At 36.8% G+C, this 138,629-nt stretch overlaps 17 protein-coding genes, 2 long non-coding RNA genes and 3 pseudogenes across 33 annotated transcripts; 14 read left to right on the top strand and 8 right to left on the bottom strand.

Annotated features, from left to right (window-relative positions):
* Nucleotides 1-1,029: 1,029 nt before the first annotated feature.
* LOC122307432 lies at nt 1,030-2,191 on the top strand (annotated as a pseudogene).
* A 475-nt stretch (nt 2,192-2,666) lies between these two features.
* On the top strand, nt 2,667-4,891 carry LOC122308221 (phytolongin Phyl1.1-like). Its single transcript, XM_043121422.1, has 2 exons — nt 2,667-2,824; nt 3,302-4,891. Exon 2 carries the CDS (start codon nt 3,766-3,768, stop codon nt 4,600-4,602), a length of 837 nt encoding a protein of 278 aa, XP_042977356.1. The 5' UTR covers nt 2,667-2,824; nt 3,302-3,765; the 3' UTR covers nt 4,603-4,891.
* A 1,733-nt stretch (nt 4,892-6,624) lies between these two features.
* On the bottom strand, nt 6,625-15,237 carry LOC122307399 (tRNA-specific adenosine deaminase TAD3). 2 transcript variants are annotated; one of them, XM_043120280.1, is made up of 10 exons: nt 14,848-15,237; nt 14,067-14,640; nt 13,826-13,877; nt 13,494-13,567; nt 13,243-13,364; nt 12,797-12,879; nt 9,061-9,160; nt 7,782-8,237; nt 7,266-7,375; nt 6,625-7,106 (listed from the first exon to the last, which is right to left on the bottom strand). In XM_043120280.1, the coding sequence occupies exons 2-10, from the start codon at nt 14,143-14,145 to the stop codon at nt 6,929-6,931; spliced, it is 1,254 nt and encodes a 417-aa protein (XP_042976214.1). In that variant the 5' UTR covers nt 14,146-14,640; nt 14,848-15,237; the 3' UTR covers nt 6,625-6,928. The 2 variants fall into 2 exon arrangements, with proteins under 2 accessions (XP_042976214.1, XP_042976213.1); XM_043120279.1 differs by having other exon boundaries at nt 13,826-14,640.
* Nucleotides 15,238-15,398: 161 nt separating this feature from the next.
* On the top strand, nt 15,399-35,455 carry LOC122307398 (vacuolar protein sorting-associated protein 52 A-like). Of its 3 annotated transcripts, XM_043120276.1 has the most exons (21): nt 15,399-15,583; nt 16,266-16,360; nt 16,555-16,612; nt 16,810-16,905; nt 23,241-23,342; nt 24,417-24,500; nt 25,163-25,243; nt 25,558-25,701; nt 26,486-26,577; nt 27,600-27,681; nt 28,039-28,221; nt 28,673-28,954; nt 29,798-29,913; nt 30,017-30,075; nt 30,283-30,383; nt 31,405-31,455; nt 33,463-33,642; nt 33,749-33,883; nt 34,136-34,210; nt 34,803-34,860; nt 35,053-35,455. In XM_043120276.1, exons 1-21 carry the CDS (start codon nt 15,557-15,559, stop codon nt 35,355-35,357), a joined length of 2,406 nt encoding a protein of 801 aa, XP_042976210.1. In that variant the 5' UTR covers nt 15,399-15,556; the 3' UTR covers nt 35,358-35,455. The 3 variants fall into 3 exon arrangements, with proteins under 3 accessions (XP_042976210.1, XP_042976211.1, XP_042976212.1); XM_043120277.1 differs by lacking the exon at nt 28,673-28,954; XM_043120278.1 differs by lacking the exons at nt 15,399-15,583; nt 16,266-16,360; nt 16,555-16,612; ... (1 more) ...; nt 23,241-23,342; nt 24,417-24,500 and adding an exon at nt 24,983-25,052.
* A 1,178-nt stretch (nt 35,456-36,633) lies between these two features.
* Nucleotides 36,634-43,117, bottom strand: LOC122307397 (RNA-binding protein 24-A-like). 2 transcript variants are annotated; one of them, XM_043120273.1, is made up of 6 exons: nt 42,430-43,117; nt 42,011-42,143; nt 41,194-41,329; nt 40,460-40,496; nt 38,611-38,893; nt 36,634-37,964 (listed from the first exon to the last, which is right to left on the bottom strand). In XM_043120273.1, the coding sequence occupies exons 1-6, from the start codon at nt 42,610-42,612 to the stop codon at nt 37,924-37,926; spliced, it is 813 nt and encodes a 270-aa protein (XP_042976207.1). In that variant the 5' UTR covers nt 42,613-43,117; the 3' UTR covers nt 36,634-37,923. The 2 variants fall into 2 exon arrangements, with proteins under 2 accessions (XP_042976207.1, XP_042976209.1); XM_043120275.1 differs by having other exon boundaries at nt 36,634-37,984; nt 42,430-43,115.
* A 5,267-nt stretch (nt 43,118-48,384) lies between these two features.
* On the bottom strand, nt 48,385-50,785 carry LOC122306705 (DNA repair RAD52-like protein 1, mitochondrial). Its single transcript, XM_043119181.1, has 4 exons — nt 50,396-50,785; nt 50,220-50,257; nt 49,989-50,083; nt 48,385-48,799 (listed from the first exon to the last, which is right to left on the bottom strand). Exons 1-4 carry the CDS (start codon nt 50,710-50,712, stop codon nt 48,656-48,658), a joined length of 594 nt encoding a protein of 197 aa, XP_042975115.1. The 5' UTR covers nt 50,713-50,785; the 3' UTR covers nt 48,385-48,655.
* A 2,347-nt stretch (nt 50,786-53,132) lies between these two features.
* On the top strand, nt 53,133-53,871 carry LOC122306955 (ethylene-responsive transcription factor ERF039-like). The gene has a single exon (XM_043119539.1). It carries the CDS (start codon nt 53,213-53,215, stop codon nt 53,849-53,851), a length of 639 nt encoding a protein of 212 aa, XP_042975473.1. The 5' UTR covers nt 53,133-53,212; the 3' UTR covers nt 53,852-53,871.
* Nucleotides 53,872-58,465: 4,594 nt separating this feature from the next.
* Nucleotides 58,466-59,610, top strand: LOC122306954. The gene is made up of 2 exons (XR_006241582.1): nt 58,466-58,819; nt 59,270-59,610. It is a non-coding gene; the product is annotated as an uncharacterized LOC122306954 (long non-coding RNA).
* A 95-nt stretch (nt 59,611-59,705) lies between these two features.
* LOC122306953 lies at nt 59,706-67,658 on the bottom strand. 7 transcript variants are annotated; one of them, XR_006241577.1, is made up of 6 exons: nt 67,497-67,658; nt 67,261-67,394; nt 66,952-67,093; nt 63,489-66,690; nt 62,947-63,115; nt 61,569-62,819 (listed from the first exon to the last, which is right to left on the bottom strand). It is a non-coding gene; the product is annotated as an uncharacterized LOC122306953 (long non-coding RNA). The 7 variants fall into 7 exon arrangements; XR_006241579.1 differs by having other exon boundaries at nt 62,967-63,115; XR_006241581.1 differs by lacking the exons at nt 62,947-63,115; nt 63,489-66,690 and adding an exon at nt 59,706-60,026 and having other exon boundaries at nt 62,407-62,819; nt 67,497-67,656.
* A 962-nt stretch (nt 67,659-68,620) lies between these two features.
* Nucleotides 68,621-70,927, bottom strand: LOC122308099 (B2 protein-like). Its single transcript, XM_043121273.1, has 5 exons — nt 69,852-70,927; nt 69,449-69,549; nt 69,236-69,319; nt 69,003-69,113; nt 68,621-68,899 (listed from the first exon to the last, which is right to left on the bottom strand). The coding sequence occupies exons 1-5, from the start codon at nt 70,252-70,254 to the stop codon at nt 68,846-68,848; spliced, it is 753 nt and encodes a 250-aa protein (XP_042977207.1). The 5' UTR covers nt 70,255-70,927; the 3' UTR covers nt 68,621-68,845.
* A 266-nt stretch (nt 70,928-71,193) lies between these two features.
* LOC122308098 (monooxygenase 1-like) lies at nt 71,194-73,371 on the bottom strand. The gene is made up of 5 exons (XM_043121272.1): nt 72,956-73,371; nt 72,819-72,869; nt 72,494-72,662; nt 72,164-72,392; nt 71,194-71,822 (listed from the first exon to the last, which is right to left on the bottom strand). The coding sequence occupies exons 1-5, from the start codon at nt 73,213-73,215 to the stop codon at nt 71,311-71,313; spliced, it is 1,221 nt and encodes a 406-aa protein (XP_042977206.1). The 5' UTR covers nt 73,216-73,371; the 3' UTR covers nt 71,194-71,310.
* A 1,401-nt stretch (nt 73,372-74,772) lies between these two features.
* On the top strand, nt 74,773-78,552 carry LOC122307872. 2 transcript variants are annotated; one of them, XM_043120986.1, is made up of 7 exons: nt 74,773-75,289; nt 75,395-75,470; nt 75,560-75,690; nt 75,792-75,862; nt 76,101-76,182; nt 76,845-76,895; nt 77,964-78,552. In XM_043120986.1, the coding sequence occupies exons 1-6, from the start codon at nt 74,858-74,860 to the stop codon at nt 76,863-76,865; spliced, it is 813 nt and encodes a 270-aa protein (XP_042976920.1). In that variant the 5' UTR covers nt 74,773-74,857; the 3' UTR covers nt 76,866-76,895; nt 77,964-78,552. The 2 variants fall into 2 exon arrangements, with proteins under 2 accessions (XP_042976920.1, XP_042976919.1); XM_043120985.1 differs by lacking the exon at nt 77,964-78,552 and adding an exon at nt 77,190-77,732.
* Nucleotides 78,553-79,199: 647 nt separating this feature from the next.
* Nucleotides 79,200-81,481, top strand: LOC122307871 (putative clathrin assembly protein At1g33340). Its single transcript, XM_043120983.1, has one exon. The coding sequence runs from the start codon at nt 79,970-79,972 to the stop codon at nt 81,170-81,172; it is 1,203 nt and encodes a 400-aa protein (XP_042976917.1). The 5' UTR covers nt 79,200-79,969; the 3' UTR covers nt 81,173-81,481.
* Nucleotides 81,482-83,787: 2,306 nt separating this feature from the next.
* On the top strand, nt 83,788-84,789 carry LOC122306876 (22.0 kDa class IV heat shock protein-like). Its single transcript, XM_043119415.1, has one exon. The coding sequence runs from the start codon at nt 84,037-84,039 to the stop codon at nt 84,616-84,618; it is 582 nt and encodes a 193-aa protein (XP_042975349.1). The 5' UTR covers nt 83,788-84,036; the 3' UTR covers nt 84,619-84,789.
* A 709-nt stretch (nt 84,790-85,498) lies between these two features.
* On the top strand, nt 85,499-88,420 carry LOC122306926 (annotated as a pseudogene).
* A 1,384-nt stretch (nt 88,421-89,804) lies between these two features.
* On the top strand, nt 89,805-98,050 carry LOC122307245 (CLP protease regulatory subunit CLPX1, mitochondrial-like). The gene is made up of 15 exons (XM_043119993.1): nt 89,805-90,836; nt 91,193-91,254; nt 91,398-91,495; nt 91,637-91,716; nt 92,092-92,142; nt 92,271-92,345; nt 92,466-92,543; nt 94,057-94,113; nt 95,610-95,680; nt 95,779-95,878; nt 95,995-96,099; nt 96,712-96,774; nt 96,892-97,014; nt 97,162-97,320; nt 97,808-98,050. The coding sequence occupies exons 1-15, from the start codon at nt 89,934-89,936 to the stop codon at nt 97,880-97,882; spliced, it is 2,100 nt and encodes a 699-aa protein (XP_042975927.1). The 5' UTR covers nt 89,805-89,933; the 3' UTR covers nt 97,883-98,050.
* A 398-nt stretch (nt 98,051-98,448) lies between these two features.
* On the bottom strand, nt 98,449-101,081 carry LOC122307246. Its single transcript, XM_043119994.1, has 2 exons — nt 100,734-101,081; nt 98,449-98,839 (listed from the first exon to the last, which is right to left on the bottom strand). Exons 1-2 carry the CDS (start codon nt 100,952-100,954, stop codon nt 98,632-98,634), a joined length of 429 nt encoding a protein of 142 aa, XP_042975928.1. The 5' UTR covers nt 100,955-101,081; the 3' UTR covers nt 98,449-98,631.
* A 1,487-nt stretch (nt 101,082-102,568) lies between these two features.
* On the top strand, nt 102,569-105,160 carry LOC122307515 (protein TRIGALACTOSYLDIACYLGLYCEROL 5, chloroplastic). The gene is made up of 3 exons (XM_043120431.1): nt 102,569-102,844; nt 103,807-103,981; nt 104,913-105,160. Exons 1-3 carry the CDS (start codon nt 102,706-102,708, stop codon nt 105,004-105,006), a joined length of 408 nt encoding a protein of 135 aa, XP_042976365.1. The 5' UTR covers nt 102,569-102,705; the 3' UTR covers nt 105,007-105,160.
* A 761-nt stretch (nt 105,161-105,921) lies between these two features.
* Nucleotides 105,922-107,695, top strand: LOC122307514 (chlorophyll a-b binding protein CP26, chloroplastic). The gene is made up of 6 exons (XM_043120430.1): nt 105,922-106,228; nt 106,371-106,455; nt 106,584-106,634; nt 106,749-106,869; nt 106,969-107,103; nt 107,280-107,695. Exons 1-6 carry the CDS (start codon nt 106,003-106,005, stop codon nt 107,538-107,540), a joined length of 879 nt encoding a protein of 292 aa, XP_042976364.1. The 5' UTR covers nt 105,922-106,002; the 3' UTR covers nt 107,541-107,695.
* Nucleotides 107,696-108,020: 325 nt separating this feature from the next.
* On the bottom strand, nt 108,021-111,235 carry LOC122307513 (protein BEARSKIN2-like). The gene is made up of 3 exons (XM_043120429.1): nt 111,061-111,235; nt 109,676-109,953; nt 108,021-109,480 (listed from the first exon to the last, which is right to left on the bottom strand). The coding sequence occupies exons 1-3, from the start codon at nt 111,227-111,229 to the stop codon at nt 108,830-108,832; spliced, it is 1,098 nt and encodes a 365-aa protein (XP_042976363.1). The 5' UTR covers nt 111,230-111,235; the 3' UTR covers nt 108,021-108,829.
* Nucleotides 111,236-120,894: 9,659 nt separating this feature from the next.
* On the top strand, nt 120,895-124,374 carry LOC122307262 (eukaryotic peptide chain release factor subunit 1-3-like). Of its 4 annotated transcripts, none has more exons than XM_043120027.1 (3): nt 120,895-121,050; nt 122,433-123,881; nt 124,003-124,374. In XM_043120027.1, exon 2 carries the CDS (start codon nt 122,450-122,452, stop codon nt 123,758-123,760), a length of 1,311 nt encoding a protein of 436 aa, XP_042975961.1. In that variant the 5' UTR covers nt 120,895-121,050; nt 122,433-122,449; the 3' UTR covers nt 123,761-123,881; nt 124,003-124,374. The 4 variants fall into 4 exon arrangements, with proteins under 4 accessions (XP_042975961.1, XP_042975957.1, XP_042975959.1 ...); XM_043120023.1 differs by having other exon boundaries at nt 122,433-123,891; XM_043120025.1 differs by having other exon boundaries at nt 120,922-121,054; nt 122,433-123,891.
* Nucleotides 124,375-134,896: 10,522 nt separating this feature from the next.
* LOC122307431 lies at nt 134,897-135,844 on the top strand (annotated as a pseudogene).
* Nucleotides 135,845-138,629: the final 2,785 nt, after the last annotated feature.

Here is a 138,629-nt window from a genome sequence, read left to right as displayed (position 1 = left end):
CAAAATCTCAAACCCTATCACGATCCATTGATATAATAGGCCGTGTTGTGTCAACTCGTTTTGACCCAGTAGTGAATATTATGAAATAAGTTAATATGACTCATTTCAAACTATTTATTTAAATGGGTTGAATAGGCCCGAAATTAACATCTTTAACTTGATTAAATTTAGCATAATTTTATATAAATATTAAAATCACAATATCTATAAAAATTAAAAAACTAACTATAAGTCCAAAATTATAATCTAAATAATAAAAATATCAAAATTGCAATTCTAACAATTTTACTTTTAGGTATAATGGTATAATTATAATTTTAATTTTCTTAATGTGTCATAACGGGTCAACTCTTTTTGACCCGTTATCAACCTGTTAACCAATCGTATCTTAACGGGTAAATTCATTTTAACCTGAACTCGTTAAGGTTAAACCCTGACCAGCTATTATCGTGTCGTGTTCGTGTTGGGTTAATGGGTTGTATAACATATTGTCACTCCTATCTCTCATTTCATCTCATCTCATATAATCATTACAAATTCTTCAAACTACCACATAAAATATAATAAATAATTTAATTTTTTAAATCTTAAAATAAAAGTAATATTAAAAAATAATATTTTATTCAATTTTTAAATTTTATTTTATCTTATTTTATCTGTGTAACCAAACGAAACAATCATTACACACTATATTGTGTAGTTGTTTCCTTTTGCTTCATCTAGTTTTTTTCTTCATTACACTAACAATTGTCTCTTTTATATAAACTAACAAGGTTAATAATTATTTATATCATTAATAACAAGGTTATTTGGTTTGTAGTTTAATGCAAGTGTTGAATGAGTATGGATTGATATTGGACCTAACATTCCCTTTCCCTAGCACTCCCAGCTGGCACTTAATTCGTCCAAGTTTTTATTAATTAAATTCTATTATTGAAGTTGTGGAATGGATCATCATTACCAATTCATTGGCGTACTCTTGTGCGCGCGTGAGAAAGAGACGCAGGGAGAGAAAGCGAGAGGCCACTCATGGGTGAAGCGGACGAAGAAACTGCAAACCCCAAACGAAACCGGCCATGGAAGCTGAAGCTCTTTTTAGGAGCAATTTCTTGCGTCATCAAGCGCTCTCTCCGCCCCAATATGACCGTTAACCGCCGCCTCATCAACTTCTATGACCCTAAAATTCCTCCCTCTCCCAATCCCCGACGCGGTTCTGATATGCTTCCTCCGACATCACCTTGACCATTTTCGCAATCTTTTGTTCTGCCTCTTCAACCCAAGCCCCACTACCACTGGCAGTGGCAACGGTGTATCCGACATGCCCATCATCGTCTTTTACCGCAGGCTTCACCATTGGCCACGCCAACTCGATGATTGTTGACATTGCGGCACGCCGACTCTTGCGAGAACTTCGAGCCATCATTGTCATCGTAAACTACAGACTCGCGCCGAAACATCGGCTTCCGTGCCAGTATGAAGACGGGTTCGACGTGCTTTCATCGACGAAATGGACACCGAAGGTTTACCAGCCAATGCTGATCTTAGCCGTTGTTTCCTAGCCGGAGAGAGCGCCGGAAGGAACCTGGCCCACCAAGTGGCGGTTAGAGCTGCCGAGCACGACTTCAAGAGGGTGAGCCTCCTCGGGCTCGAAGCCATACAACCATTTTTTGGAGGGGAGGAGCGAGTTGAATCGGAGATACGATTTTCCCGGGGTCCTTTTTTGACATTGGATGCGATAGACTGGTATTGGAGGGCTTTCTTGCCGGAGGGGACGGACAAGGACCATGCGGCGGTGAATGTATTCGGACCCAATGCTGTTGACATCTCAGGATTGAGATTCCCTCCCACGCTTTTTTTCATCGGAGGGTGTGACCCGTTACGTGATCGGAATATAAGGTACTACGAAGGGCTGAAGAAATCTGGGAAACGAGTGTATATGGTGGAGTATACGAATGCTGTGCATGGCTTTTCAGGTTTCAAGGAGATACCCGAATCTTGTTTGTTCTTGCGGGAAGTGAAGGATATCATGGAGATGCAGATGGCCAAAGAAAAGGTGTACGTAATCTGCATTGGTGTACTTGTGAACGATGATGATGACCTGTGACTGCTCCTTCATGATCATTTTCTGGGTACTACCGTTACGGAATAAGAAAGAGAGAAGATATGGACCCTGTGCATGTTTCAGGGCACTAACGAGGGGTCGTACGCCCTGTCTGTTTGGCATTTCTAATAAAAAAATCCAATAATTTCAGGTTCGAATTAGCGATCCAGCTTTCTCCAATATCATAGTTCTCTTCCTCCTATGCCATATATTATATTTATTTTAACTTTTTTCAAATTTTTTATAAAAGATTTTATATACCATCCAATTAATTTATTTTTATCTTATTAAATAAGATTTTGATAGGTGTTCTGATATTTGATTTCTGATATATGTCACCATTATTAATAATTATTTAATAATAATAAATATGTCACATTTTATTTTATTTAATAGAATAAAAATAAAATAAAATAAAAATAAAAATAAAATATATAATATTATTTAAATTATAATGATAAGATCATATTCTTAGATGCCACACCTACCCTTATGCCAAACCTATCCTTGGAGGCAGTCAAAAAGTCAAATACTGTCCTTCTAAGTCCCTTTATTTCTTGACATTGACAACGCTCAACGTATATCGCATGACCTTTCTAAATACTGATCACTGATGATGAAGAGTCAAGACTCTCTCTCTTTCTCTCTCTCCAAGCCCGGCTACTGCTGCTATTCTTCTGCTGAGGTTCTAATGCAATTCTCTTTGGAGGATTCTCTGCAAAGGTAAGTGTGCTTAGAGAAACTCCAGATTATCTGCTTGGCAACCCCGATCATGGCTGAAGTATTATTTTATATATGTATTTGTTTCTCAACTCCAGAAGTTTTAAGTCCTCTCTCTCTCTCTCTCTCTCTCTCTCTCAACATTTCTCGGCAATCAGAGGTTGATTGTTGTTTAGTCGTTACTTTAAATAAAATTCTTGCCTTTGGATCTTTAGAGATTTTGATCGGTTTCCCACAAAAGTTGATGTTTTTGGTAATTGTTTGTGTCGAATTGTTTTCAGCTTGTTTCACAGATTACAGTCGGTGGCACTGTTGGATTCAGTACGTGTATTGGGTTGTGAAAAACCCAGGGTGTCTTTTTTCTTTTTTTTTTTAATTAAAATTTTTGAAATTGGTTTTCGATTAAAACTCAATTGGGCTTATTCAAATCTATTATATATTTTCGCTGATTTTCTGTATTTTTTGTTCTGCTGATTACAGAGTGCATGCCATGGCAGTGTAGTGTTTTTGTTGTTTGGGTGTGTGAAGAACCCTATGCAGGCACGAGGGACCTAATTCCTGATTTGAATATTTTGCCGAGGTCTGGGTGGACATTAATTGAAGGCTTTTGCGCTTGTTGGAGAGGAATTACTTGCACTTTGTTGGTTATTGCCTCTTTGGCTGAGGAGTTTATTGGTCTTTTTCTTTTGCAAAATCTTGGCTGCTTAGATTGTTTATCATCCCAGGAAAGGTAATAGCTTTTTAGTTATTACAGAGCTTTATATCTGAAGTGGTGACTCTCAAATTTGTATGATGCTAAGAATGCTTGGTCCACTGTAAACTTAAGTTGCTGTTGAAGTTCTAGAACCCAGAAAGAAAGATACCAGGACAATCCATTGTCAAACTTGGTTTCCAAGTAGAGTTGGCTGCCGACCAAACTGAGGGAGTTTTTAATCGCTATATTAATGGATAAAATTCAGAACACAGTTTATTATTGTTGCGTTTCAAGGGGTAACAGAGTTTTGTACACGTATAGTGGTGGAGACCATGAAGTTGAGAACTTGGCTGTTTTGTGCTTGGAAAAGACTCCCCCGTTCCACAGGTGGTATTTTGAGACAATGTGTAAAAGAACTTTTGGGTTTTTTATGGAAGATGGGTATGTGTATTTCACAATTGTTGATGAGAGTCTAGGTAACTCAGGTGTACTTAGATTTCTAGAACGTGTGAGAGATGAATTTAAGAAGGTTGCTAGAAAAGGTTCAAGGGGAAGTTTTTCAAGAATGAGCTCAATTGGCTCACAGGAGCAGTTAGTGCCTATCATCAGGCGCCTGATCACTGCATTGGAGAATGTTTCTCATGGTGGCAGTGATTGGACTGGTGAAACACCCTCATCACTTCATGTAGGTCTGTCTCCATTACCAAGTAATGTAAACGGACAAATTGAACCTGGTAGTTCTACAAAATCCCCTTTGTTGGGAAAATCTAGCAAGCAAGATAAGAAGAAGGCAAAGGATAGTGTGGTTGCAATAAGAGACATTGAGTTGGAGGAGAACCGAAGATCTACTGATAGAGTCGTCAAGGTTGATTTGGACAGTCTGAATTCTCATAATCAAGGTGGGGTAGGTTCCTCGGTCTCACTACAGAAGGATTTAGGTTCTATGAGGATTAGATCAGGCTCTCAAAGCATTCGAAAGAAGTATTGGCGTCAAATACGGATTGTTCTTGCCATTGACGCAGTTGTCTGTATAATACTGTTCGTGATCTGGCTATCAATCTGTCGTGGTTTTCATTGCCATCATTAAAAGGTTTGTTGCTTCTGTCAGATTTTAAAGATTAGTTGAAGTTTCAAAGTTTAGTTTGAAAATGGCACCATCATGATTCGAAGAATAGGCTCGTGCAGATAGTGAATGAGGGAAAGCCACGTGCTAATCTTGTGATGAAATTTTTAGTGTATAACTGAAGGTATGAACCAGGAAACTCACTGTCTTAGTTTTTGTATATGTATGTGAATTATTTGTAAGATTATGAAGTTGTTGGTTTTAATGATTCTATATTTTGATTGCTAAGACAGAGATATGTTCTAACCTCCAATCTTTGCTACGTTCTTTCTATTTATTTCTTGCAGTGAAGCATCGTACTTATTTTGGGGCTTAATAATGCTTTCATTTTTTCATTATTCTCTTCAATCATCATGAGCTGTTAATTCTCATCTTAATTATTTAATCTAGTTTTGTCTATTATTGATTATATTCAATGATTTTTAAATCTATTTGGGCTAGATGGCTATAGAATTATTTATGAAATTCTTGCATCATTGTATAGGACATTTTTTTTAAAGGATAGTGTGTTTTCCTTGTGAACTGAAGACATTGAGTTAACAAGTAGAACCATGAATTCGATAGCGCGCGCACATTATTCATGTGGCAAGATCTGCATTCAAGCCTGACTATGATGGTAATTTTCTGCCGGAAAAATATAGTTGCAAGTACAATTGTGCACTAATCTGTGCACCAATGTGATGCGATTGATCAAAAAGTAGATTTTATTGAAAACAGTATTAATTTAAATTTTAAGTATGAATAAATCAGTATTAGCACACAGATTAGTGCGCAACTGTGCTTGTATGTAGCAAAACTCTTTTCTGCCTTTGTTTTACTGTGCCTGCCTGCCAACCAGTTCGCCCCTCATTCCTAGTTACAGTGTATGCCTTCATTAAAATCAGGCAGGCATGGCAAAGCAATTTATTTTGTGTTTTTGTTTTGGATGCGGTCTGGAGAAGTATATTGAGAAGAAAAAAATCTAGTTGTAAGCACAATTGTGCACTAATATGTGTACCAATCTATTATGATTGGTTAAAAAATAGATTTTATTGAAAATAATACTAATTTAAATTTAAAATATAAAGGAATAAGTATTGGTACGCAGATTAGTATACAACTTTGTTTGTATATAGCAAAACTTGAGAATGATATTTTATACCTTTATTTTTTTTTTGTCCCCCCCCCCCCCCCCACAAAAAAAAAAAAAAAAAAAAAAAAGGGCCCGGGGAAGCATAGAGGTTTATCTCTTTCCTTTCTGAATTTTATATTGAGGCATCGAATAGATTTCCTTGACAGCAGAGCGAGGGGACTCAATTTTATAAGTTTTATTGCCAGTATGCTTGAAACATGTCCTTTGGGGGCCCAGTAACAAGTTCATCTTCATTTATGATGTGTGTTCTATTAAATTTTTTCTTCTCGCAGTGCCCTGTTAACTGTATTTTCAACATGATCCATCGGCAAGGGTCTATGATGTCTGAGTTTGTTGTCTATATGCTAAGACTTTGCATACAGTTTAGGGTGCGAAAGAGGAGCTTTTGTTTTCATCTTTGTTTTGGTTCAACTGGCTTCATGAGGCTCTTGGTTCTACCATTGCATTGTCATCCTACTTGAGTGTGTCTTTCAGTTAATGTGTGAAGGAGTAGGTGCAATTTCTTTTGAAAATCGCAGCTTAAGCATTTCTGCCAAGCCTCAGTGGGATAATATAGAGAGGACGGGTCTTGATTGTTTGAATGAAACTTCTGATCTCAAATTGTGTGATAGAATTCTTGGCCTTTAAATACAGACTGTCAGTAATTCACAAGGAAAACACCACCCAAATGAAGTAATTGTTGAGAAAAGTATACTTAACAAGCCAGTTTATTGATACACCAAACATCACTCGTGTGTTGGTAAATTTGCATTGTTAAAGTATGGTACATCGTGTGATCTTCAACGCCTAATGCATATTAAAATCAACGAACACCGCTTTGAAGATGTATGCTTGGATGCAAAGAAGAAGAAGCATCATTTAAAATGTCTCTAACTTGACATGAATAAATTGGGTACGTACCAATCATAATCCAAGTATCAAGACATGATATCAACACAATTCTTGAAGGGAAGAAAAAAAAGTAAATGGTTTTCTGCAAAGGAAAAAGGCAAAAGGCTACAACAAACTGACCACACACAATGAAAGAATGCATTTCAGTATCCAGGGGCCTTCTTTCTGGTTAATATTTAATTAAGATTCAATTATAAAGAACAAGCAAAAAGATCACACTCTACTTGAGATATTACAAATGAGGAACTTGAATACTGGTTTTTGGCATTACCCGTTTTTATTTCCCATCACTTCTTCGGGCAACAAGACCCTGAAAACAGCGTAGTGATGGTTTAAGCTCTTCTCCCCCTGTAATCTGTGAACACTACCCAAGGCACCAGCATTGGGATTTGTGAATGCATAAAATATGCGCCTAATTCTTTGATGGACAAGTGCCATTGCACACCTACAATCAGAAAATAGATATCATTCAAATTAAAAAATTTAAAAAAGAAAAATAAGAAAAAGAAAAAGGAAAAAAGAACCCTGACAACAGGATAGAAAGGTTGAGCCAAGTGGAAAAGCAGTTTTGGACAGGAAAGATACGTTTAGAACTACAGCTTACATTGTGCATGGTTCCCAAACAAGGTATATGTCGTACCCAGTGCATAGATAAGGTCTGGCTGATACAGAATTACCTCCAACAAGAGTATCCAGTTTCGCATGATCCTCAACCTGAAATAAAGTACCGACTTATACCTTCCAACAGTACGAATCTTCCAAAAGAAGGTTCAAACAATTTATTCAAGGGATATGATTATTTTGGACAATTTATTCTATAGGCTTGCTGTATTTTATTGCCGTCACAACAAAAAATACGGTTCCAATAAATGAGTGAATGACAGGCCAAAAAGATGTGGTTTTTTGGATTCTTTTATACAAAAGAAATTTTCTTTTTTAACTATATCAGGTTAAAACATAACTGTGCTTTTGAAATTTTGAAAAACAAAAGAGAACGTTTTGAGCTGCTTCATTGTCTGTGCACCCTGGACAGAAACTAGCGGATCCCAGTCCTGACAAAGAACCAGCGGATCCCACAATATGAAGTTCTCCATTCCTGACAAAGATAAAAGTAACTCACATTTTTCATATCTAGTTTTTTTCTTTTTGCTGGAGAGCCCGTGGAAGGAGACTGTATATGTTCCATGTCAAAGGACTTATCTTCAATCTCTCTCGAACCAGGGAAAAGTAGCCTGTCCCTAGCAGCAGAGGATTCAATGGCCACAAGTGCAGCATGTCGTAAAGGGTGCCAATAACAAGAATTTGGTGGAGACAATTGTTGCTCAGACCACCGCCAAGGGTATAAACAAGAAACACCTGTAAATCGTCCGAGTTCACTGGTGGAAGCCTTTGAAAGTAGAGTGTCATCTGTTCTGACATTGGAAATGGAACAGGTATTGCATACTTCTAGCCGTTGAAAGGAGCTAGTTTGAATGCTGCTTTTGTTATTACAAGTATTCCAAGAGCAGATTTCATCACGTGCACTTGCAATTACTTGCTTAACCGAAGGATCCACAATGACTGCAGCATTCACTACCTGAAAAGCGTGGTCATAACTTCAGTAGTGATGAGAGCGTGCTTTATATGTGCTTCAATTAACACCATAGCTTCACTTCCAAGATAACCTCAATTAGTTTACTTAGTAATGCTAATACACTGCAAAGTCTCTGGGACTAAACATCAGGGTGTCCTACAGTCCAAATATACAATCAATTTTAGACCAGACTAATAACAACAACGAAAAAGCTCATCTCTATTTCTAACTGGGAAAAGAATGCCCAACATGGAAGCCTTCACCACCAAACCCATCCAATGCATCAATTGGGTAACCCAAGATTGACAGTATGCATGTTTCGAATAATCTAGTGAGACATAGGTTGAGACCTTGCACAAATCAACACCAATTTTGCTGTGATCTATTTTATTCTTTGACATAACTGTCTTATATACTCAAATCTATTTTTTATAGACATGAACATCCTTACATGTTACCCAGTGTTATTAGCATAGTACCACCAGTTGGCACCACTCAAGGAAGTTGAGATTTGAGTACAAGTTTTACGGTGGAAACAATTTTGCTTCTCAGCTGACAAAGAAGTAAGAATCATACTCCTATTCTAGATTAACTGACCAATTAGCCCCTAGTCAAACAAATGACTCTACTGCAGTTTAAGTTAGCAAGAGAAACCAAATAAGAAATTAGCTTTTGACTTAAGTGGCATGAACAGAAGCTTAGTCAAGTAGTCTGACAGATGAATCACTCCAATAATGAGAATGGGCTTCAACCAAGTAATCCAATCTGGTAAAGTTCATCATCCCAAGTAGAAAAAACTAGTTTGGGAAAAGACAAGTAATAGTACCAAACCATCATCAGATTTTGCCAGCTCCACAGCGAATCTCATGAAGCTGAACACTGACTGTGAGTCCTCTTCACTAAATCCAGTAATACCATCAATATTGCTGTAATTGAAAGAAAATAATAAACGGCACAAAAATTCAGGATAGTATAAAACAAATAATAATCTTAACAAATATATCCTAGGATTGTAGTAAAGAAAAAAAAATTAAAACAATTGATTGAGCCTATACCGAACAATAAAACTAGAAAATGATTACCAATTCCTAGCTTGTAATTAGGTATTCTCTCTTGTATACTCCTGTGTACTTGGGCTATGTCTAATTACGTGATTTAATAAATTTCTTTTTACCTATAAAAAAAAATTGTTTACCAATTCCAAACAACACTCAAATATGTATCAGAGCTCATTTTTAGGAAAAGAACAATACATGTTCTAATTGAAGTTAGTATATGATCTGACACAACATATCCTTACCACAAGCTTTTTTTGTTGTAAGTATCCTTGCCACCCAAATCTTGAAAGAAATTCTAAATATATGTCATTTCAGAAGCAAGTAAACTAGTAGGAAACACCCATGTGCACATTGTCTTGTACTACTCTCAGTGGAATCTCCTGAAGTACATTGCATGTAACATCCAGACCCCAAAAGTATGATTTTTTTTTTTTCGTTATTTTGATTTATTTCGTTTTTTATCCATTTTTTATTTTTATTTTTATTACTTCCGTAATTTAACAATGGATCAGATTAAGAGGGTTTATATTTCATTTGGAAGTTTCCTTATCAATATAGTCATCTTTAATTTCCAGTTTGAATAGAGTCCTAGATTAGAACCAACACTCCAATTCAAACTTTAACCAAACTCCAGATCACTCATGTACTCCCTCTTTTCCCTCTCTATAAAACCGAGATCCTCAGCAAAAATGAGAAAATATTATATACACACCAGCCCAATGTAACAGCCTTGCAAACTGAGAAAAAACACTTTCAGCCAACCGTGGCACTTAACTCACCGGAAACAGCCACAGAAATCGCTGGCAAGCGAACCCACTCCTTTCCGGTAAGCCCACTACCGGCCGCCACCCTCCCCTCCCTCTATTCCTGTCGGCTTGACAGATTAACTCTCTCACTCTTTCTTTCACTGGGGTCGCACCACCATTCTGAGGAGCCTAGTGGTGTCGTCGAGCACTCCCACCCACCCCAGAGTCGCTGTCGAACTTGACCCAGATCCACATCGCTGTAAGTCTCCTTCCCTTCTTGGTGAACATCGCACCCCTTCCCCGTAAGCTATTTTCTTCCTTTTAAGATTTGGTTTGGCCATTAAAAATTTTCATCTCAAACTCAAAATTCTCATCTCATCATTACAACTTTCTCAAATCCCCATACAAAATATAATAAATAATTAAAATTTTTCAAATTCCAAAGCAATAATAATGTTAAAATTTAATATTTTAATATTTAATCTTAAAACTCAAAATTCTCATTTACCAAACCGAACCTAATTGTTATGTTTCAGACTTCCCAAAAAGTCCCTCCAATTTTTCCATAATTACATATATGTCTTTGACCCTTAGCCTCTATTTCTCCTTCAACAGATTCTTTAAATTATAATGGGCCCTTGGGCTTTAAGCCCATTCGACCAAGAGCTTCTTTTTAAGGGTGTTGGGCCTAGTTTTTAAGTGAACCTTTTAGGCTTCAATTGGGCCTTGGGCCTTCCTATTTTAGAGTATTTTTAAAAGTACACTTTTTAGTCTATTATTTTAATTAATATTCCAGTTGTCTATTTAACTATATTTTTAATACAATTATTATGTTATACTTTAAATAGAAAATCAAGGAATATTTTATGAGTTTTAAATAATATTACTACCTATTAATATTAGTATAACTGATTATGTATTAAATTATCTCTATGATAGGATTCTAAGTAATTAGAATGCTACGACATGTTTTCTAGAAAAGTTTATTAACGTCTAGTGCCTCGTATAGGTCACGAGCTACGGCGTGAGATTGTGAATGCAGCCCTAAGAGATAATTAGTATGATCATATAATTGCATGTGCAATGTAAATGTTCTAATGGCATATGAAAATATGATACTTGTCTATGCTACACTACGAGCTAAGTCAAGGTTAGATTCCTTTCACGATCTTTAATGAATTATGACATTATGCTTATATGAATGAATTTGTTGTTTGATAGAGTGAATGATTCTAAATCACGTGGAAGCTATGAAATGTTTATGTAGTAATTTAAGTCAAGTATGTCATGTAATAAAATAGCCAGATTATGTATACCATGTTCATGTAGTACCTAGATCATCTATGCCATATTCATGTAGTGATTAAATCATATATGCTATGTAATGTCATGAAGTATTTAGATCAAGTATGTTATTTAAAGTTCATATAGAACTCAAATTACGTATGCCATGGAATGTTTATGTTTAGATCATATTATGTCATGTACAAAACTATGCCAAGTTATGCTATGCCATTTAAAAGTATATGCCATGCTATAAAAGTTCATGATATTAAATAAGTTCCCATGCATTAAGAAAGATAAGATGTTTAAGGGTGACACGGACCTACGCGTGTTCATTACAAGCTATGTTAAGACGGTGCCACGAACCTAAACGTAGTTCACCATATGTTAAGTGAAACACGGACCTAAGTGTGTTTCATTCCAAGTTATGTTAAGGATGACACGAATCTAAGCGTGTTCACTACAAGCTATGTTAAGAATGACACAGACCTAAGCGTGTTCATCACAAGCTATGTTAAGGATGACACGGACCTTAGCGTAATCATCACAAGTAATGGTAAGGATGACACAGACCTAAGCATACTCATCACAGGTTATGTTAAGGGTGACACGAACCTAAGCGTGTTCACTACAAGTTATGATATGTGGTGCCATGGACTCAAGCGTAGTTCACCTTATGTTAAGTGAAGCATGGACTCAAGCGTGTTTCACTTCATGTTATGACAAGTTATGGGGTGCCACAGACTCAAACGTGGTTCACCATATAATAAGTGAAAGACAAGATAAATAAGTAATTTATGTATTCACATTTATATGTTTATCATGATTATGTATGTTTCTGTTCATGTTGATGATGAATAAACATGCTATGAGAATGACTCATTTTTTTATTTGTTTGTTTCTTTGTTCTCTTCTACGTTTAATTGTCACAGATGATGATGGTAAGGACGTAAAGCTGGAGGACCAGCAGTTTTTAAATCACTAATTTGATTTAGTTTAAAACCATTGTACGGTATGACGTGCTATTTAATGCGTTTAACTGTCACAAATGATGATTGTAAGGAGTGTTTTACAGCAGCTTGTTTGAAGCTGTATTTCTTTATTACAAACTCAAGAAGACCACACCCTAAACCTAAAAAGAAACATATTAACGCATCTAAATTCCTTAAAGATTCAAAGATGTGTAAAGCTAGAAAACCACTTGGCAAAACAAGTTTATTTTCTTTAACCAAATAAATTTATTACACAAAACAATGAAACAAGGATGCGATTACTTGTTTTCTTTCAATAAGAGTGGATAACTAGTCATTTTCATCTGTGAGACCCCTAGACATCAAATATCCCTTTTAAGAAAAAAAAAGTTAAAGACCACTGTATGTATATCAATTAGCCTTTTACGATTAAAAAAACCATGAAGAGATGATGGATAATATGAGCAAACACCAATAAATTAAAATGATGGCAAAAAGCATACTAGGTTGGTGGATGATATGATGTTGGCCAAAGCTTGCATTGTTCTTCCCACTCTTCTTTTGATGATGCGGCAGATTTGCTAACCTAGAAAAGAATAAACCCAAGAGAAAAACTTATGAGTCTTAACTAGATGCTTAGTCCCACAGCAGAACATACAAGATGAATAATAAGAACTATCTTTGATTGGTAAGATAATGATTAAGAAAATTTCACTTTGACCATGGATGGATAACTTGTTTCTCTTGAGAAAGTTTAAGAATCAAATCACTAATTTGAGCTTATATTGTTTCTCTTGCATGTATTTTAAAAGCAAGTGTTTTACGCAGGTCACCATTGATGTAGCTATGGCACTAATCAGAAGATATATATTACTAGTTCTTCCCTAAACTTGAAAATAGTTTTAACAAGAATTAACTTGCAAATTAAGATATCAAAAGGACGACCCACTTTTGTAATAAAAGCACTAAGCTGGTAGGCATTGACTATCTCTCGTACATCATGTTGCATGCTGTCCAACTGATTGTCATTTTCACATGCTAGACACAGGATTACTGCTAACTGAGTTTTCCCTATCAAAAAATTTAAAATTCGCCATTATAATCTGCAGATTTAAAAAAAAAAAAAAAAAAAAAAAACTCCATTGGAGATATGCTCAAAACTTATATAGAAAAAGAAGAAGAATCCTGTGCAACTCATACCTCCTTCATGATATTTCTTCTGCACACGTTTCACATGGCGGAGATTCTCCAGAGGTGCTATTTGATTTAAACGCCTAACAAAGAACAAGACACTTAAAGATAATATATAACTAAATGATATTAGTTTATGCATGTCCATGCGAATGGCTCGATGCCGGTTATCTAAATACCATTATACACGAAATGTTTGGATTAGTAACAAAAAATACAATCCGAAATTCAGAAATCAATTAAGAGAACGTCTAAGAAAAAAGTACAAAAGCCACACCACCAGAAACATTATGTGAAGTGTTTTCCTTTTTATTTCTTTCCAAAAAAATATTGAAGCTAACCTTACCAGAGTGTTGGCGATCTTTGGCTCAATGACTGAAGCTAAAACATTAACTGTACATACATAAGAGAACCAAAAAATAAAAAAGAAAAGAAAAGAAGACGTTATAAAAGTTTGTGGCAAAAGAGAATCGGAAAACTGCATAAAATGTATGTAGAAAGCATAAAAGCGTGGAGGGGGGAGGGCGTGTGTGGGGTGTTTTGGGGGTGGGTTTGGGGCGGTGGTTAGATTTGAGAAACAACCCGTGGGTTGTTGGCCGGGCGGGATTGGAGGCTTGTCTGGGACGTGAAGGATTTGCCAGGCATCAGTGTGCTTGTTCATTGGCTCTGTTGCTTAACCCCTCAAAACACTTTGCGCTCCCCTGACTCTGAGTTAGTATTGCAGTTTGCAGAGACACAGTGCAGTGGCGGCACTCCAACTCCAGGCAACCTATATTGCTTCCCTTCGCGAATCGCATCGACCGTTGGTTGCGACTATCTTCATGGGCTCAAGATTCGGGGCTTGAGTTAAATCTTGATGTGGACCTCAACCACGTGGGTGGGTGGCCTCTAGCCCAACAAGCCCAACTGTGCGGTCTGTGTAATTGAGGTTCGCGCTGGGCTTAACGTGTAATCGAGTGAGCCCGAGCCGAATTTCAGTCAAGCCCAAGACCAAATATGGAGCGGTGTCGTTTCATGCAGGGTCGTCATACTCCGCGTAGGTGTTTTGCTGAGAACCTGAAGAAGAGAGAAACCTCGTACAAACACAACACCGAAATTTCCCTGGCCATCAACCAATGAGTTTTCGCACGGCCTAATCGGCATCAAGGTTTTCCTCCTGCAAGACAGGAAACAATCGCTGAAATCTGCTTGAACCCTACCCCCTCAGAGTGGGAAAAATTATTTCTAATAGACGTTTAAACAAACAGATAGTGACCCCGACCATATTTGTCATGCATGAAGCTTTGAAAGAGATACCTCCTCATATCACAAACAGTCATCAATATCAATATGAGCCTAGGGAACATAAAGGGTTCGTACACACCTGGTTCTTGATGTGTGTTCTATTGATTATCCCTGTAGAATGCATGAAAAAGATGGTTGCTTTTACCAACAGACCAAGTCGAATCCGAAGTAAACAATATAAATATTCCCGAAGAGTACTTCGTGAGAATATAGTCTCAGTTTCAGCTTGAGCAAACGACCGTGTTATTTCGGCACTTCATCGAAAAAGATGCTTGCTTTTACCAACAAACCAAGTCTAATCCGAAGTAAATTAACGATAAAAATATTCCCGAAGAGTACTTTGTGAGAATATAGTCTCAGTTTCAACTTGAACAAACGACCGTGTTATTTCGGCACTTCAACGGAGAAGACAACGGGGGCATCAGAACAGGCGCCGATGGAAGACGCCGGAGGACGTAACCGCGGGAGTTGGGGAAGATGAATGGACTGGTCTAAACTTATACGCATCGGGATTCATTTTTTTATTTTTTAAAAAGTAACCCCATTTTACTGTTCTAATGACGTGGCAGAGTCACGTCGGCGCGTAAGAAAGTGCCTAAAGGCTAAATGGCCGTGGAAGTATAAACGCAATCCATCTAAATCTAGTGTTGAGAACAAATTTTCCGATCTGAATCTGAAATTCTCTTTACCTTCAAGGCTTCAATGCCTAGAATCTGAACATTTGCTACTGAAGAAGAAGCAACCTCATTTGTATTCATTCTCTGAGGCATTTCGTGGGTTCCACAATTATGGCCGATGTCACGATGAACAATGTGGTCAGGCTTCAAATTTAAAATTTTTCGGTGATTGGTCGTTTGATACTAATTCATAGCTTTTCGGATGCGCATGAAACAAAAGTTTTTACTGGTTGTATGATCCGATAGATTTGTGTGCTCCTTCTGATGCCATTATATGGTTGTTCTTCTTACTGGTTCTCAAGAAACCCCAGTTATGTTTGCTAGCATTTGTTTCCAGACCGGGCATCAACTTGTACCCATCAAACACTAACTTAACAGTCTGAATCGAAGAGCTGAAAACACCGATTGGTTTATTTGATAATCTCAATCTTTTACATTTTGAATGGAAACCAAAGTTATTTTCGATGGCATGTTTTGCCATGCAACATAGCCACAGAATAGATATTAGAAGGCAGAGGATCTTCGTGTCTCAGGCCTATACTTCCTTCAAAACATTCCACCAGATTCCAAAGCGACTGGGTAATTAAGAGAGAAGTTATACAAGCTTTTAATCCATTCAACAAGTACACGAATACCTAGGATTAGGAACGAGCAGTCAGGAAATAGAATAAATTTCTAATTCACAGGGTCCTAACCTTTTGTTGGATCAACTTTGATTATGCGCCTAGCAGTACACCGCTATCCTTCTTAACCAATTTTTGTGCAACCAATATGCACTCACCTATTTTCAGCTTTCTCTTTATCTTGCTTATGCTTGCAGGAGCAGTCTTATGGTGAAACGAATGATGCTCAGAAAAATGTTTTTGATTTAGGAGCTTTTGTTGGGGACCTGACTATCGAGGAGGATGTGAGCAGGTATTAACGGTTGCATGAATTAGTGTTACTTGTGCATTATTTGGCAGTGATTGATCAGATATCTTGTCTCAGCACATTGATGAGTTTACAAATAGATTATGTGCATTATTTTATTTTTATACAATGTCAGTTTTCATGTACTTCTAGTTGAAATATGGAATCGTGAGAAGACATTTGGTTGCTATGTTATGCAGTGATGAAATATCATTGGAAGGCCTGCAACAAGAGCTAGAAGAATGTAAAAATGATGATGTAAGTAATTTCATTATCATTTTTTTTGGACTTCGGATGTCCCTTCTCAAATGCAATGCATTTACCAATGCTTCTTCAAGATGCAACTATTTTTTATTTGTATTTATTTATTTTTTCTCCTTGTACTTTTTCATCTTGTTTTGTTGTTTACTAGAAAATGTTCCCTCCTCATGTATTTGGTCTCTTTAACATCATAGGTAGTTGCAAACATACTATCGAAAGGTGCGAAATTAAGGGAGTATACAAAGGGAGTCGAGAACAATTTACGGAAAGTCGAATTGGATTCTATTCAGGTTTGTGCTTACTGAAAGTAATACTTTCACCTTATCATTACTTGATTTATAAAGTTTTATCTTCTGGGCTTTGCTTGACGGCAGTCTGACAATTGCCTTATATAGTGCATGCTACCATGGTGTTCACAGCATAAAGCAGATGATTTGTTGCAATAAATCCTTTAATTCTTTTTTTTTTTATAAATAAAATCAAAGTATATTAATGAAAAGAATAGGAAAAGCCCTGTTCAGTACAATGAATGCCCTACTACGTAGGCTCAATCGATACAAGAAACTCATGTAAATTTTGGCCATTAAAATTAACTGCAATGGCCCATGTACAAAGAGTTCTAAAAAAGAAAGCTTTTAGTTCCTCCATAGATCTCTCTTTGTCCTCAAAGGTTCGTTCATTACGCTCTTGCCATACACACCACATTATACAAATGGGGATCATCTTCCAAATGGCCTTGATCTGTTGAATGCCTCTCAAATCTGTCCAACTAGCTAACACCGCCACCACTGTCTCCGGCATTACCCAGCCCAAATCTAGTCGACTCAATATCTCATACCATAATCCTCGAGCTACCTCACAGTGTAGTAAAAGATGGTCTACGGATTCCCCCCCCTTTCCTACACATGCAACACCAATCTACAATGATCAGCCTCCTTTTCCTCAAGTTGTCCGTTGTGAGGATCTTACCCAAGGACGCAGTCCACACGAAAAACGCTGCTTTGGGAGGCGCCTTATGTCTCCAAATCTTTTTCCAAGGGAACTGAATGGGGGACCCTTGTGAAAGAGATTTATAGAACGAGTGAACCGAGAACAAACCTTTGCTTGTAGGCTTCCACCATAGTAAATCAGCAAGCTGGTTGCTCCGTTTGAGTGAATACAAGAGGCTGTAAAATGCTGCAAAACTGTCCAATTCCCAATCATGTGCAGCCCGGCTGAAATTGATGTTCCACTGGATATGTTCCCCAACCATCCCCATGACTTCAGCTATTGCAACCTCCTTATCCCTTGCGATCCTGAAAAGGGCCGGGAATTGATCCTTTAGGGCACTGTTTCCACACCAATTATCATGCCAAAATTTAATCTTAGTCCCATCTCCTAGACGAAAATTTGTATGGCGAGAGAAGACCACCCATCCTCCTCTTATATATTTCCACAGTCCCACTCCATATGCCCCTCTCACCTCATTGTTACACCATCCCCCCCAAAGGCTACCATATTTGCTCTCAATTACCAGCTTCCATAGCGCATCTGTTTCTTTATGGTATCTCCACAGCCATTTTCCAAGTAGCGCTCGATTAAAGGTTCTCAAATTTCTGATGCCCAAACCACCATAAGAGAGAGGACTACACACCTTTTCCCACCTTACTAGGTGGAATTAGAACTCCTCACCTAGTCCTCCCCACAAAAAATCCCTCTGCAGTTTCTCTATGTGAAGCGCCACACTTACTGGAATAGGGAACAAGGACAGGAAGTAGGTTGGCAGGTTAGATAGTGTACTCTTGATTAAGGTAATCCTACCCCCTTTTGACAGATACATTCTCTTCAACCCTGCTAATCTGCACTCTACCTTCTCAATCACTGTGTCCCATAACGGAGCCGCTTTCGAGACAGCCCCTAGCGGAAGACCAAGATAAGTCATAGGGAGTGCGGAGATCTTACACCCTAGAATATTTGCCAAATATCTTAAACGTTGCACATCTCCAATAGGCACCATCTCTGATTTATCTAGGTTCACTTTCAATCCCGAAGCTGCTTCAAAACAAAGTAACAGTGCCTTCAAGACTCGGACCTGGTTGTAATCAGCCTCGCAAAAAATAAGGGTATCATCTGCAAAAAGTAAATGTGAAATATTAAGGACTCCCCCACCCGGGGATCCAACCGGAAAACCGGTCACTCGCCCGTTATCAGCCAAGGCTGAGATCATTTTGCTCAAAACCTCCATCACCACAACAAAGAGTAATGGAGACAGTGGATCTCCTTGTCTTAGGCCACGTGTGCTGTTGAAAAAACCAGTTGGGCTTCCATTTATCAAAACTGAATATTTCACCGTAGATATACACCAATGGATCCAAGATCGCCATCTTTCTCCAAAACCACACCTTCCAAGGATGTCAATTAGGAAATCCCAATTAACATGGTCGTACGCCTTCTCCATGTCCAGCTTGTAAAGGATCTTTGCATTACCCGCTTTCAGTCTACTGTCTAGACATTCGTTTGCAATAAGAACAGCATCTAGGATCTGTCTATCCTTTACAAAAACATTTTGGGGCTTTGAGATGATTTTTCCCACAACCTTGCTAAGACGATTTGCAAGAACCTTAGAAAGGATCTTATAAACCCCATTTACAAGGCTAATAGGTCGGAATTCCTTAATCTCCACAGCCCCGGCCTTCTTCGGTATCAATGCAAGAAAAGTGGTATTTAGACTTTTCTCAATTTTACCGATCGAATGGAATTCCTCGAACACCTTCATAAGATCTTCCTTTAATACATCCCAACATGATTGAAAGAAACCCATAGAGAACCCATCTGGACCCGGGGCCTTATCTTTAGCCATCTTCCTCACCACCTCAAAAACCTCAACTTCCTCAAAAGGCCTCTCCAACCTGCTGCTGTCCAAAGAGTCAATAGGGTCAAAAATCAGCCCATTGGGCTTAGGCCGCCAACCCACCTGCTCAGTAAGTAGCTGTTCAAAAAAACCAACTACATGATTGTTAATACTCTGTTCATCCTTACATTCTACCCCATCAATCTTCAGCATCTCAATATTATTGTATCTCCTGTGGGAGTTGGCTACCCTGTGGAAGAATTTAGTGCTACGGTCTCCTTCTTTCAACCATAAAGCCCTCGACTTTTGCCGCCACGAAGTCTCTTCTAGTATAATGATCTAATCAAGTTCTGCAACCAGCACTAGTTTTTGGGCTGATTCCTCCTGCGTTAAGATCCTATACCCTTGTAACCTTTCAAGCTCCTGAACCTCCCTAAACTTACTTTCCTTGAGTGTCCCTATATCGCCAAAGGATTGTCTATTCCAGTTCTTTAGATCTTGTTTTAATGCTTTCAGTTTACCCGCAAGCATGAAGCTGGGAGTACCCTGAATTTGATAGGAAGACCACCATTGTCGCACCCTATCCACAAATCCTTCCGACTTCAGCCACATTTTTTCAAACTTAAAGTATCGGCGTCTTCTCTGTATCCCACCACAGTCCAACAAGATAGGCCAATGATCCGAACACAGATGAGGTAGTCTCTTTTGCCAAACCTCCGGGTAATGAATCTCCCACTTCGGAGAGATTAAGAATCTATCTAGTCTGGACCATGTCTAATTGTTAGCCCACGTACAAGAACCCCCCGCCATTGGTAGATCCACTAAATTTAACTCAAAGATGCATTCTGAGAAGCATGAAATTGCCGAGCGCATTCTTCTATTGCCATGACTCTCACTGGGGAATCTTGTTACATTAAAGTCCCCGCCAATGCACCACGGAAGGTCCCACCAGCTGTAAACTCCAGCTAGTTCGTCCCATAAAAGACTTCAGTCATTATCTACATTTGGACCATAGACACCTGCAAAAGCCCATAAAAAATCATCTGATATACTCCTAAAGGAGCATGCCACCGTGAATTGCCCTATAAACTCTGCCCTTTTCTCCACCACTCGTTGGTCCCACATAACCAATACACCTCCTGAGGCCCCGTTTGAAGCCAGATAAACCCAATCAACGTGTACGCAACTCCATATACTTCGTATAATTCTTGTAGTTATTACTTCCAACTTCGTCTCCTGTAAACAAATGATGTCCGCCTTCCACCCTCGCAACAAATTTCTTACTTGCAGCCGTTTGTTCGCCTCATTAAATCCGCGAACATTCCATGAAACGATTTTTGGTTTCATTTAGGATAGACTAGCCCCTTCCCTTTCGTCCTATCCCTACTAGAACTACCTTCAGAGTTCATGGACCATGTTAGTCTTTTGAGCTCCCGCATTTTTTTAGACCCTGCCTTCCTTTGTTGTTGATGACCTGCTTCAATAGCGGTGAGTAAAGCCATAAACTGCTCCTCATACCCATCACACCTCAAACCCACAATTTCTTGTATGTCCTTTACCGTGTTAAAGACCCAGTCCCAGACACGGGCTTGATCTGGAAACAGACAGTTTAATGGAACAGGATTTTGTACTCTTAAGTCCATCTGTTCCTCCGTAGTTTCTTCCCCAAGCACGAAACCCACCTCCCCTCCATGATCATTAGTCACCTGGAAGAGCCTCTGTGCATTCTCTTCATCTGAAAGGAAGAGATTCACTGGCCGAGTCCTCACTGGCCCCTATTTCGCACTCTTCGAACTGATTGTTTTCTCCGTTAGTGCAGGAGGCCTCTCTGAGCCAACATCTCCTCCCCCACACTCCATCGGCTCTGTCTGTCCAGTTTCGGAAGGGAAGAAAACTCTCGGTGGTGATGGGAGGCCCACCACCATTTCTGTTGGTAGTTTCTCCTGCTGGCCCGGTGTCATCTCTGCATTACCCAAGCCTCCGGCGACTTCTGTAGCAGCCGTCGGCAATTTCTGTTGGGTTCCTCTTCGGACTGAAGATTCCGGCACATCGTTAACCTGCTGCAGGCTGTTCGTCGACGGAAGTGGATTGGGCACGATACGGGAAGGCCCTGCCCGTGCTTTTCATTCTTTCCGGGTTGGTTTAAGTGTGTCAGGCTTAGGCCCTTGCCTAACTCGGCCCTCAAAAGGGTCACGGGCCTGATTCTGGCCCAACCCGTTACTTAAGGCCTTATAAGATTTCTATTTAAAATCGTCCCCAAAACACACCGTTTCTTCCATCCCTTTAATAGCCCCGACACTCCTCAGCACCTTGGCCACCTCCTTCTGCAAATAACCCAACTGAGCCTGAATTTCCTTCACCATGCAGTGTACCTCGCGCACGTCTCTGCCAATTTCTCTCTCTTGAGGGGCTCGATGTACATCACTGTCAAAATACCCCTTTCTCACGCCGGCATGTGACCCTGCTGTGGTAAGTGCTTCTTTATACGATTTCGGCCTCCCCTCCGTGTCTTTCCACGGCCTTCTCTGTACCTCTACGTCGGTACGGGCCTCCTTTAACACCTTACCCATACTTCTCCATCCCCTTCCCCCCTCATCTTCAGGGATCAAAATGAAATTTCGGCGACCTCCTTCCCCGTAAATGGCAACTTCCAAAAAGTTTCCGCGATCATTTGAACGTCGCAGCACAATCCTTTAATTCTTTGTATGCTAAATATGGTGCAAAGAGTATTCTCTTTTATCTTAGGAGCTCAGCTCCTTCAAAATAGTCTAATTTCCACTTCTTTATCAGATAAACTTGTTCAAAGACTTTGGCAGTGTAGCATTACATCCCTATATAGGTTTTCTTCTTAAGAGACATTTTTTGCTAGAGAGGCACTTTCTTGTTGGATGGCTAATTAATGCACCTTCCAAGTCAAGGTAACACAAGGGAACTCCTAGTGCAGAACCGAACATTGGGTGTCCAAGTCCATAACTCAACGTAGTCCCCCCATCTTTCAATTATTGTACATGAGACACTTTCTCATTTCATTAGAGTTTGCAAAATAAGCCTTACCTTTCACGTTGGCTCTACTTGAGCTACTTATATGATAGACAAGAAGAGTTTTTAACTAGCCTGAATGTAAGGTGATAATAATTGGATGGGGGAACTTGGTTCCTTTGGGCCACGGAACATAGCTTCAATGTTAAATTCTTTTTAAGAGGATAGCATTGATAACATTTACGTTTTGATTATCAAAAAACATGGACATTAGTTGGGTTTGCTTGGATGTCACAAAAGCTCTCGATTCTCCAGCCAATTAGACTTCAAAGAATTTTGCTGTTTTTTCTTCTTCTTGCTAGTTGGGTGTATCTTTTTGTGCACTTGAGTTGTGCCCCTCCTTGATCTTAATAAAATTTGCCCTACTTTTTTTAAAAAAATCTACTCCATTTATCATTCATGAAGCTTTGGCCATTACACTTGCATTTTCAGAGCTCCTAAGTTTTAGTAGGAGACACATCATTGATGTTGCAGGCTATCTTGGATTATGTATATGTGGAACTGCATACAAGCATGTATATGCACATCAATGAAGAGTAAAATATTTTTTACCTATTGGAATGGTTGTCATCCTTGCTGTATTGCTCATCACAGCACTATGCAAATTAGATTATTAGACTTTAAACATGCAGTGTGATTTGTTTTCAATCATTATAAAGTTTTGTGTAGCAGAGATAGTATTCCTTTCTGAGTACTTATTTTAGAAGGTTCACTTTTCTTGACTGCTCTGGTCCTTCTATATTTCCGCCATTGCAGGATTATATACGAGAAAGTGACAATTTAGTGTCTCTCCACGATCAAATTCGTGAATGTGACAGCATCTTGTCACAGATGGAAACTCTCCTTGGTGGATTTCAAGTATGTTGGCCCTTACTCGGCAGTGAGCTAATGAAAACTTGCATGCAGCTTCTTCAGTGAGACTTTTTTATATATAATATATGTTAGATATTTTTTTAAACGAATGAAAAGGCTTGTTAAGAATATTTGTCTGAAGGTGAGATTGGGAATTCAAGACACATTGTCTTAGCATGTAACTTACCAATCATAAAAGGGAAGAAAGGAGCTCATTGCCTATCCTGCCTATTTCAACAAGATTATAACATTGCTATGCAAAAATTTCCTTGTTTTGATTTTGTTTGCGGTGCTTCTATATATATTTCAAGCAATAAAGGAGATGGGTGCTTTTGATCAAAGACTCGTTTGACTTATACCCAAAATTTATTCCAAACAATAATTAGGCATATGATACCGATCAACTTAATATTTATATGCGGAGTTAATCTTAATGGTAAACGCCTGTAACCCATTGCCTCATCAATGGGGATAAGGCCCAACTTCTTTTACAGTCGTACTATGCCCATGAAGTCCAAGAGCAGACTAGTGCATGAGCTGTTTATTTCTCTAGGTTCCTTCCCACAATAGTTTCTGGATATCCTAAATATTTAGATAGCATCACTTGGATCCCACACCCAGCATCTTATATGAGTAAAGAACTAATAATTAGTAACTGGTGGAATATACAAACTATACATTTTAGAAAGTCTTATTGCTTTTTGCTAGTGGACTATTCACAGGTTGTGAAAAAGAAAACATGGATAATAGGCACTAGCTTCATTTTGCTGTTGCTTAAAGGATATGTTGGAGGGTGTGGTCATTTTTTTCCTACAACCATTGTGAACAATGATAGTTGTTTTATTTTATGTGTAAGATGTGTAACTAAAATGCCATGAAAAAGCTTTAGATGCATTTCAAATAATGTACTCTCTGTTTACACGTTGTTTTGTATTGATTCTTTCAGCATGATTTGTTATTAAAATGTTTTGTTTCATATCCATTTCTATTCTTGCTTTATATTTATTTCATTGAATCCTGATCACTCGGGTTTGTTTCTCACTTTTCAATGGTGGTGTTCATGGACATTTTATTTTCTAGGCTGAAATCGGTTCCATAAGTTCAGACATAAAAACCCTTCAGGAGAAGTCTATGGATATGGGTCTGAAGCTTAAGAATCGTAAGGTATTATTGTTTATATGTGAAGCTATGACTTATTGTTTAGTTGGAGTTTCAATTTTGAGAATCACGAGAACGTGGCTTGTGGATCACATGAGATCTTAGTGATGCTTTCATCTTGTTACTTGTCCATGTAAACCATTTGATCCAAGATATCTTGTGTGGAAGGAAAAGCGAACCAATTTAGTTAGACAATAAACGCAAGAGTAGAAAAAAACTCTACTCATGTAAATTTCCATTTAGGTATTATTTGTGCTTTTTCTTAGATACTCAAATCCTGAATATTGGTAATGAAGCAGGCAGGATAATGATTCTTCAATTGGTGCATTGTTTTATAACCTGTTTGGATTGCATTCTCTTTCTTTTCTATGAAACTTTATTTTGGATGGGATGGGGAGGCAGGACTCTAGGATTTATTTTGAGTTATTTTTTGTCAGTTTGTCATTGACTTGATAACGGTCTCTGTTTCTTGTAGTCACCATGTGCATAACTTAAAAAAGTGTAAAAATTGTGAGCAAAAACAGTTTTGAAGTTTTTGTCTGAGCAATTTTCCTGGAGGTGGGTCATTAAAAACTTCCGAAGTGGCATCTCTGAAGTTAATATTTATAAACCATTCCTTTTTTCTCATGTGCTATTAGTAAAATGATTGTTTTCTGTTCTTTGAATAGGTAGCTGAATCAAAATTGGCAAAATTTGTTGAAGACATTATAGTTCCTCCACGGATGGTTGACATAATTGTTGATGGAGAGGTATCACTGGTTTCTGTATGACAATTTTTTTTTTTTTCGTTCTTGTTATAATTGATATTGTTCCTTCTTAGTGTTAGTTTTGGCACTTCTCATAGTCATCCAAAAACTACTCTTGTTTAACCTTCCTTGTCTTTTCCCAAATCAAGGAGTTTCATTGATTAACCTATCAAAAAAGATTATCAGGACTTGGTTGCTATTAATGTGTAGGAAGTGAATTATGGAACAAATATTGATGAAGGTGATTTGAGAGCATTCTACACCTGTGCCGTCCATTTTGTTGCTGTTAACATACTTGCAATGGAATTTTTGTCTAGGTCAATGATGAATACATGAGAACTCTTGAGATTCTAAGCAAGAAGCTGAAGTTTGTAGAAGTGGATCCTATGGTCAAGGCTTCAAAAGCTCTAAAAGATGTTCAGCCTGAGCTAGAAAAACTACGGCAGAAAGCAGTTTCAAAGGTTATTGACTAGGATTTCCTGATGCATAGGCTGATGATAATTAATTATTTCCCTTTATTATATACACTGTACATCACTACAATATTACTAAGACTAGTTTGATGCCCTTTACAACATTATGCATATCATATACACTAATCTGTAGTTGCTTTGCTGTTTACACCCATGGAGATATTTATATATGGATGATACCTTGTTTAGACTGGTTAGTATTAATTTGTAATAGCTAGTCATTATAACTTAAAGAGGAGATAAATAGAATAACCATCTTTGGTAACAAAGTCTTGAAGCTTAGAGTCCTTGGCGAACCCAAAGCTTTGTTGACATGTAGAGTTGACACTGTCATGTTTTCTGTTTCAATCATATTGTCCACTTCTAATATATGTTGGAAAATACTACAATTTGACATTTTTGTTATTGGTATGTAGGTTTAACACTCGAGCATAATTACATTGAAAAAGAGTACAATTGCATCAACTTGTAATCTAGCGTTTTATTTTGTCCTCTAGCACAGAAGTTGAAGACTGAGGTAATGTGCTAAGACCAAAGATTGCCATGAGGATAGGATTTAAGGACTCTCTTCAACAGCTTTTCTCCTGTTTAGTTGCAGGTGTTGGTAACCTAGGAAAAATTTCACACATTTAATGGGGATTAGACATATGAATTGTAAAGTATTGGGGCCGAATGCTTAATGAATTAAATTTTAACGGTTGCCATTTTCTGCCATATTATCAGTGGATTAATAATCACATATGAAATCTTTATACCATACTTCTTTCTGCAGGTCTTTGACTTCATTGTTCAGAAGCTTTATGCATTGAGAAAGCCCAAAACAAATATCCAGATCCTTCAACAGAGTGTTCTTCTAAAGTACAAGTAAGTAGTGTCTAAATCACTTTCTTAGTTCTTATGTCAGGATAATTTGACAATGGTTTATCATATAATTATTCTGCATTCAGCTGATACTTTTTCTTTTTGGTTTTTTCTTTCTGTGGGTTTGCATTATTATAGCTAACCTGTTAGTTATTCATTTGCTTCTAGATTATATATTCATCCTGTAGGACATGACAATGTGCTGTGTTCGAACTTTCTGTGATGCATTTTTAGTATCTGGCTTGTGAGTTTTATCATAGGTAAATAGTGGTTTTTTACTATATTTGACTTGCAACTGTAACTTCTTTCTATTGCTGCAACTTTCTTATTTTCTTTACTATTGTACTATGAAGTTTCTTGAGATACATTCATTTCCATTCACCATTAACTCTTACGATATGAGTTCTTCTCAAACACACGTGTACTTTTCTTTTTTGAACCTGTTAAGGAACAACTACACCATATCTTAATTGTCTCTTTTGAGTTGCCAATTAGAAAGACTTTGACTCCACATACATTAGAGCAGTTATTTGGGTGCAATTTTTTATATGAGGTTGGGGGTGTGGGGACTTGATCTCTGGACATCCCTCGTGAGAGAGGGGAAGCAAAGGCCATCAGATTGGAAGGCCATTAACTTTAGGTGTATATCCCATCCCTTTCACTTGATCATTTTTTCATAGGTGATCAAGAATTCAAAATTCTTGATCATGAGGTTCAGAGCTTATCTTATACTGTTATTATTTGAGCTGGTCATTTAGCTGTTCTACGAAAGTTAAAGTTCTTGATGGTTGCATGTTTTTCTGTACGCCCATTGGGTTCATTCAGGTATTAGTACCAATTTAGCCCATATTTTCTTTTCTACCTTTATATACTTTATGTTATATAATCACTGGTTTTTTTTTTTTTTTTGGGGGGGGGGGGGGGGTTAGGGAAGGGGTTTTAATCATGGGTGTTTCATGGTATTATATGGAACGTGGCAATGATGATATGCTGTGTACTATTCTACCTTTATATATTCTATGTAGGTATGTTGTTTCCTTTCTCAAAGAACATGGCAATGAAGTGTATACCGAGGTCCGAGGAGCATACATTGACACAATGAACAAGGTTAATGCTAATGAATCATCTCTCTTTTAAACTAGCATTGTTCATAATCTCAAATGAGACTTAAAATTCTCACTTACCCAATTCTATCTTTACGAGGACTTGGCAGTGGTCATTTGCTTTAAACTGTTTGTTACCTTGGAAGTTCCTAATGGTGGATGTACTTCGGATGTTCAATTTTTTCTGTGGAATTTTTACTATAATACACCTAAGCCCTCCTAATCACTCTGAACTTCTCTAGCACATTTTGATAGCTAATCCAGTTGTGCATGTCTTAAAAGGATCACGGTAATTTTTTCATGCAGATGCCTTGGCATTGATATTTTTGTAGAGTATTGAGTGCAGCTACATGCTTTTCAGGTCTTAAGTGCACACTTCCGTGCTTATATTCTGGCTCTGGAGAAACTACAGTTGGATATAGCAACATCAAGTGATTTGATTGGTGTGGAGGCAAGAAGCACTGGTCTTTTTTTAAGAGGAAGGGAACCCCTAAAGAACCGGTCTGCGGTTTTTGCTTTGGGGGAGAGGATAAAAATTTTGAAGGTTTTTCTTTTTCAATATATATTTTAATTTTTTTTCCCTGACAGCTGTGAAAAGGGGTTGATTTGTTAATTCCTGTGGAAGTAATGCATGTAGCTTCTCTTGGCAATCCCACACATATATTTCAATTTCAACTCTTTGGGCATTGATCTCGTTCCTTTATGAAAATATTATTCTCTAGATTGACAATTATTAGTTGCTTCCTTTATATAATGTAATTTCATCTGGCACATTAAAATTCCTAGGAGCTAAATGTTTCATTGTAATGTTTAAGGGAATCATTCAAACATACTTCCAGCGTATTTAAGTTTCCTTCTTTTTCTAAAAAATTCCTTTATTTATTAAAAGATTTATATTAGTATTCCATGCAAGTGAATCCAACTCAAGTTCAAATTTTTTTCTTTTTTTTATTAGCATTACAGTTTATAGTGACTTCTTCAAAACTCCTAGACAGATGCATTATATTCTTTACATGAGTTGTGGAAAAGTCAGTTGCGCTCTAGGGCTGGCGGGGGAATTATGGGCTGGAATCCTTAGTAGAGCCGGGCTAAAATGGGTTATGGCTAGGAGTGTGGTGGAGGTACTTGCATGCTGGAATAGATCTCACAATAGCGCTCAACTGGCAGCAGTGTGGCGGATGATACCTTTGTGCTTAATGTGGTGTCTATGGTTGGAAAGGAATGAGAGGTGCTTTAATGATAAGGAGCGTGGAGTGGGGGAAATCTGGAACTTTTTTGTATGCTCTCTGTTTCAATGGTTTTCTTCTATTGTTCTAAAGGGCGGGAATGTTCATGAGTTTCTATTTTCTTTATAGCCCACTAGAATGTAACTAGATGTCTCACTTTGTATACTTCCTGTGTACTTGGGCATTGTCTAGTTTCTTCATATTCAATAAAGATTATTACTTAACAAAAAAAACTTTTCACTCATTCAACCAATTGTCTTCTATATACAGATTTTTTGAATTGGACCTTTTTCACTAGATTTCTTGTATTTTTTGGTTTTATTTTATTTTTATTGGTATAGATTGCATATATATGGATCCTGTATCTAAAGCATTGAACTATTTTTATCTGGTTAAATATTTATTGCTCAATTGGATCTAGAGATATGTGTACCTTAGTGATTTCTTCATTGAGCATCTTAGGAATTTGAGGTTGGTTGGAGATTGGACTATTTTGGACAAATATTCCTCCTCCTCAGCTGCTGGATTCTTGGACTGTAGTAATCAGATGATGAACTTCATTTTTCCTTAATGCAGTTAATTAAAAACGTCAGAGGATGAAAAATTGTAAAAGAGGATCAAAAACATGTAAAAACTTATTGAGTCTCTGCACTTCTTGATTAGTTTTGTTAAAAGAATAATTTAAAGTATATCTTGTGTTCTAAAAGAACTAGTTTATATGGTTCAATTTTGGGGTACATTTTTGGAACTTGTGTCTTATCCTTTTTCTTATATTTCATACTCTTATTATTTTTTTTTTTTGTTATTATTTTCAATTTTAAAAATGCATCTAAGACAGTTGTGGTAGACACTGTTACTTAATTGCTTTCTGATGCCATGGTTTGAAATTATCAGGAAATTGATGAACCTGCTTTAATTCCTCATATAGCCGAAGCCAGCTCCAGCAAGTATCCTTATGAAGTGCTCTTCAGGAGTTTGCACAAGCTGCTTATGGATACTGCTACTTCTGAGTACTGTGGAGTTTGCTCATCCCATTTATCCTATTTTCCAAATGATCATGAATTCTAATCCTCTCATGATAAACATTTTGACATTTTTGTCTCTCGTCTACAGGTATCATTTCTGTGATGATTTCTTTGTTGAGGAATCCATGTTTTATGAGATTTTTGCAGGTAATTTATGAAATGAGTTCCAGTGGTTCTTATCAAGTTCTATTAGAATTATTTATTAAAAAACACTGGAGACCATGACGTGTGTGTTTTTAATTAAAAAAACCATAGTTAGAAAAGAACATGCATTGAAGGCATTTTTCTTATATTTGTTGTCCGAAAGCAATAAGATAGATTAGTGATTTTTCACATTGTCTTTGAGATTATCAGGTCCATTCGCTGTCATTGATGAGCATTTCAATTCAATACTTCAAAATTGTTATGATGCTATTGGCTTAATGCTCATGATTCGGATAATACATCAACACCAGGTAGTGATCCGAACTCTAATAATAATAATAATAATTATTATTATTATTATTATTGTTGTTGTTGTTGTTGCTGTTGTTATTGTTATTGCTGTTGTTATTGTTGTTGCTGTTGTTGTTGTTCTTCTTCTTCTTAGAATCTTAAGTGAAGAACAATTATCAAGATGTTTAACGGATTCAGAATTTGTTGCCTATTGTACTCGTTCTTTGCTTCTTCTTGGTGTTTAAGGAATTCTGAACTTGTTGCCTAACTTGTTATTTACTGCTGCTGTGTCATTGTATGATATATGCCTTTTGTACTGTAGAGGCCTAGGCACATCTGTATATGTGCATTCTGTATGGTGTACCTCATAAGTTGACTAGTTGATTTTCATTGATGCTCTATCTGATGTTTCAGTTGCTTGGCATTCAATTATCTAGGTGTCTGCATCGCCATGGCATTGTTATTCTTCATCCAATTGAGTTATTATTTGCTTGTATAATAGTTGGATTATATGTTGCACTGAGATTTCAAATCACGTATAACGTTAGAATATCTTTAAGAAATTTTCATATACATGTTAATGCTTCTATCCAAGGAAACAAAAATCCTTTTAAGCATCCATCTGATGTTGGTATGTGGATTACAGGGTGGATTGAATCCCTTATCCTCATTCCAGCACTTGGTTTTGCCAAAAACTTACAAATCCTCATTCCAGCACTTGTTTTTGCCAAAAACTTACAAATCCTTATTCCAGCACTTGTTTTTGCCAAAAACTTACAAATCCTGTGTGAAATGATGCTTGAAAGAAGTGTGGGCTGTGATTGATTTGAGATTGTGGAATCAAATATTGAAAAGGCAAATATATTTTAAGTGATTTTTTTCTGCATACTATCCTATTCAAACATATTTCTGCCTGTCTTAGAATAGTATTTTGATTTTAGCGGAGTGTCCAATACAATTATCATTATCATTACTCAAACTGTGTTGAATAGTGATCCTGTTTGTGGTTAATTTGTCTACTGACATTGTTTTCCTTTTCAGCTCATTATGTCACGGCGACGGATTCCATGCTTGGATTTATATCTAGACAAGGTCACTGTCTTTTAATATGAATATCATGTTTATCTTTTGAGCTTCCTTGTGATGTGCTACACGGTTCTGCCTATAGATACATTCGCACAATTTTTGTAACTAGGAGAGGCTGCCCCTGATACTTGATAAGGGGCAATATAACTAGGAAAGTGGTCAAGGACCAAAACGTTGAAATAATTTTTTTTTCTCACCAGTTAATTTCTCCATTTTTATGGTCATTAGCTTTTATGTCATTTTTTTTTTTTCCCATCAAGAGCTTACCAGATATGAAAGAAGAGGAAGAAAATATGGTTCTTGAATTGACATTCTTTGCCAACGAACTCTAACTAAGGACCTAATGTTGTAGGGTGAAGACCTATTGGCTGCTTTATAAATTACACAGACAGAGGTATAAATGAGAACAAATGTCCTCTTTGCCTCCTTGTCTACCTTTATTTATCCTGGCAATGCTTCTAAACAAGTTAGAAAACCTCCTTTCCATAGCAGCACAAAAAAACATCTCTTCCTATTGCTGCACTACCAGGTGACCTCATTGGTCTATAGCCTTTCTTGTACCACTTTAGGCCATTTGGATCTAATGGCTCACTTCAGAGTTTTCCAGCCACCAAAACTTGGATTAAAAAACAGGGAGTTCTTCATGGAATTGGCAGTGTGATGTTTCATACCTGCATAATACTTTTTAGTTTGATTCCCAACCATTTGGGGATTATTATTGTTGCTCTCTGTGACTTTTGACTTGCCAATTTTCCTCAATGTTTTTCGTGTTGATTTTATTATCCATTGTCTAGAATGGCTATTTACTAAATGTAAGATTCTTTAATGTTAAGTCTTCTATATGGACAAGCATAAGGAGACACCAAGAAAAGGAAAGGAGGTCCTGCAAAATGGGACGGGAGTAGAAAATTGTTTTTTTTTAATAAATAAACAAATTTTATTAAACAAAAACGGATGTCAAAAGCCAGTATTACAAATAGGCAAGATGCCCTAACTAGGTAGGCACACTAGAGACAAGGAACTCTCGAAGAGCCATGCCATTGAAGTCAACAGCAATAGCCCAACTACATAAAGTTCTAAAAAATAAAGTTTTAAGCTCTTCCAATGATCTCGCCTGGTCTTCAAAAGTCCTTTCGTTGCGCTCTTGTCACAAACACCACATAATGCAAAGAGGGATCATCTTCCATATAGCTTTAATAGGTTGCCGACCTCTCAAGCTTGCCCAACAAGCCAAGGCTGCCTCCACGGTTTTTGGCATGACCCAAGCCATATCTAGTCGTCCAAAGACTTCATTCCAGATATTCCTTGCTGTATCACAATGCAAGAGAAGGTGCTCCACCGATTCACCGGCTCCTTTGCACATGCAACACCAGTCCGCGATAATAATCCTCATTTTCCTCAAGTTGTCGGTGGTCAATATCTTACCTAAGGAGGTTGTCTAGACAAAAAATGACACTTTGGGAGGGGCCTTGTGATGCCATATCTTTCTCCAGGGAAACTGAATAATAGGCTCTTGGGTGGGGGCCTTATAAAATGATCGCATGGTAAAAATACCTTTACATGCAAGGGACCACCACAGAGTATCCTCTTATTGTCTGTTTGGTCTAACAGAGTAGATAAGGCTGTAAAAGTCTGCGAAACTGCTCATTTCCTAGTCTTGTACCCTCCTGCTAAAATTGACGTTCCAAAGTAGTTGTCCCTCCACTGCCTCCATGACTTCTGCTACCGAGACATCCTTGGCACTTGCCAACTGGAAGAGCAAAGGGAACAAATCTTTCAAGGCCTTGTCTCCTCTCCACACCAGACATCACTCCATAATTTTATCCTAGAACCCGTACCCAAATGGAATTTAGTGAAGCGACTAAACGCCCCCCACCCTCTTCTTATGTGTTTCCATAAACCAACTCCATATGCCCCTCTCATAGAAAATTGTTGAAATTGTTTTGGTTTGTGTCTTGGATCTTTCCTCACCACAATTAAAATGCTGACCTATTCTGAACTAAACTTGAGCAGGTCAATATTTCTCTATGGCCCCGTTTCAAGATGGTATTTGACATGCATCTCAATAGCCTGCGCAATGCAAATGTTAGGACGTTATGGGAAGATGATGTTCACCCTCACTATGTCATGAGGCGTTATGCTGAATTCACAGCTTCACTAATCCGCCTCAATGTTGAATATGGAGACGGGCAGGTTAGCACCGAGAAATGAAGTCGTGAAATATATATATATATATATATATATGCTTAGTTTTATGATGAGATCAGCTTCTAAAACATGTTATTCCTTAACACTGCAGCTTGAATTGAATTTGGAAAGACTGAGAATGGCAGTTGATGACTTGCTTATCAAGCTTGCAAAAATTTTCCCGAAAACAAAACTACAAATTGTGTTTCTGATCAACAACTACGATATGACAATTTCTGTTTTGAAGGTAAGTATTTCCATCTCATTCTGTACTGGAAAATGATATCTACATAATGGTATAGGTGGTGGTTTGGGCGTATCATAGGAAGAAAATTTTCTATTTTCTTTCCAAGAATGTTCTTGGGCAAGTTTGAAGTTTGCTTCCATTATAATGCCTTTTGGATAGACAGCATATTCGCTTCTATATGTTTCTCAATAAATTTGCAATGTCCTCGGGCTGTAAGTCACTGTGAATTTTATCATGTTCGTTGGATTTCAGGAAGCTAGTCCAGATGTTGGGAAAATTCAAATGCACTTTGAGGAACTGCTGAAGAGCAACACTGCGTTATTTGTGGTAATTGCCTACCAAGAGCTTTTAGACAATGTTTAGCTGCAAAAGGAAAACTTCGTTATTGATCTTGAAAGAATTGTAATTAAGATAGCCAGCGAAACTTCCTTTTTTGTTTTTGTTGTGTATGGTTATTATTAAAACACATTGGGAAGCCGTGTTGTTGATATCATTACTTTTCAAAACTAAATATTTTTTCTAATTCAATGATGACTGCCTATGTACCGTTTGTAGTGTTCTAAGACAGTAGAGAGTGTCCCCATCTCCTTTCAACCGTTGTCTTGATTCCTGTCTCAACAGATGGTTGATATTTTCAACAATAATCCTCTTTTAGGATATTGTATTGCTTGAAACACTCAAAAAACAAATTTGATGTGTTGCATCAGTGGCAAGAACTGCTTCGTTGACTGATCCCCTCAGGAAGCTTCTTGGGAAGTGTGAACTGGTTCATATGTGCAAAATGTGCTGAGAGCTGAATTAAAGTTTGAAAACAATTAAATGCCTATTCTGGAGCTCTCTTTTGTTTAGGCCTTTCTGCCCTTATGTCTTTTTCCTTTTTTGTTTGCATTTTTTATTTAATTTGTTTTTCTCCTTGCAGGAAGAGCTGCTACTAGAGCATTTCAGTGATTTAATAAAGTTTGTAAAGACCCGAGCCTGTAAGTATTTAGAATTAACTGATGCAATGTATCTATAGTCTATTATGTCTATTTAAAGGAAATGAAATAGGTGTTTCCTCTTGTATACGTCCTGTGCACTTGCGCTTTTGCCTATTTCTATCAATATAATTATTACTTATAAAAAAAATGTTCATTTAAAGGAAATGGACTAATTTTGCAAGTTGTTATCAGCGGAGGACCCAAGTTCTGGTTCTGAGAAAGCCATAGCTGTAGGGGAAGTTGAGCCACTTGTGAAGGACTTTGGAAGCAGATGGAAAGCTGCAATAGAGCTGATGCATAAAGATGTCATAACTTCTTTCAGCAACTTACTGTGTGGCATGGAGATTTTGAGGGCTGCGTTGACTCAGCTGCTGCTCTATTATACGAGGCTCACGGATTGCATAAAGAGGATTGTTGGTGGATCCTCGCTGAACAAGGATCTGGTGTCCATATCTTCAATCATGTATGAAATTAGGAAATACTCCAGGACCTTCTAAATCCCATTGTTCAGGCTGTTGTACCTGTTTTGAATCATAACCCGATTGAATTTGGATGGTCAATTTTTTAGGATTAAAAATATTTAAATTTGGGTTAATATTTCTTCTGATCTGCAACAAATATTATATACATGTGATGGTACGTACGGTCCCTCTTTTTTCTTTTTTTTGAAAGAAAAAGTACATGTATTTACTCCCTCCCCCTTATTAAAAATTCTATGTGCAGTCCTTTTTGTGCACTCTTTTGTGCACTTCAGTGATATGATTGGTTGGATATTAAAAAAAAATTAATCCAGCCAATCATATCAGTGGAGTGCGCAGGGAGTACGCAAAAATGACTGTATGTAGCATTGCTCATTTTACGTAAAAATTTGTAAAAGTTGTAATGGTAAGTTGTTTTAAGCATCCTCATGCTGCATGCATTTTTTGAACTTCTCCTATTACATATTAAAATGAGAATTCCAATTTACAGTATCTAAAGCCTGCATGGCTGAGATTGATCACTCTTATTTTTTAAAATCCGAAACTGCTGAGAGAGAATGTTTCTATTTAATAGCTTGTAAAAACAGGAATATCATCAACCTTCCTCACATGTATTATAACACAGGCAATATATCACGTTAATTTTGGTTGTGTTAATATTATTATTATTATTTTGAAAGAAAATATCCTCAATCTCTTGTCTTCTTATTTAATTACGACGGGGTACAAATTTTATTTGTTGGATTTACTTTCTTGTACCAACTCAAATGGGGGTGGGGTTTGAACTCGGTTATATATCTCATTTAGAGAACAGACCTAATATCATCTGGTCTAAAAGACTTTGAAAATATTAAAAATTTTATGTACCATATTACTATTTTACTTTCTTTTCACTAAATAAGACATTTATCACAATTAAATGATCATTTATTACATATTTTTTATTATTTAATAATAATAACTATGACATATCTTATTTAATAAAATGAAAATAAGATGATAATGTAGTATATAGCTCACTCTAGAAATAGATAGTGTTCTGAGCGTATTGTATTTATTTTGTCGTGCGAGGGGTAGTAAAAGACAATAATCGGGCACTAATAAATTGGGTTTTGCAAGCATCATGATCAATATATAGAAGTTGAAGAATTTCTCATACGTCTTTTCATAACAACTTGACTAGACAACATTTTCTGATCAGTTGAAAACCACGAGACAAGATTTTGATCATTTTCAGGAACATTAATTTTTTTTTTTTTTTTTTTTTTTTAATATCATGGACAGAATAAGCATCTGGCAAAAGTAAGCATTACAGTCTCAAATTAAAAGCATAGTAGAATTAAGTATCATATCCACTCTCAACCAGCAATGGATGGAGAGTGAACCTTAGTCGTCATAAGTAGCATCCTACTTACAATCCAATCCATAGGCTTATACATATAATTAAAGAGTAGCAAGTTCCGTTCCGAGAGAGAGAGAGAGAGAGAGAGAGAGAGAGAGAGGATGGTAATGCTCTGGTGGTGATGGTGATGATGAAAGATGGGAGAGATTGAAGAGAATCGACCTAAGTCCTAACCATGGTTGGTGGGTCAGTGGAGAAGAACCCAAGGGAACCAAAATATCTCCCCGGGTTTCATGCAGATGCTTTGAGCTAGCTCCACATCCATAGATGGAGCTCTCAAAAGGATGACATTAAAACCTAAATGCATAAAAACAAACACTATCCCTCCTAAAGTTCGTTTTTTTTTTCAGTTAAAATGGGGCTAAAACTCCCTTGTCTAGCCACAATGAATTTACCAAGTACCAAAAAAGAAAAAAAAAGAAAAAAAACTAGAGTTAATGATTGCCTCCCCTTACCCAAAGGGAAGATAGTTGATTAGACGCACTACTTAAAAGTTGAAAAAGTTGAAGTGAAGTTGATAAAAGCAGTAATTTTAAAGACATGATCACTGGTCCTAGCACTAAATTCTTAAGAGACTAGCTATGTTAACAGACAAAAAAGCCGGGGCGCCATTCCATGCGCCCCTGATTTTGCTAAAACTGCCTCTTTGATCATCAGAGGCGATTAGCTGAAGTTGGAGGGATTAGCCATTCCAAAACTTAAAATTTTCAGAGTGAAAGGTTCGCAGTATAAGTTGTTCAAATTTACAGTTTTTGCAAACCATATTATGATTTTTGTTTAGCCTTTCCTGGGCTAAAGTTACAAAGTAGTTTTCTTTCTACTCAGCCTTTCCAGGGCCAAGGATTCAAAAACTATATCCCAACTAAGCTAATTCCAAATAGCTTGAGTTGGTGGTTACACAAATGCTTTTGGTTCTCTTCAAGGAACCCTTTTTTCAAAAAAGATGCAGAAGGGGAAAAATGCATGACACCCACCAATTCTGGAGGTGATTTTTATAGCCCCTATTGGGGGCCATAGATGTGTGCAAAAGCCCAAATGACAAGAATGGGCTTGTGCATGTTAGACACTGACAGAGTGACAGAGAGAACCATGGTTAGGCCGAAGGTTGAATTGAGACTTCAAGGAGCAACTGGGAATTTTGATACATGTAGCTGATGCATGTAGTACTGAGATGATGAATCTCTAGCGATGAGGTATTGGTGCAGGAAGTGCCATGGTCACGCCTGAGGCACAGCAAAACAAACTGTCAAAGATGTTAGTAACTCTTTTGAGTTAAAAAAGACACACAAAGTTAACAATATTTGAAACAACTCTTAACAACTACTTATAAAAAACATTTGTATTCATTAAACATCAGCTAGCAATTGAGACAACATGCATGCCTCCAAGACCGTACGTAGATTTAACATGGTATTAGTACGTACGTGTTTCTGGTAACACACATTTATATATTCAGTTGTACGTTGAAATTTCATTCAGAAACTGACCTGCATGAGTCTAAACTCGATCATGGGCATATTCATGACATGTTTATATATAATTGATGGCAGCTACTAGCTAAGCTAGCTAGGGCAGTGAAATATTCCTCCCATTAGGTTTATCGGTAAAAGAATTTCTATATATAATGTACATTATCCTTGTGATCTATTTGGTTAATTTATCGGTTACAAGAAATAATTTCTACATTAACGCTTTAGAATCGACAAAAATTTTTGAAGTTTTGGAATACTGACTGACATGCATGCAAAATGCCCAAATTTTTCTAGTGCTTATTTTCACAATGCATCCGCCTAGATATCGACTGCATATCCAGTTTGAGAAATACTAAGTACCAAACCAAAAGCATGATCGTGTTTATGGAGTGAAAACCTGATTGCGAGGCCGGCGTAGGTGCAAGAGACATGGGTGCACCATAATGCTGTGGGTAACCCCCACTTGAGTTGATGGCCGAGTACTGAAACAAGTGATGTGGGTAATTGACACCATAACCCTGTCCAGAAGCGTAGCCATTGGCAGCTCCACCACTTCCTTCTCCGAACTGGAGATACGGGTAGAAGCCCCCCGATGCAGCTGCGCCGGTGATCATTCCGCCATGCCCGGTTCCGTACATGGGAAATTGGGCTGTTGTACCTCCATACACGCTATAGTAGCTCTGTCCCATGATAACAAAAATTCAAGCCAGCTACTTAGTTTTTCTCACATATAATTAAGCATATATATATATATATATATAGTTATATTCCATTTTCCGCTTTTGAGGTATAATTTAGTGTTGTCATGAAATGTGATCCTTCGTTATTGGTCATTTATTTCATGGCGCCTAAAATTATGGGTCCAAAGTAATTAAGATCATGAGTCACATGATTGAAAAAATTACTAATTAAGATTATAATTAACCAAGTTTAACATGTGATTGTATATTTTTTTCGGTTGTACCATCTTGGAGATTATTATGTCTGGTTGACAGCAACCTACGTACGTAGGAAGAAGAAAATCCAAAGTTTAATTTGTTCGCTTATGTTTTCTTGCCAGTCAACGTACATAGCATCGAGGAAAACAAAACAATCATAGAGTCTTTTGGAAGACTGTGAAAGTGCTACGTTCTGATCATGAGAGTGTGGACCACAAGTCTTAATCTAAATATGTATAAAGGAGAGAAAGACAGACCTTTGTTCTCTCCTTCATTCTTTGTTACTTGTATATATAGTTTGTTGATCATCAACCACATTGATTTATAATCCGCTAACTATTATATATAACATATAATTAAGGACCCAAGCACTAGAATCATGATATAGTACCGTCGCGTTTATGCTTGTTTAGTGACTCATTTTCTCACATTTTCATATTTTCTTTTATACTTCAAATTATCATGCCAAAAATGGGAAATAGGAGATTAATAAATATTTTAAATAGGATATTATTGATTTTTTATTTTATTTTTTAAAAAAGACAGATTTTAAAAGAAATGCTAAGTACTGGACCATTGCTCAGTTTGGCTACCCGGACATCTGGGCAGCTATATATGGTGTTGGTCTTAAATAAAATTCAAATCTATGGTTGGAAATAGTACTGGTTGGCAGATGAAACCTTGGGTCACTGATGAAGTGGAATTAATTGGATGCTGACGGCTGAACCTAACTCATTGCCGTCCCTTTAGCTTCACCGACTCATGTGGGCTAGCTGAATCCCAAATGAATGCGCTGTTAATGATTTTCACTGATTTTGAAAGATTAAAAAAAGTAGTAGTTCTAGTGAATATACTGTTGAAATTAAAGACCTGCTAACTATTTATATTACTATAAATGAATCCGGGAATTTAAAAAATAAAAATAAAATAGATCAAAGAAAGATGGTCGAAAACGGTCTGACCATTTTGGTCAGAGAGCATAGTCTCTTGAACCACGAGAATTTTCATCTTATTTTAAGGGAAGACGGCTTCTAGGAAAATCAGAACATTAATGATGCCTTTGTCCAAGAGTTATAGCTTTTACAGGGGGAATGCTCCTCCTTTTTTCTGTTCGTCAAAGCAGGTCTGTCATTATGCAGTACTGTTGAAGGGATCCTTTAGGTATTAGAAGGCCATATTTTCTTTTGATAAAGAAAAGTGTGTTTGTATATGTCTCCTAAAAGTATGCTTCCAGAGGCATCCTAAGAATTAACTAAATAGTGCTGTGCGGGTAAAGAAATAGAAGAAAAGGGTGAAGTTTGTACAAACCGTGGGATAACTGTAATCTGGAGAGTATGGAGAGTACCTGAAATAGAGATCAAAGAATTACAGTTAGAATCAGAAGACATGGAAATAAGTAATTCAAACAGCTTCCAAACGAAGCAGTTCAAATTTTCGAAGCACATAATTAAAACAGCTGAGAGGCCTACCCATCATCGTATGAATGTCGGAGGAGGTTTTTTTTTTTTTTTTTTAAATGGGTTAGGGTTATGCAGTCGTACAGTCGAGGCACATGCACATATGTTGTTGTTTTATTTTTATTTTTTAAAATTTTTATGGGCTTGGGGCTTGCATTCATGAACAGTCGAGGCACATGCATGTGTTCTCGACGTGTTTCTTGCAAAAGTACATGATATATGACATGTGATGGTGCTGTCATGACAGTGCAAATATTGGATGTCGCTTATGTGCATGCATGAATGCTATCGTGGTTACAACACGCTTTAGTCTTTACAAGTGGGTTCAAGAAGAGAGAGAAAAAGGGAGGGAGGGACCATGATAATGGGAAAGAATGAACATGCGAACATGAATGCGTGTGTGTGTGTAGAGAGAGAGAGAGATTCATGAAAGAGTGGCTAGCGTGATGGATGAGTATGCTTGATCGTAAGCCAAGTTTAATGACTTAGGGTTGGTGTGCATAAGTTGACAATGCACGTGCTGCTTCCCATGTATACGTACACAGAAGAGAAGAAAGAGGTGTAAAATAAAGAGCATATTCATACCCATAAAGATTGTAAGGTATTCCTTGTTGGATGGCATAATGAGGGAAGGTTGCTGCTGAAGGAAAAGTTGTTCCCACTCCCCCTCCAAACCCTGTCTGAAAAGAGCCCATTACCCTAAAGTTCCTGCCTGCTCCTCCTGTTCAATTCATTATAACAAATTTTTATAACATCTTTTCTTTTATGCTAAAATCATCAGTAATAAAAATGAATGTTTCTTGGAAAGAAGAAACCTGTATGAATTTCGAAAGAAGAAAATAAAAGAAAATGCATGATCATGGCCGTACGCGCGTATATATGTTGCTATGAATGTGTATTTGAATACGCCATATGAGAGATAGCTTAAGGAAAATATCATTTTGAAGAAGAGACTGGGTTTTTCGTATGTTCATGTGAAAGACAATTTCTGCAATGTATTGGCTGAAATGTATGGTGGAACTCTTGCATGGAAACGCAGAATATCACCTTTCTGTTTGGAAGAATATTCATACTGCATTTGATATTAATTTATATGCGTTCTCAAAACAGAATATTTTCGGATGACAGATCACTACACATGAGATCGCTTTTAATTCAGTCCAGATAATTAGTGAGGAATATCCATCACAACAAAGCTTGGTCGCAGCGTAGACGAATAATTGTGGAAATTACAGATATCAATTCATCTGATCAACACATCAACAAGTAAAAGCTAAGGAAGATTTCGTGCAGCTTTTTCCAGATCTGATTACCAAATCAATATTATGATAAAACCCCATAGTGACGAATAATTTCTCGGAAGGAGAGAGAAGAAGAAAGGAAAACAAAAAGAGCGGTATACCATTCTTTGGTGTGGAAGGTTTGGATCTCTGAACACCCAAAGAAGCGAGATTGCAATTAGCCCTCCGACCATCTATCACAGGAGCAGCATCAACACAAGCTCTCATGGCGGATTCGGGTTCTCGAAAAGTAACCTAAAACAGAAATTGCAAGAATTGATCTCCATTCACATGAAGACTATCGAAAAACATGTTACCAATTGGCAATATCTAGTTTTCTTGTTTCTTTAGTATTTCCATTTCGTTGAGAAATCCATAACTAGATCTTTCATTTGTTTTAAAAGATCTGCTACTGATACAATACAGCAAGGAAGAATGAGATTATTATAAGTTCCTACAATTTATATATATAGCAAGAAAATGTGAATAGAAAGTGAAAAAAAGAATCACAAAAGATAAAAAGGAAGCAATAACATCATACAAATCCATAGCCTTTAGATCTCCCAGTGGCCTTGTCAGTAATAACAACAGCCTCCAAGATCTCACCAAACTGTTCAAAGTACTTCTTCATGGTTTCCTTCTGGGTCTCCCAAGCCAACCCTCCAACAAACACCTTGGTGTAAGTGGTATCACCGAACTGTCCTGCCAAATTAGCCGGAGTCATCTTTATCGATCAGCCCGAGTCACTTCTCAAAACAAAAAATTCACACTACCCTCGATCGAGAGCTCTCTCTTTATAATACAGCTAGGCTAGCTAGAACTCTCTTCTCTTCTCTTCTTTCTATATACTTCCTCGATCTTTCGACCGGCCTAGCTAGCTCAAGATCAGTCGTCAAAAACTTCTGTGTATATGTACGTGCGTGCGTGTGTGCTTTGTGTTAATTAAAGAGTCCTAGGAAGAAGCACTCAATCAGTGTGTGAGGCACAAAAATTAGACGGATGGAGGAATAGCCAGGTGGTGTGTGGTACAAGCTGGATGATGAAGAGGAAGACCCACTAAACCTAGATGGATGGATCTCTCGAGGATTTTTAGATAGAGGCCAGTGAATTCGGTGGTGTGTGGTTTGTTTTTGATATTTGATCAGAGGGTTAATTAGGTCAGAGATCAAAAGAGAGAGAAAATGAGAGGGAAGAGAAAGCAAAAGCAGGCAAGGAAAAAAAAAAAAAGAGGAAAGGCCCTCTCTCATAATACGGACATGAATTATATACACAGCAGCCCCACCTCTAAACATTATTTTCCTTAAAAACTATTACCCTCTCACGCTCCATTATGACGTGTGTTCGCTACGTGAATATGATTGACTGATATTATTTGGCAAAGTGCAAGGAGACACGCTCAATGATGAGCGTGGGAGTGGGCTTCATAGTATTATTATGTCTCTCATAGGCTTTAGCTAGCTGTACGTTTGGTTATTTTAAGCAATTTTATGACAACTACGTAACTGGCCATACAGAACTGTGATCATGCTCAGAGCCACCCCTGTTGGGGTTAGTGGCAGAAACGGAACGGGAAAAGTTGGCAACAGAGGAAGGTCAATGGTCAACTACTAATTACTTGTATAAAAGCAGTGATTCAGTATTAATTATGCTCCATCACAATTAGAAAGTAGTGATCAAGACGCATTTTTTTTTATCACCATGCCTTGGTTCGACATGACAACTGAGTTGGGGACCATAAAACTTGTGCCTTGTTAATTTAAAAATCAATAAACAGTACAATTTGGGTCGAGTTGATGAGTTGGAAAAGTGGCATATATATATATATATATGGGTGACTTAAATCATAGATATATACGTTAGCTGCAGCCACTTTATGGTATATGTATAGAGGGATTTTTGTGGGAAAATGGAGGAAAAACTACAAGTATTTATTCATCATAGAGCACATTAGTACAAGTACTATTAATTTGACCATTTACTTGGTCAGATTTTCTGAATTATATAAATCGGGATTAAGGTGGCCTACTTCCTAAAAACATATTGGTATATCCGCCTATGGTACTCGCCCAAAGAGTTGATTCCCTCGGGCATAATTGATGATCTTGGGCCCTAACAATCCCCGATACAACAAAGATTAGAAAATGTTAAGCTGAGGGCAAGCCTTCTCATCACACGCCTGGCCAACTCATATGGAAAGAGGTCAAAGATCATATCTGGGGTAACTTCTAATCATCTTAAAATTTAGAATTAAACATTCTTCAAACTCTATACTGACCTAAGAATCAGAGGTTATATCCTCCACACACCAAGCCTCACGTCGTATCTTCTAATTGTAGGTTACGGGCCGGAAGTACTCTTTTGGCAGAGATACAAACACTTCCCCAACAATAACAACAATAATAACAATAATGAAAGAAAACATATGATCTGAATCAAAGTTGTGGTTGCAAAGATGCTGAAAAATTGCAAGCAGATTAGACAAATTACTATTAAATTCGCCAAATAGACGATAAAAATAAGGATATAAATGAACAGATCGATCCAGCAGTGACCACAAACATGGGAAGTTATCGTCCCGATCCTGCATGTCATGCATATATATCTAATATATATAGGTATTGTTAGGAGGCTGATCATGTGGCCGGGGGACTACAAAATTACAAGAACTTAGCTACATATATAGCTAAGTACTATTCCAATTAGTTAATAATTAATTCGAAACCTAATTAATTTATTACATTAATTAATATGATGTATGGTACTCACGTGGCCTCTTATCTATTGGATTTTGCATGTCACATATATTAATGATAGCAACACTATAGCCTCATGGTACGTAGGAATTAACGTGGGAAACTTTAATTTCTCTATCTCTACGGCATACATTTATTTCATCCTATTCATTTGAATGGTTAAATATTATAATATTGTTTGCTAGCTAGCAGTCGATCACTGCCTGCATGTACATGTGTTCTGTGGGGTCAGGGTAATCCTAAGTCGGGGCAGGAATATATATGTCGCGTCCCAAAAATGTCCCTTTGTTGTGTAATACATTATTATTAATTTATTATTATCTTGTTAAACCGGGCGTACATACATATATACATATACATATATATATATATATGTATATATATACAAGGTTGATCTGGTAATTAATTAAGATCCAGAAAGCGTAAAAGGACATATCACCTTTCACTTTTTTAATTCATAAAGTTTACTCTTATCTAGTTTTTTACTGTTATCTGAACATCAACTACCAGCTCATGACATCAATCAACCTAATTATTTAAGAATTCAAACCTACCTAAGAAATTTAAAACACATAACTTTTTTCTTGTCTGTTGATCGACTCCCTCATGATCATAACTTTAATTAATTCATAAGTTGAGTAGGCGTAAGCAATCCTAGCCATCAGATCATGAGATCGACGCCATATATAGGTGTTTTTTATTTCACTTTTTAAATTATGGGATAGTTATCTCAAATCCTTTTAATGTTTTTCTTAAATTGTTGTTTCAAATCCATCGGCACCATCAAATATTATTTCATACATCAAGCAGGCTTTGTTCTGATCATGCATTGACTTATCCTTTTGTTACCTTCTCATGAAAATTCTGCCGAATCTCCCGGCCTTCTTTGTTTCTATATATATATATATATACACACACATATATATCGTTCCAGCTGCATATATGCATGATTGAGCCACATGAAGAGTACTCTTCCAGGCTATATATATATTTACATATGTATATACATATATATATATATAAATAATCGAACATGATTCACTATCTCCCTCTGCGCATCATGTTGGGTACTGACTACAAATTCATGTATCTCGTCCTTTTGTCCACTACTGCCCATCAAAAGAGATCGATAGATATTGGATACCATCATGCATGCGCTATCAGGAATATTTCTTCTGATCACGATCTGTCATATTGTCCCGTAAGGAGTACGATCGCATATCTATTATATATATATATATATATATTGCCGGCCTTTTTTAATTAAGTTCCATATATATTAATTAATTCTTTAATTTAGACATCAAGCATTATTAATACAATAATATTGCAGGAAAACATATATATATATATATATATATATATATATATTACATGAATCTATGTTTTTGATTATCACTTTTGATCTTGCAAACATTAACATTGCTGAGTTCGATCTCCATCAATTAATGTATACATCAATAAGCAAGTTCAAACATCGATCATGATCACCTTCTTATTAATTTCTTGAGTACGGAAATGGAACAAAGTAACTATGTTTTACTGAACGTGGCCGACAGTGAATAAACTCGACGTCCATTACTCATGGACCATTTCTTTAAAAAAATTAAATAAAAAGAGACGAAAATATCTTTTCCAATTGTTTTGAGAAAATGTTGGTGGGTAGTACTTGTCGATCGTAGATGACATGAGCTTTAACCCATGCCAACTCATCATGTGAACTCTCTCTGCCAAACTAGATGAGTTTTTTAATGCTCATTTCATGAGGGTTTACATGTTGGAGCCGGTTTACAAATGGAAGGCCATAATCATGGAGATCGAGGATTTGAACTTTTAGTAACTTTCATGCGCTCATTATTTAAGAATAAAAAAGTAATGTATAGTCATGTTTATGTATTTTTTATACACTTTATTAATATGATTGGTTCTATTATTTTTTTAATATAAAATAATTATTTTAAACAAATTAAATTAATAGAATGTACAAAAAATATATAAGAAATAAATAAATATATATATATATAGCAGCACTACTTAACGAAACAATGAAAACTAATAAAACCTTTAAAATTGTGATAAAAAATTATATATATATATATATATATATAATTATATATTTCATAAAGTTAGAACGACTTGTAACAACAATAATTCGAATAGTGAAACCATTACGTTGTCGGTTTCATCGAGGACGTTAAGGTTTTTGGGGGATGATTTTGGTCCGAAAGGGTCCAATACTAGAGGGCCACGTGCTTGGGACAGGAAAGCGAACGGGAATGGCAGTATCGAAATAAAAGAAACAAATAAGTGCGTTTTAGTTAAAAGGAAAAGTTGATTGAACCTTTATGGGGGGTACCCTCCTTCGATTCCCAGTGGAGACAGGCCTACCAGTACCAGACGTCCCTTCAATATTACGATAATAATCAAATCTTATACATCAAAGGATCTCTACTCCAAATTCCTTGATATTTTTAGCAGCTATTCAGATTATACGCGACACAAGGACCATGAATTTTGTATAAAATTTAATTTCTATAATTTTTTATTTTTTCTTTTCAAATTAAATTCTAATTAGGCACATTAGTTTGTCATAATTCCTATTAAAATTATAAGAAATCTAAAATATTTATATTTTCTTTATTTAATCAAATTAATGTGTTCAATGCATGTGAGAAAAGAGGAACTGCACGTGACAGTAGGGAATGAGAGAGGAGTAGAGGATGGGGGAGGGTGGGGACTGTGGGGTAGTATCTGGCAGTTGGGGCAGCTGTCTCCAACTTCTTTGACCAAAGAAAGCGACTATTATCCAGACGGCAATGCAACCTCGCACATTCTCTCACACACACACTCTCTCTCTATTTTTATGTCCGCAAGGGGAGAGAGAAAGAGAGAGAGAGAGAGGAGGGGGGGGGGGGGGGGGGGAGTGAGAAAGAGCCAAGAGGTACAGTTGTCTGTGTTTTGTGCGTGTGACCAACTCATACCACATGCCTGTCTTTCAGCTTTTATCTGTTCTCACACTTCTGTGGAGCCCACTGCCAGCTCGGTTTCGCTCACACCCACTTGCTCTTTCTAGTATCTAGTATCTACCATTAATTGTTCTGCTTCTTTCTTTTTTTCTTTTTTTTTTCTTTTTTTTTTTTAGTTTTTGTCGGGAAGTTTAGTATCTGCCAGATAATTGTGAATTCTGTCCAACTTTTCACTGTTTGGTATGAATAAATAATCTGCAATGTATACTATAACATAATTATGAACCAAATAAAAAAATAAAAAAGATTTTCCGGATTTATATTGTTTATTTGTTGAAAAATATACGGAAGATAGATATGTGATTGAACGAAAAAGGAAAAAAAGAGAAAACAAGAAGGAAAATAAATATGATTATCAACCATATATACGGAGTAACGGAAGATATATGGAAATAAGATCCCGGATTCTATGGGTGTTTGGAATGATAAAGGTGTTCGTGCTTTCCTCTGATAAGACATCAATGAAGACATGGCCATTAATTTACGGATCATAGGTCTTCATGTGTGCATGGGCTGACTTTGGGCTACTTCCCAAACAGTCACTTATGGCTTGCCCATTTGAAACCTTACTACCTAGTCCATGTTTTAAGCGGGCCAAGATTGGACTATATTCTTCAGATAATGAAGGTCCGGAAAAATTATTGGGAAGGATCCGATTAACTCGAAATCTAAATCTATTCGGGAGCGACCATGTTAACATAGAAAAATATGCTTTAATGACCAGAAAACTTCCGGAGATATATATTTGGGACACCAAAACGTACTTGATAATGCCGGCTTCAATACTTATACAGTGGCTAATTCTTCTATGCCAATTGTCAGTCAAAAAAGGGAAGAAAAGGGGCTTTTTCTTCTTGTTTTCATGGAAAGAATGATACAAAACAACCACCCTGATAACCAAAACAATCGAGCGACATTGAGCAGGACTTCCCCGACAAAAAGAAAGATGTGATTCGAACCTTCAAGGCACAAGCTGAATAATGTCCAGTTAAGACATATCCTCATGGTAAAGATGAAGTCCAAGCCCAAAGCGTGCACAAGCTCGACGAAATGCCATTGCTTCTGCCTTCTGAATAGGATCCCCATAACTTGTGTCAGCTACCGAAGCAGTTCCTGTCGACTCTCTAAATAACTTATGGAAGAAAGCAAAAGGAAAAAACAAAAGTCAGCTCCTCTCTTTTGTTGCATTACCCTCACACACTCTACCACCACCACAATGTACCAACTGAATACAAATCATGATTCTTTCTAAGTGATTATTTTCAATAAATTGCACGGATAATACCGTGCATCTCTGAATGAAATGTGAATTGTGAACCTTCTATGCCAACTGTAGCCTCTAAAACCTCAGAATAGAGAAGTTCGAACAAGTAATTGGTCTGAAAGTATTCAATCAAAACTTGCAAGTGGTCCTTTTCAACTTCATAGTCACTGACTACCCAATACATCTTCAACAAAGAGTATCTAAGATAATCTTGTGAATGGTAGTGAATAGTTTGTGAAGTAATCTTAGAGTGTTGGCATTGCCAAGTCCAAAATTTGGATAAAAGTTGAGGTTTGGGCTAAAGCCAAAACCATTAAAGAAATTAGTCCACATTGAACTATCCATCCCAAAGTCAAAATAATAATATAATATTATGTATTTTAATATTTTTTTATATTTTACATATACACTCCATATATTAATTAAGAATTTAATTTTTATTTAAAATTATTATATTCCAACTATTTTTTTCCTCAATCTAATTATCCAACATAATATTTTGAGAGTAAAATAATATTTTAGAGATGAATAGTGGCTGACCAAATTTGGAAAAACTTTTGAAATTACTGTAGCTCAAAAACTCAAGCCATGGAGTTTTGTTTACTCCAATGCAGATCATTTTTGCTTCTCTTAGCCAAAATTTGACTAGACACTGGCATTTGGCTAGGCCAATACTAGTGCTCGTAGAATATCTTAGAACAATTGTGTTCCCCAACAGTTAAGGTTTCATCACCCAAAATAATATCACATAGCAAATCAAGTTCTAATGAAAATCTTATTGATTTGATGCTTCATGAAGGTTTTGAAATTCCAGAGAAGATATATAACCTCCCGGGTCTTTAAGTTCCCATTTATGGGATACTCTAGTTCCTCTGCTACTAAAAACTTGTACCAACACCTTTCAGAGGTCTAATGTGCAACTTGTTTATTTCAAAATGGGCCATCCACAAAATTAACCAAACCAAGCCAGAGTAGCTATTTAAATGCGAATGCAAGAACATGAAGGGTGACAGACCAAGCAGGCATGCTATGAATGGGATGGTAATTAATAATATACCTCAGCATCAGTCCCATAGAGAGTGACACGGTAAACAACAGAAACAGTGTTGCCGTCCGCTGAATAAGTAATGCTTCGGACCTCGCCCGACCATTCTACAGCAGGTGGCGACAAAATCAACTGAGGTTTTCTTAATCCAGCACTATAAATAATGTTGTTGTAGACTTCTTTTTTTCAAGATGAATTAAACCATGATCAATTTGTATATACAAGCAAGTACAACTAACATACCCGGAGCATGCAAATTCATTATACGATTCACAATATGCCTGCAGTCAATGACATTAAAGAAATTTGAAATTAAAAACGCGAAAAAAGAACAAAAAAAAAAAAAAAGAATAAAAAAAAGTGTAGAAGTATGTGACACTATGATAATTTTTTCTGAGAATATGGCAAAGTAGTGGTACCAGGGAATGTATTTCATGGCGAATCCATCTTCCAAGCGCGTTTTGACAACGGAGTCGGGGACTTTCTTGTTCAGTTCTTTGAGGATTTCAGAGAGTGGCCTGCTGATTCCCGAACTCCCAGCTGGTACGACATCGTCTTCCGTTTCCGCCGCTTCATTAGAAATAGAAGACGAGGACCTCGAACTGGAAGTGGACCATGAGCGATGTTTGCAAGGACTTTGTGATCGTAAGAACACCAGCAGTAGTGATTTCAACGGAGAAGAAGAGGAAGAACCAAAGGGAAGTGCTGATTTTCCCCTACAAATAGAAAATGCCATTTTATGTCTAAAACCAGAGGACTGAAGTTCTGAACGAGAGAGAAAGGACACAGTTCAAAATCCCTCTTTTAATTTTATTACAGCACTGTCTTAGGGCAATAGCGCCACTTGACCGTAGGTCAGTCGGTGGGCCTAACTACAATTGCCAAAATGAACTGGGCCTAATTGAACAATATATAGTCCAGTTCTATTTCATTAACCCATCAAGAAATACCAATCTTTTAGAATTTTCCTTGTCTCGTTGTGTGATGATACAAGTTTTTCATGATGATTGTTTTCTAATCCGAATGTTTTCTATAATTTATCCACTTTTTTTTTTTAATGTAAAAAGTGACTGTGGGATTCTTTTAGGAATGATGTCTTTTTCTTCTCCCTATTTGAAATGAGTTTTCGAATATTTTTACTTACAAATAAAAAATATATTATTATAAACTCGAAAAAAAGATACGTGTTGCAGTCCCAATGACAATGTAAGGACCTTTCATATAGGCTATATATTCACCAAAACCTGTTAATCATCTGCATTTATGAGGAAAATGAAATGATGCTACAAGCCTCCAACGAAGAGTCCAAGGCTTACTATCCTCACCTTTCTTTTATGGGTTGCTGAGGTGCTTATGTATGGTACCAAATCTATGAGGGAGACGTACTTCCTGACCATGATGTCATAATATCAATTCCACGTTCAAATTCATACTTATTCTTCGTTGTCATTGCAGTAAAATATTTGACACGTTGAGTCTATTTATTAAAGAAAGTAGTGAATTACTCATGGGAGAAAGTGTTAAAATCTTAATTGAATGATATGTAAAGCTATCTCTTCTCATGATAAGACTAGACTTGAAGGATTACCGAGACGTAACACAAATGAAGATGCAGTAACGTTAAACATACATACACACATACTTGCGCGCATGCTGAGAGAAACCCAAATATATTTGATCACAGTGGAACCAAGGAGCCATTCCATGGTAAAACCAATACATATATAACTTATAATACTTTGTTCTCGATTCCTATTAATATTTCTATGAACAATGTTGCTTGAAGAAACTGATCACAGAGAGAACAGAAAGTTGTTAAAACTTGGACTAGCCCAAGTGTGAGGGGATAAATTAATACACTAAGCCCAAAATGGTTGCCAAAATCCAACCCATCAAAGTGTCATCACTAGAAAACAAAGAAAGAGATAATAAAATGTAATAGAGAATGGATAAGACAAGGTGTCAAGAAGAAAAGAGAATGAGGGTGTGACATAAATGAAGGGTGAGGTAACCTAAAGCGAAGGGGGAGGAGGGGAGGAGATAAAAAATACGAGCATGTACAACTTTAGGGACTTTTGGCCAGACTGTTCTAAGAATGTTTTTTCAACATTATGACACGAGTTTTAGCAATGGGGTCTCTACCAAAAGATAGACTTTCAGGATTTATTGTACAAAAAGACTATGAGAGAATGTAAAATAAACTTATTATAATGGATTATCTATTCTCCGAACTCCTGTGGATATAAGCTTAGTGTCAAACTATATAAATGTGTGTTTCGACTCTTTATTTATTTTCCTATATTTATTTACTTATTACCTTTAGAGATGTATGCACAAGTATCATAAAATCATAACGGATCACTGTCGAGGACTCGCACAACACCGATTCAGACTCAAAACAACATCAATGGTGCTGAGAATCGATCACTCTCTTTCTAGATTTCTGTGCCCATTTTTAAGGGTTAACACTAGGCATATACTCACGCCGCGGAGCGTTAAATACAATGGGCGAGTGAAAGGAATCAATGTGCGCGTCCAATGCTAGGAGCATTAGACCATGCGCATGTACGTACAATAGTTGCACTGCATGCCACCTTACCCATTTACAGCTGGTTTTACGCATTTCATGAATGGCGATAATGCATGCATTTTTTCTTTTTCTTTTTTTGCTCGCTACAATATTTATGATGTCTAAATTAACCCCTCAGGCCCCAACATCCTTCCAACTTTTTTTCCCTTTTCACATACAGTACTCCTTTATCTAACAAAATTTTAATTAGTGACATTTAAGAGGATCTTTAACACCTATTAGTTTGTTCAAGAAATAATACAAAAAAGTATGTCCTCCTAAATGGCTGGTCCTTTGAATCATACAAGAAACAATCTATATGTTTTCAGGGAGAAAATGTGTTCATTCTACATTTAATCAAGAGGTAAAGGCTTTTTCAAAAAAAGATAAAGGCGAAAAATATGAAAGGAACGAAAGAAAATTAAACTTGGTAGGTAGGTCATTAAGGTCATTGTGTAGTTAAATGTAACGTCAGTGCGTTTACTCTTTGACACGTCCTTTTCAAATCCAGAATCTACAAATTGTGCCAGCTATTCCCTTCCCCGGTCCCCCTTTATCGGCCTAGCCAGCAAATTTGTATATTTAAAACCCTCCCTCTAAGTCCGTCACTCGCACCCATTCTCGTTCATTCGTTCTCTCAAACAGATGACATACGCGCACATTCACGATGCCAACCATTGAAGAAGAACCGGAACCTACTCATCAGTTCAAACCAACCAGCCGCTTCGATTCCGATTTGCCCTCCTCACGGGGATCCAACGACAAGAAGCCAACTCGACAACGCCAAACGGACATCCCGTTTCGTGGGGTCCGTAAAAGGAGCTGGGGCAGCTACGTCTCGGAGATACGGTTGCCCGGACAAAAGACTCGTATCTGGTTAGGGTCATTCGGGTCACCGGAGATGGCAGCTCGAGCTCACGACTCGGCCGCCTTCTTCTTGAAAGGAAACTCGGCGTGTCTGAACTTTCCGGACTTGGCAGAATGGTTGCCTCGGCCCGAGTCGTGTTCGAGAAGAGATATACAATCTGCGGCCGCTAAAGCGGCTCTTTTTAAGGTTGCGGAAGATCCTTCTAAGATGGCCCAAGCTGAACCAGAAATCTCGGGTTCAGAAGACTTTTGGTGCGAGTTTGATGTTGATGTTGATTTTGACTTGGGTAAGACGTCGTTTGTAGAAGTGAAAGAAGCTCCTCTGCTAACTCCACTCGGGTTTGACGACGCAGTAAAAGAGTCGGTACAAGCCATGGACGATGAGCTTTTACTGGCATCCTCTTTCCAAATGCATGTTTATGAAAATAAAATAGAATAAAAAATAACTGTTTATAAATTCATGATTATCTCCTTCGATCCCTGTTGGATATTTCCCTTCGTTTGGTATTTATTCATCGGATTATGTAAAATTACTACGATATCAGGTGAAATAATCATTTTGAAATATTCTTTCTAAATACATATCAACCATTAAATAAATAAAAAAGGAAGAAATAAGGAAAAAAAAAATCAATTCTTAGAAAAAAGAGAGATACAATATCTATTTTTATTATTCATTTAATGACATCCAAAATATTTCTATAAACAATAATAATGAGACGATCAAGTTCAATAACTAGTATAACATATATAGGAAAACATAAAAACTAAAAAAGATGTAAATAATTATTAATTGTTTCCTCTTATTCTTTATGATTTTTGGACAAGTTAAGTAGATAGGTTGCCTGTAATGACCTATTTGTTTAGGCTGCCTATCGTACCATGTGTGTTGTGTGAGAACCATGTGCCAATTGTTTTTGTTATATTTCGTAGAAGAATCAAGAGATCGACAATGATCGAGGAGTTCAGTATACGCAATTAATGTTGATTTTTTTTGCTCATTTACTTAAGTCTCATATGGGTAGGAAGTGAATGCGAAACGCATTTGCAAACCTATATAAGGAGATTTGGATTTTTTAGTTTAAGTGTACCAGTCAAATGTTTAGTTAGTAATTTTTTACTCTAATTAAATTTATTTATTGTCCATTTTTTGTAAAATGGGAAGAGATCATGTGAGTTAAAGTTTTGCTAATAGGAAAAACTTTATAGGTATGTTTGGAATAAGGAAAAAATTTGTGTGATTGTAATAATTTTTTACATAATAAATTTTCTTATTTGGGTCTGGTGATTTTTTTCATATTTTAGAGTTTCTACATAAATATCTTGTGTTGTTATTATTTCTCTATTTTTATTATTATTCCTACAAAAAGTAGATCTTATGATGGTGAATTTGGGAGGTCTAAATTCCTAACACGCAAGCATGCTATCTTCCAATTAGATTGGAGTTCTTTCGCCATGCTAGCTATATGTATGCCAATTATGAAACCTACACTATAATTCATGTGACATGTCCATTTAATATAGAAAAAATATATTTGCAATCGCCGCATAATCGTTTTAAAAAAAGTGAATAAAATATAATATTTACATAAAAAAATTTTAATTTTTTAATAGTGAAATCTACTCTTTTTCAAAATGATCATGCGTCATTTATGTATTTTACAGTTGTATGTATAATTATTTTTTAATATATATGCATGATAGATATATTGCTCATTGGGAAAAGAGAACAATTAAAAAAAAAAGTAGGCATAAAATGAATATCAATTAATAATTGTGCATCGATCATATGTTTGGTCACGCCAAGTGGAAGACATATCGTGGCCACCCAAACGGGCTTTGGCTATTAAAATTCAACTTTCCACGCACATGCATGGATAGCCGGAGGTAACTTTTTAGGTGAGTATTTTTTAGGTTGGGCTGGCTTTTGCTTCTATCTCTCTCTCATACAGACACTCACACGTACATGCATGACAGACCATACAGTTTCAATCATGCCGAGATGAAGATAGCACACGCGGAACCGTGTTAAAATATGCACCAATAATTAATATCTTTTTGTGGCAGATTGTGAATGGAGGAAGGCACGGGCGGAGGATTAATGCGACTGGTCATGTGGTGGAATATGCAAATCAGCAGAGAGGATGCATGCAAATCAGGCTGTTTATGAGCGCTCCTACTTGATAGACCCAAACTTCGATCCACTTCATAGCCCAAGAGATCTTGAAAATATTATCAAATCAGGCTGTCACAAACACAATCAAGCTCCACGCATAGAAGTCCAACGCATACGTTATCATCTAATCATTGTATCACATGCGATAGCAGAAAGTTTAGATAATAAAGTATAGAATGGTGTATTTGGCTGTCACCTATTCACCCAATCAAATAACATTACAACAAGACTTCCTAATCATTCTTCTCATAGAAAACAATGTTGTCTCTCGATAATCCAAAATTTTCTTATTATGATAAAATAAAATAAAAAAATATTAATAAAAAAAATATTTTATTTTTAGGCCACATGCCGAGTAATAATAAATAACACACAAATTGATTGTACGGAAACAATCGGCTTGTCCATCATACGCCAATACTTCAAGAAAGACGAAAAGCCGACCGGGGTGGGGTTCGTACTCACTTTCAATGGGATGTAAATGTAATATCCCAATTTTAAAAATTTTGGTTAAGAGGCAGAGGCTCTCACCCTCCCGCCTTATTTTTCGTCTACCTTTCAAACCCGCCTTAATTTCCTAGTTGATGAGTGGGAGGATATCTACCTCACGTCTAGCGTTGATTATATGTATTTTTTTTTTTTAAAAAATTGATTAATATTACATATAATTTTAAAATAATTTTATTACGTATAAACGAATTTGTGTATCAATTTACATATAAATATTAATAACTTCATATTTAAAATTTAAATTGATACTATTTTTAATAAAATTTATTTTTTAATTAATCACCTTAAATAAATACACATATTATATAAAGAATTGTTAATAACGAAATTTTTTATTTATTTTTAAAATAACGTGTGAGACTTATATACTGTAAGAATGCATTTAATATTATTAAAATATTTGTAACTACCCCTCTTAAATGTCGAAACAATTACTTGTTGTACAAAAAAACAAGTAGTCTTAAATTTTTACAAAACCAACACATCAAAACATGTATTACAATAAGTGATGTGTTAGGCACAAAAATTTAAAACTAAAAAGAATAAGAAAAAATCCAACAATTCATTTAATTGATTCATTCGGATCAAAAGCTTTTAGAATTTAATATGAACTGACCTATAATAATAATAAAAAAATGATAAATACATAGAGTTCAAATTATAATATTTATTGTTATTCGTGTTAATAAGATAATATTAATTATTTAGTAAATATTTTATCATCCATTTATGAGCCTACAGACTCTACACCTCTCTCATTATTGGTAAAAGCTTTAAAGATTCCAATATTATTTTAATGGAACGGGTAAATAAATCAGCAACCACTCACTCCTATCCGATATCGAACTTAAAGTCAACGTGGACAACGACTTTGCGTCTTTCAATATATGTAGGCCCTAGGGAAAACATGATTGTGTTCCCACAATTGTTGAGCAAAGGAATGTAAGAATTTACATAATTTTTTTTATATATTTAATTAATTTAATTAATTAAAATAATTATTTTATATTAAAAAAATAATATAATAAATAATATTAATAAAATATATAAAAATATACAAAAAATAACTGCATATAAATTTTTTATATTTTAAAATACCAACCATTGATTTTCAAATACAATGAAAGAATTTTACGAAAAAATGACCTATTATTTTTATTTTGGGAAGAGGTAACACCTATTTATAATTTTAATTGTGACCGTATTGAATCTAAAATTAATTTTTGAGATTTAGATAAATCCCACATGAGATATCAATTAGGGTTTCCAAATCAAATATTTACACATCAAAATATAAATTTCTTTTTATTATAAATTAAATATTTGAGTTGTTATTCCTTAACATAACCAATTACTTAAATTGCAATCCATATACAAGTAAAAAAATAATATTATATATAATGGTGAGATACATAAATATCTTTCAGATTCTTTATATTTCGGTAATTGGTATTTTTTTTTTATTTTTTAATGTTGATAAGCAGTGACGTAATAATTATTGTTTATAATTAGTTGGCGTGACGAAAACAAATACAAATACAAACACTCCGACCTCAAAAAGAAAGGCAAAAAATACTGACAAAGCGATAATTTTCTTTGCCTCGTCAGTCGTCACTCGTGCTTCGTGTGGCGAGTTATTATAGGGTGAAAAAGGAGGAGGCAAAAGTGGAATCTGGATTCTGCATTTGATTTTTACCGATTAAAAAAAGGACAAAAGAAGCATTGTCCATACCAAAAGAAGGGATTGTAATTTTGTTAGTCAAAGCAGATAGGGTCAAAGATTATTGTTTTTTTTTTTTTGTCTTAATTCCAAGTTTTAGATTTAAAGAATGAAAATCGATAATATAACTATTAATTATTAACTTAATTTTAAGTTATTTTATATTAAAAAAATAACATAATCAATCCTATTAATATAATAAGTGAAGAATATGTAAAAATAATTACGCATAAAGTTTTTGATTAAATATACATATTATATGTGTTCATTCATATAATTTATTTTATTTTATTTTCTTAATAATTAAGAAAATAACTATAAATAAATTTATATTTTTTTAAATTTTTTCTTAATAGTTAAAAATGTTTAAAAAATGTTTAAAGAAAAATACAAAACTCATTTGTTCTAGTGTGTATATTTAATAATCACCCTAATATTGTCATTTAAAAAAATATATGATAAAATAAAAAAATAAAAATTATATATACAGTTACTTTTACACATTTTACTAATATGATTAGTTATATTATTTTATTTTTTAATATAAAATAACTGTACTTAAAGAATTAAAAAAAAAAAAAGAGTAATGCTACGGATCAGCCACTGTTTACGGCTGATGCGTAGCACACCTTACGTGTCACTTTTTTTTTATTTTTTTTAAATCAAATCGTGCGTTTCATCGGTTTGAATGCCGCCGCCCTCTCCATTCCACGCCACTCCAAAATTCAAAACTAGCGCTCCTCACTCTCCAAGACATTTCGTTTCGGTTATTTTCAAAGAACATTTATTCCCTTAACGATGGAGGTCGTGAAGACGACAAGGGGAGCGGGAGGTAGAAGAGGTGGAGATAGGAACAAGTCGGTCTGAAGTCTATCAAGGTTGGGCTTCAATTCCCCTTGGGTCGGATTGCTCGGTATTTGAAGAAGGGTCGCTACGCTCAGAGGACAGGCTCTCGTGCTCCGATCTACCTCGCCGCGGTTCTTGAATATCTCATTGCTGAGGTACTTTTAGATCCTGGATACACCTTTTGACCTTTTTGCCATTGGCATGTTTTCATTTCGAGTGGTAGTTTGCTCTTCTGTGTTTGTTGCTCAGACACTGAGGAATAGAAAAGTGAGATCTTGAGTATTCACTTCTTCTTCCCGAATTATATAGACACTGAGAGAAAGGAAATGTAGATGAGCATCCTTGGTGTTTAGCAATTTATTTTTTTTGCATCAGATAGAACTTCAGTTTCTTTTTTATTCTCAATGGTGTTGGTAAATCTTTTCCGCATGGCTCTTAAGTTTATCTTGGTGAACTCTTTTCGTGTGTCGCTAAATGTAGAAAAAATGAGAGGAAGTCAGATGCTAGAATATGAAATACGGATTCTCGGAATCATTGTGTCATTTGTGTCAAATCATGAAATGCACCATGAATGATTACGGGTAACTTGCTGCTTTGTACTGTAGGGGATGTGTAGAATTGGAGAGCAGAAGAGGAAGAAGAAATGATGATAAAAGAGTTACAGAGAGAAGGCATCCATAGGCGTTGGGACAGTGCTCCAAGTGACAGCATCCAAGTGAAGGTGTCCATAGGTGTTGGGACAGTGGTTACTGAATTGCTACATATTTAGTTCTTGTATAGTGTTATTACAGTTGTAGCATTTTAATTTGCTATATATTTAGTTCTTGTATATTGCTATTACACAATGTTATAGATTACGCGCTTGAAAGAGTTATTAGTGTTATTAAAGTGTTCTTACAGTGTATATTTCACTTCAAAGAAAATGTATGTGAATTATTTGACAACAGTTTTTCCTTGAAAGAGTAGTCCTCTTTCTTTGCTTTTATGTTCTCTTTCCATTCTCATACTTTGAAAACAGAAAGTAATTAATAGAACTGAAAATAAAGTGAGCATCAAGAATAATTACAGTGTTAGTTTGCTGTTAATATAACTGTTGTTAGTTTATTACAGTGAAACGACGATTTACAGTGAAAATGATGATCTTCGAATAAAGTACGAAGATTGCGAAAAGATCCATTTTTGTTTCATTCATGAGATGTGTACAAGCAGTTTTCATAAAGTAAAAAATAATGCTTGAAATAATAATATTTGATACATCAACAAGAGCAAAGGAAGAATATTGCATCATATGTTCCTTGGACCACAGCAGAATATCTTGAGTCTTAAGAAATCTGTAGCTTTCTGGCTGCTGCTCTCGTAACTCTGTAAAAGGAAACAAAAAATTAATTAATTTCTCTTGTTGGAGCTACTCATGTCAGTAAAAACGAGTTCAAGCAATGGAAGTTATATTTGCGTCTTCATCGATGTAGTTCTGTAAAATGTACTTCATAAACTTGGAAATTAGATTGAGCAATTGGTGGGAGTACTAGCCAATAATCTAGGATCACCTTGAGATATTAGGGTCATGCAGATCCTGATACCAAAAGTACTCATGGTTCTAAACTCATTCTATTCTTAAAGTTTCTTCAAATAAAACTTGTTTTCATGAATCATAACCATATCGTGGAAAGAAGAAATCTTTTTCATTGCTCTTCAGACAGTCAAAAAAATTATTAAAATGAAAAGTACAGTTAAGTCGTGAAGAATTGCATCGCAGAGTTTTTTTTATTAATCAAAATATCAAATAGTGTATTGACTCAGCTATTCCTACCTTCGTTGTGATTCTTAGATCTTGTATTGCAAGTGTAGAACAAGAGGTTAAATGGTTTGTCAATGATTCTTCGATATGAGATGTGCAATGATTTATGGTCAAAGGTTTAACTTATAGAAATTTCTCACCACCGAGCAGAGTATGTGAGAATCCAGCCCTACAGTTTTACATTTGAAGGCCAACAAGGATATTGTTCATTTTGTTTATCAAGAAAAAAGAAAATTCAAGCAGAAACACCCAAAAAAAAAAAAGGTTAAATAAAAAATAGTTTCATTTCAATAAGATTCTTCGAAACCATGAGACTCGCTGAATAGAACAAGCAAAGAACAAAATCCTGACCTAAGCAAAAGCCTCTCATGTCAGGAATTTTTTTCTTTGAACTTCAGCTCAAGAGAAAATTGAAAAAAATAAATAAAAAAACTGAAAAGATAGTCTGTAGGTTGTAATTTTATTAAATCAACAACCACTACTACAACCGGAAAGAATTAAAAAGAGATCTAAGAAATTCATGTTTCCAATTTCATCAATAGTTTAACAAATATATTATAGAAGCATCAACCCGTAAATCTGGCAAAAGTGAAGGATAACAAGTTATGAGCGAAAGACAAAGTATTGACGAGAAATAGAGTGAATTTTGGAGAGATCAATATCTAGGAAAAAAAGAAGGAAGATAAATAAGATTGATATATACACAATATACACTTTATTGACGGAAGAGTTAACTCCAAGGTCACTCTGTAATTACTCTCGGATTTCACGATCCAAATTTGCGTAACTCGGACCAATGCGAAAAGGGGAGGGGAGCCAACACCCAATATTTATAGTTGCACACTGGCTTATTTTAAGCAATCCAGAAGCTTTGAATCCATGGCTAGGCTGGTTTAATCCATGGCTAGGCAAGGGGGGTGGGGATGGGTGAGAGGTTGGGCGACGCGGGTTTTTTTGGAGGGGGGTGGGGGAGAATTTCAAATGAAGTGAAAATGAGAGAGGGGGAACGGGAACGTGCAGAAGGGATAAAAAGGTAAATGCATCTTAGGCCACGTAAGGTGTCCTCCGGCTGAAGCTAAATAGTGGCTGATGCTAATATTTATTCAAAAAGAGGTGGTCTCAAGCTGGGCAACGGTAATAAAAATAGTGGCACTGAGTAACTCTTATTAACAAAGAAATTATAATTAAAAAAGAAAAAGGAGAAAAAAAAGAAGAAGCAGAATATAAGTGCAGACAGTCCCAAACCGCCATTGAACCCTCGATAAAGGAACCCACTCTACAATCTACGTTCCTGATTACTCGCTTTGGAAGACCCTTTTGTTGACTCTCCTTCCATCTCGTCGTCCGTAGGTTAACAGCGAACAAGCGGGCGAGCCGCCAAGCGATGGTTGTGAACGAAAGGCCGTTGAAGAGGATGAAGAGAAGGATATTCGCCGATCTGAATGACTTTTTCAGTTTCCCGGCCACGGAGGAGTCGGAGTCGACCGTCGGAGTCCACAACCACCAGCAGCCCTTCAGGGACAGCGTCCGGGTGTTTCTGGAGAAGCACGCGCGGCTCGTGCTCACGCCGTCGGTGCTACCATGCCTGCTGACGTGGCAGGTCCTGCTTCGAGTAACCGACTGTCCGGATCCGGTTGTCGTGGTCCTCTACGTGGTGGAGGAGGACGTGACCGGATCTACTCGGAGATCTGTCTACTGTGACCAGTGCCGCGTCGTTGGTGAGTCGACTCGCATGAGATTCTTCAAAATATTAAATATATATATCGAGAGGATAACGTAACAGTAACTATTTAATTATTATTTAGTATTTTGTTTTTAATTCGAGTTAAAATTATGTTCTACTGGATTGCTTTTTCCAAAGGATGGAGTGGGCATCCAGTGTGCCGAAAGCGATACCATTTCATAGTAAGAAGGGAAGAGAGTGGGCTTGCGATGGATGGTTACCAAAGGTCGTGTTCGAGATGCGGAAACCAGCTCTCTGAATCAAAGAGTATATGTCAATGTTGGAGCTCTGCGATTACAGTGGATGATGATTCTGAAGACTGGGTGCATCGTCAACTTGAAGATCTTACTCATCTTCTGCATGGTGTTGTTCACTCCAATGGCTATGCCCACCTTCTTACACTTAATGGCAAAGAAGGAGGCTCCAAGTTCCTAGCCGGGCGTGACATTATGGACTTCTGGGACAGGCTCTGTACGTCACTTGGCGTCAGGTGGCATTCTATTTCTATTTCATGTCTAATACTTTCTCTTGGTTTTGGATTCATTGCCCATTGCGCCCAATTTTCTGGAATGCGCTCTACGTGTTGGATTCATTGCCAACACCACCACCAATACTTCATCATAAAAATTTCCACCTGTTCAGGGAGAGTTTGAGCGACCAATATATATATATATATATATATATATATATATAATTAAAGCTTTTGAGATGCTGCCAAGAGAAACAAAGAAAAAATCTAGAAATAAATATAAAAAACTAACACAATGTGGCGAGGGTGTACTCTAAGACAGAGACAAGGACTGTCTTTATTATGGGCAGCGGGGCACTTTTAACTTTTGTATTATTGGCAAATTAGTCTGGGACGTAATGCTCTTGCATTTGTTTCAACCCTTGGTTGGCTGCTATAAACATGCAAAACTTTTCCTTGGCCTAAGTAGACAACCAAAAAGAAACAAAATTAACACTTAATAACGTTGCCGCTGCTATTCAAACTGTATAAAACAGTAAGAAACAAAATGTAATAAAAAATAATCAACACTCCAGAACAGGAGGAAAACTTTTCCACGTGTTTCTTTCATGACAATCTCATTCTTTCATCGCAATTGTTGCATGATTGACATTTTAACTGACTAGCACAAATGAAATTCATTTGTTGATCAGGAAGGTTAGCGTTATGGATGTATCAAAAAAATATGGGATGGAGTACCGAGTACTTCATGCAATTACCAAAGGTCATCCTTGGTATGGAGAATGGGGTTACAAATTTGGTGCAGGGAGCTATGGTCTCACAGAGGAGGCTTACCAGAAAGCTGTAGATACAATATCGGGCATGCCCTTGTCCTCGTTTTTGTTCCAGGGGAGGGGAGCTCGAACTCATCTGCAGGCCATTATTGCTTTCTACCAGTCCCTATCGGACACCCCACTACGAACAGTCAAGGATCTTTTCTCTTTTTTGCTGAGTTTGATCCATAAAGTTCGCAAGCAACTGAAGCCAGGTACATCTGAGAAGCCTGAGTTCAGCACCTCAAATGTGTTGGGGGCATGGACAAGTAATGATGTTGTACGTGTGCAAGAAGCTATTATTAAGGTGCTACTTGCAGCAGCTGGTGAGGCCAACTGGGTGACAAGACGTGCTCTTAAGGGCGCAATGTGCAAGTCGGCATCTCCCGGGCTTCTTGATTATTGCCTTAAGCACTTGGGAGGGAAGCTGGCAGCCAATGGCATGGTGGTTGTGTCTCATTACAATCCCATTTCCAGTGCGGTGGAGTTCAGGTAAAGAGGGCAAAGATTCTTTGGTTTGAGTTGCTTCAATATTTCCATTCATGCATTAAATTGTGTTCTGACCTGGATTTGACAAACAGGCTTGAGCCTTCTAGTCTTGTGCACAATGGATTTCATTTGAATTTGAACCATCCATCAGAGGAGCAAATTGTTTGTGATCTGAAATCTTTATATGAATCAATTCTACACCCAGATACCATGGTGAACTTTAAACCCCAAGCAATGTGGGAACGTCTCTTTGACTCTGCAACTAAGCTTCTTGACTGCAAGCAATTTATGAAGGACTATGAGCCTGATAGAATTGCAGCCGAGAACCCTTCTGCCATACAGCTCTGGTGTCATGTTGAGCTCTCTGATCGGCCTAAAGATGACCTAGCACTACCTCCAGAGCTAGTGGTCTTGCCCTTGAATGCAACTGTTGCAGACCTTAAAAGTGAAACTACTAAAGCTTTTCAAGAAGTGTATGCCATGTTTAGAAGGTTTCAGTCTGAGAAACTACCCGAGTTTGGCTTTATAGAGGATTCAATTACTTTGAGATTCTTGGTTGGATTGAGTGCATCAATTCGAATTCAAGGAAGATGCCGTGCTAAACACGGGCTGCACCGCTTCCGGATGGAGAGGGGAATGGAGAAATGGACGGTTGATTGCACATGTGGGGCTAAGGACGATGATGGGGAGAGAATGCTGGCTTGTGATACTTGTGGTGTTTGGCAGCACACTAGGTGTGCTGGAATTGACAACTCAGATGCAATCCCGACAAAGTTTGTTTGCATGAGTTGCTTAAAATTATACAGCAAGGAATATAGAGAGGTCACTAATTTTTGTTGTGAAACTAATGGGGATTTGTTACCCAGTACATCTTGTAAGGAGGAAGTTGTGGCAGATGGCCCTGGCATTGCCTCCATAACTTTGCCATTTAGTGTAGGTTGACAGTGTAGTGGTTCATCTTGTATATGTACAGTTTCTATTTTCGACTACATGCTGTTCAACAGTTTTGCCCAATTTATAAAAGCTTTAAAAGAAGCAAAATTTTTGCAAGCCTGTTCATAGATGCAAGTAAGGCCACATTTGGATTGCAAAATTCTTTCATCTTATATTATATCATCTCAATATCTAAATATTGCAAACAGATTATAAATTTTTCTAAATTTTTAAACAACACAAAAAAACTAATTAAAATTTTTCAAATTTTAAAATAAAAATAATATTATAATGATATTTCAATTTTATAATATTTTTATTTAATTTTTTCCCTCATTTTTTAAAACCTTATAAAATATCTTAATTTAGATTATTTCAATACTATTTACAGATAACTTAATTTCATATTACTATCCAAACGAGGCCTAGATGAACTTTAAACCAATATTGTCTTTGAATACAAACAACTAAGAAGCTAAAATCTTAGAAATTGCACAAAGGGGACACTTACCTTTCCTATGACTAGTTTTTTTATTTATACCTCCTGGCTGTGCTAAGAGCATTCTCATCCGCTTTACTAAATGCTTGTTGTCTCTTACTATATATTTTGAGGAAAAATTTTGGGAAAACTTCAAAAACTTCCTCCCATCCGGATCTCTAAATTAGGGATTTGCTTTAGGATTGCTAAAATGGGAATATGGGGGAACCATTGTACATCCCTAATCAACACATCCGTTCGTTTCCTAAGGTTTGTCCCGTGTGAAAATCTCTTGAGTCTTGATTGCCTCGTTTGTAGATGGGGATTCAATTATTTTACAATAACAAGTTTCTAATTTTTCCATTCTTTGTTTGGTATCAGATTTCTCTTTGAAGTCTGCAAGTACACTTCCATGTCAGCTGTTTGCTGCCAGTCATTTCTTTCTCCAACTGAGCGATAATCCTAGTGGTGTTCTAGTCACACAACTTCAATCGGAGACAACTATCACCTGGGCAAGATCTATGACCATGGCGCTGTCTGCCGAGAACAAGCTAGGGTTCATCAACAGAACGATTCTCAAGCCAGCAAATCCTAATGACCTGCTTCTCTCTTCTTGGATGCGCTGCAATAATATGGTGATTTCTTGGATTTTCAATTCCTTTTCGAGTGAAATTTTTGCTAGTATTGTCTACATAAACACTACCTACGAGATCTGGACCAATCTAAAGGAGTGTCTCTCAGAAGATGGTTCGCACATTTTTCAACTTCAAAAGCCTATTTCACTAACCTGAAAGCTCTTTGGGATGAGTTGACTAATTACAAGCCGGTTCCAGCTTGTTCTTGCGGAGCAGTCCATACTCTTAATGCTTATGTCCAACAAGAGCATATTCGTCAATTCCTAATGGGACTCGATGAGTCTTTTTCCATTGCAAGGGCCTAGATCCTGTTAATGGAGCCTTCACCTGCTCTTAACAAGGTTTTATCACTTACATTGCAAGAAAAGTAACAGCGTGAAATCTCAGATGGCACTATCCCCTCCTCTGAAGCACATGCTTTTGCTGCTAATTCTGATAATCCACGCTCTACCAAGCCTTTGTCCAAGAAGGAACGACCAGTTTGTAAGCATTGTGGACTCATGGGCCATGTAGTCGAGAAATATTATAAACTTCTCCAGCTCATCAATTAGTTAGAACTTAATAACAGACTGAGTATATCATCTGAATAGGCACATGGTAAAATGTACAAGTGACAGTGTTATGAATACACTTGATAATTTGCAACAAGCATGTTTTGTCCAGGATTTCAAGATCAAACTATGCATCCCCTGGAGTATAAGAAAGTGTCCGTGAGAACAAATTTGTAATCATATATTTTTTTAAACCCAGCAATACGTATTAAGCAGATTACAGTGTACATAAATTAATTTACCAGTTAAGATTTACAAATTAGGCACTTACTACACTACAATTCAACCACAAGAGAACCTAGCATATTATGTTCTATTGTCAATGCACAATTTAAAATCCGAAAGAAATCTGTCTAAGATGAAGTTCTAACTAATTAAGAAAGTTCGAAATATTGGTACCTCCATTGCACGGTCAACTTCTTCTTCAGTAGCACCCGTCTACATAAAGGATGTTCCCTGATAGCAAATCCCATTATCAAGAAGATGTCTTGCAGTCTTTTGCCATCATTCTCAGGATTTGCCGCGTAAAACGATGAATAAACTATGAAGCACACAAAGAATACAATGATATTCAATTATTGAAAAAAATTCAAATTTATACAACATACGCATATATTCACAAAGATTCTCCTTCTAATCAGGTGCTAGAGTTTATATATTATGCAAAGATATGATGATGAAAGAAAAAGGGTAAGGGTTTGAATTTACTTGTGATGGATCTGACCGAGATCAAGGGAAGCCGGGTTTCGCATTCGATCATTAAATCGTAGAATGTGACCGATGTAGACGCTGCCGGTGCTGGCTACATTGATCAGAAATTGGAAAGTCTACTTCGTTTGTCCCTGTGATTCCGAAAAAATTGACGACAATAAGAAGTCCGCCAACAGAGCAGCAAGAACCTCTCTCTCTTAGGCTGAAAATAGAATTCAAAGAAACAGTTATACCTTATATATGGTATACGTCCCCTCCCCGCGCCGATCTCCTCTCCAAATCTTTACCCAGAACCAGCGCGAGCTTAACGATGAATGTTAGGTTTTGCACGAGATCCTGTGAGACTCTCATAATTACGGGGTAGTCTTTTAGTTTTAAATATGGACAAATTTAAATGGTTGGGATTTATTATTCTTCCTCTTCATTTTAATTTCTCAACTCATTAATCGATATCACAAACACGTTTTATGTAATTTCAGAAATTAATCATTTATATAAAATGTCACTTAATATATAATATATTAAGATTTATATAATTAATAATAATACAATTTATTGTAAAAAATAATTATGTAAAAAATGGTAATTAAAGATGATTTGAATTGACTATAATACTATCATCATTTGCATCTCCAAACATTATAAGCTATCGACAAAAGTCCGGTGACCATAATTTTATACGAAAGTTTTACATCACATATTTTTACTTAATTAATATGTAATTTATCATTTTTATTATTTTATTTTAATATTTTAATATATGTATTTAAATAAAAAGATAAAAATAATAAATTACATATTAATTAAATAGAGGGTGTAACACTTTCTCATCGGCCTGTAGCATTTCTCGAAAAATAATTTATATGCTACCACATTTCTTTCTTGAATTATCCTATGTACAAATTTAATGTTTAACACGTCAGCTTACAAATATTATAGATTGATATTGCAAGTTTTTACATTAGAAGCATGATTCGTATGTCAATACTAAAACTTGTAAATAAATTATATTTTCTTTCTTTTCTATTGGCATGAAATTGAAATGGAAAATTCTATACACCACTGTGTATAGAATGGGGACATTACATAGTGGTGTGGCATACGAAAATTCTATCTCACTTTCATCCTATTATGTATGATGTGGCATATTTATCACCATTAGATCATAGTTTAAGAATGGTGTATAGCATTACTCAAACCTTGGTCTCTTAGTCCAATTGCAATTTTTTATTTATTTATTTATTTATTTATTCTTTTTGTCTTGTTTTTTCAAGTTGGATGGTTGAGATTTTGAAGCACTCTTTCGCCCAATAATCTCTTGCTATGTATGGCAGTGAAAGGGAAACAACTTTGTTGATTTTGTGGCAGCACATGATAACATCAATAATACACTAATTCAAATTTTCAATTCTACAAGTCTGAGAGATAGCTGACTTTGCTTCAGTCTTTAGTTCTGAACATCATGATCCGGTTCTCAATGTGTAGTAGTCCTTTAACAGGTCCCTGAGGATCCTTGTCTATTCCTACATATATATATAGATGTCATGTGATCTTTAAGGAGCTCCAGTCTGCAGCAATTCTGCTATGTATCCTTGTAAAAATCCTCTTCTGTAAACAAGTCTAACAATCCAAGTGCCTGCCACAAATGAGATCTCAAATTTAATAACTAGTACTGTCTGAACTTATGTATAAACTGATAACGTTTTGTGGGTACTGAAGATTTCAGCATAGAAGCTTACCTCCGGCACGGTGAGCTGCAACCGGAACTTTGGGCCATCGTAGTGGTGCAAAATTGGCCTAAATGCATCTTCTTCTAATGGTTTGCATTTCTTCTTGATTCGAATTCTAACCTGGAATTATTTCCGAGCTTAACGATCTCATTTGCTTAAAACTTATTTCACAGAGTTGTTAAGATAATCAATGTATTGATCATTTTGCCTGTTCCTTCTTTTTTTTTTTTTCTTTTTTTTACCTGTGCTGGAAATCTTGATTCTCCTTTGCACTTCTTGTCTTCCCATGCCGTTGGGTCAATGTTTGACCCTCCAAAACTCACAGCCTTTTTCATTTCAAAAAATTAAAAAAAGGATCAAAGAAAAAGTTCATAATTGTGGATTTTCAAGGCCCAAGCAAATGAGCGGGAGTGGAAAATGAACTAGGCATTGAAATAGATTTGCAGCATGCAAACCTGGAATACTCCATGCAGCTGGTGTGCTGTGTAGTTGTAAAGGAAAAGGGGTAGGCCAGGGGTTATTGCCCTAACAGAGTCCTTATATTTCTGAGGCAGCCCTGCAAAAAAAAATAGACTAGTCAGAAGATTAGCTCAAATTATTATATGGTCGGTATGATCTCTAACATTGTAATTTGCTACTATGATCTACGAGGTATAACTGTTAAGTATCAAATCATCTTTGTTTTGGTCGAGTTCAATTCAGATATGTAATTTTGAATGACATGGTAGCTAAATCAGCTTAATGTCAACAGTTTGAGCCGAATCCATAGAAAACATGTCAAAAAGTTCTAAGATTTGGTGACCAAGGTAGGCTCCACGAAGTCTTACAGAACAATGACAACAAGATGAGTGAGCTTACCAAAGAGTTGGCGACGGAGATCCTCTTGCATTGTTTCATTGTTGCAAACAAAAATGAAGCCTCCCAAGACCTCATTCCTCGGCAGCATTTCTGCAGGTGGCAGCGTCTTGTGCCACTTATCAGGCTGCTGCCCATGAAAAGGATGCTGGATTTTCATCTCAGAAAACTTGAGTAACATATCGGGAAAGTGATTCTTTCTATAATGGCCATCATCATCTGTGTTTGCGTATCTTTCTGCCATTCTCAATTCATTGTCAAATGCAAGCCTTGATGCCACTGACCTCCATCTGTGATAATCATCCGTAGTGGCCACTGCTTGATGGAATTGGAATTCACTACCATATTGCCACAGAGTGCTTCCGCTAGCAAGGTTACTAATGGTAGTATCATTAATCATTGACATCGTGAGAGAGAGAGAGAGAGAGAGAGAGAGAGAGAGAGAGAGAGAGAGCACTCTTGAAACCTGCGAGTGAATGAACTTTGCCACGTTATAAAGATAGCAAAGGGAGGTACTTATTTTGGGTGGACAGAATTAACTTTCGGTACACAACAACCCTTGGTGTTTCTTTTCTCTTGCTTTTCAATCTTTAGCAAGAATTTGAACCAAGAGTCCGCCATCGACTTCCATAAAGTTATTTTACTGTACACCGTTTGTCATTTGATTTTTGAAATCTCCCTTCTGCTTTGATAGAAAGGCGATGAATGTATTCATTAGAACTGGTCCACTTTCGGGTCCACATTACCTACTTTGCTATGTTTTACACAGACAACGTGAAACGGATTAACGTCTCCTTGATGAGTCACAGAAAAAAGTTTCGTTCTTTAATTTTGAGCAGTCAGAAATTGGATCGGCAATAAACTTCTCTAAACAATGATTCACAATAATGCTTTTCTATTGGGTCTACCGCGGCACCTAAGACAATTGATACACTCATTGATTGGTGATGAATTTGCACATTGTTAGTTAAAACTGTACTCACTTTTACTCAAAGTGGGTAGCTCTGGCTTTCCACAGTCCCTATTTCTTGCTCCCTAATAATAAAAGGTTTTCTATACTCTGCTTAAAGTTTGCAGGTTTCTACACAATTTCTTTAAACAAGTTTTTTCATTTCTTTACAGCATCTTCTGTTTCTACCCCCACGAGGTAACAAAGTTTTCTTCAGAACATCTCCTGTTTCTACCCCTCACAACCTAGTAAAAAGCAAGAACCCACCCAAAATATCACACAAAAATCTCTCATCTGGAAAAGCAGTAATGATGCAATCCTGGTAGAACTTAGTACATATAACGACACCAATAAACTTGATCAATACTAGAGAAGAACATTTGACGACGCTGGCGATAAAAATATCAACACATGTAGGATTTATTTAATATTTTCATCTCTTTCTGAATTAGAGCGTTCAATTCAACAAGAGATATCTCTACTCTCCAAACTTGAGCTCTATAACGGTAGGTTTTAAAGGCGGCCGACTGGGTCCCTAAATAGAGCCATCATGGCAATGAGAACACCTAACTTCACCACCATTGGCGAAGAGCCTATTAGAAGCGTTCCCATAAGATAAGTTTGTGTAGACAACCACACTAGTCTCATCCTCCTCTCCTTCGCATATGCATCCAGTGCCTCTCCAACTTTCTGCACCATCCTGCTCCTGTCACCCTTTTCCAAATTTACCTCCAGCAACGTTGGTGCTAGGCATCTAGCAAGCACAATGGAATCTTCAACACCTGCTGAGCCACCCTGACCAAGGAAAGGACCCATTACATGCATTGCATCTCCTGCCACTGTCACAGTTCCTTTCCGAAACTTTCCGAAGAGGATGTCCCATGGTGCTCGATATCTCAAGTGCGTGAGGGACAATGAATTTAGGTCACTGCCATCGATGATTTCTATCATCTCTGTAGGGAAGCCCTTGACTGACTCCAGAGCAAGTTGCCTAATGAGCTCTGGATCTTTCCAGACATTTGAATCTGTTGATATAAATAATAAATAATAACCATATGTATCACGAAACAAATGTAGATCTTCTGCTACATAAGAAAACAAAGGGTCTTCAGCCACATTAGCTACCCATTAAATTGACGTAGGTGGGAACGGCACAACTTACCAGCACTGCCATGGAAGAAGTACAGTTTTGGTACTCCAACATTACATCAAGGTTGGAGATGAGAGGTTGTGGGAGAAAAATCTATGAAATGGCATCACAGTGCTGTGGAAGAAGTACAATTCCAACCTCAAGCCGCCAAGCGCAACATCAAGGTTGGAAATGAGACAGTTTGTAGGGGAGCGGGAGAAAATCTATGAACAGTACCTTCAGGGTAAGCTTGCAGAGCTACGAACCAAAAAACCAGCGTATCACTAACAGGAACTCTTCCAACCAGGGCTTGCCCTTTTATTTGGCGGATGAATTCAGGGGCAAGTCCATGACCATTTGGATAATTTGTAAAACCTCTCAGCGCACATGCAGATAAAAGCTTCGGGGGTTTTAGCTCAAGAAAATCCGCAATGACAGAGTTGGCTCCATCACATCCAATCACAATCTATACGATCCATCAGTAATTTGAATAAAATGGACAATAGTGAATGATCATACCCATTAAAGAGAAGTTAATCCTGGAAATTAAATTAATTAAAGAACTACCTCTGCCTTAATTATTTTTCCATCATGCATCTGAAGTATTGGACTTGAAGTCAGTGTGTCCAATCTTACAGAAACTATTTGGCATCCAAAGCGAACAGTGCCAGGCGGCAGATGAGCGGCTAGTGCTTCAATCAATTCACTCCGTATAACACATCGAGCTTCTCCTTCCCTGCCAAAAACCATTAAATAAAAAAATAGAACCTTGTAATCACTTCCAAATGTAAGGTCTATGCTTCCTCCCTCTTTTTTGAACAATATATCTTTGTTATTAACTATGGTTTAACACACACGAATATCGAAAATGAAAAGCTTATAAAGTAATTACGAGATGGGTGTTTCTCGTTGCTTTCCACTGTCAAGCCATGCAATCCGTGCCCTGCATTCATCGGTAGAAACAGTAAATGAAAGATGTACAGATTTGCGGTATCAGAAAAGGGTGGTGAGGCTGAGCTTGGGGCTTACACTTGAATTGGGAGGGACGTTTTTCTGAGCTCTGAACCAATACCCAGTTGATCATAGACACGCCAACCGTTAGTGTGAACAGCAATACCTCCTCCCGTTGTTCTCAGAGACTCTGATCTTTCCAAAACTACACTTTTAATTCCCTTTTTGTGAAGAGCAAGTGCAGTGGCAAGCCCACACATGCCACCGCCGACTATTACGATCTCTATATCTTCAACTGCGTCCATAAGATCTTTCCTTCCTCTGTTTTCTCCGTCCATGATAATTCTCTGTATCTCTCTTCTTAGTTCTTACACACCGGGTAGCAACTTGCACAAACGTTTAAGAGGAGAGGGCTATCTTGCTCTCCAACGTAAATTTTGCCATACCACAAGGTTGACCCGCCTCTGTACGGTCCATTTATCCTTGAAGTATCTTGTAAAATATCCATAGCCAATCGTTCCTTGATTTTGATGGAACGAGCATTATCCATGTCATTGTCCTCCCCCAATGAGTCCCTACCTTTCTTACTGGCCTTCTGAAGGATTCAAAGTTGGCATGTTGACCAATGTGAATCGTCTTTATTTATTTTTTTTGGACCCCATGTAGCGCGTAGTCACTTCGGGCTCCCAACTGTTCTTGTTGACCGTTCAATTTCCAAAGGATTGAAAGGCGGCGTATTGTTCAGAGCTCAAATGCGATTTTGTTTTCTTTAGTTCTCTTTTACTTTATTTTTATCGATTTTATAAAATAAATTAATAAAAAATGATAGAAAAATTCTTTCTAAAATAAATAAATGTCGCGTTTCAAGGTGGAAAAGATATTATATTTCCGTATCTGCCAAGTTTCCAGCTAATCCTTAAAATATAAATAGGGCTTTACAACATATAAATTGATGTATTAATATATCATTTATAGTGAAGATTATTTTAATTTTAAAAGAATTTTCACACCAATCATTTGTTAGCTTAATTGATGTGAAAAAATTTTACATTAACGATATGTTGGATGTGTTAAAAAATCGTGTGGTAAATAGATTTTCTCATAAAAATACATCATGATTGGAAATAATAAAACTTTATTGATAGAAAATGTTGGGTTTTTGTTTATCTATCAAAACAATGTTATTTAAGGTATATTTATGTATTTTTATTGTCATTTTGGGATATTACATGCTAAGGGCATTAGATTATTAGATTTGCATCATCAAATAGGATACACCTTTTAAAGTATGACACCGAGGAGATGGGGCAAAAGAGATACGTGTTCCTTAGACTATTTGTGAGATCCATCATGCCCCATGACAATGAAGGGTGGAACGGGTGAACCAAATGGTCTAAACGTGTCAAAAAAAGTTGAAACTCTTCTCGTTTTTAATACAAAATAAAGTTTCAAATTAATGTAATTATAGGTTAGATTTATTTTCTAATTAACTCATTTTAATTTATGTTTTTTATAAGATTTCTTTAGTAACCAATATTTTTTCTTAACTATATTTCAAAAAAATATTTTTTAAATTAATATTGTAAGAATAATGCTAAAATCACCGATAAAATCTCTCGAGAGAGTTTACTGATTTATTTTAATTTTTTTAATTTAGTGATTAAGTAGTATTTTTAAGTGATATTATGATTTTTTTAAGAAAGATATTTAAAATGATTAACAAAAAAGTAAAAAGAAAAAAATAGTCTTACCGGTGGACGGGATCCACTTTGGTGGCCCTGGCACTTTGGTAACTGGTCCGGGTATTTGGGCTTATGTTGGTGACTGTACCCAATAATTTTGGGGCTGGGCTCGAAGCCTTGACCGGGTTTGTCCCGAATGCAATACAGTGCAGTGCTAGTTGAGGCAGCCGCAGCGCAGATATTAGTGAAAGGTTGAGGAAAGGAGGCGTTGCGGAAGAAATCCGAGAGAGAAGGTGAAATGGGGAGTCAATTGCTATGGAAATGGCATATCGGTTTGGGATATCATATGGTTCGTTCATGTTCTTCCTTTTATAATTATCCTTTTTCTTCATCATCACCAAGCTTAGTCTTTCATAAAGCTTCTTGCCCAACCCCACCACTGAGAATTTTAGGAACGGGAAGGGGAAGAGGAACTACGTGGGTGTGCTCGCAGCAAGAGCAACGATATACATATGAGACAGCTAATAATAACCGGAACAATGATGATGATGGTGATAAGAAGGCGTATGGGAATTGGAAGGGGAAGGAATACCTGGAAATGACGGACCAGGAGCTGATGAGGCAGTGCGAAATGGACACCTTTAAGGCCTCGGGCCCCGGTGGTCAGCACCGCAACAAGCGAGAGTCCGCCGTCCGTCTCAAGCACCTACCCACCGGTCTAATTGCTCAGGTTCCCTCCCTATATATATATTTTTTAAAAATTTATATCTCGATTATTTAATAATCTTATCGGTATTTGAAAAAGTTCCTTTTTTTTTTTTTGTGTGTAATGAAGGCTGTTGAGGATCGATCGCAGCACATGAACCGCGCTTCAGCTTTAGCGCGCCTCCGTACTCTCTTGGCACTTAATGGTAGGTAGGCCAACACTAGAGGAGATTACATTCATTCGTTCCCAATGGCTACTGATCGCTAAGCATTTTATTTTTCAAATACATTTTAGTGAGGAGCAGTGTGGACCTTGAGGCTTATTCACCACCTCCGGAACTCCTTCGGATTCTTCCTCCTAAGTCCACCGTCAGACCCTCCGACACTGGTCCCCAGATTGGACCAAACAACCCCAAATACCTTTTGGTATATATTCTGATTCTGCTTCCTTTTCTGTTTTTGTTTTTGTTTTTGTTTTAAATTGCAATTGGAGGAATATGATCGGCAACAACCATATTTGTTCGCAGGGAATGCAAGCTCTGTTGGATGTAGTTTTTGCAGTTGAGGGTTCTGTCGCAGAAGCGGCCAAGTTTCTTGGGTATATGACATATTGCCCTACGACTATTCTTCATTTTATTTTGTACTATGAGAATAGTATATCCATCTAACTTTCTTCTCCAACCTCCATCACTGCCCTGTTGATGTATATGGTTAGGCTTAAGTTTCTAGTAGGCTCTTTCCTTTTTGATGAATAACTTGAGAGGCATAAATATGAATGATTCCTTGCTAACACTGGCCTGGGACATCGGGTCTGGCCTTTCTACTATATTTCGCAGCTTAAGCACAGGTGCACTATCACGCTTAATACTCGCCAATGATTCTCTTCGAATGGCCGTCAATGAGCTGAGGACTTCTAAGGTACATCATCTGCTGAACATTACCTACCATTGCCATACCAAATGAATTAGAATTAAAAAATTACTAAGGTTTTAAAGATGGAATCTTTAATTTAACCATGGTATATCTTCCTTGGACGGTGAAATATTGAAAATTGTTCTGAAGTTGACCTCAAATGTTCCTGATTACTAGTATTAGTCTAAAATCAAGGCGTTGTTGTTTTTCTCCTTGTGACAAATGAATGTCTTGTGCTTGTTCTCTTCTTAGCATCTATTCTTGATCGAATGTGTAAGCTGGGTACAGAAGTATTCAGAAGAATGGCTGGTTTCTCTTCTTATCATCAATTTTTGATTGAATGTGTAGCTGGGTACAGAAGTATTAAAAAGAATGAAAAGGGAACTGAGAAGTTTCTGTGAAATCTGTCTTCACTGTTGCTTTCATTTTATGGATGTGTGCTTCCATCACTTGTCTACTGCCTCGTCATTCATTCTAGTTGATCAAAGTATGTGTATCTTCTTGAAGTCAGTAAATTTCATTTTTCTACTGTAGGAATACATCATTCTACTATTGTGCTTCTGTTTTGTTCTTATAAAGACAGAAAAGTATCTGCTTTTCAATTACGAGGACAGTTGGAAAAAAATGTTCTGAGTGCAATAATTGAAGTTATTATCGTACTTGTGCAGGGTATGAAGCCTCTCAAGTAGGAGTTCTTGGATGCAAATTGCACATGTCAGGTGCAATTCTCTATTTTTGATCTTTTCAAGCTAAGACAAACTCTTTGCACGGAAATTGGTCTTGTTGCTTAAAACCCCATATCAGCTTTACTGTTTAAATTACATGAATGTGGAATTCAAAAGATGCTTTTAAGCTGCCTCATTTACATTGAGGTTAATCACTGAAAATAGAACAGATGCAGGATTTGTCATTTTTGCTTCGATCCCCTTTGACCCCTTATTGTGTAGTTTTCCTTTCATTCCTTAAGTGTATGTAAAGTCTCTCTTCTTGGTGGGAGCTTCCATCTAATGCAGGACTTTGAAAGAGTTGCTATGGCATCGTCTTATATATGGTGTGACTCCAAATTGAAAAAACTCGTATGCGGCAGTCAGAGCACATATACCACTGGAAAATTGAATATGGTGGAATTCTTACCAGTCTGACTCTGATGTTCTGCATTGCTACTAACACTTTGAAATTAGAGAGGCGGACATGGTAGGATGCCATTCAGATTTAGTTAAATGTGTCAAGCTAGAGGAAGGTTATTTTTCCATCAGTGACAATGTCATTGATGGTGATCGGTGGGTTCAAAGTGGTGGAGAATGAGCAGTGAATGGGTGAATGCGTGTGATGAAATTGAACAACGGCGGGTTCAGTTATAGCTTATTCTGCATTGTAAAGTCAAATTTGAATGATATAGAAGATTTTTGTTAGGTTGCCAACAGCAATTCCCTATCGAAACTCTATTACCAATGCATAACCATCTCAGATTTTGTTCGGGTGCCGGAAGTTATGCTGTTTTCCATATAGACCGAATTCAAATTATATGTGAGTATTGACCATGTCATACTATGCTATATACACCATTGACCTATTAATTAAAAGTAGAGTTATTGTCAAACATTATTCACGTTGAAATGAATTAGACACCTTACAAACATTGGCTATAAAAAATTTGTCACCAATCACTAAGTATTTTCTCTGTATTTCAAGAATCATAAAGCAGCGTTTAAAAAGGCACTGGTGCAACATATTACGCATTCTTTCCTCTTTTTATTTTTGACGAAATTTATACTTAAATTATGCAGGTATATTTGTTCTGTTATTGCCTTAAAAAAATTGCAAGCCTCTTTTTTACTCTAATTACTGTGCGCATTGACACTTAAGCCTGTACAAGCAGCGAGAGGCTACATTCGGGTACTCGTTTTGCCTCCAGTCTCTTGCACTTACCCTCTTGAAATTAGTCTATATCCAAAGCCAAAGTATACTTTTAAAGGGCTGCGCAACCTCTTGGTGTTTGACACAAGGAATTGTCTCCAAATATCAGAAGCTGACAGATGTGAGCAGCTCAGTATGCATTCGATTGATTTACAAGGTAGTTGGCCGAATGACTTGGTGATTTTGTTCCTGCCCAGGCAAAGCTGCATATGCTAATAAACTACGACACGGGTAGCTGGGTTTGTTTTAAAGATGGTGCTATATCCGAGTCAGAGTCTATACATTGGTCATTCTAGTAATTAAAATTCCCAAAATGTATATTAGACATCATTGTTTGATCTGTTTGTGCTTTCTAGGGACAATATAGTGGGACTATGCTGCTAATACCAACTCAAGTATATAGTGGATAATGGCTAGAATATAATATGGCAAAGCATTTATTCTTTGGTTTTTCCCCTCTATGCAAGTTAAGTATCATGATGAAAGAATCTCACGTGGATGATTTTTATTTTTTATTTTTTTTATATATTAAAAAAAAAAAAAAACAAAAACAAAAACAAAAACTTTCAGGGTGAAAAAAAATGTTGTCTATGATGTGATGTTGCGAATGGGACAGAGTTCGATGCAGAAGAATCCTATTCCTGAAGAACGAGGTTCTTTCTCCCCACCACTATTAACTTTTGCATCGTTGACTCTTTGCTTATTGATTTATTCATATCCAAGAAAATTTAAAAAGCCTTCTAAGGGACTCTTTGTTATTCCCTCTCTTTACACTTCATTTTTTTATTTATTTCCACATTCATAACCATCCAAATCGCCCTTTTAGAAGTGGAAATGTGGATGAACACAATTAATTAGATCGAGTACAAGGAGATTCCAAGGCTTTTTAGTGGTGTACGTGGCCAATGAGCAAATTAAAGTACCTTTTCTTCTTTATCTGTATAAAATAAAACTGTCTCTTTATTCATCAATTCTCGTTGAGCTTGTTGGCCGGGGGCTGTCATTTTTCTCTCAAGGAAGCATATGCTTCATCCGTTCATCGTACAAAACAACTGCATGCAGTACAATATTTTCATCAAACTCAGTACAATCGTAGTTTTTTTTTTTTTTTTTTTGGGGTGCTGTGCTATCTGTGATCGGATCTGTGAATGGACCCTTTGAAGACGTCTGTTAGATCCCTCCAGTTAATAATCCCAATCACTCTTGCAGATCTCAAAAATGCTCATCGATGAAGTGAACTAAATCTACTTTTACCCTTTCAGAAGTTTTCATATGCCACCTTTTTGCATGGCTAATCTTCCAAAAACCAAGAACATACTAGAGTAATTTATGTGAGATCACAATCTCCGAGTTGGTATCCAAGTGTTTTTCTTTTTCGTGGTGGTTTTTTTTATCCATTTAACAATTAACAGTAGCGAATTTTTAGGTCTATAAATAAATTTTCACTCAAAATAATTAACATGCCGACGTGGTTTAACTTAATACCTTAAATTTATTTTACAATAAAAATAATTTAGCATTTCTCTTAACCGTCTATATCAGTTTCATTTCTACCGTCCTCGTTGACTTGTTTTCTTTGCAGGATATAATAATGATAGAGTTGTAGCCTCTAGGGCCTCAAGACTAGGAAAATTTATTTTGAAACTAACATTCTTCCACATAATGTCTCTCTGTTTTTAGGAGAGACGAGGCAGGCACTCTCGACATATTTTAAAATGTTAAGATTTGATTCTTCATCTCTTGTCCATTTTCAGTGTCTCTCCATCTGTCTCTTAACCCCTTTATATACGTGCACTCCTGGCCCAGCTGCTCTCTACACACTCAAATTGCTCCTGTCGCGGCATTTCTAGCTAGCGCACACAACAGAAGAAAGAAGATGAGGGTAGACATTCAGGGAAAGCTCCGGCTGGCTCTTGGCTCCGTAAAGGATCATGCATCAGTCGGAAAGGCCATGATACACAATCACCACGATGGCTTTTCCGATATAGAGATTGCAGTCCTGCGTGCCACCGGCCATGATAATTGCCCCGTTGACGACCAGCACATGCATGAAATCCTCTTCCTTGTCTCTAACTCTCCCGGATCCATCCCTTTTCTAGCTGAACGAATTTCTCGTCGTCTTTGCAAAACGAGAGACCGCACGGTGGCCCTGAAAACACTTGTTCTGATCCATCGCCTCCTGCGCGGAGGCAACCGTAGCTTCGAGAAACAGCTATGCGGCGCACATGTATCGGGCCATCTCCAAATGAGTACCCGTTGTTTTACCAAGAATGCTGACCCTTCGTTTTGTTTCTTACACAAATATGCAGCATACCTGGAAGAAAGGATGGGCTGGCTCATCAACCAAGCAGGCAAACTTGAACCCGTTGTGCCTAAAGGCTTGGAGTTTCGATATTATGAAAAGAAGTCAATCGGCATGGTATTTCGTAAATTGCCAAAATATCAACTACTTCTAGATAGGGTCCTAGATTGTTCACCAGTGGATGTCTTGCCTTCTGATAACCTGGCTCAAGCAGCTATGAGCAACACCTTGAAAGAGAGCTTTCAACTATACTTGACACTTTGTGAAGGCGTTGCGGCTCTTGTTAACATGTTCTTTGATTTAACAAGGCCGGCGAGGGCTTTAGCCTGTGACATGCTCAAGAAGGCTTCCCATCAAAGTCAAAAGCTTCATGATTTGTACGAGAATTCCAAAAGGATTATTGAAAACAAGAACTTGGAGTACCCTTCGGTTCAAATTATCACCATGGAGCAAATTATGGCATTGGAACAAAGCTTTGCCTGTTCACAAAACCTCCAACGTCCGGCTATGATCTCCCATGGCTCTGTATTCTGCAAGACTACTGGTGGTTCAGCTGCTCATGTCTTGGGCTGTATATCAAAATCAACCAAAACCCAAGTGGCAACAGCAGCGAAAGAAGGCAAAATGAATGAGAACAACAACAACGATATTAGTTCTTCTTCAAGTACTCTCTTCTCATGCGCACTGGAGACCAAAATAAGCATGGTATGGGTTGTGTTTGATGAAGATGATCCCAACCAATCACAAGGATCACTAGGCAAGACTCTTCGATTGTAAGGTACTTTGCGATCTTTCTGCCCAGCGTATGTAATCTAGGGGCTGTGCATATTAATGAGATTAATGAACACTTTTGACCATGGTTTTTCTAAACCCGTTTACAAGCATGGTGCCCGAGCTATATATGAACTCCGATCAACCAAGAAGTTATTGTTCATAATACGAGTGACCTTACTGGCTTGGTGCATTCATGAACGCAATTAATTTTCCGCTGTTCTTGTACTTTTAATCGGAGTATACGTTCTTGCATGGTACTTGCTTCTCGATTCAAAGGGGGAATTTGAGGGTGCATGTTTGAGCAATGAATATATAACAACTCTGGTCCAAATTCCTTAGTGATCATGAAGAGAATCTTATAATTTAGACCTAGTAACATAGTGGTCGCCAAGTTTTAGAAGAAACAGATGAAAAATAAGGAAGAACTGCAAATAAAAAGTAGGTATAATTAATGATAATTGATAAGTACTGAAGGTGTCAACACCAGACTTTGTGGACCAATGTTAATTATAAGTGGGAACATTCCGATTCAATCCGTGGGAGAGGAGAGTTAGATCAGGATGAGACTTGAGAGTCATCCACTAATCTTAAATATTTGCAAACAAATAGAAAAATAAAAAAGAAACGATAAAGAAAGAATCACAACCTGATGATGATCAAGACAACAGCGCAAATGATAAAGTATTCCCATGTGAACCATAAATTGGAATAATCCTCAGGATCTTCTCCATGCTTAGTTGATTTGGGCTATGCATTCATTGTCAATGGCTTAGAAAACAGATCGTGTAAGTTGCTCAAAAGGAATCGCCTCTTTAGTTAACTGTCATGACTAGCTAGGAAGAGATCGTCATGGCGCTTATATGTATATATAGGTGTCTTCTCTCTAATCAACGAATAACGTACAGATTAAGTAACTTAACGAATAATAATTCATAATTAGACATTTATAGTGATCGAATGCTAAATGGGATAGTGAATTGTGTATCTTGCTAATGATGCAAGTGGCAGATAGCATTTATACCATCATAATTATTTGCATAATCAAAATAGTAACATCATCCCATCCACGATTAGCAAGGAATAACTTTACTCTAAACATCATGACACCTAAAAGGTTTTTTGGCACCGAGCGCCTTCGTTTTCTCTCTCAAGCGAAAAAGCTCCCCAAAAAATGTTTCAAAACTTTACCTTATCCTCCCGTCTATATAGTCTAGATATTGTCCTATCTTGTCCAATTTTTTTGGGAGGGTCTAGTTTTTCCTTTATTTTTTGACCGTAGCACAACGAAGTGCTGATCTACTGCTTTCTGATCGCTCACGACCACCACGCACTGCACTGCAAGACTCACTAGCTGCCACTCTTTCAAAAGACAGAAGACAACAGTCAAAAAAAGTGATACACGTGTTTCACGCACACAAAGCCCAAATCTCATTTGGATCTCATTCGCTATCACACCAAGATGAGAATGTCGCCACCACGCGTGGCATTTTTGGGGTTAGTGGTTTTGGATCTCTTAGATCCGACAAACCTCCACTCTGATCTGACAAACCTCCACTCTCTTAGTATAGAGCATGATCCTCACGTGCTACCACAATTTCTGGCAATCGCCCGTCGGCGATTCAACACTTATTCCACTTCCTATTTTCCTATGTTATTGCTTATCCTAACCAAGAATCGTGAAAAAAAGATAGTAAAAGTTTCGTTCAATCAGTCCAGACTAACGACATATAGCATAGATCTATTCATTGTGGCTTTTGATTATAGTATATAGTCTGTTTATCAGACTATATCAAAATCATTTCAAATAGCTTTTCTTTATGTGAAATGGATGGAGGTCAAGTTTTTTGTCCCAAATTTCTTTTTTTTTCCTGTGTTGTACTAGCTGGTTTGGAATGAATGTCAATACCTCCTACCCTGTTATCTCTTGTATCCTGTTTTATATATCTATAATATGGTTGATTAGAAAAAAAAAATTATATATAAAACATGCTTGATTAGAAAGACGGGGAAAAAAAAAAAAGAAAAAAAGAAGAAGAAAAGAACTGTACTCTAAACATCCGATTTTGAAACCAATACCTACTTGGAAAATGATAGGGCCACCGCTGGTGGCTCCCGTTGGGGGCCACCGCTGGCCCTATTTTATTTTTTTTTTAATTTTTTCTTTTTCTTAATAATTAAGTAATTTTTTTATAATATTATTATAATTATTTTATATTTTTTTAAAATATTTAAAAGTATTAAAAAATAATTTAAAAAAAAAATAAAAAAGGTAAAAATTTTTTTTTGTCTAACGGTGACTCCCAACGGGAGCCACCAGCGGTGCCTGTAGCACCGTCCATACCTCCTTTTCTCTCTCTTTCGATTCTTTTATTTATTTATTATTATTTCGGGTGCTGGCAGCCTGGATGAGTTCAATTTTCAGCCAGGCATGCCGCTCTCCCAGAGAACAAGCAGTCCCGCTTCGGTAAAACAATAGTTGGGCTCGTTTGGAGATTGCGATGGAAAGGGCCCAAAGACCTTCTCTGGCCCGCAGAAGAGCTTTGAGCCCTTTCAGATTCCGCAAGCGTCTGGAACATGTTGGAAAAATCTTGCACTATCGGTGATTGTAGGCAGCTTCATTTCCACAGTGAAAATCAAAAGCTGGAACCTTCCCCATTTCTCTATACCTTTCTAAAGTTTCACCAACTGCTCCCCATGATGTCTAATTGCTTATCCCTTCCCGGCATTGCATAAATAGCATACATCCCCATTATCTTCCCCATCCAGAAGTAAGATAAACAAAAGCACGCTAGCTACCAAGTACCGTCCACCCATCAACATCAGTAAAAGAACCAAACGCACGTGGTATTTTCGTAGGAAGAAGAACAATGGGAGCACAACTGAAAGATGTTGTCCTAGCTTTGTTTGTCTCCCTTTTTCTCGTTCAGTTTTCCGATGGGTATTTGCTGCCGCTCGTAGAGCGTCCGGGGAGTATGTTGAGTGATATATGGGCAGACCCGTTCCGAGTGTTGGAACAAATCCCAGTTGGCCTTGAAAAGGACGGTAACGCCGTGACACGCTCTCCAGCAAGGGTAGACTGGAAAGAGACGCCGGAAGGTCACGTCATAGAGATGGAAGTGCCGGGATTGAAGAAGGAAGACGTGAAGATCGAGGTGGAGAACCGGGTGCTGAGAGTGAGCGGAGAGAGGAAGAGGGAGGAGCAAAAGGAAGGGGATCATTGGCACCGGGTGGAGAGATCGTATGGCAAATTTTGGAGGCAGTTCCGGTTGCCTGAGAACGTGGACTTGGATTCTGTGAGGGCAAAGTTGGAGAACGGGGTGCTCACATTGGAATTGCCCAAGTTGTCCCCTGACAAGATCAAGGGTCCCAGGGTGGTCAGCATTGATACAGAAGAGAATGAGCCTCCCAAGCTCATCAAGAACAGTAATGAGGGCAAGCAGGAGCTTTAAACCTTTCAGAGTCTTGGACAATTTCTGAGTGACCAAACTATATATGCTTGTCACTAGTAGTGTGTGTAATGGTTTGAATTTTGACTGTGTTCTTCTTTCTGTTGTGTGTTATTGCAACATCTTATGATGTAATATCTTATAGTTAAATATCCTAATATTTTCTCGTGTGAATTTCACCTCCCCCATCATCTAGTCCTTAATTTCTTCAGCATTGCGCTTAGTTTCAGGGGTATATATATATATTGAATGAAAAAGAAATGCTAGATCAAGATTACATTAGAAACGATTGAGTTTTGGGTCGAGCAAATTAACTCAAGACTCAATAGTAGCAGAATTGCACAGAATTGATATTAATTCTTCAATTCATATAATGCATTTTTTTTTTTTCCTCTGTCTCTCTCAAATGATAAACTTTTCCTTAGTACATATACTTCATGCTGATTATCATGCTCAATTATGTGAAGTCAAGTGACCAGAAAATTCTAGGGTCGCTAAAGTTGACCGCCAGTTGGAAGTGAGAGAAAAATGTACGTACTGGTCATCTTTGCTTAAAGCCAAGAAAAGAAGAAAATAGACATTTTTTTTTTTTTAATTTAAACTTGTTTATTGACATGGTCCCGATATTCAAAATATTTTATTCTATTATTATAATTTTTACATATTTTTTATAAAATATAATAAATAATTTAATTTTTTTAAATTTTAAAATAAAATTATTATTTAAAAATTTTATTATTTAAAAATTTTATTTAATTTTTAAAAAACATTTCATCTCACATTGAGTAAGTGAGATGGCAAGTAGTCTGCTTTTTTGTCTCTCTTTTCTCTCCTCTTTCTTCTTCTTCTTCTTCTTCATCTTCTTCTTTTTTTTTTTTTTTTTTTTTTTTTTTTTTTTTTTAAATTTAAATTTTTAAATTTTTATTTCATGAATTAGGAAGAAAGTGAAATCCAACGCGTATACAGATAAAATCAGACGACCAAGCGACAGTGTGATGAAAACAAAACAATCCCAGAAAACAGGAAATACTACTGTGGAAAATGGAAATGGAAGCAGGAGGTGGAGGGGGAAGTACGCTGTCGGAAATATACCAGAATGCGAAGAAGGTGGTGTTGAGGACAAGGGACGCGGTGGAACGCCTGGAGCGCCTCGAGTACTCGAGCGGTAGAGCTGGGATGGACTCTCCCTAACTCTCATCCTCGATCACCAGGGACATTACCCAAATCCAATCCCTCTGCGTCAAGATGGACCGCCTCTGCCGTTCCCTTCCCTCCAAGTCCCACCGTGATCTCTGGAAACGGTAACGTTTCTTTTCTATATCTCCAATGAAAACGTGTTCCGATTCACTTCATTTTGGGGACGGGGATTTACTATAGTTATTCTCGCTAGGGCTTGGGTTTCTACTTCTTCTTTTTTATTTTTTTGGTTGTTTGGTTTTATCCTAATCCATTATTTTGGAAATCGATTCACTTTTTAGTACCATCCGAAAGACTCATTCCAAGTCATTTTTTATTGGGTGACTAAAATTCCATGTAAAGGAATCATTTTTTTATGTGATTGACCTTCAGTTCATATCCTTCAAAAATTTATGTGCTAGTTGTACTTCCACGAGCAGTACATCTGCAGTTTGTAAGGAATTTTATTGTATACCATGATTGCTTGGGCAATCTGATGATAGAATCCAATGATCCATAGCTTGTGTAACTTTCTACTATACACGATAACTATTGTAGTGTTGACACAATTTAATGATCATGTCTCATGCAGAAAAGTTGAACAAGTAGCAGAAGAGGCTGAATCGTTGAAACAAAGTTTGGATAAGCATTCTTTAAGAAATCAGAAGAGGTTGATGGAAGCCAAAGAGAGGGCAGAATTGCTTGGAAGAGCTGTATGTAGTTCTTTCTGTATCTAGTGCAGTAATCCTGCAATAAAATCCCGTATGGTTTAGGAACTGAATTATTTTTGCTTCAGTGTCTTACAGAAATACTTTTATCTTATAGAACGGGCAATCTCACGTTTTGAGAATATTTAATGAGGAAGAACAAGCAATGCAGTCATGTCGTAATTCTGCACGGATGTTGGAAGAAGCTAGTTCAACTGGAGAGACCATCCTGTCTGCAATGTCAGGGTCAAGGGAACGTCTAAAGGTATCTGTAACTCAAGCCCCCATGTACCCACATCTGCTCATACATACACATAATGTGCACATATAGTTCATACAAGAAGTTATTGCTGATGAAGAATGTGGCTGTGAGGTTGCAATATAAGCAATACAATTTGCATACCAGCTTTTATCATTGGGTTCTGCTATGAATTTAGTAAGATGGTATCTACTTTCTTCTTTTTCTTTTTTCTTTCTTTTTTTATTTTTTTATTTATTAATATTATTTTTTTATCGGTAAACAAAGATGATATCTACTTATGTAAAGAAAAACAAAATTTATCAATATGATATCTATGATCATTACAGGCTAGCTTGACAGTTTAGGTTTAGGTCATTAGGTAAGAAAATAATTCTATTTTCACTTCTTAATGCTCTGGTGACCGATAAAAGAAAAAAAAAAAAAGTTCTCAATGTTCTGGCGGTAATAAATCTGGTAGTAGCTACTGCAGCTGCTTTGAGATCTGGTGGTGATAGCAGTTCTGTTTCCTTTTTTAACCATCGAATTAAGATTTTTAGGTCCATGTCAAAAAAAGGCAGGGATGAGGGAACAGTGTGCCTCCATGGTTGAGGGGGATATCCCCTCCGGCAGTGCGCAGCGTGAAGGTGTCTCCTTCAGCTGCTTTGCATGGAAGGGATCCCTTTGCTGCCATGCATGGTGGGCGGAGCCCTATTAAAAACATTTCGCAAAGTACTTACCAAACCCTCTTTGAGCCTACAGTTCAGAAATATCCTCAAAACACTTTTTAAGATTCTATGACCCCAAAACACCAAGAAATTTCTTGAAAACATTTACCAAACAAAACCTTCAATTCTTAACTTAAATTTCTCTTGTACTAATCAATGGTTTCGTGAAGGTGTCTTCAGAGATATGTTTTTATTTTTTTAAGCACCCCTCAGAAAGAAGCCTTCAGTTGGCTTCAAAATATCATTACTTTATAACATTGTGTATGTGGTATGCCTGTTTCGTATATCTGCATTGTCATTTGGTATATGAGTATGTAATGTTGCGGTTCCAGTAGGTTTGAGTTTTTAATTATTTAATGGGCATCATTGAGATTTTGTATGAGGGCTCTTTTTATCATTATGCATGATTCGATTTAAAGTACAATGTAATTTCATTCTTTTGGATTGAGTAAAAATCTGAAAAGGTAAACCAATGTCTAAAATGTTTGGAACAGCTCATTTCCTTAACAAATAATGGTAATGATGCATTGAGATAAATGTTGCAGCTGATGCTAATTCTGTTTACTTTTTCTTGGTTCAGAAAGCACACCGGAAAGCACTAGATGTTCTTAATACAGTGGGGCTTTCAAATTCGGTATTAAGGTTGATTGAGAGGCGGCATCGTGTTGATAATTGGATCAAATATGCTGGCATGGTTTTGACACTCGTCATTGTGTTCATCATTTGGAGGAGATCATGATGACAAGTGCGGTAGCGGCAAGTGCGGCTCCATTTTTTGAGGAGTTAGATATTTGCATATATATATATATATATATCTAGTTGTATGACGAAGAAGCGTTCCAAGTCTCCCGCTGCAAAATTGTATTTCTGCAGTGGTTTTACTAATGGTATGTTTGGCTTTCTGTATTGCCTCATTTTCCGAAATAAATGCGATAATGTTTAGATTTTTCGCGCAATTATCGGAAACGGCGTTTGCCGTCTTAGACAAGACAAATTGCCGTTTGAAAGTATTTGGGATGGTCGAGGTGAATAGGTAAACTGAATGGGCGTGAGAGAATGAATGGGTTAGGCCTATGTACTTTCTGTTTGTTCTAACGTCCGTCGCTTTCGCCTAATAATTCATGTTGGTTCACTCACGCAACGGGGAGAGTGAGTGAGGCGTGGGGTGGACCGTGGGAACTTTGGGCTGATGCAGCAGATTTCTCAAGTCTGCCAAGTTAATACTGTTAGGTAAAGACTCCACGGAATACTTTGACCAAAGAGGAACGCAGACTGGTACAGATACGAAGCCACAACCCGATACAAAACCAGGATAAGATAATAGAGATAATACGTTAGGAAATAAGTTTTTGCTTATTTTATTAAAGAGAAATCCCAGAAACACACGCATTTCCCATCTTTTATCTTATTACTCGTTTCTCAATTCTCTCCCATATGCAGTTTTGAATGAGAAATGATATTTACAATTATGGTTGTGCAAGTGGCGTGTAGTCGTTTTGAAAAAAATAAATTAATATGGGATTTACATGAAAAAAAATTAACTTGTTAATCGTAGACTCTACTTTTTTTCAAAACGATTGTGCGACGTTTACAATTTCACGACTGTACATAACATTATTGGTTTTGAATACCGTTTCTGTAAGGCGTTAGAAAGAAATATTTTGATATTGATTTTAAAATAATTTATATATAAATAAATTAATTATATATATTAATTATATTTTAAAATTATATCAATGTAAATTTTAAAAAATTAAAATACATATTTATAAGATTTAATAATATTTTTAAATTCTCAATTTAACTATTAAAAAAAATATTTACTCATCTTCGTTACAAAAAAAAGTATGGATTTAATTTTTAGTCCTGAAAAAAAGTGGAGTAAAAAAAGTTAAAGAAAATAATCTTTAAATATAAGAATTTGAGGGAAAATTATAAAAAAAAATTAAAATTTTTATATTAATACAAAATACATTAATTTCAACTGGTACGTTAAAAACTGACCGATATTCATCAAAACGCATCGATATGATTGATATTTGATCCGGTAAAAAACACATACCTCATTACCTCCCATACTGATTGCTATTCTGACACGATAAATACTGGCGGATAAGGTCTTCAAAACCTTGCTCCGACCTCGTTTCCATTCGCATTTTTTTCCTCTGCCTTTCCCTCCCTTCAAGGCTTCCACCCCAAACACACTCTCTCTCTCTCTCTCTCTCTCTCTCCCCCGTATATACGTAGATAACATCGAAACTCTTTTATCTGGTTCTGTCTTTCACTCTTTAACTCCCTCCCTCCCTCCCTCCCTCGTTGTTTCTTTTTATGTTTTTCGGCCAAACACTAACAGTGTAATAATAAATAATAAAAGTAGTATTCCTGCCAGAAAAGCAAAATAAAACCAATAAACGTAGACACAGTTTCATTTCTCTCTCTTTATCTCTCTCTCTCTCTCTCGTGAAGCGAATGTCTGGAATTTTGCGATGGAGGAGCAAGGTGGAGCGAATGACGCTGTTGCTGACCTCAGATACCTTCCTATCCCACCACTACCCCCACCGCTTCACTCAGTTGTCCTCCATCTCGACCCACCTTAACCACCTCCATTTCGGCACTCAACGCCGGCGCGAATCCCTCATCGGAGTCCAGGAGCGTTACAAGTGGGGCCACAGTGGCTCCGACTCCGATGGCCTCAACCATCACAATATCCGTAAGATTCGTGCGGATGCCAATTGCCCCCGCTGCTTCAAGCACATGGATCTTCTCTTCTCCTTCCCCAATCGCCACAATTTAGCTCCTCCGGTTCCTCTAGGTGCCCTTGATGTTCCCGATGATGCTCATGCTAACACCGGAGCTTCCGCCAATCTCTGCCCCAATTGCAAAAGGGCTTACTACTTTCGCCCCGACAGGATTGTCCCTCTCCAGGGCAGCTTCGTCGAGATTGGCAGGCTCAATAACACACCTACAAGACCCAGGAACAGCAACGGGGCTGATGAAAATGGTAACGGCGGAGGAGACGAGCATAATCGAAATAATAACACTATTGCTAACACAAATAGTAGGTTTATAGCCTCGTTCTGGGACACTTTAAGATCCTACAGTTCTGATGTTGGTGGGGACCCGCCAGAGAATTGGGCTCCCCCGCCTTCGGGAAATGACTTGGCCGTGCATACTCCTCCTGGACCGCCTTTTACGCCTGGGGTTAATGTGGTTCGGGCGTCAGGGCCCGGTGGTGGCGGCGGCGGTGAAGGTAGAGGTAGCGGAGACAAAAGCGGATGGGGCGGGTCGAATTTGGGCAAGAACTTGCCCACGCCAAAGGAGATCTGCAAGGGTCTCAACAAGTTTGTTATTGGCCAAGAGAGAGCCAAAAAGGTCTTGTTTTTGCTCCTTACCCTTTCTGCGTATAATCATACCAATTCACATCCACATGTTCTGTCGGTAATTGAGTTCTTCCCAATGCATAAAATATTTATCAAATGCAAAAAAGATGTGGAGGCTTTGTTTTCACATTGATGGTCCTCTGTGCTTTTTCTTTTGCTATCATGTTTCCTTTCTTTGGTTGTTATTCGCATCTTCTGCACGTAGAAGATTATTCCTTGAATTTCATTGTCCGCGGTACTTTTTCATCCTTGGCATTTGTGAGATATACAATAAGTATTCGAGCAAGGTTTTATCTCGATCACTTTCTCCGAAGCATATGACATGGATGCTTCATGTCTATACTGCAGGTGCTTGCAGTCGCTGTTCATAACCACTATAAAAGAATATATCATGCATCCCTGCAAAAAGGGTTAGTTTTTCAGTATGATATTTTATTTACTCTTTTTGTGACCCCTATTCTTATTTCACCGCTGAGGGAATGGTTTTCTAGCCTTTTATAGTCATTTGGGATTCATCTAAGAGAACTGAACTTCTGATTTTAATTCATGTTAGGTCTGGAGCGGAATCAGGAATTCCAGAGAGAATAGATGACGACGATAATGTGGAGCTAGAAAAGAGCAACGTCCTTTTGATGGGTCCGACTGGCTCAGGTACAACTTCAACTGAAAGCTGTTTCTTCTGTGACATGCTCTGAAAACCACTGGGCTCCGCATTATTTATTTGAAAGCTGTGTACTGAGCCTCTGAATTTTAATACCAAGCTGCCATTCTGATCTAAATGTTGTATATCAGGGAAGACGCTACTTGCTAAAACACTAGCTCGATTTGTGAATGTGCCCTTTGTCATAGCTGATGCAACAACTTTGACACAGGTAAGTCTGTTTCTCACGGATGCATCATTAGAAATTACTGAAAATATGCAACGTGGAACATCAGTTTCCTGAACTTATAACATGGGCATCAGGTTGAGTTTGTTTGTGACTTTTTTCCCCTTTACACGCTAGTAGTTATTTTCTTTCAGCAACAGTTTTCAGTGCTTTTTTACCATGTTTGTTATCTATAACTGACTGCTCAATTGTGAGCGAATTTCATTTTTGAAAAAGGAAAAAGTTTGCCTGCTCTAGTTTTGAATTGATGACTTAATTTGGCTAAATTCTTCTGGTGTGGATTATACCTTTATCTACTTACTACAATAAACTGAAGGAGGCAAATAATGCATGAGTTTATGTTCTGTTCTAATCTTGCAGGCAGGTTATGTTGGAGAAGATGTTGAATCAATCTTGTACAAATTACTTGCGGTATATTTCTATTTTTCTTCTTTAGATTGCAGACTGAAGTTCTTTTGAATGCTTCTTGGCCCTTCTCTATCTGCTTGGCGTTTCATTATCACTTGACTAACCTTTTTGTGCCTGTCTATTGGCATTAGGCAGCTGAGTTCAATGTACAAGCAGCTCAACAAGGGATGGTTTACATAGATGAAGTGGACAAGATAACTAAGAAGGTTCTACGATGTTTAGGGTTTATCTTAATTTTTTTTTTTTTTCTAAGCTATCTTAATTTTATTTAATGTCCACATATTTTTGTGCTCGAATATTCTTAGTTCATCATTTTTTTTTTTCAGGCTGAGAGCTTAAACATTAGCAGAGATGTTTCTGGTGAGGGCGTCCAACAGGCATTATTGAAAATGCTAGAAGGAACAGTAAGTCAATTATTTCGCCACTGCTGTCATTCTCTTCAGTTTATTTATTTATTTATTATGCATTTTCAAAATCAAAGCTTTGTGGAGGATGGTCCCTATATGCATTATGTGGTGCATTTGGCAAGAGTGTAATGAGCAGACTTTTGAAGACAATGAGTGGACACTAGAGGGGCTTAGAACTTTCATTTTCCATACCCTATTTCTTTGGGCTTTAGCTGTGGACTTTAATGGCCTAAATCTTCATGAGTTTCTTATTTCTACTAGTAAGATTTAGATAGGCTTTATCTCTTGTATATCTTCTCGTGTATTTGGGCTATGCCTATTCTTATTAATACTACTTTTTATTTATCAAAAAAAAAAAAAAATCGTTTTTACTTATCCATGTATTTTTGTTCTTCCTTATTACTTCAAAAAAAAATGTATCTTTCTGGAACTTTTAAGGAATTTCGGTTTTGGTTTTTCTACTCTGATTATAATGACCCAGAAGGTATCTAATATGCACCCTGGTCCGTATAGGCTCCTCAAACTATATGCTCATATTTGAGCGTCTTTCTTGTGATGTTTATGACCCAAACTATATACACAATATTGACATTCTTTCTTATGATGCTTATGACTGTATCAAGTTATCATAGATCACTAAGTTTTGAATAATATGGTCTGTGCAAGGATTTTTTTTTCCTTTTTTGACAAGTAAGAAATCCATGTGGTTATGCTCGTTTTGCTTTAAGACACAACTAAATAGAGGACTAGAAACATTCATTGATACAATGGAACCCATGTTCTTTGGAATCCAAAAGTGTCAGTGGAACCTTTTCAGAGAGACTTGCAAGTTACACTTTGAGGACTAAGTAAATCTTAAGGGGTTCCTTGGAGAAGGTGAAGCTAGAAAAAAAAAAAAAAAGAAAAAAAGAAAGAAAGCTGTGCTTGCCACAAACCCAACAATATGTTTATTGAGAGGTATAATAATGCAAGTGGGGGAGAAAAAAGGGGGTGGGGTGGGGTGGGGGTTGAAGAGCCTTGTAGAACAGCTTGAGTTCATAAAGCAAATCTTGCAGTGTACCTATAATCAGAAAATATGAATTGGTGGCCCTAAAACCCAGTGGAAGTATTGAATGTAGCAAATAAGCTGCATGTTAGAGTAAAGACACTAAAAAACAATCGATATTAAGTTTACCAGATAACTAAGGATCCCAGGCATTTCCTGTCCTCATGATCTCATCATTTCTTATGAGATTGCATTGATTCTATATGTTTTTGCATTTGCATTAGAGGTCCCTTGTAATTAATGTCTTTTCATTCCTATTTCAATATTAATAAAATATCTTCGTACTTGTAAAAAAAATTAATGTCTTTTCGTTCGTACCAAGTTTTCATTTTAATTAACCCAAAAAAAGTTTTCATTTCCTTCAATATATGTTTTGTACAGTTGTTAGCATTTTATTTTTTGGGCAAGTATTAGCACCATCTTTATTAGTAGTCTAAACACAGAATACACTTTTTTCTTGTCTAGATAGTTAATGTTCCTGAGAAGGGGGCAAGGAAGCATCCTCGGGGTGATAACATACAGGTATAATGGGCCTAAATATGTTCTTTTATGTTTCATCATTCCAGATTATGTGCTTTGTTACAGATATTTCATAGAAGATTGATCATTCTGGCATTGTTTCAGTGCCATTTTGGTACATTATTTGTGTTTAGCTATCTAAAATCAGTTTATTTTCCCTCAATGTTTTTAAAATTTATGTTGAGAGACACGGTAGAAGATTTTTGTTTTGAGATATTGTGGTCCTGGTAAATTTATCAAAATGAGGAAGAGATTGCGTAGTTGTAAGGTTTCAGTATACAAATCCCATATGATTGTCTCAAAGCTCTTTTTGGAGGTAAAGATTTGTCTTTATCATTTTTCGGAAGCTAAAGACCCATGCAATGAGGACACAGAGATTGATGCGAGCTTACCAATGGGCTAAAATTACAAATATGAGGATTATGGTTTAATTATGTTGATACCTATGTGTCACTTGTGTTTTAGCCGATGTACTCCCCAAGGAAAACGTGCTAGGGAAATGAGCATAGAAGAGAGCACATCGTTGCAGGATGGTTGAGGTCAAAATTATATGTCAAACTTCAATTAACCAGGGAGATGGTCTATAGAGTACATGTTTGCGAATGTTTTTTGCCACAGCTGTAAAACTGTTTTGCAACTAGTGAAAGTTCAACTGTTATTTACAGATTTTTGTTAGGATCCCTATGTCACACCTTTTCCTCATCATGCAAAGCTATATAATGAGAACCGAGAATGACTATTAGTCACCAGAAATGAACCGTTTTTTTTATAGGTAAGATAGTTTTTTGACTCAAGTAAATAGGTGTAGACCAAGTCTACAAGAAGTATACATAAAAGAACACTTTCTCCTAGTTTGGATGTTGAAAGCCTCTCATCTCATCTTAACTCAATATCCAAACACCACAAACACAAACACTTTTCAATTTCAAATCTTCAACTTTTGCATCTAATCGTTACAACTTTCTCAAACTTCTACACAAAATACAAAAAACAATTCCAAAATTCCAATGCAAAAATAATATTAAAAAATTATATTCTAACAATATTTTAACTTTATAATATTTTTATTCAACTTTTTCTCCCTCCTTTTCCAAAACCCCATAAAACATCTCAACTCAAACATTTCACTGCTATTCACAAACCATTTTACTACTATTTACATATCATCTTATCTCATTTCACTATCCAAACCAAGCGTTACAAGTTAGGAGCTAGAAAATGATATAGGAAAGTCATGAAAGCTAGATCCATTGAATACACCAACAGAAGCCCAAAGAAATAAGGTGTGGAAAAAGAAATTTCTTAGCTCATCCAAAGAGCACCCCCAATCTTCAAAACTCCATTCCTTCCTTTCAAGCCAAAATGATATCTTTTGGCTTTTGTCTTCTGTTTTCATCCTTAGGACCACCTTGTTTGTATGCGTGCAAATGTTACCATTTTTTTAGTTTAGCTATAGCATTGGTTTTATCATCATCCAAATTCATTTACATGATTTGCAGATAGATACAAAAGATATCCTTTTTATATGTGGTGGAGCATTTGTCGATCTTGAGAAAACGATTTCAGAGAGGTAGTTCCTTATATAAGTTTTCTCTTGCTGAATTCCTCTTCCCTTTGTTTTTCTTTTGGTATTTGAGAGTGTAACCATGAAATCACAAAACTAAACAGGCGGCAAGACTCATCAATTGGTTTTGGGGCGCCTGTTCGTGCAAACATGAGAACTGGTGGAGTAACCGATGCTGCAGTAACATCATCCTTACTTGAGTCGGTGAGAAGCAAGACCCTTTAAAGTTTGTATTTTTCTCTTTTATGTTAATTTTTTTTTTTGTTGTTGTTAAATTTGTCTTGTCCAGATAATTATGAAAGTTGCTTTTTCAATCTCAGGTTGAAAGTGCTGATCTTATTGCATATGGTCTCATACCAGAATTTATTGGACGTTTTCCTATTTTAGTTAGTTTGTCAGCTTTAACTGAGGACCAACTTGTTCAGGTAATGCTTCATTACATTTATATATGTTTTTTCTTTCCGGTTTAAAGCTTTGTAGGTGGATAGTTCGGACTGGTACTGTGAACTTGTCTTGGTGGGCTTTTATACATGGAAAGGCTAATAGAAATGTTTAAGTCATTCATTTTTAGGATTAAGAGGTGCGACCACTCTTTTATCTTGGCATGCTTATGCTTGGGTTTTTGTGATAAAAAAATCAGTTCTGTGCATATGAACTTTAGGCCCCGTTTGGAGTGCAATATACTCTTATCTCATCTCATGCCATCTCATCTCAACATCCAAACACCAGAAATCATTTTGCAGTCGTTAGGGATATGATATACAAGACTTCAATCCTAGCTGTGAATTGGAAAAAAGCTACGTTTCTTTAATTATATGTTATCACATTTGGTGTTGAGAACAGGAAATTAAGCTCCTAAGCCATCCACTCAATTTAGTGCTATGCTTTCCTTCTGCATGTTGTGGAATTGTATGCTTAGTTTTAAATGGAGATGGCAGGTCAAGCTTAGGGCTATAACTGTCGATTTCAGTTAATGGATAGTATATTCCTTCTAGTTTGAATCTCTAAGAGTTCTGTTTTATACTGTGGTTGTACAGGTCCTCACTGAACCAAAAAATGCTCTTGGTAAACAGTACAAGAAATTGTTCAGCATGAACAATGCAAGTATCTATTCCTTTTTTGCCTACATATGTTCTCTGTGTGTGTGTGTGCGCGTGTACAGAATTGGAGTTTGACCTCTATGCTAATAGTATGAAAGATCTTTCTCCCAATTTCAGGTGAAGCTACATTTTACTGAGAAAGCCTTGAGACTGATTGCCCAGAAAGCAATGGCAAAGAATACTGGTGCCAGGGGCTTAAGGTCCATACTGGAAAGCATTCTTACAGAAGCCATGTATGAGGTATGCAATTCTTTTCTCTGTTGCTGAGGCTGAATGACTAGTCTGTTTTTATTACTTGGCTACCATGATTCTTATTCTAGCTTGGAGTTACTGTTATATAACTCTTTTATTGACTTATAGAATCAAATGAATGCATGTACTCTTCAGATTCCAGATGTGAAGACAGGCAATGATAGAATAGATGCTGTTGTGGTTGATGAGGAGTCTGTGGGTTCAGCAGATACCCCTGGATGTGGAGGGAAAGTTCTTCGTGGAGATGGTGCTTTGGAGCATTACATAGAAGAAACGAAGTTGAAGGATTCAATGGTATGGGCACTCCTATTATTTTTGTGTGGGGGCATATTCCCACCCATACATTTGCCTGGGTTTCTAGGACTCTTTTCTAAATTATCAAAGGTGTGATAGTCCATATCTCTGGACTTGCATTTTCAGAATTGGTTTTCAGGAAGGAACCCAATTCTGATTATTTTTTCCCCAGATCATATGTTTCCTTGAGAATAGCATCCTTTCCCTTGGAACAGTAGATGATTTCTAATGATGATTCCTATTAGCATCGGTTGATGGTGCCAGCCAGCTTTAAATAACATGGCACTTCCTCCATTATAAGAACGGTGTGGAGGGGGTACAGTACAGGATTCAGGACTCAGATGGATATGTGACTTATAAATCAAAACATAATTATAGCCTCACGGCCAATTTTAATCTGGTTGTTTTTGGCCCTTACCCAACTTCGGATCAGTAGCAGTCTAGAGTGAGTTTGGTAATTACATGACCGATCTTTGCATGTTTGCAGGATAATGTTGAGGCGGCTGAGGGAGAGCCGCAGGAAGGTGAATCAGAGCTGTCATCAAGAGCCATGAGCATGTGACATCATTACAAACAACATAGTTATTGTTAGGATGGAGTAAAGATTTGTAAAAACCACACTCATAGTTTGGTGTAATTATCCCCTTGTAAAACAAAATAAATTATGGTTCATGTACATTGGATTTGAGGGAAATAATGAAAGAAAAATGCAGCATTGCTAATTTATGAAGCTTCTTGTAAAAAACTGTTGCGTCTGAGATGTAGTTCACGCGAATTGTTTTTCCTGCATCATCTTGTTTCACACTATGTTTATTCTTCTGATATCTATTATATTGGTAAATAAGCTATCATGAACAGTCAAATTAAACCCAGAAAGATTCAGCCCGAACAGCAGGCATCCATGGAGAAACGAAGGGAATATTCAGTGTGGTGCATGCGAGGGAGAATTTTGCGGGAAAGGCTTTAACCTGCGTCTTTTTCTGAGGCAGGTCCATTTGCGGAGCAGACCAGTGGAGATTTGTTCCCGGAAGCCAAACAAGAGCAGCAATCAGCAAGGATGATTTTTAGCTCTCAGCAGTCAAATCCTATGCTAATGGCTCTTTAATTTAAACCCTACACTGAAAGACGTGACAATAAATGGAAACATTTTAATATCCAACACATCCAGTTATTGATTTGAAACCTTGAGTAGAAAAAACTATCTTGGCACCGTAATATCCGGTCCACAAAAGACATTCTAAAGCAACATTGCTTGAAGGTTTAGATAGACGCATTACTTTTCCTATGCCAAAAAAAAAAAAAATAGATGCATTACTTTTCCAAGCTATAGTGCTTCTTCACGGCTTCAGTAACATCCCAAGTAACCTTCATTCCTTTAGTGAACACGACCAAATCGCCAGCACCAATTTCAAACGATTCGTCATGTCCATCAACATAAACCTTGATTTTCCCCTCCAGCAGATACATAGTCTCTGTGGCAGTGAATTCCCATGGAAATTTGCTTGGACCGCCTTCCCACCTATTCACATCATAAGTGAGTGTATGTCAAACTTGAAGTTTGGAATAAGTGGCAATCTCGCCATCCGATAAATGAATTTCCCGTTAAACATAATCAAGTAGAAAATTTGGTATGCCAATGAAATCTTGCTGGCACATCCTCCAGTTGTTAGAACTTGTCGGTTCAAGAACCAAGAGCAATATCAATAACTTATTTTTTAAAAGAAAAAAAAAAAGTAAAGAAAACATCTATAGCTAACCAAAATAACAATAAGAACAACAATACATATATAAAAAACAAATAAAAATAAACTTAAACGGATCAGTAGATTTTCATATAAATTGGGAGCAAGAGTGGAGAAACACAGAAATAGGGTGTCCCTTTAGGAATTGGGATGCTAGGTAATTGGTAGAGTTGTAGTGTTGGCGATAGCAATCTTACTGCAGTGTTGGTGTAGATTATAGGCTCATCATATTCACCACTCTAGAGCTTGTTAAAAAAGCTCATATTAGATAATCAGGAGAGTTATTTGGAGGGAGCAGGTTTAGCATGAACTGTAAGACAAAAGAGCTTGATGTGTTTGAATGTAGCCGAAAATTTCAAAGTGTGTTCCATGTATAAGTCCCGTATGCCAAGCTTGGTAATCAAGATGGACATTGGGCACACAAAGGGTCACATTCATGGGGAACCCTAAAGTCCTTTTTGCCTGGTGCCTTTCTTTCTTGATTCTGTTCTGTCTAATGGAGCTTTATCTATGTTATGATCCTCAGGGTTAAAGGAATAACCAAATTAGTATCCAACAGTCCTATAGCTTTTGGATTAATAGTTGAGTTTTTAACAATTGGTATTAGAGTAAAAACCACATCACGAGTTCAAGTCACAGAAAGGGTGACCTATAGGCTGGATTAAAATACCTTGGGGCTATGTATGGGCATAATGTTAAGTCATTAAATACTGATAAATGAGTGAAGCCGCCAAAAGGGAAAGAGCTACCACCGGGTTAGTGTCGATAAGTGAGCCGCCATGGATGCCAGATTCATAATCATGGTGGAATGTTATAATATTGAGAGTTAAAAGTTTAACCCAATTAATATCCAATAGTCCTAGGGCTTTTGGATTAATGGTTGGGTCTTTGACAATATATTGAAGAAAGACAGGCAATTTATCACTTTAAACAGATAGTCCTCAAGTCAATTGGCCAATATACTGAAAATGGAAACAGTTTTTTTATTCTAAAAAAAATTCAAAATGATCAAGCAAGCATGTTCACCAAACACAATCATCCCAAGGGAGGTTTGGAGTTAACTTGGATGATGGTGCTACCAAACCAATTTTAGCCCTTGAACTTTTAGGTAATCTACGTAATAAAACTCCAGGGTGTGTTCAGATCTTGCTTCAAGATATTAGATCATCCCCTCTGTTCCTAATTGTTCACAAAGTCCATTCTTTGTCCCTTTTTCTATTCTAACAGGGTTTCCTTGACATTCAATGCTCGCTCAATTCTCAAAACTTAGCAGTTCACTCCAATCTTTGATAGTGAGATTGTTTAACATTCTCCCGTAGTAAACCAATACATGAAGTAAAACATGTGTATCATCTAATCAATTTATACTGATACTGATTAGACCGAATGGTACGATTTCCTTTTCCTAAAGCAGATCCCCGTCAGTGAAGAGAGAGAGAGAGAGAGAGAGGAAATATTATATTTTTTGTAGTGTAATCACCCAACAACGTTTCCTAGTATGCATATCATAAAACCCGACCTGATTCATCACAACGTTCGCGATGTATTCAAGATTTTGAAAACCCACGAAACTTGAGGCGAAAAAAATACGTGCGTGCGCCATGCGGTGAACAACAAAAGGAGTTCAGACAACAAATCTAAAAGTGAAAGGTAAAGGTTTGGGAGTCATACGTGCGCCATGCCGTAACACCAAGTTCAGCGAGTCTGGACTGGGGAGGATTCCTCTCAATCTTCACTCCACATATTTCAATGGCCATGGGATATTGTTCTTGATCAGATCGAGCGAAACTGATTTCCTTTAGTTTGGATTTTGTAATAATAATGGGAAGAAAAAGAGGGAGAACCGCTAGTAGTAGTAGTATAACTGTTCGATTCCATGGAAAATGTGACATACCGTTGCAAGCGGATTTGCCGGGTTGGAAAAGTTTCGGAATTTCAAGCTATGGAAGGCTTTTGAAGTCGGGAGTGAGTGAGACTATTCCCCCTGAAAAGTAGAAAATTACTGTTTCAATTGTTGACCTCCGAGCGCAGAAACAAAAGTTAAAAATTTAAATGTAAGCAAAGCGTATTAATATGTTCATTAATTAATTAAATATGATTGGATAAAAAATAAATTTTATTAAAAATATATTAATTTAAATTTTAAATATAAAATAATCAGTATTGGTGTATAGATTAATACACGATTTTATTTATACATAATAAAATTCAAACAAAAATTCTAAATACAATCGTCAGATTTACTCTACGTCATTTTCATATATTATATTTTATATTTATTTTTTTAAAATTAATTAAATTTTTTAACTTATTATTCATAAATCACACATTTAATAAGATAAAAGAAAGATGATATATGAAAATAATAAATAGAATTTTTTATACAATCATGCCATCTGCAAGCATGAATTCTTTATTAAAAAGAATCGATTCTATTATTAAAAAATTTTTTATGTGATTTTTATATTTATTTATTTTTTTTAAAAAATGTGCAATGCTTGTTTATTTTATGATTGCAAATATAATTTCTTAAACATAATATCCAAATAAATAACTTCACGAATGAGATGAGATAAAAATTTTGTAAATAGTAACGAAATGATTTGATTTAAGATATTTTATTAAGTTTTGAAAAATAATAAATAAAAATTTAAATAAAAATATTATAAAATAAATTTAAAAAATAATATTATTTTTTATGTTTTGTTTGAAAGTTTAATAAAATTGTGATGATTATATGTAAAATTTGAATATTTGAAATTAAAAAATATTTGTGTTTGAATTATGTTTTTGAATAAAATTATAATAAATTTTGAGATGAGATGAGATGAGATAAGTTTTCTAAACAAGAATTAAGGAAATGCTTGAAGAATAACAAGAAATGAGAATTTTGTGAATTAATAAGATAGTTTGCGAATAATATTAGATAGTTTGAATTAAATATTTATTTGGTTTTGAGAAATTAGAAATAAAAATTTGAATAAAAATATTATAAAGTTAAAATATTGTTAGAATATATTTTTCTAATCTTATTTTTATTTGAGATTTGAAAATTTTGAAATGATTTTTGTGTTTTGTTTAAAAGTTTTGAAAGTTCTAATTATTAGTTTAAAAGTATTTGTATTTGAGTGATATTTAAAAATAAAATGAGATGTGATAAAAATTATTTTTGTTTTTTTTTATATATATAAAAGGAGTGTTACAATTATAAAGGAATTTTTTTATAAAATTAAACCAAGAAATTTACATATAATATTAGATATATTTCATAATAAAAATTATTTATAAATTTATAAATTTATTTTTATGAAATTTATTTATCACAAGTTCCTCACCTTTCAATACACATGCATGATATATAATTTGCGATACTAAATTATTTCATTTTGGACAGAATATGGTTGACAGTTTATTGAAGTGGTTTTGGGCCTGTATTTTGGGCCGATAGCTGAATTGTCCAGAAAATCAAAAATAAAAACGAAAAAGGTCAATCTTATGCATCACTCTAATTGTGAATTTGTGAGGGTTGGAAGGTGACAAGTCGCCTATCTCTTTAGTAATAGCCTCCACCAAATACCACCGTCGAGATTCGAATAAAGGAAAAGAACAGAAAAACTTAACGCAGACTGTCCAGGAGAAAGACATGAGAGATCAGGGAGGAGAGCTTAAGGGTTTGGCCTGGAAGCTTCCGCATGTCAACTCGAAGCAACTGGGTAAGCTGGGCCCCGCTTTCGGCCTCGGCGCTGGCTGCGGTCTTGGTTTCGGCATCGGTCTTCTCGGTGGTACTTCACCTTTTTCCTTGTTACTTTTTTTCCCACAAATTTCTATTAATTTATATCTGGCTTTTATTCTTGGGGACCTAGTTCAGTTCTGTAAACATTTGCTTACCCACATATGCCCTTCACTTTCAACCTCTGACCATGATCAACCCCGCCCTCGGCTAGTGTTTCTGTCAATGATGCTATTAGAGAGAGGCATATGGGATTCTCTCGAATTACGATACTTGCTTGAAAAATTATCTAGAATTTATCAGGGACTACAATATTACATGCTAAATTGGCAGAAGCCACTATTGAACAAAATGTTGTGCGTATAATTTATCATTTCAATAGTAGATACTACTTATCAAAAAAAAAATTTTGTCATTTCAATTCAGGGAGGGGTCGGATTTTAATGAGATGTCAATATTACTGTAAAGTGGCCTGTTTATTTATATAGCCCTCGCGGTTGAATTTCATTATAGGTTGATGTAAGGAATTTGAACTTCAACTTGCTTTCAATTTTTAACTAAAAAAAATTTCAGAAGGCCTCATAGGAGTCGAAAAAGAACAGAGTTTTAAATTTGATTGAGGATTTTCACGGTTGGCAGTATTTAAGTTCTTTATCCAGTTTGTCTAGAAGGTTTGCGATAACTAGGAAGACGGTGTTAAGGTAGATGTTCGACGCTCCAAATCTCATTGTGTCAGCTTGTTAAGATACATTATGTGTGTTACATTTCATTTGAAAACCGTTATTGGATGTGTAGGTATATATATATAAGAGCTTTCATTCTCATTCTATATAATAACAGGGGAGCGACGTGTCATGCTCGCTTTCTTATACCTGTCTCCCTTGCCAAATTTTTTATCATTTGGTATTAGGCTTATCAATCCTTATGTTGCATATGTTGCTGATTAATAAAATGTAAATGAACAATAACTCTTAAATATTCTTTTTTGGTATAAGATGGTTTTCCTTTCACCAGGTGTAGGATTGGGTCCTGGGATACCCGGCTTACAAGTTGGCATTGGATTTGGTGCTGGATGTGGGATTGGCTTAGGTTTTGGCTATGGTGCGGGGAGGGGCATTGCTTTGGATGAAAACGGGAGACACTCTAATGTTGGGCATCTTTCTCATGGTTCTATGAATTTCCCCTCTCAGTAAGTTTATTCTCTAGTTATACTTGGTGTGTTTCCATTTAACATGCATTAAACTCACTTCCCGAAAGAAAACCAAAATGGCCTAAAAAAGAAAGAAAGAAAAGGGAATGAGGAGAGGAGAGAACCAAAAAAGGAAAGAATAACTGGGAGAATTGTCTTTGATGACTTCTCTTTCACAAAAGGCAGAGAAGTTATAGATATAAATTATGGGAGTTGATATCAGTCTTTAACATATCATGATTTATTCATGATTAGTGATCTGAACTGCCTTACTTCATTTTCATTTCAAGGTTTTTTTTTTTTTTATAAGTAATTTTCATTTCAAGGTATTTTTTTAATAAGTAATTTTCACTTCAAGGTTTTAAGAGTCAAGAATCTTGATTAGGCAATGTAAAGATCTTTAAAATCAAATTATAATATTCACTGGAGAACTGTGTGGTTCGATGACATAGGAGGAATATAATAGTTTATTGTTATTGTGGAAACAAGTTAAAAAGTTTCAAATTCAAGCAAAAGAATGCAGCTAAACTTCCCAAACCCCTTGAACAAAATTTCGAGCTCGCATCTCATAAAATTCTACAAGAGTGTGAATATTGCTCAGAAACTTTCAAGGTCCATTCCTTATATTCAAAGGTCGGATATACCTCATGGATGTTGTGAGATGCAAATCTTGCAATTATGAGAGTCTGAGATACTCCAATTTGCTTTGTTCTATTGTTTGGTATATATCTACTGCATTCGAACAGAGAATGGAGATTGTCCTTAATAAGGTAGGTGATGAGGCAAAAGAATCTATATAGGAATTTTTGTTGCATCGAGACTGCTAAAAGTTTCATAATTATTACTTGCTTTGTGCTAGATTTTTGGCCGTTATTTTTCCCTTTTAGTTTCAGTCTGTAGATTGTTTGCTCATTTAGCCTGGTGCTGTCAGGGATGAGATTGGTGCACTTGTTGATGAGCTTGTCATTAATACCAAGAAACTTATCCGAGCAACTTCTAGAGAGGTTGACAAGTGGAGAAGATGAGGTCAAGCTCCTGCTGTATAATCAAACGAACCATTATGGTGTCTAGATAGATTCTGTACACATGCATTTCCACAAGGAAATATAAAAACCTTTTTTCTATGCATGCATATTATGTACCCCTCTTTGAGTTAATGTGAAATTAATTACTTCCCAATCTGGTTATCTAGAAAAAGAAAAATGCTTTTGGCGGACTCTGCTATACATATTACAGAGAAACTCTTGCCCCGCCCTCACTTTGAATGGAAACGCGGTTCCTTAAGGGTGAAAGATCCTCAAAGCTGTTTCTACATCTTTGAAACCCAAATGAGTATGATATATAAGATGCAAAATACAATTCGGTTGAAACGTATTTCTCTCTGGGTGATGGCACTCATTTTGTTCGGTATCAGATGAGCTGCAGTGCATAGAACTTAAAACATATCACATATGCGATGTGGATTGTTGGTGCCGATTCTAGGGGAAGCAAGTTTGAAGGGGAAGATGCATCAGAGGCACCGTGGTGAACCGTGAAAAGGATACATGGGAGGTGGGTGCAAATGCACATGCTAGCTCCAACTTGCCCAGCAAAGAAAGGAAAAATCAGTGTGAAAAATTTAAGGGGGTTACAACCTCAACCCCATGAACCCCACACCCCCCAAGAAAAACAAAAAGTCACCCCGTCATGTACGATAAGCGGGCAAATTTCCATGGAATATTGGATGGGACATGTTATCCAAATGGATGCAATCTACAAGTTCAGGATCAGGAGCATACCACGTCATCACAATCATCTGCCACATTATCCAACCCACCCTATCATATCGTTGCAATGGATTGCGCATTTTCACCATGCCAATCAACCAATCAAAACCCATGAACACTAATCCTACGTGGCATGCCCACGTCCACCAACTCAAGCTTAAAGTATCTCATTTCTCGATCATTTGCATTCTCCACTACCACGCCAATCCTACTTCTAGATAGCCCCAAAAGGTTTCATTTCCGGCCACCCAGAAAATGGCTTCTCTGGCGGCATCCACTGCGGCTGCCTCTCTTGGCGTGTCGGAAATGCTCGGTAACCCTCTCAACTTCAGCGGTGCAGCCAGGACATCAGCTCCAACGGCCTCCAGCCCCGCCACCTTCAAGACTGTTGCTCTCTTCTCCAAGAAGAAGGCGGCACCGCCTCCCAAGTCAAAGCCTGCTTCTGTTTCTCCTGCCGACGAGGAGCTCGCCAAGTGGTATGGTAAGTCAACCAACTGAAACCTGATCTCATTTCCATACTATTAACTCATGCACGCAGTGCTCTGTGCTGCTGGCTCGCATTGCATGGAGATCGAGTTGGTTTTTGTTGTCTTTATCAACATTCTGCTTGGCGGTTTGGTCAGGTCCTGACAGAAGGATTTTCTTGCCGGAAGGCCTCTTGGATCGGTCCGAGATCCCAGAGTATTTGACCGGAGAAGTTCCTGGAGAGTATGACGTTTCTTCCTCTAAAACTTGTCTCTTTCAGAACTATATTGGATGGTGCTAAGTTTGGCCTTTCAAGTCGTAGATTGCAATTTCGTTTGGGTGAGTAATCTTGCTTTTTCATTTCGATGCAGTTATGGTTATGATCCTTTTGGGCTTAGCAAGAACCCAGAGAACTTCAGCAAGTATGTTAAACCTTCCTGTCGCTTCAGATACTTTTCCTTTCCTTTAATCAAAGTAAACAAATCCATCAACAATATAAATGTCGTATGGTACTAATGGGGACGCTTTGATTGCAGATATCAGGCATACGAGTTGATTCACGCCCGTTGGGCCATGCTTGGAGCTGCTGGATTCATTATCCCAGAGGCCTTCAACAAATTTGGTGCTAACTGCGGCCCTGAGGCTGTCTGGTTCAAGGTTTTCTTTTAATTGCCCTTCTATACGTTACTTGTAAACAGAGACATCCATTTAGCAAGAGATTCCCCCACATTGAATTACTCTGTGCGCATAATGCAGACAGGAGCACTACTCCTTGATGGGAACACATTGAATTACTTTGGGAAGAACATCCCCATCAATCTTATTTTAGCTGTCGCTGCTGAGGTTGTTCTCGTTGGCGGTGCAGAATATTACAGAATTACCAATGGCTTGGTATGTGAGGATTCTTTTCTGTGATTTTTATCAAATATTAGCATTGGTGCCATCAACAGTTATGCCATTTCATGTAAAAAGTTTCACCAAGATTCTGGTAGATTACCTTAACCATGATTCATGATAAGAGAAAACTGTTAATGTGAAGTGGTTATACACTTTTTTTTGGCTGGTAGGATTTGGAGGACAAGCTTCACCCAGGCGGTCCTTTTGATCCATTGGGGCTTGCAAAGGATCCGGACCAGGCTGCAATTCTGAAGGTGAAGGAGATTAAGAACGGTAGACTTGCAATGTTTTCCATGCTGGGTTTCTTTATTCAAGCTTATGTCACTGGAGAAGGCCCTGTTGAAAACCTTGCAAAGCATCTCAGTGATCCTTTTGGAAACAACTTGCTCACTGTTATTGCTGGATCTGCGGAAAGAGCTCCAACCCTGTGATTTTAAATTTTCCTCTTGCTCTGCACTCAGCTTAGATGTGCATTAGTTGTACATGTCACCGAGATATTCTCAAGGCATTTAACCTTGATCCTTGAAATTGAAAGTTGAATGTCCGGTTGTGTTTCAACTAATTTATAGAGACCTAGCGTTGTTCACCTATGGTTGTGACATGAAGACTATTTTCTCCATACCACATTCTTCTTTCCAAAATATCGATTATGGCCAATTCGTCAATCACAAGTCCTCTACAAATTAATCACAATAGGGTCAATAACTTCATGCCATCCTCCTCAAAATTACGGTTAATTAGGTCATAGCTAGCTGTTTGGTTATGCATTGATGTCAGCTGAAAAATTAGCGTCAACAATTCTAGCTAGCCAAGGTTCAGTCCTGATATAAACGAAGAAGAATTACAACGATGGAAATTAAAGATGAAAATAGGAGAATTAATTAAGGAGACAAAAATGTGGGTGCCCGTGCCTCAGATAAAATATGTAGAATCCTCTTGTGCCCATATATATTCTCCTCATCTCGATATAGCAGATCAACATTCCCATCAAATGAGTTTATGAGTTTCCATTCTGTTGAAAGACAACTCTCGACTGAAAACATGCATGCAAGCTGCTACGTACACGTACGTACAGTGGCTTTGGGTAACTTTGTTTCCCTCAAACCCAAAGTTGGAACATTAATTCAGGTGATTCGAGGAACATCTCTCGTGACTATTAGACCATTCTTGCAACTTCATGAATAATGTATTTGGACACTAATATAATTACCAGCATACAAAAACCTCCGATCCTATGATTAAATATTACTTAAAAAATAACAAAGCCAAAACTATATAGATGCCTATTAAAACATCAAAAGATATGCGTAACCTTTTAAGAGTAAAACAAAACATGAAAACAAACTAAATTGAATTTGGCCTGTTTTCACACAGGCGTAAATTGTTTTAGAGACCAGAAAGCCAATCCTTGTGCAAACCCCGGGCACCCAAGGTAGTATACGCACATGAGTCGGACTCTTCAAAAACAAAAATAAATAAATAAAAACAAAATTGAAGTGGGGGGAGGGGGATTAGAGATCTCTTACGTACACTCGTTGCATCAAGTTCAGTATTTAAATGTTTATTAAATAATTTTAAATAATAAATGAGTCAAGTAATTACGAAATCAAACAAACATATAATTACCATCGACTTAAGCATACTGTTTTTCAAGTTTTCACATGGCTAATTAGAGCCATATAATTGTATGGTTAAGTCCAATATTTCCAGCTGTTTTCTGCTATTTCTGATAGCCCCAAAAGTCCATCTCTCCGCGCAATGAAAGCTGATTAATTTGGGGTGCAGAAGATGTGTTTGGATCCTCCTCGAACCTCACCTCTTTGGACGATTCTTGATCATGATTTCCAATATGAGAAGTGACAAGCCGGTCGAGCATAGACCATTCATTCATGCCCTCATGATGATCTCTTCCTGTTACCAATTGTGGAGGCGGCTGACACGTGCCGACCTCTAAGCCCTGCTCACAAGCTTGGTACCGGAGGCTGTCACTGCCACTCTCACAATCTCTAGGGTTTGTCATGAGCTGCTTGACCATGATGGGTGTCTCCGAAGGGAGGCTCGAGTAGTCATAACCCAGGGGCTTGTGGGTAGGAAGAAGGGGTTGGGATTGGTAAAGCGAGTAGTGAGAGGATGGCATGTGGGAGTATTGATGGAGTGCTAGTTCAGGCTCAAAGCTTGGTTGGTTACCGCTGTTGTGTTGTTGACGTGGGAGGTATTGGTTGTTGTCTCTGTGCAGGAAGGTGCGTGGCTGATTGGTGTTCAACGTGTTGTTGAGCTGTTGACCCGAGTTCATGCCAGAGCCTCCTTCATTCCCATTAACCTTGAATAGATTCTTCTTCTTGAACACCCTGCAAACCACCCAACCATCTTCCTATACAAACGCATGCAATATAAAATCTGAATTATAAGCTTATCATTTAAAACTTAAAACAAAGAGTTGTTTGAGTTGTTCTCTTTTATTTTATTTTTCACCTTTAACCCAAGCGAAAATGCTTTTCTTACAAATTACTCCCATATTATGAGTTCCGATGGATGAACAACCAGGGAGAGGGAGAGAGATACGTACACTGGCGTTTCCTTGAGGATCATCACTGTCTTCAAGTCGATATTCATGCATGATCCAGTCAGTCTTCTGGCCGTGGGGAGCTCTACCTCTGTAGAAAACAAGCGTTTTCCTCATACCTATCTTCTTATGGCTGTTTCTAATGCATTTGTCCCTCCCCGTTGCCTTCCAGAAGCCAGAATTTGTCGCTCTATTCGTCCTTGATCCTGTTGGATACTTCCTGTCCTTGTGACTGAAGAAGTACCACTCGTTTTGTGGTGTTGACCCAATCTTACATCTCTCTACACATAACCAGAGCAGCAACACCAAATTAAATATATAGAGATCTACTGTTATATGGGTGTTAAAAAGCAGTTGTACTGTAGTTTGAATTAAGAACGATGATTATTTCCCATCCTATATTATTTATGATCATATATGGCATGCATGCATGAAACATGCATCCATATTCTAGTTTAATTATACGTTATGGCTACCATATTTAATTAGCCTTTGGCTTCTGTTTATTTTTTGAGTCTTAATTCCTATATATATTACACTTAACTAAGTTCGCCCCATGAGAAAGCCCTTGAAGGAAGAGCAACTACTCGTACTGTTATTTTACCTTTTAGTACTGCCCTCGAAAAATCAGAAGAAGCAATATTTTATATATATATATATATATATTAAATGTCATGTATTGATCTTGATCATTCCAGTTTGAAGACTAAATTTCCTTGAATATCGTGATCATTCCCGACTTATTAATTCTATAGATCTTTTGTTTATCTAAGAGTTCGGATCTAAATAGCGCATGATGATCATGATCACATCCCCGCAAGAAAATAAACTTTCCCATATATATAATTTGTAACTCCAAATTAGGAAGAGATCCACCAACAAATTAAGTCTTTATATATGTTCCTGAAAGTTATTATTCATGTATGTGTGTGTGTGTGTGTATATATCAAGAAATTTGCCAAGAACGAGTACTCCAGATCATAATCATGAAACTTTTAGCTCAGAAAGATGTTTTGACAAAGTATTATATATAATTTAATTCCAATATTAATTTAAATTGCGATATATATACCTCTGATATAAATCGATCCTCTATATAATTTAAGCCTATCTGCTGGTTAAGAACCTTAAGATTAATAACATTCAAGAGTACTCTAATTAATTAATTTGGAGAGCAAGTACATGCAGACTGCCATGCATATGCATATTGCCCTAATATCTATTGATCTTTTTCCTCTTTTTTTTGGTAAATGCATTAGAATCGTCAGGAATATCATTCTAGCACGCACAATTTAATTAATTAGTACTATATATCACGATTCACGTACATGATATTGATCATCAAAATATCAGGTACTAGATCGAGCTTAATTATATATAAATTTCACCTTGCAAGTCCCAAGGCTCCATCTTATTCAAGTCCACCTCTCTAATGACCTCCATATCAAACTTCTGAAACGATACCTTCTTCTTCAAGTAGTAGTGAAGCAGCTCTTCGTCCGTTGGGTGGAATCGGAACCCTGGAGGCACACCGCCGCCACTAGATGATGAAGCCATTACCGAGACCCCAAACTACGTACTACGATCCAGCAACAACAGATTGGTACAGGAACGTACGCCAATTAACTAGCTCTAGCTCGCTTCAAGTTTCTTCGATGGATGGATCTCTCTCAAACTTTTTTTCTCTAAAAGTTGTTTCTACGATGTTGTGTGCCGTCATTAGACTTATAAACCACCGTGAAGTGTCAACGGGGGGGCATGGCTGATGTGAAAAAATTTGACGGCCGGTCACTACGCCGGTGGGAATGGATAAAGCTATCGTAAAAAGCAAGCCTAAGGTAGGAATGAGACCGGGATGAAAGTTTAGATTAATATAGTTTCCCATGGCGGAAATGCTTCTTCTACATGCCGATATGGAGCGTGTCGTACAATCTGTTCGATGCCAACAGCAATTCTTTTAATTTCTGGGCTCAGTTGACGGTATTCTATATCCACGCTCTGTGCATAAAGCTGTGGGGGTGATTGTTCTGACTACCTAGTAAATTAATGTGATTGTATATTTTAAGCTCTAATAACGATCCCGAGAAACTGAGATAATAAAAGTATTGAGATGTTTGATTGTTCCGAAAGCAAGGATCTGGAGAAAAAAATTGCTATCAAACTTTCTTGGGATTTTCCTAATTGATTGGGCGGCGGAAATATTGTATAGATTTTTATAGCCATTTATAATTAATTTAGGGTTAATGGTTTCTCCTCCTGATAATATACAGTTGGCCAGCCTGAGATGCAGTCGCCATAGCTTGGGCATGCATGCACGTGTAGGGATGACCTTGAGGCTAATTCGCTTGATCAAACTGCACGCTAGCTAGCTTTGATCGATCATCTGCATGCAATGATTGACTAAATAAATTTTCAGCATTTTTTGTTCGATCCAGTTCACGCTCTGAACTCTACAACTATTATTGAGGATCATGCACGCAGTGTGTTGCAGAAATTTAATAAAAGAAGTTCACTTCCTTGAACGATGTTCTAATTTTAACCACATATATAAATAAATATATCTTATATTAATAAGTGCCAATAACTTAACTACAGTGTTTTCGTCTAATATTTTCATTTCCAACTTTACCCTTACTTTTATTTCAAAATTTCGATCGGTTTGCTTATATTTTTCTTTTGCCGACAAATGTTTTGATCTTTTTATTTCCACCTCCGTGTTCCAATGTCTTCGTAACATCTATGAACTTATCGCTTCTTCTTTGTTCTTGTTGCCTATCCGACATTCACACCCATTTCTCACAAACCTCTCTCTCTCTCTCTCTCTCTCTCTCTCTCTCTCTCTCTCTCTCTCTCTCTTCACTTATTCCTCTTCACCGCCACACCCTCGCCTCTAGCAAAGCAAAACAGAGACACCACCGCCTCCGTCAGTGAAGCACGGTCTCTCGCGTCGGATCTCTGACCCGTGGTTTGATCATTCATCTTCCTTTCCAACCTCAACCCCGCATGCCTCCGGTCTTAGCCCGACGAAGACGAAGATGGAGACAAAGGCAGAGAAATACCATCCTCCATTTGAATGAGAAATAGAGGTCAGTGAAGAAGAATACCGATGGATCTTCCCAAAGCTAAGTTTTTTTTCAAATTTTTTTTTCAAACAACGAATGTTTGAATGATTACTTTACTGAACCATCAAAATCGGAAGATTTTGTTCAATGTTTTTGGATTTTTTTTTTGGTGTGATGGACATCCGTATGATTTCGATTCCTTCTGTTGGGGTTATTTTCTATGAGAAAATGATCTATCGGATCATACGCATATAAGCATATGTGGCTTTTATTCTATTGAGTTTTTATTCAGTATGGTTTTTATTCACTGTTTGGTAATTTGTTTTCCTGTTGCGTATATGCATATGATGTATATGATTGAGCCGTTTGCTTTGTGTTCGCTGTGTGGTGGTTGGCCTTGCATGGAAGCTCTGGTTCGGTAGCAGAGGAGCCCGTGTCATGCCATGTTTAATCTAGGGCTCCAAACATTGGGTTTGAGTTTCATTTTCTGAAAGTTTTTATTTTTGTTTGTTGAACTTCAATTTCGAATTCAATCCTCTTTGTGTTTGGTTGTTTTTTACTCATGCATATGTGTATCACGAATTTTTTACTCATGCATATGCGTATCATGAACTTCATTTTGAACTGAGAGGACAAGAAGCAGAAATCATACCTACAAAATGCCCCAATTATCTCTCTCTCTGCACTTTTTTAATTTATGTATTATTTTCTTTATGGATTTAATGATATGTTCTGTGATTTTTGTTTGCAGGGGAAGGAGAATATTACTCCGATTGGCTCACAGATCACAGTAATTTCAACTTCGTGCCTTGTTTTTTATGTATTTGTTTATCATAACCAGTGTTTCATTTGTTTGCTTAGGAAAGGCTAATGAGTTTTTTTATTACTCTACTTGATTGAAGTGTTTGGTAGAGTTAAAAATTTCCTAAAATGTTTAATTTTAAATTAATCTCACTGCCTTGTATCAGGATCGCATGCAACAAGCTGGGGATGTTTGTTTCTCCCAAGTCTTCCTTGAGAATGGTAGGTTTTTAGTTTGAGGATTGGGTTTAACAGTTTGTTGTGATTGTATCCGAACAGCTTGTGGTTTAACCTTTTATCCGTGGTGGGAAGTAATATAGTTTGGGTGAGAGTTATTATGTGCTCTTGTTTTTACTATGGTGGGAAGATTAGCCGCTAAACGATAAAAAAAAATCCATTCGTGTCACTAATTTGGTTGCTTATGGAAAATCATTGTTGCTAATTTGGTTTCTTATGGAATTGTGTTATTTTTCTTCGTCTCAAAGTTTGCTAATTTGGGTCTATTAATTATGCCTCAAGGTTTTTAGTTTCTTACATTTGCTAGAATTATTGAGTGTGAAGTTTGGTGATAGTGGATATTAGCTCAACAAGATGATTCGTATGTTTTTTTAACCCATATGTTACTCTGTTTCTTAAAAGCAATGAGACACAGAATTACTTCACATATCTTGCTTTTTTATTTTGGGTTAAATTCATGCTTAATTTAAATCCTATTAATGATAGAATTCATGAAGTCCATTTCTTTAGTGTCTTGGAAATGAGGAATCATAATTCTTGGAGATTTCAAATCATTTGACTTTCTTTTTTCATCTTGGACCTTTCATCCTTTTTTTTTTTTTTTGCAATACATGATGGGATATTTGAATGAAAATAGACAGAAGTGTATCATTTTTCGCATTTGAAATAGTGGGTTTGGACTTTTGGACGCACGATCACATCACATGGCCTCTTTTTGTCGTTATTGAATTCAACAAAGTAAAGGCAAAAATCTAGATTTATTGAATTCAACAAAGTAAAGGCAAAAGTCTAGATTTTTTTTGTTTGTATTTATTTTAGACATGAGTGCAAGAGTTGGTGATGACTTTCAAAGAAAAATACAAATGTTTTAGCAAATGGGAGATCACATATATGTTAATTATTTTCGGATGTTACCATATATAGATTAAAATATTTTTTTTCTTATAGTATCAGATGAGAGAATTAAAAAAATAAAAAATAAAATTACATGTGCTCCCGCATATATATATAATTTTAAATATAAATCCATCATTCAATATACTACATATCATCTATTTTTTTACTTTTTTAATTTTTTATTAAATTTTTAGTATATGAATAATAAATAAAAAAATTAAATTAATTTTAAAAAATAAATCTAAAAAAATTTAAAAAAGCATTTAAAAAATAAAATATAAAATATGTGGTGTACGAGACTCATTGTATGATCACTGATATAAAAAAATGTTGAAATCAAATCTTGAAGGGATCAAGAGTGGATGCAGACGTTGAGACAGAGGAGGGATACAAAAATAGTTGGGGGGCCTACATCTTGAAACGTGATAAAGTACTTTGAAATTAAGCCAACAATGATTCAGACAAATATCAATCATCAAAATAGACAAAATAAGGAAGGCAAGGGATAAGGTTTTAAATACGATCACTTTCAAATGTTCAATATGAGCAAGACTACTTGATTCTTTTCTGAGATGGTAAGTGGTAGTCTTTTAGGATATAGACAATTTCAAATTTCCATCACTTGAAAATTTTTCACATTTTATATGATTTGCTTTGCTTTTAAGAATCATATCGCACTTTAAAAAAATACCAAACACAAGAAAAAATGCATGCGCGCCAATAATAGACCATGCACGAGCCAGCCTACCATAGCGTTGATGCGAGACATTTTAAATTTGTTTGACAGCTAGCTATAGCTGATATGAATGAAGTAATACTGTTTGTCATGTAGTAATAGTAGTGGAATCAAGGTTAACAACAACCAAGACATCAACTCATTATAGTGATTAGGCAATTTTTTTAAATTTTTTTATTTTTAATCATGTCTACTTTTTCCTTAATTGGTCGTTGTTGTTTTTGATTGATTGAATTAAATAAATTATATATACGTGCATGACATGACAAATGTCACATGATCAGAAATAGTTAAAAATACAATTATTTTCTAGCATGTAGTCAACATGATTAAATCCTTCTAAATTGATATTATTCATCATGTATCCTATAGCCAAAAGATTTTGGGGAAGTATACTTGTTATTGGCATCTCTCAGATACAGAGCGAGAGAGAGATCTAGAGAAAGAGATTAATTCTTAGTGGAGAAGTGAATGGTTAAATTATTGAGCACAAGCACCTTTTTTCTACATCTCACCAACTCTTTCTTTAGAGTCATTTTCAAGACTTACTTTTTGTAAGATGAAAAATCAAACAAAGTCGCGCGTCTTATTTAACTGGAACGAGCCTTTAAAGTTTTTAAGTTGCCACACAAAAAGGTGTTGGTTCATTTTATTTATGAATGCAATTAATCAATTCACCCATATAATTGAATCCACCACTCTAGCAACTCTTACTCACTAACCCATTCAAAATCACTATCAATCAATCATTCAATTACAGTATTACATGAATAATACTTAATAATTAATTGAGTTGATCATGATCAATTTATTTCAATCTCTAACCAACACGTTTTCTAATCGAATGGGGTCCACTCAATTATTCGAACCCATCTTATAAAAAGTATCAGTTATTATTCACGTGTCGGGAAAGAATCCAAAATTGATTGACGTGTTGAATTGAAGATTGTAAAAAATTAATAGAAACCGTTCAGTTAATTTTCTGTCGACTTCTCTCTCATTTTCTTTCTTTAACTTAGAAGTTTAAGCACAATTTTTATTTTTTATTTTTTTATTTTTTGCAATCTTTAATCAATCATAATTAATGTTTTTATATTTTTTTTGTTAAGACTAAATACCAATACTGTAATTCAATGATTGATTAATAATGAACGGGTAGTGTAATGTATTAAATATGATGTTATATCATGTTGATGGTGTTGCGAGTAGAGTAGTTAATCTAGAGATCTAACGGGTCGAAGACATACTTAGTCGAGCATCCAAACAAGTCGTAATTCACCAAAAAGCAAAATCGAAAACTGGTTTAAGGACACCTGGTTTTCATTTGGTGGGAGGAAATCCACTCTCAGCACAAATACATTGCATATGGGTTTCCCTTGTGTGTATTATCACGTACACAAACCTCCCACATTCCTCTCACGAAATAAAACTGTTTTCCATTGACCCACCCCGACTCCTATCATTTCGCTCCTCACCTTCTCTTTCCTCTCACTTATTTTCTCTACTTATCTCATAGAATTTGCATGTGGGTTTTCGTTTTTGTTGATAAAGCTCTGTACGAAGAGATTTTGGCCGTTGTCTTCTTTGGTTTTCTCTTTTTTGCTCTGTTTGGAGGGTTTTCTGATGGAAAACGGTGCGGATTCGACCTCCCGGGATTTTTTCAGCTGTACCCATGTCTAACATCTTCGGTTTCAGTGGTAAACTCTCGATTGCCTTAGAAAAACATAAATGATATACTTTAAGTGTTCTTCTAAATAACACACTTAGTAAAGAATTCATCAAAATTAAGCAGTTAACTTCTCTCTCTCTCTCTCTCAACAAGAGCGGTGGTCCTCTGTTTTAGACCAGACAACTCTGATCCATAAGATTTTTACAGGTCTTCTGTAGCTGTCAAGCGTCGCAGCTATGATACTACATCGCTCTTCTGTATCTGTCAGGCGCCGCAGTTATGATGCTACATCTTTTGTCTCTTGTAGAGAGATGCTTCACGAAAGATGTTATGAAGCAATAGAGTGATACTTTGTCATAATTTTCTCTATAAAAGAATTATTCAGCTAATCCTCTTTCGCATCTCATCTTTTTCACTTTTCTAAATTTAGTCTGCATTCTTACTCTGTAATCTCTTTCTGCTTTCTCACTTTGCAATGACTCAGTAATCTTCTCATTACCAATATATGAGATATTCTGCACCTCGTTCACCAGTTGTTTCTGCTTCTTCCGTAGGTGCTATAATGCAATCCAATAATGATCTGACTAATAAGTCAGATAATGAAATTATCTACGAGCTTGTGAGTCTCGGTATCCGATACTTATCAACCCTTGTCGCATGTTCTCAACGACTACAATCTAGGACTGGTGGGGTTGACAAACTCCACGAGAATATTTTTATCCTTCAGCGGCTTCTTATGGAGTCCAATATGAAGATGGAAGCACTAAAGCGAAAGAACAGAGATTTAAAATTTTTGCTTAACTCTTCTTTTTGAGTGGCTACTCCTTTAGATAGGAAAGGCATGCAGATTTTTGAAGAGCAAGAGCGTTTAAAGATTGAGGCAAAGAGCCTCAAATTTCTATAATTTTGCTTTGTAATAATAAAATAATGCTTCACAAATATTCATATTTGTGTTTCTATCTTATGTTAGATCTTCTATGTGTTCCATTTTATTTCTCCTTTAATAATGTACAATTTCTTACAAAACCGTAATATGAATATGAAATACTAATTGTATTTAAGAGATGATATTTTAGATCTAATAATTTCATTCATCTCCTCCATGAATGTTCTCTAAATCCCAATTGAAGCTTGTCATTTTACAAATTTTTTAGTTACAATTCACTTGTAAAATTTTTGCTTGTTATTTAGAAAAATTCCAGTAGATCAAGATATCAACAATCATGACAGTGTTGCTGCTCTCCTTTAAACATGTTGATTCACATGAATAACCTCAGTTGCTTCAGTATACTGAATGAGATGTACTTATTTCTTTTGTTCTTTATTTTAGGACATTTTGAACTTTTGCCATTTATTGTAGTAATAACATAATTGAAGATGAACTGATGACTACTATATAATATGCATGGAATTCTACCTGCAGTGTACTAAAATGAAGTAATTTGCTATGTTATATGTAATCAACACATTTCCTAATCAGTTTGTGCTATTATCTGCTTCTACAAATTATTGATATGCTTTAGTGTTCCCAGAAGAGCAAAAGCATATAGTGAAACAGCTTCTGAATTTCAGGTCAGTGATGGAGAATCCCTCATTTTCCGTTAGAAGCCTCATTTCCCATTAACTTCTAACCGACACTTACTTATCAAATGACACTTAAACAGAAAAACAAATCCATAACTCATTTTGTTGTTTATATCTGTGTAGTGTAATATTTTGTTGTTTATATGTTTATTATGAAGATGAAGAAAATTGTTAAAATATAGATGAAATTCTGTCTATTTATAGCTAAATTGAAAAATTTTTAAATTATTACACTTAAGAAAAATATCGACTGGGCATACGTGCATCGCACGTGCTGCTTTACTAGTATATATATATATATTTAAATTACTCATAAAACGACGGTTACAAACTCTTCACACGTTGCATTGGAAAATGTCGGTTAAAAGCTGCTTTTCGCATATAATGTTCTGCTCTTATTCACCTTGTTTTCATGATCAAGTTCCATTTCGTTTTCCCTTATATAATATAATATAATATAATCATTTTCACAACTTTATTTTAAAATAAATATATTTATATAAATTTAAAATCTAACCCATATTAATGTTGGGTTTGTGCACGTACAATCTACAGCTTGGTTTATTGTTGTGGTAGGTTGACTTGATGATTTGACTTAATAATGATTTGTTACCATTTTTTAGTAAATTTTTAATGAGGCTTGAGAAAAAATTTTGGTATTTTTTTTTTACTCAAGGAGCGTCAAAACATAAAGTACTTCACTCGACTTTTAGCACAGGCGACGATCAGACAGAAAATTTGCTCGAGTCTCACTTGACAGTAGACTCAAGTGAAGCTCATGCAAAGAGTTCGCTAGACAGTGGGCTCAAGTGAAGGTTAGACAAAGAGTTCACTTGATACGCATTGGACATTTTGTTCAAACGAATGTTACAAAAAATTGAAAATTAAAGTTTTCACTGTGTAACCCTAGAAATATGCTTATTTTGTACAGTACAACTGTTTTGAACAATGAAAATCGTCCCAAAAAGTGTACATTATGATTCATCAATATAATAAAATTCTCTACAACTCTGTAGATATAAGTATATTGTCGAACTACGTAAATTTATGTCATGTAAATGATTGTTTAATTATTTCTTATTTACTTTTATTTTTATTGTCAGGTTTTTCAACACAGATCATGGAATGTTGGCATTAATTATAAAGTAATTTATAATTGTGGAACTATTATTATTATTATTTTCTATTTCTAACTCGTACTTTCTTCAATGCATGGCAATTATATATATGCATCTCCTTCAAATTTAAACTTGGATATTGTATGAGCATATATAATTTGCAACAAGGAGAGTTCGTTTTAGTTACAAAAAAATTAATTACATCATGCTTATCTAAAATAATTATCAAATACTAATTACATCATGATCGTTAATTATCATTATTCTTATCAACAAGAGCTAGCCGTGTGCTTGGCCGCTATAGCTTTGAATTTGTAATTAATTTCCTTGACCTTAATTATCAGATTTATCATTTTTCATCGTTGAAGGATGTTCGTTAGTCGTTATCTTATATGGTTATAAAAAAATTAGGCAACTTTGCTTATGCTAGTTGGATTATTCGTACAAATTCAAATTTTGGAATTTATTATGATTATTATTATCATTAATAATAGGATTAAATTGCACTATTTCGGAATTTCCATATTAGATTTTGGTATTATCTGTACCATTCGGCATTCGGACCCATCCTGGAAATCTTCTTTTTTTTTTTTCCCTGAAAAACCAATCCTGGAAACTGCAACGTCCAAATCTTCATATAGAGAGCAACCTCCAAATCTCGACATGGAGGAGACGTCGTTTAGAAAAGGCAGCTGCAAAAGCCTGTAATCCATTTTTCCGTGGGCGGGTAGGCGGCCCAAGCCCCAATCCTCAGCCCACAGTTCAACTCGTACAAGACTCACTAACCGAGCCCAAAAGAGAATAGAATAGTTTCCCATTTTTTTTATTAAAAAGAAAAAAAATTGAGTTAATAATTATCAACAAATTAAAATATTAATACTTTTCATCGTAATGAGACTCACTTTTATGTGAAGTGTCTACATGTCGTGTAGTTGTTTTAAAATAATAAAAAATTTATTATTAAAACGTTAATTTTTTTTTATATAATCTCATATTTATTTATTTTTTAAAAATAATTAAGCGATATTTTCACCAACTATCCATTTTCATATAAATATCTTACGAAGAGAGAAAACAAATTATTAAATAAAAAAAAAAAAGGTATTTAATGGGCTGTGAAGATGAAACAGAATATATGATATACCCCTGAGGAAGTCTTTTAACGCGGAAGGTCCACAACCACAACCTCTAGTTTTTGACCCCTAGTCCCAGCCAGGAGGCGCGCACACATCCAGAGTCCAGAACACGCCAACCCTTACCGTCTGCTCCCTCCTGTAGGTCTTTTTCCTCGATTCATATTTCTCTTTTCAATTTCAATCTCTTGATTTGTTTATACCTTTGCTTGTTAGGCGGATTCTGTGATCTGAATATCTTCGTTTCCAATATTTTATCTGGTATTTGTTTGCAGATTTCTTTGATTTTGTCCTTGTTTATGCTGTCTTTGTTTTCTATTTTTATTTTGTTTGATATCTGTTTGCAGATTCCTGTGATTTTTTGCTTCTTTATGTTGTCCATGTGTTCTTTCTTCTTCATCTCTTGATTCGATTTATATATATTACCTTATGCTGTTTTGCTGTTGGATTGATCTGATCAGAGTTAAGTAATTAACTGATTCGACTGTCTCGGAGTCTTTTTTTTTTTTCCTCTGTAACCTAGAATTCCGACTTGCGGCTTAGCCCATATTATTCATGTAGAAAAGAATAAATTAACCTCCAATAATATTAAGTATATTGATGGTGACAAACAAAGCCTATGGACGATTTTTGTACACCTTTTTTTATTAATATTAGAAAGTTTTTTTTTTTACACCTTTATTCGAAAGATGAGCTTTAAATTTCCTTGAAATTTAAGCAACAGATAGAACATGTGTTTATTCTCTCCGTCAGAAAAGTGGTTATATCAAAATAATAGAGTAGGGCTATGCCTATTCGTATTGATATTAATATTAATATAATCGTTTACTTACAAAAAAAATATAGAGTATAATCTTCATCAATAACTTCATCTTTCATTGTTTGTATTGCAAATCGACTAATCAGAAGTATTTTTTTTAAGAAACTTAGGTTATACTTTTGCTAGACTGGATGTACGGATTGTGTTGATGGCTATGGATGTCGATTATATGTCACATTGCTTCTTTCTAATAATCGAGAATATTCGGTGGATATCTGATATCATTGAAACTGAATTGGTGACTGTTTGGTCTACGAATTTCTAATATGGTTTAGATATCTGATATCATTGAAACTGAATTGGTGACTGTGTTCTTTACATATCCATCCATATGCAGTATTAATTTGTAATGAGCGATAATACCTGATTCAGCCACTAGCTTAACTGAAGATGTAGCAGGTTTTATATTAAACATGTTACTGTTGGAGTGTTTAAACTTCACATGGCATAGGAAATTCATAATAGTTTCACCTGATTGTCTATTCTTATTGCTTAGAATATACTGGAGTTTACTGTATAATCTCTAATTGAGTTTTGTGATGCTGCTTTCCTCCCAACTTATGCCTGTGCAGATGTTCTTTTTCTTGCGCTGCACTATCTTTAGTTTTGTTAGTCATTGTCCTAGTGTAAAGTGCTATTGCATATTCTCTTCAGCTTTATCTTCTGAACTCTGCTGGTTTTTTTTTTCCCTCTCTTTTTGCAGGTTGTAATAAATCTACAATGGCAGATGCTCACGAGACTGATAGAAACATTGAGATATGGAAGATCAAGAAATTGATAAAAGCACTGGAAGCTGCTAGAGGCAATGGAACCAGCATGATTTCTCTTATCATGCCTCCACGTGATCAAGTATCTCGCGTTACCAAGATGCTGGGTGATGAATATGGAACTGCTTCAAACATTAAAAGCAGGGTGAATCGTCAGTCTGTGCTTGGTGCAATTACTTCTGCTCAGCAAAGGCTTAAGCTTTACAACAAGGTTCCTCCCAATGGGCTTGTGCTTTATACAGGAACAATTGTAACTGAAGATGGAAAGGAGAAGAAGGTCACAATTGATTTTGAGCCATTTAGGCCCATTAATGCTTCTCTTTATCTCTGTGACAACAAATTTCACACAGAAGCGCTGAATGAACTTCTAGAATCTGATGACAAGTTTGGTTTTATTGTCATGGATGGTAATGGGACCCTTTTTGGTACTTTAAGTGGTAATACCAGAGAAGTACTTCATAAATTTAGCGTTGACCTCCCAAAGAAGCATGGAAGAGGAGGGCAATCAGCTCTGCGATTTGCTCGTCTTCGAATGGAGAAGCGCCACAACTACGTTAGGAAGACAGCAGAGCTTGCTACTCAGTTTTTTATCAATCCTGCCACCAGCCAGCCCAATGTTGCAGGATTGATACTGGCTGGGTCAGCTGACTTCAAAACTGAGCTCAGTCAGTCAGACATGTTTGATCCCCGCCTTCAAGCCAAAATATTAAACGTGGTAGATGTTTCTTACGGAGGGGAGAATGGTTTCAATCAAGCTATTGAGCTGTCATCCGAGATCCTGTCTAATGTGAAGTTTATTCAGGAGAAGCGTTTAATAGGAAAATACTTCGAGGAGATTAGCCAGGACACTGGGAAGTACGTTTTTGGTGTAGATGACACACTGAAAGCTTTGGAGATGGGTGCCGTTGAGTTGCTTATTGTATGGGAAAATCTGGATATAAATAGGTACATGCTGAAGAATAGCACAACTGGGGAGATTATCATAAAACACTTGAACAAGGAACAGGAGGCAGATCAGAGCAACTTTCGAGATTCTGTCAGCTCTGCTGAATTGGAGGTTCAGGAGAAGTTATCTTTGCTCGAGTGGTTTGCTAACGAATACAGGAAGTTTGGTTGCACACTTGAGTTTGTGACGAACAAATCTCAAGAGGGATCTCAGTTCTGCAGAGGTTTTGGTGGTATTGGTGGAATCCTGCGTTACCAGCTTGACATAAGATCATTTGATGAGCTCTCTGATGAAGAAGTTTATGATGACTCTGAATAGCAATCAATCAACTGTTTCTCAATCCTGGTGCAGGAGAATGGGGGTAAAAAGGCCTGCACCAGTGTGCGCGATATTGCGCTTGGTTCTACTGCTCCTGAGTTATTTCAAGAAACTTTGCAAGGTCAATCAAGGTTTCATTTTCGTTCCTTGAGTTCTTCTCTCTGAATCTAACATCCTTTTGTGCGATTCTTTTATTTTTCCACTTCTGTAGCTCACCTAATGTCAAATTTTGTTTCCTGAAGGGGATTGGAATGCTTTGAGCCTGACAAGCTTAGCATGGTGATTTCGTTCGGATACAGGAATGGAGCAGCTGGGTGGATCATCCGGATGATAAATAATATGCTGTACTAGTTATGCTGTTGCTTTGAAAGGGTCGTGTAAAGTTGCTTCTATCAACTTTGGGAATATCAAGATGATCAAGGCCCTGCAGTTACTTGCATAAACTTTCTACAACTCTAGTTATGGTTTTTGTTTTGCTAAAACTGCATGCTATCTATTTTGGTCATGGGATGGATGTTTTATTTCCCAGTTTGTTTATTCATTTGGGATATATTCTGTCGAATATATATTTACCATCTATCAGCATTTATATATAATATACATATGGTTATGTACTTTGCTTGATGCATCCTAGCTTTAAATATTACAATGAAGTAATATAACTTGATAGTTTAGAGAAAACCTCGAATCCTCTTATGGATGGGCCAGTTTGTTTCAACTTCTTCCAAGAGTTGGGAAATAGGTGTGGGGTTTGGAAAGTGATTTTGGTACCCAAGGTTAATTTGTCGGTTTGTTTATTATGATTCGGCGCTGTTGGCTGCTGTTATTGCCTAACCCACCAGCTACTTACAATGAATGCCTAATTTATAATTATGGTCCAATACAAACATTGACAGGGTTGTTGTTCATTTGAAGGGTTAACCATTTGATAATGTAACTCTTCCTTAGATTCCCATTGTATCCTTCAGTTTCCAATATTGACTTATTTGGACGCACGCTACGCCATAGTCGATCTGTACCCCATAGTTAACCTACTGGGCCTAGTTAATTATTTCGGGTGACATTTATTTTCAGCGAGCAAGAGTGGTTACGATCGGAGGGCTGGGTTGGGCTGTGCTTTACATTTCTCTGTCTTTCGAAGGGCTGGCAAATCCATTTCTCATATCCTCTTCTTTATGGGGCTTTCCTTTAACCGTCTCTGAGAAGCAATATGCTTAATTTGAGTTTTGAAGCAGGTGGTCGCGACTCTATTATCAAGATTCTTGTCAGGATTCCCAGGCCCGAATCGGACAAAAAGGATCCACCTTAGATAGCCATTGTACAAATTTGAATGGCAAAATAATTGTCTAACAACAACAACAACAATAATAATAATAATCATAATTATAAGAGAAATGGAGGAACAAGAACTGTAGTTAGTGTGGGGAAGGGAGGCATCAGTACAGTATAGTAGGGACAAAACAATGATGCAAAGACTCCTATCTCTTAACTACTCTTTCTTTGTAGAGAATCAGAGATTACCAGCCTGCCCCCCCGTAAAAATTTGAATATACTCTCTTTCTTTCTCTCTCTCTCTCATCAAATCAAATCCCAAAAGCATTGCTCGGAGATTATGGACCGTTAATTTTACAACAATTCAAATTCTGTCTCTCTCTACCATTCCCTTTTACCTTTCTTCTTTGTTTCCCTTACAACTACTCATCATTAGTGTTCCCAACTTCCCCGTTGTCACTGCCATTCTTCTACAAACACACCCTCTCTCTTTCTTTGGAATGTTGGGCTGAATTACTACAAAACATCATGGGTAGTTGTTTCAGCAAGAAGAGAGGATCTCCTTCTTTTCTCCCTCTGTTGCTGTTGTTTCTTTAGTAGCATTGCAAACCTAAGCAAGTCTCGTTCCAACGGTGATACAGGATGTGGAAATAGTATTACCCACAAAGTGACAGTGGACAGTAATGAGCCAATGATGAAGCTGAAGAGGGACAAGACAGCGCCAGCAACATAAGAAGATCAAAAGGTGGAAGAGGATGAAGGCAATCTAGTGAAGGAGATAACCGTTGTCAAGCACCGGAAGAGCCATGAAGATAAAGGTAGAGGTAGAGATTCTCGAAGCCCACCTTCTCAACAACATGCTCCATTGGCACCACACGGGCTTGCCTCTACTACAGCTGCAGCTACTTGTACTACATCTTCAATTGAATCGGTAGCTGAATCGAGGTTGACAAGGTTACACACGCAGCATCAGTAGTTGCTGGTGTAAGGGCATCGAGCTGCATGAAAGAAGAGGTGGATGCCATTCTAATTCATTACGGAAGGCTTAGCCAAAGCCCATCCAGCAAGGCTGCTTCCTTTTCCGCTTCTTGTGACCGTAACAAAAAGTACTCAGGTTCCAAGCGGAGCTATAATTTGGACGAAGTTGTTGCAGCTGATGATGATCAAAAGAAGCCAATGTCATTGAGAGTAATGACTTGTGTGAGGAGGATGAAAGGAGTCAACACCGGCAACGTCATCGCCAATCATCTAAGCCTTCTTCATCTTCGCAAGGAAGGAGAAGAACACCTAGTAGAGAAAGAGAGAGACCAACAATAGCGCTCGAGCAGCAGGGAGAGACAAGTGAGTTGATCCCCCGGAGATCATCTGAGAACACCACTCTTGCTAGGACAACAGGGACTGCACCTGCTGGAGCCAACGCTATTATCAAAGTAAAGAACACTGATGATAAATAATTCTTTCCTTGAATGAAAATGAGCAATACAGTGATCTATATATAGACCTTGTAACAATTTACAGCAGAGAGTAACCGCACCTACAGCAGAGAGTAACAACCAATTGTTCCTACAGTACATTCTAGAAATGGAAAGAATAAAATTAGTGTTGTGTGGCACCGTGTGTTTGCTGTAAGGATGAGCTACAATTCGTGGCATGATTAGTAAGGCTAATACGCCCCCTCGAATCCAAGGGGGTGTCAACCACATTGAGAGTCGCTTTGAAGTGAAGGAATTTATCAGCAACCAAGGGCTTAGATAGGACATCTGCAATCTGGTCCTTTGAGCTGATGAATGATACACGAAGCAGTTTTGCAGCAACACGGTCTCGGACAAAATGGTAATCGATATCCATGTGTTTGGTTTTGGAGTGATAGACAGGATTAACTGTGAGGTATGTTGCTACAAGATTGTCACACCAAAGAATTAGAGATTGAGGGAGAGACAGACCAAGCTCTCGGATAAGTGTTTGTATCCATATAAGTTCAGTAGCTGAGGCAGCAATAGCCTTGTACTCAGCCTTTGTTGATGATCTAGCCACAGTCTTTTGTTTTTTTGAACTCCATAAGAGTAGATGCTTGTCGAGATATATGTAGTAACCTCCTATTGATCTACGATCGTCTGGACATCCTCCCCAATCGGCATTAGAGTATGCTTGAAGAGTGAATGTGGTCTGAGGTGCAAAAAGAAGGCAGTGATTGATAGTGGCTTTAAGGTATCGAAAGATTCGCTTCACAGCACTCCAATGAGTTGCTTTTAGGGCATGAAGAAATTGACAAACCTTGTTGACCGAGTAGCCTATGTCGGGTCTAGTTAAAGACAAATACTGTAAACCACCAACCAAGCTTCTGTACAAGGTGATATCATCAAAATCAGGAGCATCAAACTTTGATAATTTGAGAGAAGCAGTCATTAGAGATGTCATGGGCTTAGCATGGAGCATGTTGCTCCGATTGAGAAGATTTTTAATGTACTTGCGTTGGGTTAAGATAAAACCTTACTTACTGTGAACAACCTCAACACCAAGAAAGAATGACAAGTTGCCAAGGTCCTTTACTGGAAAAGCCTTTCCGAGATCACGTATAAGATTAGTTATGGCTGATATATGAGAGGCAGTGATAACTATATCATCAACATAGACCAACAGAAAAATTGTAGTGTGATCATGATAAAATATGAACAACGACGAGTCAGCTTTAGATGCAGTAAAACCATAATAAAGAAGCCACGAGCTAAGTTCAGCAAACCATGATCTTGGGGCCTGTTTGAGGCCATATAGAGTTTTATGAAGCTTGCATACATAGTTGGGATGAACTGGATCTATGAAGCCTTGGTGTTGTTGCATATAGACCTCATCAGTGAGTGTGCCATGCAAAAAGGCATTGTGAATGTCCAATTGGTGTAGGGGCCATCTTCTGGTAACAGCAATGGACAAGATTAGGCATATGGTGGTTGGCTTGACCACGAGACTGAAGGTCTCGTTGTAGTCAACCCCAGATTGTTGGTGAAAGCCTTTCGCCACTAGCCGTGCCTTTCTCCTCTCAAATGAACCATCAGCGTTGGTTTTGGTTTTGTAAACCCACCTGCAGCCAAGCATGTTAGAGATATTGACAGGGGGAACAAGACTCTATGTACGGTTTTTCATAAGAGCAGTGTACTCTTGAGCTATGGCTTTACGCCAATCTGAGAACTTAGAGGCTGTAGAGTAGCTTGAAGGATCATCAGGTACAGTAGCAGTGGTGATAAAAAAATCCCGAGAAGGATAGGGAATGGTACCATCAGTGGCAATCCATGGTCAGAGAGAGTTGGTGGAGGAGCGAGTTATAATGGGAGAACGTGGAGGAGCCAGAGTGGTGGTGGAAGGGCCATGATTCTGGGAAATAATGGGAGGATTGGAACTAGGTGGAGGGGAGATACTGGAGGTTGAAGATGAGTGTAGTCTCGGACTGGGAAAGGTAGCAGGATTGATGGGCTGAGATGGGCCACGGCCAAGTAAAGATGGTGAGATAGGTGCAGAGGAATTTGGGCCACGATTTGAGGAAATGGGAAGTGGGCCTAGAATGGGTGATTGAAAGAGGGGTAAGTAAATTTAAGGGGAGGATTCAAGAGTGTTGGCGATGGGCTGTGATATTTGTTTGTGAGGGAAGGATATTTCATGAAACCGGACATCACGTAAAATGTAGAGTCAGTTCGTTTGTAGATCAAGACACTTGTACCCTTTGTGGTTATTGCTATGTCCTAAGAATAAGCATGAGGTGGATCGAAAGTTGAGTTTATTTGGTAAGTATGGACGTAAGTTGGGCCAGCATTCACAACCAAACACCTTTAGAAACTTATAGTCAAGGTCTTTTTTATGGACCATGAAGTAAGGTGATTGGTTGTTAAGAGTAGGAGATGGTAGGAGATTAATAAGATATACTGCGGTTTTAAAAGCGTCGGCCCAAAATGTGAAAAGTAAAGATGCTTGGGCCAAAAATGCACGTCCAGTTTCCACAATATGATGATGTTTTCTTTCGACAAGCCCATTTTGTTGGTGGGTGTGTGGGCAAGAAAAGAGATGTTTAATTCCAAGTTTTTGGCACATGGAGGTGATGGGTTTAAATTCACCACCTCCATCGGTTTGCAATGTTATTAACTTGGTTTTAAACATGCGTTCAACAAGAGGTAAAAAATTGGAAAAGATATTAAGAGCGTCAAATTTAAGTTTGAGAGGAAAAATCCAAGTAAACTGTGTAAAATGGTCAACAAAGGAGATATAATATTTAAAGCCCATTTTAGAAACATAAGGGGCAGGACCCCATAAGTCTGAGCACACTAAATCTAGAGGCCCACTAGAAGAGGCCTGATTGGAATTAAAGGGAAGTTGGCAAGATTTTGCAAGAGGACATTCAGGGCATTGAAAGACATCATCGGTGGGAGAAGTTGGCAAATGCCTTGCACGCAGAATGCTGGAAACTTGAACTAGAGATGGATGACCCATCCTTCGATGCCACTGGGCAAGAGAAGTACGTTCACCAATATGAACAGAGGGAGTAGATGCTGGAGATGGGAATACATAGAGGCCGTTATGGGTTGGCCCTATGAGGAGGGTTCTCCGGCTCCGAGAGTCCTTGACAGAGAAGTGAGAAGAGTGAAATTCAAAGAAGCAGCAGTTATCAACACAAAATTTGAGGACAGAGACAAGATTCTTAGTGATTAGTGGAACATGTAATAAATTTCGAAGAAGAAATGAGCTAGAATCCATGGGTAGAGATGAGTCATTGTAAGCATTGATAGAAAGACCATTACCATCACCTACGCGAATGGTTTCATCACCATCGTACTGCGCTAAGGACAAGTTCAAGTTGCTCATGTCATTTGTAATGTGATGAGTAGCTCCTGAATCTGGGTACCACAATGTGTCAGGAGAGCTAGTCTGAGTTGGGAAGGTTGTCGTGTAGTTGGCAGAGAAATTTGAGGGAGCTTCATACTAAAAGGCATTGTTGAACCGATTTCTGCATTGAAGAGCAACGTGTCCAACCCTGTTGCATACTTGACAGGTAGGATGTGGTGATTGGTATTGTGGAGCAGTGTTGGTGAAGGAAGCACGTCCATGACCATTGTTGTGATAGCGTCCCCTGCCACGACCATTTCGACTACCATGGGAAGGTCCACGATGTAACAACCCGCTAGAAATTCAATGGTAAAATTTCTATTGGCTTTAGGAATCTCGTGAAGACCCCATAAGTTTTCACAAATTTATTAATCGTATAGGTTTAAGTCTAACTATATAGTTAGTGTTATTACTCAATATGGTATCAGAAGAGTGTTATTGATTATTGGATATAGTTAGAAAAGTTTTAATTAGACACATGGAAAGATATTAACCACCTCACTTTTCCAAGTCTACTATCTACCTTTGGAAAATATCTTGAGCTGATTTTATGGATATTATTGGATAAAAAAAAATACCTTGAACTAATTTTCGTAGATATTATTGGATAAAAATATCTTGAACTGATTTTGTGGATATTATTAAATAAAAATATCTTGAACTGATTTCTGTAGATATTATTGGATAGAAATATCTTGAACTGATTTTTATAGATATTATTGGGTAGGAGAGACCTATACTCAACTCTCACTCCAGCCTCATCCTCTTCCATATCTCGTCCATAAGTATCTCCAGCCACCCCCCACGAAATTATCTTCATCTACACTTTCTATTGAAAGAATACCAAATACTCTCTCTCAGACAATTTTTAGGTGTTCTTTTGCACACCCATTTCGAAGTTTTTGTAAGTGTTTTATCATAAAGTCTCCTTCATATAAGTTGTTTTTTTTTTAGTCTAATTTACGTGGATAGCTTATTTGTTCCATTTGAAAATTATTTGATCAGTCAAATATTATTTAAACTCTAGAAAGGTCATTCTGGGAGATAAACTGGAGAATATATTATATTTTGGAGTTTTTGACCAAGTTAATGGAAAAATCTTGATCCAAAATTTTTATGGAGTATTTTTAACATATGTATATGATTATTGGTTGAGGATTTGTTGCATGATTAAAAGTTGTGATGAAATATTTTCTTAAATCTAGAAACTTAGAAACTGGAAGAGGAAAAACAGTTTCTGTTTTGATAAAGTTTAATTCTTTGGTGGTCTAAACATATTCCAATGACTTTGATAATTTTATTGGAGGATCCTAAGTCTCTTATATACATGTTATAATATTATTTTGAAGATATTTGATATTAGTTTCAAATATATGAAATTTATGCAAAGAGATATTTGGATAGACCAAAGTGTGGATGTTATTGGCTCAATTTATGTTTTGGTTAATGTTTAACTATGTGATCTTGAATTAGAAGCTTATATATGTTTTAGGACATTTTTTTAAACCATGTGATGGTTTGGTTTGAAAATCACATCTTTATAAGTCATAGATCAAAAGGTTAATCAAAACAAGTTAGAAACAAAAATCAATAGAAATAGCATATGGGAATTTCAACCCTATAGAGTTTTAATAGTTATGATTAGTTTTAAATTTTTCTAAATTGATATTTGAGTTGAGGATAAAATTTACATGAGGCATGTAAATTTGGTGACTTTTGGAGTTAGTATGCAAAATTCTTAAGTTATAGGTAAAATGGTCATTTTCCTATATGTAGAGAGTAAAATAGAAATTTTACTCTTTAAATTAGTATTTTTCATATTTCAAATTATTAATGATTTAGTGCTAACTTTTAAAATCACTGATTACGGTTCCTCGTGATCGCGCTTGAGGTTTTATAAGAAACGTGGGGATCGAGGTAAGTTAGCTTTTAAATTACTAGCAGTTTACTATGTATGTGTGCTAAGTAAAGGAACTACAATGTATGTATGTATGTTATCATATATGTCATGCCATGCCAAGTTATCACATAATTGTCTGTTACATAAAATTTATTCTGTCATCAGTTTTTATCTGTTATATAATATATTCTGTCATGTATATGAAAACTGTTACATAATATATTCTGTCATGTATTGCTATACATTATAAGTACGTCATGTTAAGTATGTCATCCATTACATGTATGTCAAGTCATGTAATATTCACTGTTACAAGTATGTCATGTTAAATATATTGTCTATTATATGTCATGTTATGAAATGTTTCTATATCAAGTTGGTCATGTCTTTCAAGTTATGTTCAAGTCACGTTATATTACATCAGGACTTCAGTCTTTTCATATTCCAGTCATGTTTCATCTTGAGTTATATTCAATTTCGTGGGGTCCACAACAAATGTGGCACACGAAGTATGAGGTCACAGCAATTGTGATGCATACACTACGTGAGACACAGCAATTGTGACACGTAGAATACATGGGGCCACAATAACTGTAGAGTATGTATTTAACTGTATTGTGACATGTAGAATACATAGGGCTACAATAACTGTGGAGTATATATTTAACTGCATTGTGATGTGTAGAATACATGGGACCACAATAACTGTGGAGTATTTATTTTTTATGTTAAGTCAAGTTTCAGAACAAGTTCATGTTAAGTCAAGTTTCAGATCAAGTTCATGTCAAGTCAAGTTCAGTTCACGTTTCAATTTACGTTATATCAGTTATGCTATGTTGTACATCAAGTTATACTTTTATTACTCATGAATTTGATTATGCATTCATGTTTTTATTGTCATCTATGCATCATTAGCCTGTATGAAAGTTTTTTGTTAACTTACTGAGATTTGTAATCAAATCTCACTGTGGTAGTCCCAACTACCATTCCTCTCGAATGGTAGATATTGTTACAGGACCTGAACGAGAATCAGGAGCTGACCAACTAGACACAGTTGATTGAGCGACGGTATGATGTCAATGTCAATATAATAGTTAACGTAAATTACTACTTGTACGATGGAGTTGCATCTCCAGTACTTTTTGGATCATAACCATTCTGGACCAGTGTTGTGATCTTAGTTATTCAATGGGTCTTTATATAGGAAGTATGTTTTAAGCATTTGGGATATTTTAATTTGATGCATGGTATTGCTAAAGAAAAAAATTGTTCGCTGCGAATATTGCATAATGTTAGATATATGTTATGAACATTGTATCTTATATGTCATGAACAGGGGCAAGTAACCTTGTGTTGCATGTCTCGACGCTTCAAATGTCCGTCCAATCTCAAACGAAATTTGGGGGCGTCTCACACAACCCCTTTGATCACGTGGGGCACTAGAGCTGTAATTTGCAGAAATTTCTCGAGAAGAAATGAGAGTTTTAGCATTGTGAGATATGCAGGTCTCATGAATGAAGAGCATTTGATATAATTCATGAGAATTAATAGGGTCAGTTCTCGTAGTAATAGATGTTACAAATAGCTCATATGAAGGACCTAGCCCATTTAATAGGTAGGTAACAAGTTCTTTGTCAGATAAATGGCTTCCAGTAGCAGCTAAGCAATCAGCAAGTGAAAGCACCTTGCCAAAATATTCAGAGATTGTTTGCTCTCCACGTGAGAGGTTGGTGAGTTGAAAACGCACCTGAAACTCCTTAGCTTGAGAATGAGAGGAGAACATTGAAGCAAGTTTGTTCCAGAGATCATATGCTGAAGTGGAGGAAAGAACATGGCTAAGGATGGATTCAGACAGAGAGGAAAAAAGAATGCTGAGGACCATCTGGTCGGTGCGTTGCCATGAGAGATAGGCAGGGTTGGGTTTGGGCGGTGAGTCAGCTTCAATGAGAAATTTAATGGGTGAGGGAGAGGTGCCATCAACAAATGAGTATAAGTCCTGGCCCCATAGATAGGCAGAGGTTTGAACCTTCCATAGAAGATAGTTTTCAATAGTTAGCTTGGTAGAGAGAAGATTAGAGAAAGAGGGACAGGAAGGGTTGGGTGAAGAGGAAGACGCGGCCATGGATCTGTGTGGACTGTTTGTCAAATGGCTCTGGATACCATATCAAAGTAAAGAACACTGATGAAAATAAGTCTTTCCTTGAATGTAAATAAGCAATACAGTGATCTATATATAGACCTTTACAGTGAATAAGACAAGTAACAATTTACAACAGAGAGTAACCGCACCTACAGCAGAGGGTAACAACCAATTGTCCCTACAGTACAATCTAGATGGAAAGAATAAAATTAGTGTTGTGTGGCACCGTGTGTCTGCTGTAAGGATGAGCTATAATCTGTGGCATGATCAGTAAGGCTAATAGCTATTAGGAATGGTAATAGGCCGGGAAAGATAGTCTCAGTCCCTGCTACTGTTTCATCCTTGGTGATGGATAAAAGCAACAATGGTTGTGGAAGAGGAGAATCTGCAACAGCCAGTGATGCCAAGAGGAAAAATGCTGGAAATGAGGCAATGATGGTGGATTTAAGGTATGCTGCATCGCCACTCTCCAAGTCCCCAACATGAGCAAATGTGCATGCTAAGATTTCCAATGATAATCAGCTGCTGCAATCGTCTTTTAGCCGCAGCTCTTCAAAGAAAGGAGAGCAATCTCCTTATAGGAGAAACCCATTGAGTGAGATCGATCCAATCTCTGTCTCATATTCACAACCAATTAACAGCAGCAGCAAGGTACAGAATAAGAACAAAAAAGAAACTGAAGAACAAGGGGTTGGTGTCAAGGATTCCACTAATATTCTAAATCCAGTGGGCACTTGCTCCATGTAATGTATCCGTTTATGCATTTCTTGCGCTAAAATATTTGCATATCCATATTACATCATCTTGAGAAGGGCCATTCTTTTTTTCTTTTTTCTTTCTTATTGAGCCTAAGTACATCATCTTGTATTCTCGAATTCAAAAACCAAATGCTGAGATTAAAAATAATGCTATCAACGACAAAACCATTGTTCATGGAGCTAACTACCAAACCAATAGCATGGTTACTCTGGACAACCAAGTTGTGATTGTAAATTGCATACCAAAGAAAAAGCGACAATCAACTGTGGAAGAGGGTGAAGAACCCCAACTATCAATGACTAGACATGTCACCACTAAAACCGTGGTGGTCTCAAGCGTTGAAATCCGGAACCTACAGACACCATCAACAAGAACCAAGTCCTCTAGGAGATCGCGAGATCTAGACCTGAACCAGGAGACTTTGATGAATCCAAATCCATCTTATGCTACGCTGTTGCTTGAAGACATCCAGCATTTCCACCAAAAGAACACCAATACAACTTCTGTTTACCTTCCACCTTGCGTCACCAAGGTGTGCTCTATCCTGGAAACTGTTGTTGACCTTAACTCCACTAAAAGTTCTAATTTGTCCTGTGCTTTCTCTGAGGACAGCAGAAGCCCCTCAACACATCAATCTAACAGGACTGCCTACAATTTTTCCCTGGCTGCTAGTCTTGTTAGGAACACGGTAGCAGACACCAAAGAACGTTTTATAGAATCTGAGATAGTCGTTGCTGACGATGTGATGAAGCCGAGCTTTCATAAGTATGTAACGGTGAGGAGGGGCTTTGGGGAAGATATGGAGGACCAAGAGTCCTCAGGTAGCAATAGTTTTGTTAGCGGTGGTCAACAGCATTGGGGTTTTTCTTCTTCTTCATGGAAACTCGAGTTGGCTGATTCTTCAACCAGTTGCTAGACTTCAAGATTAAACATCAGAGAGGAAGATCAAAAGATGCCACTGGGCTTTGAGGGGAGTGTTTTATCTGAATCAGGCGGCAACATGGATGAAGCAAGAAAGGGATTTAGCGGTGAAAAGAGAGATTGTGATCGCCAACAGAGTCGAGGGATTGGGCGTGGCAAGCTTGGTGGCGTCACTAGTAGAGGTCTGCACTCGATTCCTGTTGTTGCAGCTGCTGCATCCACGTAAATGTTATGGATGACTTATCCATTTGATTGTATACAAAAGGAATTCGCTAGTTTGTGTTTGTAGGTTGCATACTTGCAACCATTTCTCGAGTTTTGTTAATTAAATCAATATCACTGAATCAAAGATCTATTCTTTGTCTTTCAGTTTACTTTTTAACTCTTTTTGTGTGATTCTTCCATTCCCCAACAGATTTATCCTTTTGTTGTTTTGTGCAAATTCATGCTCAAATCCAAAGATTATCGGGTGGGTGTCAAGTTCTTTTCAGTATGTGTTATTCAACAAAATAAAATCTTCGATTTCCTCCAGTTGGTCCTCTTAAATAGTTCAAATCTTTTATCTATTTGTGTGCCAATACTTGTCGCCAAAAAAGGAATAAAAGTGATAACCTTATAGAACAAGGGAATAGTAATAAATGTAATGAAGAAAGGAATACTAGTAATACTCGTCATATACATATATATGACGAGTAAATGAATCGATGGCCTCGAAAGAGGTGGCATCGATGATGGAAGCGAAGAGAGAGATGGAGAGCCAAGCCATGGCATCTCATCGCAGAAAGAATGGGGTTTTGGGTTTTTTTTGGGAGGGGGGGTTGGCGGTGGTAGTATATACGTTACAGATATTTGCAAGATCATATATGATCTGGTCTGGTCATTAGAAAAGGTCAAGAAAGATACGTAAAACAGTGAAAAATGTTAAATATATGGGCCAGGCCATATCTTCTTAATCCTGTCCCAGGGTTAAATGTTAAAACAAGGAATTTGAAGAGCTTTAACTCTGTCCCAGGGCTCAATCAACAAGAAGGCCTTTGGAAGATTCAAGGTAAGAGCCGAAGAGAAGAACAACATATGAGAGCATTAGCATTGGATTATCCAAATGCCAATGAAATGCAAAATTTAACTCAATTACACATAAAATCATCTACATCGGATTATCCAACTGCAAAATAAATGACTTTGAGTTACAGTAAATCAAACTTGACGGTCATATATGCAAGACTACTGTACAAAAACCAAAACTTATTTTTATTCAATAAAGTACAGCACCGGTTACTTTTTTCCTCGAAAGTCAGTTTCCCAAGGACACAACCGAGCTCCCTCCTTCTCTCCTCTTCCCCATTTTCGTTCCCACTCTCCATTTCCTCTTCACCATTTTCGTTCAACCCAGCGTCCGAAAACTCCAAGAGGGATTCCACAACATCATCGTCCAGGTGTGTACATTTCATTTCTCTCTCTGATTTTCTATGCTTCATTTTCGTTTTGGGCATTTGAGATTAAAAATGGTTTATTTCGCACGGTGGCTTGATGTTTCATTATCTAGGTTTTGTTTCTTTTCATCAGATTTATGATAAAGGTTACTCCTTCTCTTGGTAGTTCTCCATTTTGTGGGGGCGATTCCCTTGGTTTGTTCTATATGCAAGACTACTTTATATTCCCTTTTTTGCTTTCTACTTTTCTGTTTGCTTTTTTGATTACAAGCTTTTTGGTCTTAACTTTTGTGGTTATTTTAGTTGAAAACGTTGTTTCAAGTGCTATTTCACCTTCTCTGTGTGATTGACCAATTGTATTTCACCTTCCTTGGATGCTGCTTCTCTTCGACAATAGAAAACCTGGCGAATAGCATTTGCTTTCTCTAAAATTGCAGTGACTTTGACATTTGTAGCAGGTCCTAGTGTATGAGTTGGCTTTGGTGTCATTGTGTGTCTCAAGTTAAACGACTGAGATAGTATAGAAATAGCACAAGTTAGGCAAAGCAAACTCTCTCGATTGTCCATATCTCTTTAAGCTAATAGTTACTGTTAGGATGCGGCAAATTTCTGTGTTATTGTTTATTTGTAAAAACCACATCCATAGGTCAGTGTAATTATCCCCTTGTAAAATAGAATACCTTGGGGTTCATGTTCATTGGATTAGAGGGAAAATGAAAGTAAAATGTAGCATTGCTAATTTATTCTACACACTATCTCTTGCCTTGTTAAATAAGTTTATCATGTAGAGTCAAATTCTCAATGGGGTGTCTGTCTATTTAGTCGTTAAAGGCACTCACTTAATCAAATATGATTAGCAAATGTGGAGGAAAAAGGATTAGTGTAGTGTGGTGCTTGTAAGGCCAGTGGGGATTTTTTTTGTTTACAGCTAATTGAAGTTTTATCACTAATGTCTCTCTCTGGACAAAGCACTAGGAAGGGATCATTGAATGTGGCATATGCATGCGGGTTTAATGTGGCATGTGAGTGACGGTGGTGGGTCTCTGAGGCTTAAAGCTATGGATGGATTGGCATGAGAATCAATTTTAAGTCAGCTGTTTTTATTTTTTATTTTTGAAAAAAAAAAAAGCATATATAATTAAGTTAGCTTTGCACGTGTTCCTTCACTAATTCCCCTTTAAGATACCTTGAATTTCCTGAGTTTTGTGCATGAAAAAGGCAAAAACAGAATACTTTTATCTTCTTTTTATGAAATTAGATAGATTCTCCTTAACTTGACCTTTCTTTTTCTTGGAAAACTACTTTGAAAATCAATGCAAAGGGCCAAGCCATCGATCATCTGGAATTTTGAGAGGATATATATAGAATTTTCCTGCTGCTGTTTTTGCTTTTTCCTATTGCTGTTTGTGATTATGTATGGATATTGATAATGATGCTATTAAAAGCAAATTTTCCTGCTGCTGTTTTTGCTTTTTCCTGCTCTGTTTGTGATTATGTATGGATATTGATAATGATGCTATTAGAAGCAAATTTTTCTGCTACTGTTTGTGACTATGCAATTTCTTAATATATGTTTAA

This window comes from Carya illinoinensis, chromosome 4 (assembly GCF_018687715.1).
Source record: "Carya illinoinensis cultivar Pawnee chromosome 4, C.illinoinensisPawnee_v1, whole genome shotgun sequence".
Lineage (NCBI taxonomy): Eukaryota > Viridiplantae > Streptophyta > Magnoliopsida > Fagales > Juglandaceae > Carya > Carya illinoinensis.
The sequence above is the reverse complement of the archived record's forward strand: the minus strand, read 5'-3'. Positions and strand labels throughout refer to the sequence as shown.

What these genes read in the sequence shown, in the direction of transcription:
- LOC122307246 (XM_043119994.1), bottom strand. Translation starts at nt 100,954, where the DNA reads ATGTCACATTTTCCATGGAATCGAACAGTTATACTACTACTACTAGCG. An exon ending in GGTGTTACGGCATGGCGCAC is followed by an intron (nt 98,840 to 100,733) that starts GTATGACTCCCA and finishes TGATGTGAATAG; the next exon opens with GTGGGAAGGCGGTCCAAGCA.
- LOC122307399 (XM_043120279.1), bottom strand. Translation starts at nt 14,145, where the DNA reads ATGAACAAGCACACTGATGCCTGGCAAATCCTTCACGTCCCAGACAAG. An exon ending in TCATATCATCCACCAACCTA is followed by an intron (nt 9,161 to 12,796) that starts GTATGCTTTTTG and finishes TTTCAATTACAG; the next exon opens with CAATATTGATGGTATTACTG. An exon ending in AAAAACTAGATATGAAAAAT is followed by an intron (nt 7,376 to 7,781) that starts GTGAGTTACTTT and finishes ACTTTATTTCAG; the next exon opens with GTTGAGGATCATGCGAAACT.
- LOC122307871 (XM_043120983.1), top strand. Translation starts at nt 79,970, where the DNA reads ATGAGGGTAGACATTCAGGGAAAGCTCCGGCTGGCTCTTGGCTCCGTA.
- LOC122308098 (XM_043121272.1), bottom strand. Translation starts at nt 73,215, where the DNA reads ATGGACGGAGAAAACAGAGGAAGGAAAGATCTTATGGACGCAGTTGAA. An exon ending in ACGTCCCTCCCAATTCAAGT is followed by an intron (nt 72,870 to 72,955) that starts GTAAGCCCCAAG and finishes CGATGAATGCAG; the next exon opens with GGCACGGATTGCATGGCTTG. An exon ending in TCTGCAAGCTTACCCTGAAG is followed by an intron (nt 71,823 to 72,163) that starts GTACTGTTCATA and finishes TTATATCAACAG; the next exon opens with ATTCAAATGTCTGGAAAGAT.
- LOC122307245 (XM_043119993.1), top strand. Translation starts at nt 89,934, where the DNA reads ATGTCTGGAATTTTGCGATGGAGGAGCAAGGTGGAGCGAATGACGCTG. An exon ending in GCCAAGAGAGAGCCAAAAAG is followed by an intron (nt 90,837 to 91,192) that starts GTCTTGTTTTTG and finishes TCTATACTGCAG; the next exon opens with GTGCTTGCAGTCGCTGTTCA. An exon ending in ATGCAACAACTTTGACACAG is followed by an intron (nt 91,717 to 92,091) that starts GTAAGTCTGTTT and finishes CTAATCTTGCAG; the next exon opens with GCAGGTTATGTTGGAGAAGA.
- LOC122307514 (XM_043120430.1), top strand. Translation starts at nt 106,003, where the DNA reads ATGGCTTCTCTGGCGGCATCCACTGCGGCTGCCTCTCTTGGCGTGTCG. An exon ending in ACCGGAGAAGTTCCTGGAGA is followed by an intron (nt 106,456 to 106,583) that starts GTATGACGTTTC and finishes ATTTCGATGCAG; the next exon opens with TTATGGTTATGATCCTTTTG. An exon ending in AACCCAGAGAACTTCAGCAA is followed by an intron (nt 106,635 to 106,748) that starts GTATGTTAAACC and finishes CTTTGATTGCAG; the next exon opens with ATATCAGGCATACGAGTTGA.
- LOC122308221 (XM_043121422.1), top strand. Translation starts at nt 3,766, where the DNA reads ATGGATAAAATTCAGAACACAGTTTATTATTGTTGCGTTTCAAGGGGT.
- LOC122307398 (XM_043120276.1), top strand. Translation starts at nt 15,557, where the DNA reads ATGGCCGATGTCACGATGAACAATGTG. An exon ending in AAGAATGTAAAAATGATGAT is followed by an intron (nt 16,613 to 16,809) that starts GTAAGTAATTTC and finishes TTAACATCATAG; the next exon opens with GTAGTTGCAAACATACTATC. An exon ending in GCAACACTGCGTTATTTGTG is followed by an intron (nt 34,211 to 34,802) that starts GTAATTGCCTAC and finishes TTCTCCTTGCAG; the next exon opens with GAAGAGCTGCTACTAGAGCA.
- LOC122306705 (XM_043119181.1), bottom strand. Translation starts at nt 50,712, where the DNA reads ATGGCATTTTCTATTTGTAGGGGAAAATCAGCACTTCCCTTTGGTTCT. An exon ending in AATGAATTTGCATGCTCCGG is followed by an intron (nt 50,084 to 50,219) that starts GTATGTTAGTTG and finishes CACCTGCTGTAG; the next exon opens with AATGGTCGGGCGAGGTCCGA. An exon ending in TCTATGGGACTGATGCTGAG is followed by an intron (nt 48,800 to 49,988) that starts GTATATTATTAA and finishes TTCTTCCATAAG; the next exon opens with TTATTTAGAGAGTCGACAGG.
- LOC122308099 (XM_043121273.1), bottom strand. Translation starts at nt 70,254, where the DNA reads ATGTCAATGATTAATGATACTACCATTAGTAACCTTGCTAGCGGAAGC. An exon ending in AATCAAGATTTCCAGCACAG is followed by an intron (nt 69,114 to 69,235) that starts GTAAAAAAAAGA and finishes AAATAATTCCAG; the next exon opens with GTTAGAATTCGAATCAAGAA. An exon ending in TGCAGCTCACCGTGCCGGAG is followed by an intron (nt 68,900 to 69,002) that starts GTAAGCTTCTAT and finishes CATTTGTGGCAG; the next exon opens with GCACTTGGATTGTTAGACTT.
- LOC122307262 (XM_043120027.1), top strand. Translation starts at nt 122,450, where the DNA reads ATGGCAGATGCTCACGAGACTGATAGAAACATTGAGATATGGAAGATC.
- LOC122307872 (XM_043120986.1), top strand. Translation starts at nt 74,858, where the DNA reads ATGGGGAGTCAATTGCTATGGAAATGGCATATCGGTTTGGGATATCAT. An exon ending in TACTCTCTTGGCACTTAATG is followed by an intron (nt 75,471 to 75,559) that starts GTAGGTAGGCCA and finishes AATACATTTTAG; the next exon opens with TGAGGAGCAGTGTGGACCTT. An exon ending in ATGAGCTGAGGACTTCTAAG is followed by an intron (nt 76,183 to 76,844) that starts GTACATCATCTG and finishes GTACTTGTGCAG; the next exon opens with GGTATGAAGCCTCTCAAGTA.
- LOC122306955 (XM_043119539.1), top strand. Translation starts at nt 53,213, where the DNA reads ATGCCAACCATTGAAGAAGAACCGGAACCTACTCATCAGTTCAAACCA.
- LOC122307513 (XM_043120429.1), bottom strand. Translation starts at nt 111,229, where the DNA reads ATGGCTTCATCATCTAGTGGCGGCGGTGTGCCTCCAGGGTTCCGATTC. An exon ending in GGAGCCTTGGGACTTGCAAG is followed by an intron (nt 109,954 to 111,060) that starts GTGAAATTTATA and finishes GGTTATGTGTAG; the next exon opens with AGAGATGTAAGATTGGGTCA. An exon ending in ATCCTCAAGGAAACGCCAGT is followed by an intron (nt 109,481 to 109,675) that starts GTACGTATCTCT and finishes GCGTTTGTATAG; the next exon opens with GAAGATGGTTGGGTGGTTTG.
- LOC122306876 (XM_043119415.1), top strand. Translation starts at nt 84,037, where the DNA reads ATGGGAGCACAACTGAAAGATGTTGTCCTAGCTTTGTTTGTCTCCCTT.
- LOC122307397 (XM_043120273.1), bottom strand. Translation starts at nt 42,612, where the DNA reads ATGACTCCGGCTAATTTGGCAGGACAGTTCGGTGATACCACTTACACC. An exon ending in ACCTTCCACACCAAAGAATG is followed by an intron (nt 41,330 to 42,010) that starts GTATACCGCTCT and finishes TGAATTGAACAG; the next exon opens with GAGGAGCAGGCAGGAACTTT. An exon ending in CAGATTACAGTTATCCCACG is followed by an intron (nt 38,894 to 40,459) that starts GTTTGTACAAAC and finishes ATCATGGGACAG; the next exon opens with AGCTACTATAGCGTGTATGG.
- LOC122307515 (XM_043120431.1), top strand. Translation starts at nt 102,706, where the DNA reads ATGAGAGATCAGGGAGGAGAGCTTAAGGGTTTGGCCTGGAAGCTTCCG. An exon ending in CGGCATCGGTCTTCTCGGTG is followed by an intron (nt 102,845 to 103,806) that starts GTACTTCACCTT and finishes TCCTTTCACCAG; the next exon opens with GTGTAGGATTGGGTCCTGGG. An exon ending in TCTATGAATTTCCCCTCTCA is followed by an intron (nt 103,982 to 104,912) that starts GTAAGTTTATTC and finishes TGGTGCTGTCAG; the next exon opens with GGATGAGATTGGTGCACTTG.